At 45.7% G+C, this 134,721-nt stretch overlaps 1 protein-coding gene across 1 annotated transcript; it reads right to left on the bottom strand.

The window, feature by feature from the left end:
- Window positions 1–17,853: 17,853 nt before the first annotated feature.
- On the bottom strand, window positions 17,854–109,471 carry PGM2L1 (phosphoglucomutase 2 like 1). The gene is made up of 15 exons (XM_067466408.1): window positions 109,420–109,471; window positions 102,356–102,564; window positions 68,441–68,608; window positions 50,139–50,245; window positions 48,135–48,219; window positions 47,968–48,051; window positions 45,686–45,879; window positions 42,262–42,451; window positions 38,502–38,599; window positions 36,098–36,278; window positions 31,252–31,345; window positions 27,599–27,728; window positions 24,783–24,972; window positions 22,751–22,884; window positions 17,854–18,732 (listed from the first exon to the last, which is right to left on the bottom strand). The coding sequence occupies exons 2-15, from the start codon at window positions 102,467–102,469 to the stop codon at window positions 18,630–18,632; spliced, it is 1,872 nt and encodes a 623-aa protein (XP_067322509.1). The 5' UTR covers window positions 102,470–102,564; window positions 109,420–109,471; the 3' UTR covers window positions 17,854–18,629.
- Between the last annotated feature and the right edge of the window lie 25,250 nt (window positions 109,472–134,721).

Raw genomic sequence — 134,721 nt, 5'->3', positions numbered from 1 at the left:
CTGTGAATTGAAAATGCCATGCAGAAATGTTTATACTTTGAGGCTGTGATTAAGTGAACTTGAGAAAAGTAAAATAAGGTTTGTTCTTGCTGAGAACAGAAGGGAGTTGTTTCAAGAAACTGAAAACCATAGGCCGGATCAAGGCTGGAGGGCTCAAGCTATCGCCTTGATCACTTACCATACAGGCACAGAAAGGGCCATTCCTCGTCCATCTGCGACGCTGCTGAAGCACTTCCGCATTCCCCGCATGCTTCCCCGCTGGAATGCTTTGCTGGAGTCTTCTTTAAGGCCTCATAAATCAGTTAATTTAGCCTCCCCACACTTTAAGGTGGTACCTAATTTTCCTACTTGACAGATGCAACTGTCTTTCGGGTTGCAAAGGTCGACAACAGGCTACACACAATTGGTTGGAAACCTACTCCAACCCGGGCTGGCTTCGAACTCATGACCTTTTGGTCAGAGTGATCTTAATGCAGCTGACACTCGGCCCGCTGCGCCACAATCCCGGTGCATGCACTGAGCCATGGTAGTGAAAGTGGTGTCAAACCGGATTAATCCTGCAGTGTAGACGCACCTTAAAAGAGATCGGAGCAAGAGGCTGTAGAACTAATAATGTGATAAGGAACCCACCTCTTGATTCAAGCGACCAGGGAAAGATTGTATCACCTTAATGAATTGCTGGAAGCCGGCAACCTTTTGCTTATCTCCGAAAACAGTTTAGAGCTTAGGACTGTGATAGGAAACTCCGACATCTTGATCTAAGTCATTGATGACAGAAATACTTCCTGGTGGGAAAGAAAAACATTCAACAGCTTTTCACGTCTCTCCTAAGGTAAATTAAAAGGTTTTTTTGCAAGCTGCAAAACAAAATCAATTTTTAAAAATTCTTCTCTATTTTTTTCAAAATCAGAAATAGACTTCCTATCACTTCCAAGTTTGATTTGTTCAGTTTTGGCATTATTGATAGTCTTGTGCAAACCCCAGCTGTGGGCAACTGCTCAATATATAAAGTAAAGCCAGCTAAAATTACACTAGGGCCAGACTTTAGCACAGTAGAGATAAGATCTACCAAACAAAAGGTTGCCAGTTCGAAGCCCTGGGTTGGCGTGAGCACCTGACTGTCAGCCCAGCTTACTGTTTACCTAAACCAGTGATGGGCAACCTTTTTGAGCTTGGTGTGTCAAAACTTGACAAAAAACTGAGCATAACTCAGGTGGGGTGTCACTTTGAGAAAAAAACCCAATATAACAAAAATATATTATTGTAATATATAACTGTATTTAATAAACCAAAAAAAAATTATTTAACTTACCTGCTTTTTTTCTATAATGCCATATATCATGGCATTATAGAAAAATGCTGGTGCAGGATGAAATGTCCTTCTCAGGATGCGGCCCCATTCTTCTGTGTATGTGGCCGCATGTGGCTGCGTGTCATCGAAAATGGCTACGAGTGCTGACACACGTGTTATATGTATTGTCGAAGGCTTTCATGGCTGGAATCACTAGGTTCTTGTGGGTTTTTTCGGGCTATAGAGCCATGTTCTAGAGGCATTTCTCCTGACGTTTCGCCTGCATCTATGGCAAGCATCCTCAGAGGTAGTGAGGGGTACCTCTGAGGATGCTTGCCATAGATGCAGGCGAAACGTCAGGAGAAATGCCTCTAGAACATGGCTCTATAGCCCGAAAAAACCCACAAGAACACGTGTTATAGGTTCGCCATCACGGACCTAAACAGTTCAAAAACAGCTTAGAGTTGTAAGTAGAGAAATGGTTGTTGTTGTTTATTCATTCAGTCGTTTCCAACTCTGGTTGCCTTCCTGGACCATCCCAGGCCAGAGCTCCCTATCAGCCGTGGCCACCCCCAGCTCCTTCAGAGTCAAGCCAGTCCCTTCAAGGATACCCTCCACCCACCTTTCCTAGAGAAGGGTCACCAAAATGGTTCGAGTTTTGGAAACTATGAATTTCTATGATGAGGGGCTTGGGGCAATGGGTGTGTGTGTTTAGTTTAGAGACGAGATATGTGGGTCGTGTTTAAATAATTGAAAGGATGTCACATTGAGGAGCAAGCTTGTTTTCTGCCGCTCCAGAGACTAAGGGTCCTTCCACACAGTCATATAACGAGAATATCAAGGCAGAATAACCCACAATACCTGCTTTGAACTGGGTTATCTGAGTCCACACTGCCATAGATCAAAGTTCAAAGCGGATACTGTGGGAAGAGGCCTAAGACATGGAGCAATGGATTCAAAGTTAAGAGAGGAAATTGTGCTGATGGAATATGCTGCTGCCTGGGAGTCTTCTGTGGAGGTTTTAAAGCAGATGCTAGATGGAACATCTGTCAGGAGGGCTTCGATGGTGCCTGACAAATTGGGGTTGGACTAGATGGCCTCTTGGAACCCTTTCCAACTCTAGGAATTCACGGTCATGTGACATCCTAAAACATAAGACTCTCACCCCCATTGCTGTGCTTCGGTCTTTCCAGAGCGGATGGTCCTTGGTGGATTCTCTTAATCACAGAAAAGAGCATCTGTCAGTGTTTTCGCGGGAGGAATTAAACCCTCCAGGGAGCTGATAGGGTCATTTTATCAGATTAATGGGAAGCTTTGAGAAAGGAGGTCATTCAACTTCGGGCTGGTGGCGCAGGTGGGGCTGAAGCGAGACGGGCAGCCGGGGAAGCCGTTGGTGTGCGTGTACACGCATGCACACACACACATATGCTGGATTCATTAATATGCTAAATTATAATCTCCAGGCTTCTGTGAAACAGGGTTAGGGACACTACTTTGATTCAACATTACAAACCATAAAGGAAAGGCTTTCAGAAAGGGGCTTCGTAGTCTCCATAGACCTGAAGGATGCGTATCTCCACATTCCAATTGTAGAACTATACCAAAGATACTTTTGGGTTTCCTTATATTCCCCAAATCATTATTAATCGTGCAATAAACAGATCTATGAGTAAACAGTAAGCAATCCTTACACAATCAATATAAACACATCACAAATAGTAAATCAGTACTGATATTATTCTAATAGCTTCCATTGATTCTGTGGCTTCAAAACATAGGCCTGCTCCTAGATCGCTTTTCACAGGATTGAATAGAAGTGATTATTGTATTTATTTATCGTGTCATCCGCAACCAGAACATTGTATTACATTTCTAACAGAACAAAACAAACAAACAAATAAAAAAACCCACAAATTTTGCAAATTTGGAAGCTGATTAAATGTCCTTTGCCCAGTCTCTGGCCACTTGGAGTGCCTCTGGTGTTGCTGCAAGAAGGTCCTCCATTGTGCATGTGGCAGGGCTCAGGTTGCATTGCAGCAGGTGGTCTGTGGTTTGCTCTTCTCCACACCTGCATGTCCTGGATTCAACTTTGTAGCCCCATTTCTGAAGGTTGGCCCTGCCTCTCGTGGTGCCAGAGCGCAGTCTGTGCAGCGCCTTCCAAGTCACCCAGTCTTCTGTGTGCCCAGGGGGGAGTCTCTCATTTATTATCAAGTTCTGGGTTTGAGCCTGCCACTTTTGGACTCTCGCTTGCTGAGGTGTTCCAGTGAGTGTCTCTGTAGATCTAAGAAAACTATTTCTTGATTTGAGTCGTTGATGTGCTGACTGATACCCAAACAAGGGATGAGCTGGAGATGTCTCTGCCTTGGTCTTTTCACTATTGGCTGCAACTTCCCTGCGGATGTCAGGTGGTGCAATACCGGCTAAGCAGTGTAATTTCTCCAGTGGTGTAGGGCGCAGACACCCCGTGATAATGCGGCATGTCTCATGAAGAGCCACATCCACTGTTTTAGTGTGGTGAGATGTGTTCCACACTGGGCATGCGTACTCAGCAGCAGAGTAGCATAGTGCAAGGGCAGATGTCTTCACTGTATCTGGTTGTGATCCCCAGGTTGTGCCAGTCAGCTTTCGTATGATATTGTTTCTTGCACCCACTTTTTGCTTGATGTTCAGGCAGTGCTTCTTGTAAGTCAGAGATTATTGTAGATCAGTGATTATTGTGAGAGGGTTCCACTTAACTGAGAGTCTACTGTTTCTAGGAGATTGAATTTCAGTTAACAGAGAATCTACTGCACCTATAATATTGATTCTGGGGGTTCAAAGTATATGGCGACTCCTAGATTACTTTTCACAGACTTGGATGATAGTGTATAATATCATATTAATGGAACTGGAAATGTGAGATTGGAGTCACAGGCAGAAGGATGGGTTGCTTTGTCATTCAGCATCAAAGACCGAAAGAGACATGGGATGCATTTTGGAGACTGGGTTCGGCTGGCATCCCATTTGGTGCTCGTCTATCCCATTATATGGGCACTAGCTGTACCCGCCACGCATTGCTGTGGCCAGCCTTCCCTCCCTCTTTCTCTCCTTCTTTCTTTCTCTCCTTCCATCCCTCCCTCTGTCCTTCCTTCCCTCTTTTTCTTTCCCATCTTCTTTCTTCCTTCTCTACCTGTTTCTTTTCTTGCTTCCTTTGCTCTTTGGTTCCATCCTTCCTTGTCTCCTTCTTTCCTTCCCTCTCTCTCTTTCGTTCCTTCTCTCCTTTCTTCCATCTTTCACTTTTTTATTTCCTTCTCTCCTTCCTTCTCTACCTTTCTTTCTTTCCTTCTTGCCCTCTTTTTCTCCTTCCCTCTTTTTCTTTCCCTTTTTCTTTCTTCCTTCTCTACCTGTTTCTTTTCTTGCTTCCTTTGCTCTTTGGTTCCATCCTTCCTTGTCTCCTTCTTTCCTTCCTTCCTTCCCTCTCTCTCTCTTTCGTTCCTTCTCTCCTTTCTTCCCTCTTTCACTTTTTAATTTCCTTCTCTCCTTCCATCCCTCTTTCGCTTTTTTATTTCCTTCTCTCCTTCCTTCTCTACCTTTCTTTCTTTCCTTCTTGCCCTCTTTCTCTCCTTCCCTCTTTTTCGTTCCCTTCTTCTTTCTTCCTTCTCTACCTGTTTCTTTTCTTGCTTCCTTTGCTGTTTAGTTCCATCCTTCCTTGTCTCCTTCCTTCCCTCTCTCTCTCTTTCGTTCCTTCTCTCCTTTCTTACCTCTTTCACTTTTTAATTTCCTTCTCTCCTTCCATCCCTCTTTCACTTTTTTATTTCCTTCTCTCCTTCCTTCTCTACCTTTCTTTCTTTCCTTCTTGCCCTCTTTCTCTCCTTCCTCTTTTTCTTTCCCTTCTTCTTTCTTCCTTCTCTACATGTTTCCTTTCTTGCTTCCTTTGCTCTTTGGTTCCATCCTTCCTTGTCTCCTTCCTTCCCTCTCTCTCTTTCGTTCCTTCTCTCCTTTCTTCCCTTTCACTTTTTTATTTCCTTCTCTCCTTCCATCCCTCTTTCACTTTTTTATTTCCTTCTCTCCTTCCTTCTCTACCTTTCTTTCTTTCCTTCTTGCCCTCTTTCTCTCCTTCTCTCTTTTTCTTTCCCTTTTTCTTTCTTCCTTCTCTACATGTTTCTTTTCTTGCTTCCTTTGCTCTTTAGTTCCATCCTTCCTTGTCTCTTTCCTTCCTTCCCTCTCTCTCTTTCGTTCCTTCTCTCCTTTCTTCCCTCTTTCACTTTTTTATTTCCTTCTCTCCTTCCATCCCTCTTTCACTTTTTTATTTCCTTCTCTCCTTCCTTCTCCACCTTTCTTTCCTTCTTGCCCTCTTTCTCTCCTTCCCTCTTTTTCTTTCCCTTCTTCTTTCTTCCTTCCTTCTCTACATGTTTCTTTTCTTGCTTCCTTTGCTCTTTGGTTCCATCCTTCCTTGTCTCTTTCCTTCCTTCCTTCCTTCCTTCCTTCCTTCCTTCCTTCCTTCCTTCCTTCCTTCCTTCCTTCCTTCCCTCCCTCTTTCATTCCTTTTCTCTTTCCTTCCTTCCCTCTTTCACTTTTTTTATTTCCTTCTCTGCTTCCTTCTCTACCTTTCTTTCTTTCCTTCTCCCCCTCGTTATCTCCTTCCTTCCTTCCTTCCTTCCTTCCTTCCCCCTTTCTGCGAATGTGTTTTGTGTGTGCATATGTGTGTATATATTTCTGTATACGTGTATATATGTATGTTTGTGTATATATGTGGTTTTGCGCATGAGTTGTAAAGTATTTTTGTTGCTTGGCTTTTAAAGTTTCTTCTGCTGTGTTTTTCAATATTTTTATGAGTGATGGTCACTCGTTGGCCTGTTAAGGGTGTAGCGTCCAAATTTGGTGTTAGTTCATCCAGTGGTTTTTGAGTTCTGTTAATCCCACAACCAAACATTACATTTTTATTTCGATAGATTTAGGATGCATAAGGATCTCCCTAGCACATAAGGGACCCCTTAATGCAGTGGTTCTCAACCTGGGGTCCCCAGATGTTTTTGGCCTACAACTCCCAGAAATCCCAGCCAGTTTACCAGCTGTTAGGATTTCTGGGAGTTGAAGGCCAAAAGCATCTGGGGACCCCAGGTTGAGAACCACTGCCTTAATGGAAATGCAGGTGCAAGACGAGAGCCTGAACCCAGCAGGAACCGGTCATTGAGAGCGGAGGGCTGCGGCAAACCTGGCCGTGTACGGATTTCCCTGCAATTTCTTGCAAATGGAAGAGAGCCAAGGGATTAAGCCCATTCACTAAGTCGAGGTCACAGGGGTTGTGGAACACACGCACGTCGCCGTTCGGAGCAAGGACGACAAGGCGGTGGCACGGAAAAGACGAGGAAGGTCGCTCCTTCTGCAGAAGCAAAGGGCAGATATGATGAGCGGGGTACATACATGTTGAGCATTGATCCCAATTGGTGATGTGTTAGAACACGCATGGGCAAACTTCAGCCCTCTATAGAATCATAGAATTAAAGAGTTGGAAGAGACCTCCTGGGCCATCATCCAGTCCAACCCCATTCTGCCAAGAAGCAGGAATATTGCCTTCAAAGCACCCCTGACAGATGGCCATCCAGCCTCTGCTTAAAAGCTTCCAAAGAAGGAGCCTCCACCACACTCCGGGGCAGAGAGTTCCACTGTTGAACAGCTCTCCTTACAGTCAGAAAGTTCTTTCTCACTGGATTGTTGTAGGTTTTTTCGGGCTGTATGGCCATGGTCTAGAGGCATTTTCTCCTGACGTTTTGCCTGCATCTATGGCAAGCATAATCAGAGGTAGTGAGGTCTGTTGGAAGTAGGAAAATTGGTTTATATATCTGTGGAAAGATCAGAGTGGGACAAAGGACTTTTGTCTGCTGGAGCTAGGTGTGAATGTTTCAGCTGACCACCTTGATTAGCATTTAATGGCTTGGAAGTGCCTGGGGGAATCTTTTGTTGAGAGGTGATTTGATGTGTCCGATTGTTTACCCTCTGTTGTTTTGCTGTTGTAATTTTAGAGTTTTTTTTAATACTGGTAGCCAGATTGTGTTCATTTTCATGGTTTCCTCCTTTCTGTTGAAATTGAATCAAGGAACAGGAAAGTGGAGTTTTCCTGTAGTTTGAAGCCATTGTTCTGCATCCTAGTGTAGCATCAACTCCAGAAGGATAGAGGATGAAAGTAATTTTTTGTTGTAAGAAGTTACTTTCAATTGGATAGGAGAACATCTATCGCATTCACCAGCTGGGAAATTGAGTAGAGAAACGTGGCCATGACAATCCATCAAAGTCTTATTTCTGTTAACTACCAATTAAAATTCTGTGCCCGATGGCTGCACATCTGCCTAATGGGCATAGAGGACATGGTTTAGAAAGCCCTTGGCGGGAAACAAGGCTGAAATGACTTACTTTTGACATAGTCCGATGGAGGATTTTATTCTTCTGTTGACATGATCTTTGCTTCTTCTGTTCACTTTTGTATCTTCTTTCTCATGGAGCTTCAAAAGCTTGCATGGTGTGCATTTGGGGAGGAAGCTTGTTCTCCAGATCCTTGATCATTTTGGTCATCCTCCTCTGGACACATTCCAGCTTGTCCATATCTCCCTTCAATTGTGGTGCCCAGAATTGGACACAGTGTGATTCCAGACGTGGTCTAACCAAGGCAGAATAGAGCATGGGGAGCAGGACTTCCCTGCATCTAGGCACTAGGCTCCTCTTGATGCAAAGATGCAAGATACAGAATGGGGGACGATGATGCCTGGCTCGAGAGCAGTACGTGTGAAAAAGATCTTGGAGTCCTCGTGGACAACAAGTTAAACATGAGCCAGGAATGTGATGTGGCGGCAAAAAAAGCCAATGGGATTTTGGCCTCAGGCATCAACAGGAGCCTAGTGTCTAGATCCAGGGAAGTCATGCTCCCCATGCTCTATTCTGTTTTGGTTAGACCACATCTGGAATATTGTGTCCAATTCTGGGCACCACAATTCAAGAGAGAGATTGACAAGCTGGAATGTGTCCAGAGGAGGGCGACTAAAATGATCAAGGGTCTGGAGAACAAGCCCTATGAGGAGCGGCTTAACGAGCTGGGCATGTTTAGCCTGAAGAAGAGAAGGCTGAGAGGGGATATGATCAGCGCCTTGTAGAAATATGTGAGAGGAAGCCACAGGGAGGAGGGAGCAGATCAGGGGTCTGGAGAACAAGCCCTATGAGGAGCGGCTTAAGGAGCTGGGCATGTTTAGCCTGAAGAGAAGGATGAGAGGAGATATGATGAGGACCATGGATAAATATGTGAGAGGAAGCCACAGGGAGGAGGAGGGAGCAAGCTTCCTTTCTGCTTCCTTGGAGACTAGGACGCAATGGAACAATGGCTTCAAACTACAAGAGAGGAGATTCCATCTGAACATGAGGAAGAACTTCCTGACTGTGAGAGCCGTTCAGCAGTGGAACTCTCTGCCCCGGAGTGTGGTGGAGGCTCCTTCTTTGGAAGCTTTGAAACAGAGGCTGGATGGCCATCTGTCAGGGGTGATTTGAATGCAATATTCCTGCTTCTTGGCAGAATGGGGTTGGACTGGATGGCCCAGGAGGTCTCTTCCAACTCTAGGATTCTATGATTCTATGATTCGAAGTGTTGTTGGCCAGAGGAGCCTTTGCACAATTAAAACTTGTGTACCAGTTGTGCCTGTACCTTGGGAAGCCAGACTTGGCCACAGTGGTCCACACTCTTGATACATCCAGGATAGACTACTGCAATGCAGCCTACATGGGACTGCCTTTGAAGACTGCTCAGAAACTTCAAATAGTCCAATGAGAGGAAGTCAGGTTAATAACTGGGGTGGCAAACAGGGAGCACACAACTCCCACGTCACGCCAGCTCTTGATGCATTAAATGTTTTTAATGTTTATGTATGCATATAATGAATTCTCGTCCCAGCACTGAATGTTTGCCGCATATATATATTGTGAGTCTCCTTTGGAGTGAGAAGGGCGGAATACAAATGTTTTTAATTACTTAATTAATTAATTAAAGAAAGGCTGAAGACACACCAGACCACCGTGCGCCTCTAACGAAGCGAATGTTTTATTAACTTAACACTTCATTCAACTAAATCCACATCATAATCCAGACACACACACACACACACACAGGGGAAAAGAAAACACTTCCAACAGAATAAAAATGTGCAAATGTTCAGTCCACACGTTACGATGAACATGCCCGCTGTCTCTTAGGCATCTGAAAAGTCGAGGAAAGAGGTTGCCACTTGGAAGATGCATTTAGACATGGCGGGTATGCATACCTTGGGAAATTTAATTACCCCCCGGAAATTAAATACCAGGAGCCAGGCTGTTGTACATCTATGCATTCAAGTTAAACAACACTCCTTGTGTGCTGCTTTGGTCAGCTCTGGGCCTGGAACATGATAGAAGCCTCCCACAGGATGGTAACGCATCTGGGCAATGTCCCTTGGGCAGCGTCTTTGCAGACAGCCAACTCTCTCACACCAGAAGCGATTTGCAGTTTCTGAAGCCGCGGGGTGAGCTCCCGTCTGTCAGCTCCAGCTTCTCATGCGGGGACATGGGAGAAGCCCCCCCACAGGATGGTAACACATCCGGGCAATGTCCCTTGGGCAGCGTCCTTGCAGACGGCCAACTCTCTCACACCAGAAGCGATTTGCATTTTCTGAAGTTGCGGGGTGAGCTCCCGTCTGTCAGCTCCAGCTTCTCATGCAGGGACATGGGAGAAGCCCCCCACAGGATGGTAACACATCCCCTTGGGCAGTGTCCTTGCAATCAGTTAATTTTCTCACAGCAGAAGCGATTTGCAGTTTCTGACGGCGCGGGATGAGCTCCTGTCTGTCAGCTCCAGCTTCTCATGTGGGGACATGGGAGAAGCCCCCCACAGGATGGTAACGCATCCCCTTGGGCAGTGTCCTTGCAACCAGTTAATTTTCTCACACCAGAAGCGACTTGTAGTTTCTCAAGTCGCTCCTGAGATGAAAAAAAAATACACCTAGAATCATAGAATCAAAGAGTTGGAAGAGACCTCCTGGGCCATCCAGTCCAACCCCATTCTGCCAAGAAGCAGGAATATTGCATTCAAATCACCCCTGACAGATGGCCATCCAGCCTCTGGGCCTGAACCTTTGTATCGTAGTCCAGCCCAGAACTGGACATGGTCTCTGCCTTTATGTTCAGCCTAAAGGCAAGGAATGACCAACGGAGTCAAGGACTGATCGCAAAGAAGGCTGAATGCGTTTGAGAACCTACCAAAACCAGGAAGGAAAACCACTCAACCTGGAGGCCACTTCTCCTTCCCTGGTTGTTGGGAGTTGGGTTTGATGCCTTGCCCAAATTTCAGTCAAATTTCAAAGCCTATGTTCATTTATTTATTTGCCAAAGAAGGCTTCCTGGTTATCTCCAAATTTCAGGGGGACGTTTCATAGAATCCTAGAATCCAAGAGTTGGAAGAGACCTCCTGGGCCATCATCCAGTCCAACCCCATTCTGCCAAGAAGCAGGAATATTGCATTCAAATCACCCCTGACAGATGGCCATCCAGCCTCTGTTTCAAAGCTTCCAAAGAAGGAGCCTCCACCGCACTCCGGGGCAGAGAGTTCCACTGCTGAACGGCCCTCACAGTCAGGAAGTTCTTCCTCATGTTCAGATGGAATCTCCTCTCTTGGAGTTTGAAGCCATTGTTCCATTGTGTCCTAGTCTCCAAGGAAGCAGAAAACAAGCTTCCCTGGAGAAGCTTGGGAGAAGAGTGGCCACCTGTGCCGCTCCCCCTGAAGACACAGGTCCACAGCTTGGGGGTCCTCCTGGACTCAGCGCTGACACTCGATGCTCAGGTGTCGGCGGTGGCTGAGAGGGCTTTCGCACAATTAAAACTTGAGCTGTGACTTTACCTCTGAAGTCTGATTTGGCCACGGAAAAAGTTACAGAGAATGAACACGCCAAACTCCTCTGGGACTTCCAGATTCAGACTGATAAAGAGTTTTGGAGCACAAGACTCCTGACCTCACAATCGTGCTAAAAAACAAAGAACAGATCATCAATGTTGCAATCCCATCCGACAGCATGATTGAAGAGAAACAACTGGAAAAGCTGACACAATAGAATCATAGAATCATAGAATCAAAGAGTTGGAAGAGACCTCCTGGGCCATCCAGTCCAACCCCATTCTGCCAAGAAGCAGGAATATTGCATTCAAAGCACCCCTGACAAATGGCCATCCAGCCTCTGCTTAAAAGCTTCCAAAGAAGGAGCCTCCACCACACTCCGGGGCAGAGAGTTCCACTGCTGAACGGCTCTCACAGTCAGGAAGTTCTTCCTCATGTTCAGGTGGAATCTCCTCTCTTGTAGTTTGAAGCCATTGTTCCATTGCGTCCTAGTCTCCAAGGAAGCAGGAAACAAGCTTGCTCCCTCCTCCTCCTCCCTGTGGCTTCCTCTCACATATTTATACATGGCTATCATATCTCCTCTCAGCCTTCTCTTCTTCAGGCTAAACATGCCCAGTTCCCTAAGCCGCTCCTCATAGGGCTTGTTCTCCAGACCCTTGATCATTTTAGTCGCCCTCCTCTGGACACAATATGAGGATTTAAAGATCGAACTGCAAAGACTCTGCCACAAGACAGTCAAGGGGGTCCCAGTGGTGATCGGCACACTGGGTGGAGTGCCTCAAGACCTTGGCCTGCACTTACACACAATCGGCATTGATAAGATTACCACCTGCCAGCTGCTGAAGGCCACCGTACTGTGATCTGCACACATTATTCGCCGATATATCACACAGTGTATTGTCGAAGGCTTTCATGGCCGGAATCACTGGGTTGTTGTAGGTTTTTTTGGGCTATATGGCCATAGTCTAGAGGCATCCTCTCCTGACGTTTCGCCTGCATCTATGGCAAGCATCCCCATATAGTCTGAAAAACCTACAACAACCCAGGTCAAAAATTAATAAACTGTAATTAAAAGTCACTTAACTGTCAATGACCCGAGACAAATGATTAACTCTTGGTGGAAAACAACATGTTTACATTACCAAGTGACTTGCTCAATTAAACATGGTGCAAAAAAGGTCTCCTGCTTTCAGTGTTTGATTAGATTAAAAAAAAATTAACTTATTTTTTCCTAGTGCCAACAGACCTCGCTACCTCTAAGGATGCTTGCCATAAATGCAGGCGAAACGTCAGGAGAGAATGCTTCTAGAACATGGCCATATAGTCCGAAACACCTACAACAACCAAGGTCAAAAATTGATAAACTGTAATTAAAAGTCACTTAACTGTTGATGAAGGTCACGAAGAGTCGGAGACGACTGAACGAATGAACAACAACAAACTGTTGATGACCAGAGGCAAATGATTAACTCTTGGTGGAAAACAACATGTTTACATTACCAAGTGACTTGTTCAATTAAACATGTTGCAAAAAGGTCTCCTGCTATCTGTGTTTGATTAGATTAAAAAAATATTAACTTATTTCTTCCTAGTGCCAACAGACCTCACCACCTCTGAGGATGCTTGCTATAGATGCAGGCGAAATGTCAGGAGAGAATGCTTCTAGAACATGGCCATATAGTCCGAAAAAACCTACAACAACCCAGGTAAAAAATTAATGAACTGTAATTAAAAGTCACTTAACTGTCGATGACCAGAGGCAAATGATTAACTCTTGGTGGAAAACAACATGTTTACATTACCAAGTGACTTGCTCAATTAAACATGTTGCAAAAAGGTCTCCTGCTATCTGTGTTTGATTAGATTAAAAAAATATTAACTTATTTCTTCCTAGTGCCAATAGACCTCACTACCTCTGAGGAGGCTTGCTATAGATGCAGGTGAAATGTCAGGAGAGAATGCTTCTAGAACATGGCCATATAGTCCGAAAAACCTACAACAACCCAGTTCTGTTGGAAGTGAGGCAAGTGGAGTGCAGATATATCTGTGGAATCATGTCCAGGGTGGAAGAAAGAACCCTTGACTGTTTGAAGCAAGTGTGGATGTTGCAAATAGCACTGAGTAGCCATGAAGCTTGCAAAGCCAATCAGTGAGGGTATCTGCATAGAGGTTGCCTGGCCTTTGTTGCTACAAGAATAGTATAGCTGAGCAGTCAGTCATAGCAGAGCACTTGATAAAGCAACCTGGACACAGAATATTATTTATTTTATTTTATTTTTTCGTGCCAGGAGTGACTTGAGAGTCTGCAAGTTGCTTCTGGTGTGAAAGAATTGGACGTCTGCAAGGACGTTGCCCAGGGGACATTGCCCGGATGCTTTGATGTTTTGCCATCCTTGTGGGAAGCTCCTCTCATACTCCCACATGGAGAGCTGGAGCTGACAGAGGGAGCTCAACTTGCTTTCCTCGGATCAGAACCGCTGACCTGTCAGTCATAATTCCACAGAGGATGCCTCCAGGCAACAGAGGCCAGGCTCCCGCTATGAAGATACCTTCGGTGGTTGACTTTGCTTTCAGTGTTTGATTCGATTAAAAAATACTTATTTTTTCCTAGTGCCAACAGAATCCTAGAATCAAAGAGTTGGAAGAGACCTCCTGGGCCATCCAGTCCAACCCCATTCTGCCAAGAAGCAGGAATATTGCATTCAAATCACCCCTGACAGATGGCCATCCAGCCTCTGCTTCAAAGCTTCCAAAGAAGGAGCCTCCACCACACTCCGGGGCAGAGAGTTCCACTGCTGAACGGCTCTCACAGTCAGGAAGTTCTTCCTAATGTTCAGATGGAATCTCCTCTCTTGGAGTTTGAAGCCATTGCTCCATTGCGTCCCAGTCTCCAGGGAAGCAGAAAACAAGCTTGCTCCCTCCTCCTCCCTGTGGCTTTCTCTCACATATTTATACATGGCTATCATATCTCCTCTCAGCCTTCTCTTCTTCAGGCTAAACATGCCCAGCTCCTTAAGCCGCTCCTCATAGGGCTTGTTCTCCAGACCCTTGATCATTTTAGTCGCCCTCCTCTGGACACATTCCAGCTTAGAGTCAATATCTCTCTTGAATTGTGGTGCCCAGAATTGGACACAATATTCCAGGTGTGGTCTCACCAAAGCAGAATAGAGGGGTAGCATGACTTCCCTAGATCTAGACACTATGCTCCTATTGATGCAGGAGCATCTTGCTACCTCTGAGGATGCTTGCCATAGATGCAGGCGAAACGTCAGGAGAGAATGCTTCTAGAACATGGCCATACAGTCCGAAAAACCTACCACAACCCAGTTTCAGTCATTGTTCTGGGTGTTTGGAAAAGTTGCTCTTAAGCCACGCATCAGTCCAAAGGTGGTATGCTACAGAAATTCACGGGACTCAAATAGTGCAAAAAAAAAGAAGAAGCAGCGTGCAAACTCATAAATGCAGAATTTGCAAAAGCAGAAACAAGTCCACCACTCACTCAAGGCATTCCAGGAAACCACTCCAACGTCTTTGGAACGAAAAGGCGGCGGTGGCGGCAGCAGAGTCAACAAGGCGGAATGTGTCTCTCAACAAGGCTACGCTGCATTCCACCTGCTAAAATTCTGAATCTCTAGGTGCTCTTACTGCCTATTACAGGGAAAACCAGCTGATCCCTAATCCATCCAAAACACAGACATGTGCCTTTCATCTCAAGAATGGACAAGCATCCCGAGCTCTGAAGGTCACCTGGGAAGGAATCCCACGGGAGCATTGCAGCACACCCACATACCTGGGAGTCACCCTGGACCGTGCTCTGACCTACAAGAAGCACTGCCTGAACATCAAGCAAAAAGTGGGCGCTAGAAACAATATCATACGAAAGCTGACTGGCACAACCTGGGGATCACAACCAGACACAGTGAAGACATCTGCCCTTGCGCTATGCTACTCTGCTGCTGAGTATGCATGCCAAGTGTGGAACACATCTCACCACGCTAAAACAGTGGATGTGGCTCTTAATGAGACATGCCGCATTATCACGGGGTGCCTGCGCCCTACACCACGGGAGAAATGACACTGCTTAGCCGGGATTGCACCACCTGACATCCACCGGGAAGTAGCAGCCAATAGTGAAAGGACCAAGGCAGAGACATCTCCAGCTCATCCCCTGTTTGGGTATCGGCCAGCACGTCAACGCCTTAAATCAAGAAATCATTTTCTAAGAGCTACAGAGACACTTGCTGGAACACCTCAGCAAGCAAGAGTCCAAAAGTGGCAGGCTCAAACCCAGAACCTCAATCTATGAGAGATTCCCTCCTGGGCACACAGAGGACTGGGCGACTTGGAAGGCACTGAACAGACTGCGCTCTGGCACCACGAGATGCAGAGCCAACCACAAGAAATGGGGCTACAAAGTGGAATCCTCGACATGCGAGTGTGGAGAAGAGCAAACCACTGACCACCTGCTGCAATGCACCCTGAGCCCTGTCACATGCACAAGGGAGGACCTTCTTGCGGCAACACCAGAGGCACTCCAAGGGGCCAGATACTGGTCAAAGGACATTTACTCAACTACCAAACTCACAAATTTTGTATTTTGTCTGTTTGTTTGCTTTGTTCTGTTAGAAATGTAATATAATTTGACTGGTTGTCCTGACACGACAAATAAATAAATAACCTACTAAAATAATCTTAATCGGATGAGACATGAAAGAAGCCGCCGCAGAAAGGAGCGTGTGGGAGCAGGACGAGGCCAAAACCCACCCACTGCTTTGCAGGGAAAAAGAAAAGAGGGGCATTCACAGCCTGAGAAATGGAAGGAAGGAAGAGGACAAGAGCGCTTGGGGGAAGAAGGGAGACGTCATTGCAAAATACAGTGTGTGTGTGCGTTGCGCGGTGCCTTTAAATCTCCCCTAGCTTCTGCCTCACCCTCAGAATGCGATATACATATATAGCGTCCCTACTTCGTGGATTTTCACTTTTCGTGGGTGGTCCTGGAACGTATCACCCACAATAAGTGAGGGAACACTGCATTTGGAAACATCTGCAAACAGTTGTGCAAATTTTGTTTTGTTTTTTTCTCTCTAGGATGCAATCCAATATGGAAGAAAGGAATTACTGTATATACTTGAGTATAAGCCTAGTTTTTCAACCCCTTTTTTAGGCTGAATAAGCTCCTCTAGGCTTCTACACATAGAATCATAGAATCAAAGAGTTGGAAGAGACCTCCTGGGCCATCCAGTCCAACCCCATTCTGCCAAGAAGCAGGAATATTGCATTCAAAGCACCCCTGACAGATGGCCATCCAGCCTCTGCTTAAAAGCTTCCAAAGAAGGAGCCTCCACCACACTCCAAGGCAGAGAGTTCCACTGCTGAACGGCTCTCACAGTCAGGAAGTTCTTCCTCATGTTCAGATGGAATCTCCTCTCTTGTAGTTTGAAGCCATTGTTCGCGTCAAGATTATTTATTATTTTACTCATATTTATTACATTTATTATTTTACTAAAAATTCCAAAGCTCTACCTGATTCCCAGTTTTGGGAATCTGGAAAAGCCTTATATTGATTCATGGGAAAGAGAGTGCTTGCTCCATCCATGTTCAACATGTACACAAATGACCAGCCACTGCCAGAAGGGACAGAGAGTTTCATCTATGCTGATGATCGTGCCATCCCTGCTCAAGCAGGGAGCTTTGAGAAGGTAGAACAGAAGATCTCCAAAGGTCTAGGTGACCTTACTGCCTATTACAGGGAAAACCAGCTGATCCCTAATCCATCTAAAACACAGACATGTGCCTTTCACCTTAAGAACAGCCAAGCATCCCGAGCTCTGAGGATCACCTGGGAGGGAATCCCACTGGAGCATTGCAACACACCCAAATACCTGGGAGGAGTCACACTGGACCGTGCTCTTACCTACAAGAAGCACTGCCTAAACATCAAGCAAAAAATGGAAGCAATATCATACGGAAAAAAAGCTAGAAACAATATCATACGAAAGCTGACTGGCACAACCTGGGGATCACAACCAGACACAGTGAAGACATCTGCCCTTGCGCTGTGCTACTCTGCTGCTGAGTACGCATGCCCAGTGTGGAACACATCTCACCACGCTAAAACAGTGGATGTGGCTCTGAATGAGACATACCTAATCATCACGGGGTGTCTGCACCCTACACCACTGGAGAAATTACACTGCTTAGCCGGTATTGCACCACCTGACATCCGCCGGGAAGTAGCAGCCAATAGTGAAAGGACCAAGGCAGAGACATCTCCAGCTCATCCCTTGTTTGGGTATCAGCCGGCACGTCAACCACTTAAATCAAGAAATCGTTTTCTAAGATCTACAGAGACACTCGCTGGAACACCCCAGCAAGCAAGAGTCCAAAAGTGGCAGGCTCAAACCCAGAACCTCAACCAATGGCTGAGACCAAATAATACGTTTTCCCAGTTTTTTGTGGTAAAATTGGGTGCCTCGGCTTATATTCGGGTCGGCTTATACTCGAGTATATACGGTAATCGTTCCTATTTGTCCAAGAGTTGGGAGCCTTTCCTTGGGTCGAATGGAGGAGAAAATGGCACGCAACCACGTTTGATGACCCTGACATTCACAGTGACTCTTTAATATCTGGATTTTGTTTCCTTTCTGCCCAGAATCCCAACCAAGGGTCAAAACAGAGGCGCTTTGGTCTTGCGATGAGTCAAACGTCCGATTTATGCAGCTTGTCATTCCCATTTGATTGACATCTGGGTAAACTTCAGCACAAGGTAAGAAGAATCCAATGCACAAAAAAGCACCGTTCAGAAAAGTAAGAGATTTAAATAGCAAGAGGTTTAGGGTTAGGGTTTTTTGCCCCCCAATACTACAAAACAACACGGACAAAACTAGAAAACCCTAATTACTGAATTCTACTCGTAAACACACCAATAAAATTAAGACTCGATGGTACAGTACACGCAAAACAACAGCAAGGAAGCGGAATATTTTGCTAGTCCAACACATGTTATCCTTATCCAGGTGTCTCTTCTACCTGCCAAAGGCTGAACGTAGAAACCTGGCCTTCAGGAGATACAACATGGAAGCCATGGAGATGTCTACTGGATTTGTTCTTGGTTTGTTTTGAAGAGCGACAATGGTTGGCGTGACAAATCAGGTCTGGACAAAGTTTCCAAAACTTGCCTTAATGCAAACTTGGAGGAATCCCCCAACAGCCTGTCTCGTCCTCCGTTGACACAACAATACCGCTTCCGTATACATACGCAGTATAGGGAACATATATACACACACAAATGTACATACATACATATATATATATTATATTAAATTAATGCAAACAGGAGTTGTTGTCTTGGTTCATTTGTTCCACGTGACACAGTGCATGGAGAGGCCTCCACTCAGCCAAGGGAGGAAGGAAGGAAGGGAGGAAGGAGGAAGGAAGGAAGGAAAGGAGGAGAGAGGGCTACAGCGAGCGCCAGATCAGTCCGTTCTTACTGGGCTCCAGGAAATCCTCAATCAGGGCATCGATGAGTTTCTGCAGGTCTTCTTCCAGGAAGGCTGTGTCGCTGGAGAGGAAAAGAAGGCCCAAAGTCAATAAAGGGACTCTAAAGTAAAGGAGCTGGGGGTGGTGACGGCCGACAGGGAGCTCTGGCGTGGGCTGGTCCATGAGGTCACGAAGAGTCGGAGACGACTGAACGAAAAGTTGTTGTTCATTCGTTCAGTCGTCTCCAACTCTTCGTGACCTCATGGACCAGCCCACGCCAGAGCTCCCTGTCGACCGTCACCACCCCCGGCTCCTTCAACATCAGTCCAGTCACTTCAAGCAACTACAAAGTACACACCAGCTTTGCAACAGCCAGGAGTAGTTGGTTTTCTTATTTGTTTGTTTTGGTTTTTTCTGCACACTTAAAAAACTAAAGAATAATAAATAGAAATAATAATAATAATAATAATAATAATAATAATAATTCACTATATTGTCGAAGGCTTTCATGGCCGGAATCACTGGGTTGTTGTAAGTTTTTTTGGGCTATATGGCAATGTTTTTTTTAATTTATTATTTATTTATTTATTTATTTACTGCACTTGTAGACCGCCGTTCTCAGCCCTGGGGCGACTCACGGCGGTGTACAACATATAAAATCAGGTACAATTTACAACATAAGCAATATCACAACAACAATAAACAGCATCACTATCAATAATACAGTTACACTAAGTCATTCGCGACGTCTCATCGTTGAATCACAATCCAAATCTCGTTATCCATGTTCCGTTCCAGTCGTCATTGCCAATTGTTGCAGCACTTACTCAAACGCCTTCTCAAACAACCACGTCTTTAGTCTCTTGCGGAATGTCATAAGGGAGGGCGCCAGTCTGATGTCCACAGGAAGGGTGTTCCACAGCTGGGGGGCCACCACCGAGAAGGCCCTGTCCCTCGTCCCCGCCAGGCGTGCCTGTGAGGCAGGCGGGATCGAGAGAAGGGCCTCCTTCCTTGAGGGTCGCTCCCAGAAGATGTCACTAGGGGACTCCTGCTCGACTCCTCGGCCGTTGTACTGTGGAGTCCCGCAGGGTTCAATACTGTCTCCCATGTTGTTCAACATATACATGAAGCCGTTGGGAGAGATCATCCGGAGTTTTGGAGTGCGGTGTCATCAGTACGCAGATGATGTCCAACTCTGTCACTCCTTTCCACCTGCTACTAAGGAGGCTGTCAAGGTCCTGAACCGGTGCTTGGCCGCTGTGATGGACTGGATGAGGGACAACAGATTGAAACTGAATCCAGACAAGACAGAGGTCCTCCTGGTCAGTCGAAAGGCCGAACAGGGCATAGGGTTACAGCCTGTGCTGGATGGGGTCGCACTCCCCCTGAAGGTATGATCCTGGATTCATCGCTGAGCCGGGAACCCCAGGTTTCAGCGGTGACCAAGGGAGCATTTGCACAACTAAAACTTGTGCGCCAGCTGCGCCCGTGCCTTGGAAAGTCTGACTTGGCCACGGTGGTCCACGCTCTGGTTACGTCCCCGTTTAGACTACTGCAACACTCTCTACGTGGGGTTGCCTCTGAAGACTGCCCGGAAGCTGCAGCTAGTCCAACGCTCGGCAGCCAGACTACTAATGGGTGCAGGGAGCACACCACTCCTCTGTTACACCAACTCCACTGGCTGCCGATTAGCTTCCGAGCACAATTCAGAGTGCTGGTGTTAACCTATAAAGCCCTAAATGACTCCGGCCCTGTTTACCTCTCCGAACGTATTCTCCCCTATGAACCATCAAGATTATTAAGATCGTCTGGTGGGGCCCTGCTCTCGGTCCCACCGGCCTCACAAGCGCATCTGGTGGGGATGAGGGACAGGGCCTTCTCAGTGGTGGCCCCTCGACTCTGGAACTCTCTCCCACTGGAGATCAGAACCACCCCGTCTGTCCTGACATTTAGGAAACAGGTGAAGACGTGGTTATGGAGACAGGCATTCGACGAGTGAGCCAACACCCTGAGATATGGATGGAGGATGAGGAGCAACGATTTTAGTGTGACGACTGACCATTATAGTTATTGATTGTAATTGCTGTTTTAATGTTTTACTGTAATATGTATTATGATGTTTTATTGATTGTATGTGATATTATGGTTGGAGTCCCTCAAGAGAGGTGAGCAGGCCGGGATACAAAACTTTTAAATAAATAAAATAAATAAATGTTCTAGAGGCATTCTCTCCTGACGTTTCGCCTGAATCTATGGCAAGTATCATCAGATGTAGTGAGGTCTGTTGGAACTAGGAAAAAGGGTTTATAGTATATCTGTGTAATGACCAGGGTGGGACAAAGGACTCTTGTCTGCCGGAGATAGGTGTGAATGTTTCAACTGACCACCTTGATTAGCATTTGATGGCCTGCCAGTGCCTGGGGCAATCTTTTGTTGAGAGGTGATTAGATGTCCTTGTTTGTTGCCTCTCTGTTGTTGTGCTGTTGTAATTTTAGAGTTTTTTAAATACTGGTAGCCAGATTTTGTTCATTTTCATGGTTTCCTCCTTTCTGTTGAAATTGTCCACATGCTTCTTGTGGATTTCAATGGCTTCTCTGTGTAGCCTGACATGGTGGTGGTGAGAGTGGTCCAGAATTTCTGTGTTCTCAAATAATACACTGTGTCCAGGCTGGTTCCTCAGGTGCTCTGCTATGGCTGACTTCTCTGGTTGAAGGAGTCTGCCGTGCCTTTCATGTTCCTTGATGCGTGTCTGGGCAATGCTGCTGCATTTGGTGGTCCCTCTGTAGACTTTTTGTCCACAGCTGCATGGTATATGGTAGACTCCTGCAGAGGTGAGAGGATCCCTCTTGTCCTTTGCTGAACGGAGCATTGGTTGGGCTTTCTTGGTGGGTCTGGAGATAGTTTGTATGTTGTGTTTCCTCATCATCTTCCCTCTATGGTCAGTGGTTCCCTTGATGTATGGCAAGAACACTTTCCCTCTGGGTGGATCTTCATCTTTACTCTTGTGGCTTGTTCTTGGTCTTGCAGCTCTTCTGATGTCTGAGGTGGAGTCTCCATTGGCCTGTAGAGCCCAGTTGAGGTGGTTCAGTTCCTCTTGCAGGAGGTGGGCTTCGCAGATTCTTCTTGCACGCTCTGCCAAGGCTTTAATGGGGCTTCTTTTTGGACTTGGGTGATGGTTGGAGTTTTGATGGAGATATCTATCTGTGTGTATGGGTTTTCTGTAGACGGTGTGACCCAATTGTTGATCTGGTTTCATAGAATCATAGAATCAAAGAGTTGGAAGAGACCTCCTGGGCCATCTAGTCCAACCCCATTCTGCCAAGAAGCAGGAATATTGCATTCAAATCACCCCTGACAGATGGCCATCCAACCTCTGTTTAAAAGCTTCCAAAGAAGGAGCCTCCACCACACTCCGGGGCAGAGGGTTCCACTGCTGAACGGCTCTCACAGTCAGGAAGTTCTTCCTCATGTTCAGATGGAATCTCCTCTCTTGTAGTTTGAAGCCATTGTTCCGCGTCCTAGTCTCCAAGGAAGCAGAAAACAAGCTTGCTCCCTCCTCCTCCCTGTGGCTTCCTCTCACATATTTATCCATGGCTATCATATCTCCTCTCAGCCTTCTCTTCTTCAGGCTAAGCTGCTTAAGCCCCTCCTCATAGGGCTTGTTCTCCAGACCCTTGATCATTTTAGTCGCCCTCCTCTGGACACATTCCAGCTTGGTTTGCGGATGACGAGGACATCTAGAAAAGGCAGTCTTCCTTCCTTTTCTTTTTCCATGGTGAACTGGATGTTTGGGTGGATGCTGTTGAGATGGTCCAGGAACCTGTTGAGTTCTTCTTCTCCATGGCTCCAAATGGTGAAGGTGTCATTCACATATCTGAACCATCTCGTGGGCTTTTTGGTTGCTGTTTCCAGGGTTTGTTTTTCAAAGTGTTCCATGTAGAAGTTAGCTATGACTGGGCTGAGAGGGCTCCCCATAGCTACTCCATAGAATTCATTGTCTACTGTGGACAAGTCTACATAGGGACCACCGTATAGCTTCAGGAATGTCACCCAATCCCTTCAAGGGAGGACACAAAAGAAGAAAAAGAAAGGTTTCTCACCTCTGTTCAGGCGGTGCGCACATCTCTGCGTAATATTTGATCTTTGGTTCTGTCCCACTTGTCCGGAGGGTGGCCACGCAGCCGTTCTGGAAGGTGAAGGTGATCATCTGGCTGTTTTTACTCACAGGGAGCACCTGCCATGACACAAAACAGAGGGGCAGAAGTCAAGAGTACACACTATCACCGCAACAATACTGGCTACAACAGGCATGGGGAAACTTTGGCCCTCCCTCCAGGTGTTTTGGACTTCAGCTCCCACAATTCCTAACAGCCTACCAGCTGTTAGGAATTGTGGGAGCTGAAGTCCAAAACACCTGGAGGGAGGGCCAAAGTTTCCCCATGCCTGCGCTACAGATTCCCCAGATTCACTGCACAACTGTCATGGAAAAAGATGTATGGTTTGAATATTGATTGATTGTGTCAGGCAACCGAACAGTTCTATTACATTTTTGACAGAACAAACAAACAAACATAAAGACACAGATTTTGCAAGCTTGGTAGTTGATTAAATGTCCTTTGACCAGTATCTGGCCCCTTGGAGTGCCTCTGGTGTTACCGCAAGAAGGTCCTCCCTTGTGCATGTGGCAGGGCTCAGGGTGCATTGCAGCAGGTGGTCAGCGGTTTGCTCTTCTCCACACTCGCATGTCATGGACTGCACTGGGTGGCCCCATTTCTGAAGGTTGGCTCTGCATCTCATGGTGCCAGAGCGCAGTCTGTTCAGCGCCTTCCAAGTCGCCCGTCTTCTGTGTGCCCAGGGGGGAGTCTCTCATTTGGTATCAGAAATTGGTCATGGTTCTGGGTTTGAGGCTGCCACTTTTGGACTCTCGCTTGCTGAGTGTCTCTGTAGATCTTAGGAAATGATTTCTTGCTTTAAGTCATTGACGTGCTGGCTGATACCCAAACAGGGGATGAGCTGGGGATGTCTCTGCCTTGGTCCTTTCACTATTGGCTGCTACTTCCCGGCGGACGTCAGGTGGTGCAATACTGGCTAGACAGTGTAATTTCTCCAGTGGTGTAGGGCGCAGACACCCCGTGACAATGCGGCATGTCTCATTCAGAGCCACATCCACTGTTTTAGCGTGGTGAGATGTGTTCCGCACTGGGCATGCATACTCAGCAGCAGAGTAGCACAGCGCAAGGGCAGATGTCTTCACTGTGTCTGGTTGTGTTCCCCAGGTTGTGCCTGTCAGCTTTCGTATGATGTTGTTTCTAGCACCCACTTTTTGCTTGATGTTCAGACAGCGCTTCCTGTAGGTCAGGGCACAGTCCAGGGTCACTCCCAGGTGTTTGGGTGCGCTGCAATACTCCAGTGGGATTCCTTCCCAGGTAATAATCCTCAGAGCTCAGGATGCTTGTCTGTTCTTGAGATGAAAAGCACATGTCTGTGTTCTAGATGCGTTTGGGATCAGCTGGTTTTCCCTGTAATAGGCAGTAGGAGCACCTAGAGCTTCGGAAAGCTTCTGTTTTACCATCTCAAAGCTCCCTGCTTGAGCAGTAATGACACAATCATCAGCATAGATGAAGCTCTCTGTCCCTTCTGGCAGTGGCTGGTCATTTGTGTAGATGTGGAACATGGATGGGGCAAGCACGCTCCCCTGAGGCAGGCCGTTCTTCTGTTTCCGCCATCTGCTTCTCTGGGCCTGGAACTCAACAAAAAAGCTCCTGTTTTGTATCAGGTTTCCTATGAGGCAGGTGAGGTGGTAGTATGGTTTGAATGGAATGTTATGAAAGGTGTACAGTTGGGAGTCTATAGAACCTGGAGATGTCATCCTAAGAAACGGAGCCCTGAAAACTACATTAAAAGTTGCCGATGAGAACTGGATGACCAGAGACATGAGTAACTCTGTGGTGGAAAACAACATGTTCACATTACCAAAGGCAATTTGACACTTAAGGAAACAAAACACGTCTCCTTGCTTTAGAAGGAAAACTAACTTCAAGAAGAAGTTGCTCTGTGGTGTACTCTGACTAGTTGTGAATGAAATAAAAGAATGCTTTTTAATGTTCAAAAAGTATTCACAGCACAACTCACCGACTTCTTGTTTGGTCGGCTGCTGTCATACCCAGTGGTCACGTCCCGGACGTCCAATATACTGTAAGCACCACAGGATGCAGGGTACGAATTTGGAGAACTGAAGTTCCGGAGCCGCTCGAATATCCTTTTGATGGTGGTAGGGTCGTAGCACAGGAAATAGGAGGTTCGTGAAATGTGATAGCCATACCTGACAGAGACATATGCGAAGGTGCAGAAAACAAGATACTGTTCATGAAAATGAACATATTTGGCCACCAGTATTTAAAAAAACTCTAAAAACAGGACAGTAAATAAGGAGCAACGCTAAAAAAAGGGACTTCCAGACAGGAAACAATCAGGGCCGACTAACACCTCCCAACAAAGGATTCCCCCAGGCAGGGAACAGCCAGGCTTTGAAGCTGCAAGGCCATTCAGTGCTAATCAAAGTGGCCAGTTGCTACATTTACACTTGCCTCCAACAGACAAGCGTTCTTTCTCCCACCTTGGACATTATTCCAGTTATATCAACCTCACTTGCTTAGTATCCAAGATTATTGTGTTTTCAAAGGCTTTCATGGCCAGAATCACTGGATTGCTGTGAGTTTTCCAGGCTGCATGGCCATGTTTCAGAAGCATTCCCTCCTGACATTTTCCCCACATCTATAGCAGGCATTCTCAAATGTTGAGAGGTCTGTTGGAAACTAGGCCAGTGAGGGGTGTGGGTGTGTATATATATCTCTGGAATAATGTCCAGGATGGGAAAAGAACTCTTGTCTGTTGGAGGCAAATGTTAATGTTACAATTGGCCACCTTGATTAGCATTGAATGGCCTTGCAGCTTCAAAGCCTGGCTGGTTCCTGCCTGGGGGAAATCTTTGTTAGAAGGTGTTAATTGGCCCCGATTGTTTCCTGTCTGTAATTCCCCTCTTTTCTGAGTGCTGTTCTTTATTTGCTGTCCTGATTTTATTTTATTTATTTTATTTGTTTTATTTGTTTTATTTATTTTATTTATTTTATTTATTTTATTTATTTTATTTATTTTATTTATTTTATTTATTTTATTTATTTTATTTATTTTACTTATTTTATTTATTTTACTTATTTTTTACTTACATCATCCGAAAAAAATAAGCCACAGCCCAGTCCAGCCAAGGCTAATAGCAAACCATCACAGAAGCACCCCATGAGCCTGAGCAATGCAGTCTGTGGCGTTCAGAGAGACACTGATCTTGGATTGGGTCATCTCGAGACTGCAGCGACCACCATAGAGATCCCGGCTGAGCCAAGGGCGGGCTTAATGTCCACTGTCGAGTCCCCACAGGATGAAATGGACTTAGAAGTGGCCCCTATAAATGACCTACTGGAGCTGGAGCCGAACGAGAAGGACACGACCCGCACCCTGTCTCCAATTCAGGTCCTGGTTCACAGGAAGGATGGCAGCAGACCCCCTACTCATGATCTATTTCCCAGGGAAGGAAAGAGTGCACCCCCTACACCACTGCAGAATAACACTACTGCCAAAGAAATGCAACAACAACAACAGCAACATCTGCGGCAAGCCAGAGAGGAGAAAAGAGATTCCATCAATAACTGTGTTTTCAATGGGGATATTGGAGGCATTGCACTAGCCTCAGATACTACTCCTGAGAAAACCACCTCAGCCCCTAGCCCGGTACCTACAGCATCTGTAACCCAACTGGAAAGAGTGCAATGACTAAACTCAAGCCCAAAAACTCTATTCTTATCGTGGAACATAGCGGGTTGGGGGAGGAAAATATCAAACTGTTATTTCCTAAAGTTCCTCAAAAGCGCATCAGTAATTGCCCTACAAGAAACCTGGGCCCAAAAGGACATCGATATCTTAGGGTAGCGTATAATTATTTTATTTATTTTATTTATCTTATTTATTTTACTTATCTTATTTATTTTACTTATTTATTTTACTTACCTTATTTATTTTACTTATCTTATTTATTTTACTTATCTTATTTATTTTACTTATCTTATTTATTTTACTTATCTTATCTTATTTATCTTATTTATCTTACTTATCTTACTTATCTTACTTATTTTACTTATTTTACTTATCTTATCTTATTTTACTTATCTTATTATCTTATTTATTTTACTTATCTTATTTATTTTACTTATCTTATTTATCTTATTTATCTTATTTATCTTATTTATCTTACTTATCTTACTTATCTTACTTATCTTACTTATTTTACTTATTTTACTTATCTTATCTTACTTATCTTATCTTACTTATCTTATCTTACTTATCTTATTTATCTTATCTTATTTATCTTATCTTACTTATCTTATCTTACTTATCTTATCTTACTTATCTTATCTTACTTATCTTATCTTACTTATCTTATCTTACTTATCTTATTTATCTTATTTATCTTATTTATCTTATTTATCTTACTTATCTTACTTATCTTACTTATCTTACTTATTTTACTTATTTTACTTATCTTATTTATCTTATTTATCTTATTTATCTTATTTTATTTTATTTATTTTATTTATTTTATTTATCTTATTTATCTTATTTATTTTATTTATTTATGTTCCAGAAGCATTCCTTCCTGATGTTTAGCCTGCATCTATGTTTCCAACAGACCTCACAACCTCTGAGGATGCCTGATGTAGATGTGGGCGAAATGTCAGGAGAGAATGCTTCTGGAAAATTGCCAGGCAGCCCAGAAAACTCACAGCAACTCAGTGATCCCAGCCATGAAAGCCTTCGACAACACAATAATAATGGATTTGGTCACCAGAAAATCTATAGAAAACTAAGCAAAGGCCACCACGAGACACTGGGCTTACGTCTTATATATTTCCGTGAGTTGGTGCGCCAGCGTTTGGTTCCTGGTGTCCAGATACGCGGCCATCTCCGCTATCACCACGGCTGCACTTACGCCGTCTTTGTCCAACACGGAAGTGCCACACATGAAGCCTGCAAATGGAAACACAAGCCGCTCTCAAAATATTGATACATGAGGATTGTTGTTATCTTTCTTTATAGCCCATATTTTTTATCTCAATTATCAGGCAAAGCATCTCACAACATTAAAAGGGGCCTTTTCGTGTCTATATATCATGGCTTTGGATGGCTCTTTTCTAGAACACAAAATTTAAAGCTAGAAGCCAGCAGAGTGATCTTGTTTGCTGTGTATTCCTCTTGTTGTGTATCAAATAATAAATAATTGTATAAATAATTTTACTAGGTTCTTGTGGGTTTTTTCGGGTTATAGGGCCATGTTCTAGAGGCATTCTCTCCTGACGTTTCGCCTACATCTATGGCAAGCATCCTCAGAGGTAGTGAGGTCTGTTGGAAGTAGGAAAAAGAGTTTATGTATCTGTGGAAGGACCAGGGTGAGGCAAAGGACTCTTCTCTGCTGGAGTGAGGTGTGAATGTTTCAACTGACCACCTTCATTAGCATTTGAAGGCCTGGCTGAGCCTGGGAAAATCTTTTGTTGAGAGGTGTTAAGATGTGCCTGGTTGTTTCCTCTCTGCTGTTTTGCTGTTGTAATTTTTGAGTTTTTTAATACTGGTAGCCAGATTTTGTTCATTTTCATGGTTTCCTCCTTTCTGTTGAAGTTGTCCACATGTTTCTTGTGGATTTCAATGGCTTCTCTGCGTAGCCTGACATGGTGGTTGTTGGAGTGGTCCAGCATTTCTGTGTTCTCAAATAATACGCTGTGTCCAGGTTGGTACCTCAGGTGCTCTGCTATGGCTAACTTCTCTGGTTGAAGGAGTCCGCAATGCCTTTCATGTTCCTTGACTTGTGTGTTGGGCAATGCTGCGTTTGGTGGTCCCTCTGTAGACTTGTCCACAGCTGCAAGGTATACGGGAGACTCCTGCAGAGGTGAGAGGATCCCTCTTGTCCTTTGCTGAACGGAGCATTGGTTGGATTTTCTTGGTGGGTTTGTAGAATCCTAGAATCAAAGAGTTGGAAGAGACCTCCTGGGCCATCCAGTCCAACCCCATTCTGCAAAGAAGCAGGAAGATTGCATTCAAATCACTCCTGACAGATGGCCATCCAGCCTCTGTTTCAAAGCCTCCAAAGAAGGAGCCTCCACCACACTCCGGGGCAGAGAGTTCCACTGCTGAATGGCTCTCACAGTCAGGAAGTTCTTCCTCATGTTCAGATGGAATCTCCTCTCCTGTAGTTTGAAGCCATTGCTCCATTGCGTCCTAGTCTCCAAGGAAGCAGAAAACAAGCTTGCTCCCTCCTCCTCCCTTTGGCTTCCTCTCACATATTTATACATGGCTATCATATCTCCTCTCAGCCTTCTCTTCTTCAGGCTAAACATGCCCAGTTCCCTAAGCCGCTCCTCATAGGGCTTGTTCTCCAGACCTTTTATCATTTTAGTCGCTCTCCTCTGGACACATTCCAGCTTGTCAATATCTCTCTTGAATTGTGGTGCCCAGAATTGGACACAATATTCCAGGTGTGGTCTAACCAAAGCAGAATAGAGGGGTAGGCTGGCACCTTCTCTCATGACACTCCGTAGAAAGTTGAAGACCTGGATGTTTGTGCAGGCGTTTGAGTAATTCAGTGCAATCTCTGGTAAAATGAATATAGGAACGGAACAATGGACGACGAATTTTGGATGATGAGGCGATCCGGGGTGGGTTTTTTGTGATAACTGTGTATTGATGTTTGTTTATTGCTAGAAATGGAATTGTGTAGTTTAACTGTTATGATATATTGATTACTGCTGTTTTTACTGTCTTTGTTGTTTGCTTTCTGGAAACCGCTGTGAGTCGGCCTTGGGCTTGAGATACAGCGGTATACAAGAGTAGTAAATAAATAAATAAATAAATAGCATGACTTCCCTGGACCTAGACACTAGGCTCCTCTTGATGCAGGCCAAAATCCCATTGGCTTTTTTTGCCGCCACATCACATTCCTGGCTCATGTTTAACTTGTTGTCCACGAGGACTCCAAGATCTTTTTCACACGTACTGCTCTCGAGCCAGGTACTGTCCCCCATTCTGTATCTTTACTCTTGTGTAGATAGTTTGTATGTTGTGTTTCCTCATCAGCTTCCCTATGCGGTCAGTGGTTCCCTTGATGTATGGCAGGAATACTTTTCCTCTGGGTGGATCTTCATCTTGACTCTCGTGGCTTGTTCTCACTTCTGCAGGAGTCTACCGTATAACATGCAGCTGTGGACAAGTCTACATAGGGACCCCCAAACGCAGCAGCCTTGCCCAAACACGAATCAAGGAACATGAAAGGCACTGCAGACTCACTCAACCAGAGAAGTCAGCCAGAGCAGAGCAACAGTAAAAGGTTTCCTGTACAATTATTATTATTATTATTTGAAACACAACAAGAGTAGTACACAGCAAACAAGATCACTCTGCTGGCTTTTGTATTTGATGATACGTCGGACACTTCCCAAGGGTCTGGGACTGTGCGATATAGAATCATAGAATCATAGAATCAAAGAGTTGGAAGAGACCTCCTGGGCCATCCAGTCCAACCCCATTCTGCCAAGAAGCAGGAATATTGCATTCAAATCACCCCTGACAGATGGCCATCCAGCCTCTGCTTAAAAGCTTCCAAAGAAGGAGCCTCCACCACACTCCCTCCGGGGCAGAGAGTTCCACTGCTGAACGGCTCTCACAGTCAGGAAGTTCTTCCTCATGTTCAGATGGAATCTCCTCTCTTGTAGTTTGAAGCCATTGTTCCGCGTCCTAGTCTCCAAGGAAGCAGAAAACAAGCTTGCTCCCTCCTCCTCCCTGTGGCTTCCTCTCACATATTTATACATGGCTATCATATCTCCTCTCAGCCTTCTCTTCTTCAGGCTAAACATGCCCAGTTCCCTAAGCCGCTCCTCATAGGGCTTGTTATCGGCGAGTAATGTCCTAGCAATGCCTACCTATCCCAGATTCTTTCGCTCTTTCTCCTTTTTCCCTCCCTCCTCCTTTCTCTTCAATTTTCTTTACGTTTCCTGGTCCCAACACTTTATAATGTCCCAGGATAGAATCATAGAATCATAGAATCAAAGAGTTGGAAGAGACCTCCTGGGCCATCCAGTCCAACCCCATTCTGCCAAGAAGCAGGAATATTGCATTCAAATCACCCCTGACAGATGGCCATCCAGCCTCTGCTTCAAAGCTTCCAAAGAAGGAGCCTCCACCACACTCCGGGGCAGAGAGTTCCACTGCTGAATGGCTCTCACAGTCATAGAATCATAGAATCCTAGAATCAAAGAGTTGGAAGAGACCTCCTGGGCCATCATCCAGTCCAACCCCATTCTGCCAAGAAGCAGGAATATTGCATTCAAAGCACCCCTGACAGATGGCCATCCAGCCTCTGCTTCAAAGCCTCCAAAGAAGGAGCCTCCACCACACTCCCCCTGGGGCAGAGAGTTCCACTGCTGAACGGCTCTCACAGTCAGGAAGTTCTTCCTCATGTTCACCAAAGTCAGTCAAGACTGCCCTCCGAATTTGATGCACTTACCAATAGACTCTTCAAAGGCGAAGAGGACTTCCTTGCCGCTGTCCTGGAGGTCCTTGACTCGGCTGCCGATCCATTTGAAGCCAGGGAGAGTGTCCTGAAGGAAGACAGGAAGAGACTTGATCTTAGCACAGGCTGGTTTCCAGGTGACAGACAATCATCATATATTAAAGGGAGTTTTTGAAAAAAACTCTTAAAATCAGGACAGTAAATAAAGAACAACACTAAGAAAAGAGGGGAATTCCAGACAGGAAACAATCAGGGCCAGCTAACACCTCCCAACAAAGGATCCCCTCCAGGCAGGAAGCAGCCAGGCTTTGAAGCTGCAAGGCCATTCATTAAATGCAAATAGAGAACAACACTAAGAAAAGAGGGGAATTCCAGACAGGAAACAATCAGGGCCAGCTAACACCTCCCAACAAAGGATCCCCTCCAGGCAGGAAGCAGCCAGGCTTTGAAGCTGCAAGGCCATTCATCAAATGCAAATAAAGAACAACACTAAGAAAAGAGGGGAATTCCAGACAGGAAACAATCAGGGCCAGCTAACACCTCCCAACAAAGGATCCCCTCCAGGCAGGAAGCAGCCAGGCTTTGAAGCTGCAAGGCCATTCATTAAATGCAAATAGAGAACAACACTAAGAAAAGAGGGGAATTCCAGACAGGAAACAATCAGGGCCAGCTAACACCTCCCAACAAAGGATCCCCTCCAGGCAGGAAGCAGCCAGGCTTTGAAGCTGCAAGGCCATTCATTAAATGCAAATAGAGAACAACACTAAGAAAAGAGGGGAATTCCAGACAGGAAACAATCAGGGCCAGCTAACACCTCCCAACAAAGGATCCCCTCCAGGCAGGAAGCAGCCAGGCTTTGAAGCTGCAAGGCCATTCATTAAATGCAAATAGAGAACAACACTAAGAAAAGAGGGGAATTCCAGACAGGAAACAATCAGGGCCAGCTAACACCTCCCAACAAAGGATCCCCTCCAGGCAGGAAGCAGCCAGGCTTTGAAGCTGCAAGGCCATTCATTAAATGCAAATAGAGAACAACACTAAGAAAAGAGGGGAATTCCAGACAGGAAACAATCAGGGCCAGCTAACACCTCCCAACAAAGGATCCCCTCCAGGCAGGAAGCAGCCAGGCTTTGAAGCTGCAAGGCCATTCATTAAATGCAAATAAAGAACAACACTAAGAAAAGAGGGGAATTCCAGACAGGAAACAATCAGGGCCAGCTAACACCTCCCAACAAAGGATCCCCTCCAGGCAGGAAGCAGCCAGGCTTTGAAGCTGCAAGGCCATTCATTAAATGCAAATTAAGGTGGCCAGTTGCAATGTTCATAGAATCAGAGTATAAATTATTATTATTATTATTATTATTATTAATAATAATAATAATAATAATAATAATAGTCTTGAGGATGTAAGAGTTGTACCGTTCAAATCATCATCAACATTTTCATCATCGGAATTGTACTGTTCTAATAACAACAACAACAACAACAACAACAACAGATTATTAATTGTTGTTCAGTCTCCTTCAGGGGAGATAAAGCAGGGTATAAAATAATAATAATAATAATAATAATAATTATTATTATTATTATTATTATTTACCTGCAGCATAATAATAATATTATTACAGAGAAGCCATTGAAATCCACAAGAAGCATGTGGACAATTTCAACAGAAAGGGGGAAAACACAAAAATGAACAAAATCTGGCTACCAGTGTTTAAAAAAACTCTAAAATTACAACAGCACAACAACAGAGAGGAAACAAACAAGGACATCTAATCACCTCTCAACAAAAGTTTGCTCCAGGCACTGTCAGGCAATCATCCACAAGAAGAAACCATGAAAATGAACACAATCTGGCTACCAGTATTAAAAATACTCTAAAATCAGGATAGTAAATAAAGAAGAAAACTCAAACACAGGGGAACTCCAGACAAGAAACAATCGGGTACAGCTAATCACCTCTCAACAAAAAGGATTCCCTCCCAGGTAGTAACAGGGAACACCTAAAAACCATCAGGTCATCAAATGCTAATCAAGGTGGCCAAGTGAAACTTTCCCAACAAAGTGGGTTGTTGTAGGTTTTTTCAGGCTATATGGCCATGTTCTAGAGGCATTCCCTCCTGATGTTTTGCCTGCATCTATGGCAAGCATCCTCAGAGGTAGTGAGGTCTGTTGGATAACCCAGTGATTCCGGCCATGAAAGCCTTCAACAATACATTCCCAACAAAGGATTCCCCCAGACAGGGAACAGCCAGGCTTTGAAGCTGCAAGGCCATTCAGTGCTAATCAAGGTGGCCAACATTCCGACCTCCCTCCAACAGACAAGAGATCCTTCTCCCACACTGGACATGATTCCACAGATATATAAACCCAATTTTCCAATTTCCAACAAACCTCACCACCTCCGAGGATGCCTGCCACAGATGCAGGCGAAACGTCAGGAGAGAATGCTTCTAGAACATGGCCAGACAGCCCGAAAAACTTACAACAACCCATTCTTAAAGGTGCTGCTAGGCTCCTCCTTGCATTCACCCACTTATTATTTTCTTTCTGATACTGAAAAGCAAAGAAGAGATGAAAAAACGTGGCTATAAAAAGTACCTCCAAATGGACACTAGGGGGCAACAAAGCCACAAAGATAAACAACAACAACCATTTAAGTCAGGCATGGGCAAAGTTGGAAGTCCAAAACTCCAGATGTTTTGGACTCCAACTCCCACAATTCCCAACAGCCAGTGTTACCAAAGAGGATAATGGCTGATCTGCCTACTTGTGCTTTCAGGGAAATAGAAGATATGTGAGTGGTGGAAAAGCAGGCCCAGATAGTGAAACCTTCTAACCTATTCTAAGATATTTTTTGGCTCAAAAACCATAATTTTAGATTGATTTCTATGTCATTCCGTGAGCAATGATTAGGGAATTTCCTTGATAGGTATGGTAATTTAACCCTGCCCTGAGCGTGAGATGTCCGAGGATCTGATCTCAGATTATCTGGCAGTGTAGACTCATATATTCCAGTTCAAAGCAGATACTCTGGGATCAGATCCTGGGATATAGGGCAGTGTAGACCCAGCCTCAGTGGCCATAGCAGGTTATCAGGAGTTCCAGGAACTGAAGTCCAAACGCCCGGAAGACCAGAAATAAATATATCCATGAATCACAAAATCATAGAATCCTAAAGTTGGATTCAATTCATTTAATCCAACCCAATTCTGGCAAGAAGCAGGAAAATCCATTCAAAGCATCCCCAACAGATGGCCATCCAGCCTCTGTTTAAAATAATTTATAATATTATAATGTAATGCAATATAATACTAATACTACTACTAATAATATGAAATTGTAATTATATATTTATATTGCATGTAATATTACTAATAATATTACAATATAATGGTATAAATAGTAATATTTAATACTGATATTGTACTATGATAATAATATAATATATTGTGTGTGTGTGTGTGTGTGTGTGTGTGTGTGTATATATATATATATATATATATATATATATATATATATATATATATCTTGTAAGCACCAGGATTGTGGCGCAGCGGGCTGAGTGTCAGCTGCATTAAGATCACTCTGACCAAAAGGTCATGAGTTCAAAGCCAGCCCGGGTTGGAGTGGGTTTCCAACCAATTGTGTGTAGCCTGTTGTCGACCTTTGCAACCCGAAAGACAGTTGCATCTGTCAAGTAGGCAAATTAGGTACCACCTTAAAAAGTGTGGGGAGGCTAAATTAACTGATTTATGAGGGCATCAAGAAGACTCCAGCAAAAGCATTCCAGCGGGGAAGCATGCGGGGAATGCGGAAGTGCTTCATCAGCGTCGCAGATGGACGATGAAAGCGACAGCTCCCCTGGCGGCCAGAAAAAAGTTAAATAGCCTCTGTGTATGTCTGTATATGTTGTATGTCAAAAATTGGCATTGAATGTTTGCCATATATGTGTACACTGTAATCCGCCCTGAGTCCCCTGCGGAGTGAGAAGGGTGGCATATAAATGTCGTAAATAAATAAATAAATATAAGCCTCCATAGTAGGAGCCTCCACCACACTCCAGGGCAGAGAGTTCCACGGCTGAACAGCTCTCCTTACAGTCAGGAAGTTCTTCCTCATGTTCAGGTGGAATCTCCTTTCTTGTAGTTGCTGCGTACCTAGTCTCCAGGGCAGCAGAAAGCAAGCTTGCTCCCTCCTCCCTGTGGCTTCCTCTCACATATTTATACCTATTCCTCATCATGTCTCCTCTCAGCCTTCTTTTCTGCAGGCTAAACATGCCCAGCTCTTTAAACCGCTCCTCATAGGACTTGTTCTCTAGGCCCTTGATCATTTTAGTGGCCCTCCTCTGGACACATTCCAGCTTAGAGTCAACATCTCTCTTCTATTGTGGTGCCCAGAATTGGACACAGTATTCCATGGCGCTCATCATGTCTCCTCTCAGCCTTCTTTTCTGCAAGCTAAACATGCCCAGCTCTTTAAGCCACTCCTCATAGGGCTTGTTCTGCAGACCCTTACTCAGTGATCAACTATTATACCACCATAGAACTGGAGGAGACTTCCAAGGGCCATCCACTTCTGCTATAAAGGAACACACAACCCAAGCCCTCCTGACAGATGGCCACTCAACCTATGCTTAAAAGCTTCCGGAGAAGGATGGAGATGCTAATGGACTCCAAGAAAGCAGCATATTCAACTGCAAAACAACTCTGTCAGTAATGGTTAGATAGGATAGGATATCCTTTCCAGCAGCAATACACACAACATGATGGTTCCACCTTATAGTTTGCAAGAACCCATCTTTGCAAGAGGCGAGAGGAGACGGCGAAGGCCTTACTTCAAAGTGAAACCCTTCCTTGTGGGCGATGGCCTTCAGGATCTTGGAGGAGACCGTGGTGGCCAGCATGTAAACATCCTTGACGTCGGCGTCTTTGGTGCGGTTCTGCTTCCAAGAGGTGAACATCCACCAACCAAACAGGGCAGCCAGCTCGTTGCCAGTAAAGACTTTCCACCGCCCGCTGCAGAAACAGAAAAGGGAGCGTGAGATGCCTGGAGGAATTCCCAGGAGAACCCAAAACACAAAAGGAACTCGACAAAATTCTTGTATTGCTTTGAAACTATGCTCTTGAGAGGGAGAAGAGTTTGAAGGAAGATGTCAACTCTAAGATGAAATGTGTCCAGAGGAAGAGGGTGACTCAAATGATCAAGGGTCTGGAGAACAATCCCTATGAGGAGTGGCTTAAGGAGCTGGGCATGTTTAGCCTGAAGAAGAGAAGGCTGAGAGGAGATATGATGGTGGCCATGTATAAATATGTGAGAGGAAGCCACAGGGAGGAGGTAGCAGATCAAGGGTCTGGAGAACAAGCCCTATGAGGAGCGGCTTAAGGAGCTGGGCATGTTTAGCCTGAAGAAGAGAAGGCTGAGAGGAGATATGATGGTGGCCATGTATAAATATGTGAGAGGAAGCCACAGGGAGGAGGAGGGAGCAAGCTTGTTCTCTGCTTCCTTGGAGACTAGGACGCAGAGGAGCCATGGCTTCAAACTACAAGAGAGGAGATTCCATCTGAACATGAGGAAGAACTTCCTGACTGTGAGAGCCGTTCAGCAGTGGAACTCTCTGCCCCGGAGTGTGGTGGAGGCTCCTTCTTTGGAGGTTTTTCAACAGAGGCTGCATGGCCATCTGTCGGGGGTGCTTTGAATGTGATTTTCCTGCTTCTTGGCAGAATGGGGTTGGACTGGATGGCCCAGGAGGTCTCTCCCAACTCTAGGATTCTATCTATATAAATAAAAATGTTCAAACAGAATCTCCACTACATGTAACTTTCTTCCTCTGGATCAGTACGTGGCTTGTAATCCCAGTCAGAGATTCTATCTGTTCCAGTGTCAACTGCCATGTGCTCTGCTTCAAGGGGGAACTAGTCTTTTGTGAATTTTATTTTGTACTAAGTATTTGTTACAAACATTTTAGCAAAACTAACAAAATGAAGTTCAACAGTGACAAATGCAAGATACTCCACTTTGGCAGAAAAAACGAAATGCAAAGATACAGAATGGGGAACAATGCCTGGCTCAAGAGTAGTACGTGTGAAAAAGATCTTGGAGTCCTCGTGGACAACAAGTTAAACATGAGCCAGGAATGTGAAGTGGCGGCAAAAAAAGCCAATGGGATTTTGGCCTGCATCAAGAGGAGCCTAGTGTCTAGATCTAAGGAAGTAATGCTACCCCTCTACTCTGTTTTGGCTAGACCACATCTGGAATATTGTGTCCAGTTCTGGGCAACACAATTCAAGAGAGATATTGACAAGCTGGAATGTGTCCAGAGGAGAGCGACTAAAATGATAAAAGGTCTGGAGAACAAGCCCTATGAGGAGCGGCTTAAGGAGCTGGGCATGTTTAGCCTGAAGAAGAGAAGGCTGAGAGGAGATATGATGGTGGCCATGTATAAATACGTGAGAGGAAGCCACAGGGAGGAGGGAGCATGCTAGTTTTTTTGCTTCCCTGGAGACTAGGACGCAATGCAACAATGGCTTCGAACTACAAGAGAGGAGATTCCATCTGAACATGAGGAAGAACTTCCTAACTGTGGGAGCCGTTCAGCAGTGGAACTCTCTGCCCCGGAGTGTGGTGGAGGCTCCTTCTTTGGAAGCTTTTAAACAGAGGCTGGATGGCCATCTGTCAGGGGTGATTTTTATGCAATATTCCTGCTTCTTGGCAGAATGGGGTTGGACTGGATGGCCCAGGAGGTCTCTTCCAAATCTTTGATTCTAGGATTCTATGATTCTATGACTGGGCCAAATGTAATAGTTAAAATTTTAAAAATAATGCTGAGCATGACCAGGTGAAATATAACTAGAATAGAATAATAATAATAATAATAATAATAATAATAATAATAATTTATTTCTAGACTGCCCTCTCTCCCCGAAGGGACTCCTAAAAGATTTGTGGCTTTTCCACTTTTGCAGGGATATTGCATCACTTACCTCTGCAAAAGTTGAGGGACAAATGTCTTATTTAGGACTATTGGTCATCTACCTGCAGAGTCCAATTTGTGACTCTCCAGGAAGATGACCAATAGTCTAAATAATACATTTGGGAGAGACCACAAAGGCCAGCGCTCTGCCAAATGCAAGAATAAGCAATCAAAGTGCTACTTCCCTCATTTTGAGAGATAATTCCACCTGGATTGTGGGTTTTTTTCCTTGCTTCAATAGAGCCGTCAATAGATGCCCCCCACTTACTTCTCCTGGAGTTCTGCCACCGCGAGCCTGTCTGCGTCCGGATCGGTGGCCACCACCACCTTGGCACCTTCCTTCTCTGCGAGGCGCAAAGACAGTTCCTGGAAGAGGACATGGATTCCTTTTAGTCAACGCAAAGTACTGTATATACTGGAGTATAAGCCTAGTTTTTCAGCCCTTTTATTAGGCTGGAAAAGCTCCCCTCGGCTTATACTTGAGTCAAGGTTATTTATTATTTTACTCTATTATTATTATTATTATTATTATTATTATTATTATCATTTATTATTTTATTCTATTTATTATTACTGTATATACTGGAGTATAAGCCTAGTTTTTCAGTCCTTTTTTTAGGCTGGAAAAGTCTCCCTCTGCTTATATTCGAGTCAATGTTTTTTATTATTTTACTCTATTATTATTATTATTATTATTACATTAATCATTTTATTCTATTATTATTATTACATTTATTATATTATTCTTTATTATTATTATTACATTTATTATATTATTCTTTATTATTATTATTACATTTATTATTTTATTCTTTATTATTGTTATTATTACATTTATTATTTTACTCTATTATTATTACTATTATTATTACATTCATCATTTTACTCTATTATTATTATTATTATTACATTTATTATTTTACTCTATTATTATTACTATTATTATTACATTCATCATTTTACTCTATTATTATTATTATTATTACATTTATTATTTTACTCTATTATTATTATTACATTAATCATTTTATTCTATTATTATTATTACATTTATTATTTTATTCTTTATTATTATTATTACATTTATTATTTTATTCTTTATTATTGTTATTATTACATTTATTATTTTACTCTATTATTATTACTATTATTATTACATTCATCATTTTACTCTATTATTATTATTATTATTATTACATTTATTATTTTACTCTATTATTATTATTACATTAATCATTTTATTCTATTATTATTATTACATTTATTATTTTATTCTTTATTATTGTTGTTATTACATGTATTATTTTACTCTATTATTATTGGAAGGATATGTAAACATATTTACACCGAAGGTTAGAATAATGCTTTAATCAGAGGACAGTCTTATCTTATTTATTCAAAAACATTTAACCTACCGATGCCTCAATTAAGGCAATTTTATTGGTATCTATTTTTATTTTGGAATATACCAGTAGCTGCTCCATTTCCCATCCTTGGCTTATATTCGAGTCAATCCATTTTCCCAGTTTTTGTTGTAAAATGAGGTGCCTCAGCTTATATTCAGGTTGGCTTATACTTGAGTAAATATGGTATATTTATCATTTTACTCTATTATTATATATTTATTATTTTACTTATAATTGTTGTTATTGCTACATTCATTATTTTACTCTTTTTATTATTGATGTTATTACATTTATTATGCTACTCTCTTTATTATTATTGGAAGGATACATATATGCACATTTACACTGAAGAAGGTAAATAATCATTTAATCAGAGTTGGACAGTCTTATCTTAAATTACCATTTTTGTAAATATTCAAAAATATATACTTCATATACTTGAGTATAAGCCTAGTTTTTCCGCCCCTTTTTTAGGCTGAAAAAGCTCCCCTCGGCTTATACTCGAGTCATAGAATCATAGAATCATAGAATCAAAGAGTTGGAAGAGACCTCCTGGGCCATTATCCAGTCCAACCCCATTCTGCCAAGAAGCAGGAATATTGCATTCAAAGCACCCCTGACAGATGGCCATCCAGCCTCTGCTTAAAAGCTTCCAAAGAAGGAGCCTCCACCACACTCCGGGGCAGAGAGTTCCACTGCTGAACGGCTCTCACAGTCAGGAAGTTCTTCCTCATGTTCAGATGGAATCTCCTCTCTTGGAGTTTGAAGCCATTGCTCCATTGCATCCTAGTCTCCAAGGAAGCAGAAAACAAGCTTGCTCCCTCCTCCTCCCTGTGACTTCCTCTCACATATTTATACATGGCTATCATATCCCCTCTCAGCCTTCTCTTCTTCAGGCTAAACATGCCCAGCTCCTTAAGCCGCTCCTCATAGGGCTTGTTCTCCAGACCCTTGATCATTTGAGTCGCCCTCTTTCTCTGGACACATTCCAGCTTAGAGTCAATATCTCTCTTGAACTGTGGTGCCCAGAATTGGACACAATATTCCAGGTGTGGTCTAACCAAAGCGGAATAGAGCATGGGGAGCATGACTTCCCTAGATCTAGACACTAGGCTCCTCTTGATGCAGGCCAAAAATCCCATTGGCTTTTTTTGCCGCCACATCACATTCCTGGCTCATGTTCCCCTTCCTCCCCACGAGGACTCCAAGATCTTTTTCACACGTACTGCTCTCGAGCCAGGCATTGTCCCCCATTCTGTATCTTTGCATTTCGTTTTTCCTGCCAAAGTGGAGTCTCTTGCATTTGTCCCTGTTGAACTTCATTTTGTTAGTTTTGGCCCATCATCTCTCTAATCTGTCAAGATCCCTTTGAGTCCTGCTCCTGTCCTCTGGACTATTGGCTCTCCCCCCAATTTGGTGTCGTCTGCAAACGTGATGATCATGCCTTCTAACTCTTCATCTAAGAGTCATGAATGAAGATCCTGAACAGGACCGGGCCCAGGACGGAACCCTGCTTGTGGCACTCCGCTCGTCACTTCTTTCCAGGATGAAGAGGAAGAAGCCTTGGGGAGAATCATCCTGTGGGTTCGTCCATTTAACCAATTCCAGATCCACCTCACCGTAGTTTTGCCTAGCCCACATTGGACTAGTTTCCTTGCCAGAAGGTCATGGGGGACCTTGTCGAAGAAGGCCTTCCTGAAATCCAGACACGCTCCATCCACGGCATCATTCCCCGCATCTACCCAGCTTGTAGCTCTATCGAAGAAAGAGATCAGATGAGTCTGGCATGACTTGTTTTTGATAAATCCATGTTGACTATTAGCGATGACTGCATTTGTTTCTAAGTGTTTGCAGACCGCTTCCTTAACAATCTTTTCCAGAATCTTGCCCGGTATCGACGTGAGGCTGACCGGACGGTAGTTGTTTGGGTCGTCCTTTTTTCCCTTCTTGAAGATTGGGACCACATTGGCCCTCCTCCAATCTGCTGGAACTTCTCCCGTTCTCCAAGAACTCTCAAAGATGGTTGCCAATGGTTCCGAAATGACTTCCGCTAGTTCCTTCAGTACTCTGGGGTGGAGTTGATCTGGCCCTGAAAGGGGACTTGAACTCGTTAAGAGCGGCCAGGTATTTATTATTCTACTCTATTATTACTGTTATTATTGCATTTCCATTATTTTACTTTATTATTATTATTATATTTATTATTTTACTCCCTTTATTATTGTTGGAAGGATACATAAGTACATTTACATTGAAGATATGTAATGATTTAATCAGAGTTGGGCAGTCTTATCTCAAATTACAGTTTTATGTAAATATTAACAAATATTTCACCTCCTGATGCCTCAATTAATGTAATTTTATTGGTATCTATTTTTATTTTGAAATTTACCAGTAGTGGCTGCATTTCCCACCCTCGGCTTATACTCGAGTCAATCCGTTTTCTCAGTTTTTTGTGGTAAAATTAGGTACCTCGGCTTATATTCGGGTCAGCTTATACTCGAGTATATAGGGTAAGCAGCAACTGAATGGACAGCTTGGGTGGCGCTTCTAAGGTCAAGGCAAGATATTCACTCTAAGTGTATGGACGGAGCGATGGGACAAGCGTTGCCGCACACTTACCAGCACAGACTCCCCTTCCTCTGGGTTTGGGCACCTCACGGTGGAGAAGTCTGGGTCGGGGTCTTTTTGCTCAGGGACCGGAATGGGAGGCTGGAAGCCAAACGCCCGGAAAGCCAACTGCACGTAGTCGTGGCCGACCCCGTGAAAGGACGTGTGGACGAATTTCAGGCTGGTCTTTGTGTTCAGCTCCCTGAAAGACACAACACAGAAAGTACAGTTGAAGGCCTTCATGGCCAGAATCAGTGGCATACTGTGTGGTTAGTCAGGCCAATGTGTTCCAGCAGCATTTTCTCCTGACATTTCGCCTGCATCTGTGGCTAGCATTTTCAAAGGATCTGAAGGCAGTCAAGTAAGTGGAGTACATATATGAATCATAGAATCATAGAATCAAAGAGTTGGAAGAGACCTCATGGGCCATCCAGTCCAACCCCATTCTGCCAAGAAGCAGGAATATTGCATTCAAATCACCCCTGACAGATGGCCATCCAGCCTCTGCTTAAAAGCTTCCAAAGAAGGAGCCTCCACCACACTCCGGGGCAGAGAGTTCCACTGCTGAACGGCTCTCACAGTCAGGAAGTTCTTCCTCATGTTCAGATGGAATCTCCTCTCTTGTAGTTTGAAGCCACTGTTCCGCGTCCTAGTCTCCAAGGAAGCAGAAAACAAGCTTGCTCCCTCCTCCTCCCTGTGGCTTCCTCTCACATATTTATACATGGCTATCATATCTCCTCTCAGCCTTCTCTTCTTCAGGCTAAAAATGCCCAGTTCCCTAAGCCGCTCCTCATAGGGCTTGTTCTCCAGACCCTTGATCATTTTAGTCGCCCACAGATATGACTCTGTTTCAATTTTATTGACTAATGTTGTCCATAGTTTGCATTCGGTCAAATTGTGAATTGTTTTGATGATTTGTAATTCTATTTTATGTGTGTTTTGTTAGCCACCCCAAGTCCCTTCGGGGAGATGGTGGTGGGGTACAAATAAAGTCATTGTTGTTGTTGTTATTATTATTATAAACACAAGATGAGTCCACAGCAGACACTCTGCTGGCTGCTGAATTGGATCACACGTCAGACACTTCCCAAGTGTCTAGGACTGTGTGATGTATCAGCGAATAACATGTGTAGATCCGATTCGGGTAGCCTTCTGCAGCTGGCAGATGTTAATTTTGTCAGCGCCGATTGTGTTTAAGTGCAGGCCAAGGTCTTGAGGCACTGCACCCAGTGTGCCGATCCCCACTGGGACCCCCTTGACCGGCTTGTGCCAGAGTCTTTGCAGTTCGATCTTTAAATCCTCATATCGTGTCAGCTTTTCCTGTTGCTTCTCTTCAATCCTACGGTCACCTAGGATTGGATCAACGATCCAAACTTTGCTTCTTAACATGATCATGAGGTCAGGAGTCTTGTGCTCCAAAACTCTGCCTGTCTGAATCCAGAAGTCCCAGAGTAGCTTGACAATTATTATTATTATTATTATTATTATTATTATTATTATTACTATTACTACTACTACTACTAGCTGTACCTGCCACGCATTGCTGTTGCCAACCTTCCCTCCCTCTTTCTCTCCTTCCCTTTTTTCCTTCTCTCCTTCCTTCCTTCTCTACCTCTTTCCTTCCTCCCCCTTTCTCTTATTTCTTCCTTCTCTACCTCTTTCCTTCCTTCCTTTGCTTTTTGACCAGCAGAAAATCCTGGAAGGGTTTGGCGGGCATTGCCCTTGAGTTTGAGAGTTGTAGTTCACCTACATCCAGAGAGCACTGTGGACTCAAACAATGATGGATCTGGACCAAACTTGGCACAAGCACTCAATACGCCCAAATATGAACACAGATGGAGTTTGGGGGAAATAGACCTTGACATTTGGGAGTTGTAGTCACTGGGATTCATAGTTCTCCTACAATCAAAGAGCATTCTGAACCCACGAATGACAGAATCAGGTCAAACTTCCTACACAAAAACCCCATGACCAATGGAAAATACTCAAGCCCATCCAATCCAACTCCCTTCATCAGGGCAAGAAAACGTAATCAAAGTCCTCCTGACAAAGAGCCATCCAGCCATAGATAGATAGATAGATAGATAGATATGATTCACACACAGAGAGATATAGTAAAGAAGTACAATAATATGTTGCATGTTCCAGGGTGGGCAAACCGGACAATCTCCACATCAACACTGACAAAGAAACAGCAAGAAATACTGTTTACCCACAATCACAAAGAAATTGTGCGCCAGCTGCGCCCGTATCTTGGGAAGTCGGATCTGGCCACGGTGGTCCACACTCAGTTACATCCCGGATAGATTACTGCAACACACTCTACATGGGGTTGCCTTTGAAGACTGTTCGGAAACTTCAATTGGTCCAGTGGGAGGCAGCCAGATTACTCACCGGAGCATCATACAGGGAGCATACCACCCCCCTGTTATGTCAGCTCCACTGGCTGCCGATCCAGTTCCGAGCACAATTCAAAGTGCTGGTTTTGACCTACAAAACCCTATACGGTTCAGGCCCAGTGTATCTGTCCGAACGCATCTCCCTCTACGTCCCACCTCGGAGTCTGAGATCCTCTGGGGAGGCCCTGCTCTCGGCCCCACCTCTGTCACAAGTGAGATTGGCGGGGACGAGGAGCAGGGCCTTCTCAGTGGTGGCCCCTCACCTATGGAATTCACTCCCCGGGGAGATCAGATCAGCAACATCCCTCCTTTCATTCAGAAAGAAATTAAAGACGTGGATGTGGGACCAGGCGTTTGGGCAATCTGGCAGATGAATAAGGGACTGTGACGATGGATAGGAGTTGGACAAGGTGGAACGAAATATGGACTCTGAGTTGGCGAACGCTGTGTCAGAGATTGGCTATTGATTGTGTGATATATTGTTGTTTTTAATTGTTTTAATTGTTGACCATTTAATTGCTGGTTTTATATGTTATTGTATTTGTGTAGGCACCAAGATGTGCCTTTTGTAAGCCGCCCTGAGTCCCCCCTCGGGGGTTGAGAAGGGCGGGGTAGAAGCACCCCAAATAAATAAATAAATAAATAAATAAATAAATTACATATATTAGAAACCAACAATCCCTCGTTACTTTATTTCCCAGATCAACAGACTGGGCCACAGCAACGTGTGGCAGGGGACAGCTAGTAAACTATAAAGACTTCTGGCTGTGTGCAGTTTGGTGTTTTTCAGCAAGGTGAACCTATTCTGAGGTGCGACAGCAACCGCCATATTGGACGATCCCAAGAGAAAACACACATTAAGATGGCCTACCTCCAAAGACAGTTGGAATCCAAGATTCCTGGATGCTCTGTGAGACTGACTGGTGCTCTTGTTGACACGCTAGGCTCACTGCATCAACTTGATGCACCTTCTGGATGCACCAACTCTCACCCAATCCATATAGCTAGGGAATATATATATGATTCCCCTTACTTACCTGTGGTAGCAGATCTTCTTGAGATCCTCCATGTAGCTTGCGCAGATCTGCTTCAAGGGATCTCGAGTGAGGGGACTGCTCTCCACCAGGTTCTCATTCCAGGAGTCGTCCCAAGGCTCCACGCATTCCTCTATACATTTCAGGATCTCCTTGTCATGCGGGGACGTGATCTGTGCGCCATTCTCCCAGTATACCTGAAGCAGAGGCCAGGTACACAAGGTCAACAAATGACACTGAGGGCCGGGTCCAAGTCAGCTCTATGTACTATAACCCTACTACGCAAAATCAAATACATCCCTAACACAAATGGAACAGGCGCTACTCCAGTTCTACAAAATGTAGTGTGCTGCCACACGTCGTTTGCTAAGAGCAAAAATACATCTACTCAGCTTTGAATGAGTTCTTTAAACAGGTTTTTATCATGTCAGAAGAGACTTGAGAAACTGCAAGTTGCTTCTGGTGTGAGAGAATTGGCCGTCTTCAGGGACGCTGCCTAAGAGACGCCCAGATGTGTTGCCATCCTGTGGGAAGCTTCCCTCATGTCATAGAATCCTAGAATTCTAGAGTTGGAAGAGACCTCATGGGCCATGCAGTCCGCCCCCATTCTGCCAAGAAGCAGGAATATTGCATTCAAATCACCCCTGACAGATGGCCATCCAGCCTCTGTTTCAAAGCTTCCAAAGAAGGAGCCTCCACCACACTCTGCACTCAGGGAATCATAGAATCAAAGAGTTGGAAGAGACCTCCTGGGCCATTATCCACTCTAACCCCATTCTGCCAAGAAGCAGGAATCTTGCATTCAAATCACCCCTGACAGATGGCCATCCAGCCTCTGCTTAAAAGCTTCCAAAGAAGGAGCCTCCACCACACTCTGCACTCAGGGAATCATAGAATCAAAGAGTTGGAAGAGACCTCCTGGGCCATTATCCACTCTAACCCCATTCTGCCAAGAAGCAGGAATCTTGCATTCAAATCACCCCTGACAGATGGCCATCCAGCCTCTGCTTAAAAGCTTCCAAAGAAGGAGCCTCCACCACACTCTGCACTCAGGGAGTTCCACTGCTGAATGGCTCTCACAGTCAGGAAGTTCTTCCTCGTGTTCAGATGGAATCTCCTCTCTTGTAGTTTGAAGCCATTCTTCCATTGCGTCCTAGTCTCCAGGGAAGCAGAAAACAAGCTTGCTCCCTCCTCCTCCCTGTGGCTTCCTCTCACATATTTATACATGGCTATCATGTCTCCTCTCAGCCTTCTCTTCTTCAGGCTAAACATGCCCAGCTCCTTAAGCCGCTCCTCATAGGGCTTGTTCTCCAGACCCTTGATCCTTTTAGTCGCCCTCCTCTGGACACAGTATTCCAGCTTGTCAATATCTCTCTTGAATTGTGGTGCCCAGAATTGGACACAATATTCCAGGTAAAGTGGTCTAACCAAGGCAGAATAGAGCATGGGGAGCATGACTTCCCTAAATCTAACTGTAATGAATAAATAAACAAATAAGAAAAAGGGGCCACAAAGTGGAGTCCACAACATGCAAGTGTGGAGAAGAGCAAACCAGAGTTTTTTAAGATCTACAGAGACACTCGCTGGAACACCCCAGCAAGTGAGAGTCCAAAAGTGGCAGGCTCAAACCCAGCACCTCAATCCGTGGGTGATACCAGATGAGAGACTCCCCCCTGGGCACACAGAAGACTGGGTGACTTGGAAGGCGCTGAACAGACTGCGCTCTGGCACCACGAGATGCAGAGCCAACTTCAGGAAATGGAGCCACAAAGTGGAATCCTCGACATGCGAGTGTGGAGAGGAGCAAACCACTGACCACCTGCTGCAATGCAGCCTGAGCCCGGCCACATGCACAATGGAGGACCTTCTCAAAGCCACACCAGGGGCACTCCAAGTGGCCAGCTACTCGTCAAAGGACATTTAATAAAATGACAAGTTTGCAAACTTTGTGCGTGTGTTTTCCTTTAAATACAATACAACTGTTTGGTTTGCTCCTGGCACGATAAATCAATCAATCAATCAATCAATCAATCAATCAATCAATCAATCTCTCCACCATCTCCCCTAAGGGACTTGGAGCAGCTTACACACAATAACAGTGTAGACAATAAACAAAACAAAACCAGGAACAGAACATTTTCTAATTTTGTTACCTAGTGTAATACATTATGGAGTAAGTAAACAAAGCTACAATGGTTGTAGCACTTCTCCTATGGGTATTTCTCACATAAGCAAATGGCAACGGCCAGAAATGAACAGCCAAGGAGAGAGTTCCTTCCGCATACCTTATAGCCGTTGTCTTCCTTTCGGTTATGGGAAGCAGTGATCATCACGCCGGCCACGGCCTTGAGCTGCTGAACTGCATAGGGCTGCAAAACACAGGACCATTTGATCCAGAATGCCAGGAAATAGCAAAATTAGGCACAAACGTAATGCAGAGGGGGACACTTACCACGAAGGGCGTGGGAACGTATCTGGAGAACAAGTAGACCGGGATCCCCTTGGAGAGAAGGACAGCGGCCGTGAGCTTTGCCAGTCTGTGGAGGACACAAACAACAATCAGTCGACTCTACTGCTCAAGTCTCCCAAATTTCTAAGCCTGGAAAACAGATTTGGTGTAAAGCCAGGTGTATAGCAAGGTATTATTGGAGGCATCCTTTCCAGGCCAAGCTTTGAAGGAAGGGCTTCTCCAAATGTGAAGTTACCGTCAACTGTGCGTGGCACTCACTAGAAACCACCCTTTTCCTATTTTAATGTTTACCTTGTATACCAGAGAAATCAGCCATAGCAGAGCACCTGATGAACCAACCTGGACACAACATTTTATTTGAGAACACAGAAATGCTGGACCACTCTCACAACAAATGTTGTTGATATGTACAAAAAGGAAAATCCCTTTCTTGCATAGGAAAGGCTGGTTTCCATGCCTGCCCCTTCCAAAAAAATTGTGAGATTTTTTGGCAAAATACATCCCGAATTGCAAATAGACTTCAAAGACTTACTCTCAGGAGGAATGATGTTTATATATTGTTGAAAGCTTTCATGGCTGGAATCATTGGGTTGTTGTAGGTTTTTTCGGGCTATATGGCCATGCTCTAGAGGCATTCTCTCCTGACGTTTTGCCTGCATCCATGGCAAGCATCCATGCTGTGGATGCAATTTATTGCTAATTTTCTTCTTGAAGATAACAGTGAATTATATAAACTTCATTGGGTTGTTGTAGGTTTATATGGCCATGGTCTAGAGGCATTCTCTCCTGACGTTTCGCCTGCATCCATGGCAAGCATCCTCAGAGGTAGTGAGGTCTGTTGGAACTAGGACAATGGGTTTATATATCTGTGGAATGACCAGGGTGGGACAAAGGACTCTTGTCTGCTGGAGCTAGGTGTGAATGTTTCAACTGACCACCTTGATTACCATTTGATGGCCTGGCAGTGCCTATGGCAAACTTTTCTTGAGAGGTGATTAGATGTCCTTGTTTGTTTCCTCTCTGTTGTTTTGCTGTTGTAATTTTAGAGTTTTTTTTAATACTGGTAGCCAGATTTTGTTCATTTTCATGGTTTCCTCCTTTCTGTTGAAATTGTCCACATGCTTGTGGATTTCAATGGCTTCTCTGTGTAGCCTGACATGGTGGTTCTGGTTGAAATGCAAACAAATGCTCCGTTCAGCAAAGGAGAAGAGGGATCCTCTCGCTTCTGCAGGAGTCTACTGTGTACCATGCAGCTGTGGACAAGAAGTCTCCAGAGGGACCCCCAAACACAGCAGCATTGCCCAGACACGAGTCAAGGAACATGAAAGGCACTGCAGACTACTTCAACCAGAGCAGAGCACCTGAGGAACCAACCTGGACACAGCATTTTATTTGAGAACACAGAAATGCTGGACCACTCTCACAACCACCATGTCAGACTACACAGAGAAGCCATTGAAGTCTACAAGAAGCATGTGGACAATTTCAACAGAAAGGAAGAGACCATGAAGATGAACAAAATCTGGCTACCAGTATTAAAATACTCTAAAATTACAACAGCAAAACAACAGAGGGGAAACAACCAGGCACATCTTAACACCTCTCAGCAAGAGAATTTCCCAGGCTCAGGCAGGCCTTCAAATGCTAATCAAGGTGGTCAGTTAAAACATTCACACCTAGCACCAGCAGACAAGAGTCCTTTGTCCTACCCTGGTCATTCCACAGATATATAAACCCTTTTTCCTAGTTCCAACAGACCTCACTACCTCTGAGGATGCTTGCCATAGATGCAGGCGAAACGTCAGGAGAGAATGCCTCTAGACCATGGCCATATAAACCTACAACAACCCAATGAAGTTTATATAATTCACTGTTGCCTTCAAGAAGAAAATTAGCAATGAATTACATCCACAGCATGTGATCTAAACCTATGGATTGCATCTAAGAAAGGAAAGTACGATAATGACGACAACAACAACAGATTACCTTGGACTGCTGCAACTGCTAGTCGCCTGGCCTCGCGTGTCGTACCCGACAACAAAACCTCGTTGCTTGAAGTCCGAAAAACATTTCTCAAGGTATTTGTACATCCCCTGCAGCAAAAACAAAAAGGAAACTGTACGTGAAACAACACTTGTATGCTTAGATTCACAATATTCCATTGACATAGGGTCGGTAATAGCACTATACAATAAAACTGAAATACTCTCTTTCACATACATATGGTGTACATTACAGGTAGTGAGGCTGAATGCTGCTATTGTTTTCGACTACCATGGGCAGGAGTGGTGGCAGCAGTGGTAGTCAGTTGTTTTATTTGCTTGCTTGTTTAAATCATTTTATCACCTCATTTAGAGAAAAGGTCACTCAGTGGGAGGGAGGGAGGCAGCAAGACACATCAACATTATATTGTATGCTGAATTTCTGTAATAATTACTGGTCCTAAATCAAGAAATAGTTTTCTAAGATCTACAGAGACACTCGCTGGAACACCTCAGCAAGCAAGAGTCCAAAAGTGGCAGGCTCAAACCCAGAACCTCAACCAATGGCTGATACCAATGAGAGACTCCCTCCTGGGCACACAGAAGACGGGGCGACTTGGAAGGCATTGAACAGACTGTGCTCTGGCACCATGAGATGCAGAACCAATCTTCAGAAATGGGGCCAAAAAGTAGAATCCACGACATGCGAGTGTGGAGAAGAGCAAACCACTGATGCACCCTGAGCCCTGCCACATGCACAATGGAGGACCTCCTTGCGGCAACACCAGAGGCACTCCAAGTGGTCAGATACTGGTCAAAGGACATCTAATCAACTACCAAGCCTGCAAACTTTGTGTTTTGTTTGTTTGTTAAAAAATGCAATACAATTCTTTGGTTTGCTCAAATCTGACCAAAGGCAAATGGCATCCCATCCAAGCCCACGTTGCAGTCGCAGTGAGAGAGAAAGAGCTTCGCCGTGCAACCACAGTGAGCATCGCTAAGCCTACGAACCAGCCAGTCAGCAGTCCCATGATGAAGATTTGAGCATCACTGGTTGAAAGACCGGGAGGTCAATCAGCTGCCTTTGTGCTGAGTCAGAAAAAACAGGCGGAGGATGCAAGGCTGGAACTAGAACCAAACCAAAAGTGTGAGAAACTGCAGGAAAAAAACCTCTATATATTGCCATATATTGCCTAATTGATGACGAGAGGGTGGAGATTATACATCATCAGTGTTGGAGAAGACTACAAGGGCCATCCATGCAGGAAGGAAGAATCAGAGCCCTCCCAACACAGATCAACAGAAGACGTCATTGCCATCATGCGCCACACTGCTCTGACTCACCTGGAACGGCAGGGGAACTAGGTGAGGATGCTTTTTGCAAACTTTGCAGATTGTGTTCAACACAACCTTCCCAGAAAGATTGATATCTAAATCATGGATCTCGGATTGTCATATTCAGTCTATTTCTGGATTGTGGACTTCTTGCCTGGACATTCTCAGAAGGTGAGATTAGATGATCATACCTCATCCACTAATCTCACTCTCAACACTGGGACACCACAGGGCTGTGGGTTGAGTCCTCTGTTTGACACTTTCTACTATAGAACTCCAGTATGCTGATGACAATATAGTCTGTGCGCATTCAGAAGAAGACCTACAAGTCACTCTAAACACCTTTGCAGAAGCATACGAGAAGCTCAGCCTGTCATTGAACATCGAGAAAACCAAAGTGCTCTTCCATTAGTCGCTAGCCAATCCCTCAGCAGACTGAAAGCCAAAACCAAGGTCACAACAACATCTGTTATAGAACTCCAATATGCGGATGATAACATAGTCTGTGCGCATTCAGAAGAAGACCTACAAGTCACTCTAAACACCTTTGCAGAAGCATACGAGAAGCTCGGCCTGTCATTGAACATCGAGAAAACCAAAGTGCTCTTCCATTAGTCGCTAGCCAATTCCTCAGCAGACTGAAAGCCAAAACCAAGGTCACAACAACATCTGTTATAGAACTCCAATATGCGGATGATAACATAGTCTGTGCGCATTCAGAAGAAGACCTACAAGTCACTCTAAACACCTTTGCAGAAGCATACGAGAAGCTCGGCCTGTCATTGAACATCGAGAAAACCAAAGTGCTCTTCCATTAGTCGCTAGCCAATTCCTCAGCAGACTGAAAGCCAAAACCAAGGTCACAACAACATCTGTTATAGAACTCCAGTATGCCAATGATAACATAGTCTGTGCGCATTCAGAACAAGACCTACAAGCCACTCTAAACACCTTTGCAGAAGCATACGAGAAGCTCGGCCTGTCATTGAACATCAAGAAAACCAAAGTGCTCTTCCAGCAGTCATCAGCCAATCCCTCAGCAGACTGAAAGTCAAAACCAAGGTCACAACAACATCTGTTATAGAACTCCAATATGCCAGTGATAACATAGTCTGTGCGCATTCAGAAGAAGACCTACAAGCCACTCTAAACACCTTCGCAGAAGCATACGAGAAGCTAGGCCTATCATTGAACATCGAGAAAACCAAAGTGCTCTTCCAGCAGTTGCCAGCCAATCCCTCTCCAATGCCAGAAATACAACTTAATGGTGCAACATTAGAAAATGTGTACCACTTCCGCTACCTTGGCAGCCCCCTCTCCACAAAAGTCAACATTGACATTGAAATTCAACACCGCCTGAGCTCCGTGAGTGCAGCATTTTTCCGAATGAAGCAGAGAGTGTTTGAGGACCGGGACATCCGTAGGGAGACCAAAGGACTTGTTTATAAAGCTATTCCCCTCCCAACCCTGCTATATGCTTGCGAGACGTGGACTGTCTACAGATGTCACATGCAACTCCTGGAATGATTCCATCAGCGCTGCCTCTGAAAAATCCTGCAAATCTCTTGGGAAGACAAGTGGACAAACATCAGAGTGCTGGAAGAAGCAAAGACCACCAGCAATGATGCGATGCTCCTCCGCCATCAACTCCGCTGGACCGGCCACGTTGTCCGGATGCCCGACCACCGTCTCCCAAAGCAGTTGCTCTATTTCGAACTCAAGAATGGAAAATGGAATGTTGGTGGACAGGAAAAGAGATTGAAATATGGGCTCAAAGCTAACCTTAAAAACTTTGCATAGACACTGAGAACTGGGAAGCCCTGGCCCTTGAGTGCTCCAGCTGGAGGTCAGCTGTGTCCAACACTGCTGTAGAATTTGAAGAGGCACAAATGGAAGGCAAAAAAGAGAAACATGCCAAGAGGAAGGCACATCAAGCCAACCCCAAACGGGACCACCTTCCATCTGGAAACCAATGCTCATTGAAGTAGGGAAAACATGCAGGTTAGGAATAGGGCTCCACAGTCACCTAGGGACCCACCGCCAGGACACCAATCTTGGAAGACAATCCTACTCTGACAACGAGGGATCACCTAAGTAAGTAAGTACACTTTCTACACATATGACTGCATCCCCATCCACCACAGCAATATCATTACCAAATTCGCAGATGACGCAACTGTGGTGGGGCTTCTTACCTCTAAGGGGGACAAAGTCTGCCTTTCGGGATGAGGTGGATAGCTGTTCTCATGGTGCATGGACAATAATCTGGTTGGGTTGCTGTGAGTTTTCTGGGCTGTATGGCCACATTCCAGAAGCATTCTCTCCTGATGTTTCACCCACATATATGGCAGGAATCCTCAGAGGTGGTGAAGTCTGTTGATGCAGGCTAAATGTCAGGAGAGAATGCTTCTGGAGCATGGCCATGCAGCCTGGAAAACTCACAGCAATCCAGTGATTTCGGCCATGAAAGCCTTTGAAAACACAATAATCTGGTTCTTAACATCAGCAAGACCAAGGAGCTCATTGTGGACTAGAGAAACAACAGAAAATCCAGCCCTTGGTCATAAATGGAGACCAAGTGGAGCACGTGGCTAGTTCCAAGTTCCTGGGTGTCACTGCTAAGGAGGATCTGACCTGGGTAGCATTCATAACAACAGTGTTGGGGAAGAGGGCCCAGCAGAGACTAGACTGTCGGAGACTTCTAAGGAACCAACAACTAAATGGCTGTACTGTATACCGTGTTCCCTCACTTATTGCGTGGGTTCCGTTCCAGGACCACCCGCGATAAGTGAAAATCCGCTAAGTAGGGACGACATATTAATTTTAATCTTTATACATTATTTTATATATTTCATACATTATTTTCTTATCCGTGCTTCCTTACCCGCCTCCCGGCCCATCCCAAGGGCTCCTGCCTGCCTTCCTGACCTCCACAGACCCCAGCAGAGCTTCCGGAGCCAAAACTCCACAAAACAGCAAGTCCACTAAAAGCGAACTGTGAAGTAATGAGGGACACTGTATATTGCAATGGCTACACTGTGTTGCACTCCAGGACAGGAAAAACCCTCTGATTTTAAAACAACATACGCTAAATAGTGAAAAAACAATCCTTTTATTAAAAATAAGTAAAAGCAGCAAAGTAAAAAAGGCACTTTAAAGAAATAGGTAAATCCAATTAGGAAAGAAGATAAGCAGGAACAAATTAGTCCAAGGTAAAGTTCAGCAAAGTCCAAAAACGAAGTCCACACTTCTCTAACAAAATCCAAAGAACCAGGAAATGTTGATCCAAGGCATGAATATGTAATCACAAGGGACAAAAAGCCAAAACAAGAAATCCTTAAGCACGAATCTTCCAACCACGGCTTCCATGAAACAAGGACAAGCACTGAGCAGGCTTCTAAAAGATGCTTCATCTGACTAGATTTCTCATGCTTGGGACTTTTAAGCCATTCCAAGCACTCAGAAACTGGTTTCGCTTTCTTTGAGCGGCCCTTATCTTTTTCTGTCGGAGCCTGGCAGAATGCCGAAGGCATTGCTCGACCTTTCTGTTTTGACTAATTTCTGCCCACCTATCTATACACTCATTAGTTTCTGCAAGTGCCGAGTTGTTTTCAAGCCCCAAATCCTGGGACCTCTCTGGGAGCAACTCAGGGAGTAAACCATCCTCCCTACACCCTGTAGGAACATTCTCAAGGGAAACTACACTTGGAACAAGTATTTATTTAACATGCCAGGAGCAAACTAAACAGTTGTATTGCATTTTTTAACAAACAAACAAACAAAACACAAAGTTTGCAAGCTTGGTAGTTGATTAGATGTCCTTTGACCAGTATCTGGCAACTTGGGAGTGCCTTTGGTGTTACTATAAGAAGGTCCTCCTTTGTGCATGTGGCAGGGCTCAGGTTGCATTGCAGACGGTGGTCAGTGGTTTGCTCTTCTCCACACTCGCATGTCGTGGATTCCACTATGTGGCCCCATATCTTAACGTTGGCTCTGCATTTCGTGGTGCCAGAGTTCAGGCTGTTCAGTGCCTTCCAAGTCGCCAAGTTTTCTGTGTGCCCAGGGGGGAGTCTCTCATTTGGTATCAGCCATGGTTTTGAGCCTGCCACTTTTGGACTCTCGCTTGCTGGGGTGTTCCAGCGAGTGTCTCTGTAGATCTTAGAAAACTATTTCTTGATTTAAGTCATTGACATGCTGGCTGATACCCAAACAAGGGATGAGCTGTAGATGTCTCTGCCTTGGTCCTTTCACTATTGGCTGCTACTTCCCGGCAGATGTCAGGTGGTGCAATACCGGCTAAGCAGTGTAATTTCTCCCGTGGTGTAGGGCGCAGACACCCCGTGATAATGCGGTATGTCTCATTAAGAGCCACATCCACTATTTTAGCGTGGTGAGATGTGTTCCACACTGGGCATGCGTATTCAGCAGCAGGGTAGCATAGTGCAAGGGCAGATGTCTTCACTGTGTCTGGTTGTGATCCCCAGGTTGTGCCAGTCAGCTTTCGTATGATATTGTTTCTAGCACCCACTTTTTGCTTGATGTTCAGGCAGTGCTTCTTGTAGGGTGCTTCTGTTTCAGCGTGGTGATATGTGTCCCACACTGGGCATGTGTACTCAGCAGCAGAGTAGCATAGCGCATAGTTTCTGCAAGTGCCGAGTTGTTGTCAAGCCCCAAATCCTGGGAGCAATTCAGGGAGTAAACCATCATCCGTATATCCTGTAGGAACATTCTCATGGGAAACTATACTTGGAACAGGTGTCTCTATGTCATCCTCTGCATCAATATCACTGACCAAACCATTGCCATCTTGAACCTCATTTACATCACTCTCTACATCCAAAACACTCTCATCCTGAAACACAATCACAGGCCGAACTCCAACACACTGCTTCTACTCTGCAATAGATACCAAATGAAGCCAGTAGTACAGCTAGTAGTCCCAAAAATATTTTTCAAGTACAGGATGAGCAGCCTTTATTCTGAAATCTGAAAGTCAACTCTATCATTTCCAATAAGGAATTCTCTTCTGTAGGATCCTGGCCACAAAAACAGGCAATCTGCAGAACAAAGAGCACATCAACTTGCCCAAGATCTTTTTCCAGATCAGGTGCAAATCAGCTTTCACCCAGCGGCCAAGGAATGCGTACTTACGCAACCAAAAATAGTTCCCAAAGCAAACAACCGCAAGTACAGAACACAACCGCGGAAGGCACGGGGCCAAAAGGCTCCCCGGCGTCTGAACTTGAAGTTTTCTGCCCAGAAGTCTCATTCCTGCCTCTCGGCCAATCGGAGGCTCCCCACGCTGCCAAGCAGACCAAAACACAAAGGCAGCACGTGCTGCTCACGCCGCGGAGAGCATGGACAGGCCCAGAGTCAACACAGCGCACGGCTCGGAGGGGGAAATGCTCCAGCTGCTTCCTCAGCCACAACCTCACCACTTCCTTGAATCAAGAGCAAAAAGCCTCCAGGCCAGGCTTGTTTTTGTACACTTTCACCTACCTACTCACAGAAGAAGATCCTTACTTCAGAGGTTTTATTGATGAGAATGGGTTGGACAAAGACTTGGGGCTGAAAGGCATTCGCGTATTGGAGACTTGGCTCCAGTTAAGAAATTGGTAATGTGAGTGCATCCACCTCCTTTTGTTTGCATCCCACACATTTACATAAGAATTGTGGGCTACCTGCAATCTCATCTCATCTTTAATTACTTATTAATCGCCCTCCATCCGAGATGCTCCAGGTGATTTACACTGCAGAAATTACACAGGATAAAACACATACATACAAATATTACGAAATATTACGAAATGCAAAGATACAGAATGGGTGATAATGCCTGGCTCGAGAGCAGTACGTGTGAAAAAGATCATGGGAGTCCTCGTGGGGAGGAAGGGGAACATGAGCCAACAATGTGATGTGGCGGCAAAAAAAGCCAATGGGATTTTGGCCTGCATCAATAGGAGCATAGTGTCTAGATCTAAGGAAGTAATGCTACCCCTCTATTCTGCTTTGGTTAGACCTCACCTGGAATATTGTGTCCAGTTCTGGGCACCACAATTCAAGAGAGATATTGACTCTAAGCTGGAATGTGTCCAGAGGAGAGCGACTAAAATGATCAAGGGTCTGGAGAACAAGCCCTATGAGGAGCGGCTTAAGGAGCTGGGCATGTTTAGCCTGAAGAAGAGAAGGCTGAGAGGGGATATGATGAGGGCCATGTATAAATATGTGAGAGGAAGCCACAGGGAGGAGGAGGGAGCAAGCTTGTTTTCTGCTTCCCTGGAGACTAGGACGCAAGAGAACAATGGCTTCAAACTACAAGAGAGGAGATTCCATTTGAACATTAGGAAGAACTTCCTGACTGTGAGAGCCGTTCAGCAGTGGAACTCTCTGCCCCAGAGTGTGGTGGAGGCTCCTTCTTTGGAGGCTTTTAAGCAGAGGCTGGATGGCTATCTGTCAGGGGTGATTTGAATGCAATATTCCTGCTTCTTGGCAGAACGGGGTTGGACTGGATAATGGCCCATGAGGTCTCTTCCAACTCTTTGATTCTATGATTCTATGATTCTATGAAATATTAAAATTAACATGGGTCAAATGCTCCAGTAAAAAGCCAGGTCTTAAGCCCCAGGACAAAACACTGCAAGTCGCGCATGGCTCTCAAATAGGGAGGCAAGGAATTCCACAAGGCAGGGGCAAAAATAGAGAAGGGTGCTTTCCAAGTGCACTTCCCTAGGACCCAGCGTATAGAGCAGATCGCGTTGGGATGGTCGTAGCGACCTCCGATGATGGGAGAAGGAGAGACGGTCTCTAAGATACAATGGACCCTGGCCATATAAAGATTTAAAGGTCAGGACCAGCATCTTATACAAACCACGATACTCAATTGGGAGCCAGTGTAGATGCCGCAGCACTGGTGTTCTATGGCATTTCATGGGCGTTCTTGTGAGTAACCTGGCTGCAGCATTCGGGACAATATGGAGCTTTCGGGTCGTAGAAATAGGAAGGCCCACATACAAGGCGTTACAATAGTCCAGCCTAGATGTGAACGTGGCATGGATGACTGTTGCCAGATCCTCATCCGACAGGGAAGGTGTCAGTTGCCTCGCTTGTCGTAGATGGAAAAAGGCATGTTTGCTGGCAGCAGCGACCTGAGCCTCCATCGCCAGCTGCAAATCCAAAATGACACCTAGGCTCTTAACGGTAGGCGATGGAGATAGAGCAGCGCCATCAAAGGTAGGTAACAGATGGGTCGGACCTATCGGGCGGCCATGCCACAGGATCTCAGTCTTCGCTGGATTCACCTTCAGTCTACTATCACGTAGCCAGTTCGACAAAGCCTCCAGGCATAAGGTGAAATTGTCAGGTATTGACGTTACTCCAGGCTCCAAGCGCAGGAGGAGTTGGGTGTCGTCCGCATATTGATAGCAGTCCAGGCTGAATCTCCGAACCAAACTGGCAAGGGGTCTAACGTAGATGTTGAAAGAAGGGAGAGAATTGCACCTTGGGATACCCCGCATAGGAGGGGGGAACTTTCGGAGACTTGGTCAATATATTCCACGCACTGACTCCGATTTCGGAGGAATGAACTGAACCAATTGAGGGCCTGACCGAACTCCGGACATGGCGAGACGGTGGATCATTAAATCGTAGTCAACGGTGTCGAACGCTGCGGTAAGATCGAGAACTACCAGAAGCACCGATCCGCCGCTATCAGACTGACGACGAAGTTCATCTGTACTAGCAACCAGGACCGTCTCCGTCCCATGACCCGGGCGAAAGCCTGACTGGAAACGGTCCAGGCCAGCTGTGTCATCCAAAAATTGCTGCAATTGTCCCAATACAGCCCGCTCTATCACCTTACCTAAGAATGGAAGATTAGAGACGGGACGATAATTGGCAAGCGTCATACAATGCAATGAAATCTAACCTCCCTTTTTTGGGCAAGGTGCCTGAGAAGGCAGTTGCCCTCCAACTTCAGGCAGTCTTGAATGACACACACTTCCTTGGGCCATTTCAAACCGGCTTCAGAGCAGGAGACGGAGTTGGGAGTGCTCTGGTCACCTTAGCAGTGGTTCTCAACCTGTGGGTCCCCAGATATTTTGGCCTTCAACTCCAAAACTCCTCTAACAGCTGGTAAACTGGCTGGGATTTCTGGGAGTTGTAAGTCAAAACACCTGGGGATCCACAAGGCTGTGAACCACTGTCTTAGTGGAAGATCTCCGTCTCAACACCAACAAGTGGTTTCTGTCTCTGTTGGTGCTTCTCAACTTCTCAGCGATATCAGTTTGCATGCTGGTCATTTCTGTGGTGAGGGAATCAGCCATCTACGAAGACGTTGCCCAGTGGACGCCCGGATGTCTTGTGATCCTGCGAGGAGCTTTTTTGTTGAGTTCCAGGGCCAGAGAAGCAGATGGCAGAAACAGAAGAGCAGCCTGCCTCAGGGGAGCATGCTTGCGCCATCCATGTTCAACATCTACACAAATGACCAGCCACTGCCAGAAGGGACAGTTTCATCTATGCTGATGATCGTGCCATCACCGCTCAAGCAGGGAGCTTTGAGAAGGTAGAACAGAAGCTCTCCAAAGCTCTAGGTGCTCTTACTGCCTACTACAGGGAAAACCAGCTGATCCCCAACCCATCTAAAACACAGACATGTGCCTTTCACCTCAAGAACAGACAAGCATCCTGAGCTCTGAAGATCACCTGGGAAGGAATCCCACTGGAGCATTGCAGCACACCCACATACCTGGGTGTCACTCTGGACCGTGCTCTGACCTACAAGAAGCACTGCCTGAACATCAAGCAAAAAGTGGGCGCTAGAAACAGTGTCATACAAAAGCTGACTGGCACAACCTGCGGATCACAACCAGACACAGTGAAGACATCTGCCCTTGCGCTGTGCTACTCTGCTGCTGAGTACACATGCCCAGTGTGGAACACACTTCACCACGCTAAAACAGTGGATGTGGCTCTGAATGAGACATGCCGCATTATCACGGGGTGTCTGCACCCTACACCACTGGAGAAATTACACTGTTTAGCCGGTATTGCACCACCTGACATCCGCCGGGAAGGAGCAGCCAATAGTGAAAGGACCAAGGCAGAGACATCTCCAGCTCATCCCCTGTTTGGGTATCAGCCAGCACGTCAACGACTTAAATCAAGAAATAGTTTTCTAAGATCTACAGAGACACTCGCTGGAACACCTCAGCAAGCGAGAGTCCAAAAGTGGCAGGCTCAAACCCAGAACCTCAACCAATGGCTGATACCAAATGAGAGACTGGGCACACAGAAGACGGGGCGACTTGGAAGGCACTGAACAGACTGCGCTCTGGCACCACGAGATGCAGAGCCAACCTTCAGAAATGGGGCCACAAAGTGGAATCCTCGATATGCGAACGTGGAGAGGAGCAAACCACTGACCACCTGCTGCAATGCACCCTGAGCCCTGCCACATTCACAATGGAGGACCTCCTTGCAGCAACACCAGAGGCACTCCAAGTGGCCAGATACCGGTCAAAGGACATTTAATCAACTACCAAACTCACAAATGTTGTATTTTATCTGTTTGTTTGCTTTGTTCTGTTAGAAATGTAATATAATTGACTGGTTAATCTGACACGACAAATAAATAGCGATATCAGCGATGGTATCCTTCTGGAATGCCTGTGGGCATCGGAGGCGCTGTCATGCAGTGGTTCAGGTTGTCCCTCTCATTTATTTATTACTGTGCTTATATACCGCCGTTTCTCAGCCTAAATCGGCGACTCAACGCGGTTTACAACACAACGATAAGCAGCAATATTCCATTAAAAAGCATAAAAACACATACACAATACACAATATTATTGGGCCACCAATAATAATCCAATGCATCTCTTAATTGTAGTCGCAATCCAATTTCGTCGTCTGTGATTAACCAATCCTTGTTCATCAGTTTCGTTGCACCAGATTAATCGAATGCTTGATTAAACATCCATGTCTTCAACCTTTTTCGAAATACCATCAGCGAAGGGGCTGATCTCACCTCTATGGGGAGGGCATTCCAAAGCCGAGGGGCCACCACAGAAAAGGCCCACACAGAAGACGGCAGGTTCCAGGTGGTGGCCCTTGGGGAGAGCTGCTCCTCCAACAGGAACTCCTATGTGACGTCCCACAAGGTGCCATTCCATCCCCAGTGCTCTTTCATATTTACATGAAACCACTGGAGAGATCATCCTTAGACATGGGACAGGGTCTTATCAGTATGCTGATGACACCCAAATGAATTTCTTCATGCCTTCCAAAATTTATTATTGATTTATTATTTCTCGCACTTCTACCCCGCCCTTCTCAACCCCCGAGGGGGGACTCAGGGCGGCTTACAAAAAGGCACAATTCGATGCCGGCACAACAACAAGGTAAAAGAAATAAAACACATAAACAGTAATTAAACAATTAAAACAGTTAAAACAAACAATTATATATCACAATTCCTTCCCCCCCCCCCTAAAAACAATCCCTAAAAACAATCTAGTGCTCAGCGTTTATCATCTCAGGGTACGTAAATTCAAATTCCACATTGTCCAATCCAACAATTCTGGTCGTCACTCGTGCCTTATCTATCCGCCAGATTACCCGAAGGCCTGGTCCCAAATCCAGGTTTTTAATTTCCTTCTAAAGGAGAGGAGGGATGACGATGACCTAATTTCCCCGGGGAGTGAGTTCCACAGGCGAGGGGCCACCACTGAGAAGGCCCTGCTCCTCGTCCCCACCAATCTCACTTGTGATAGAGGTGGGGCCGAGAGCAGTGCCTCCCCAGAAGACCTTAAACTCCGAGGTGGGACGTAGAAGGAGATGCGTTCTGGCAGATACGCTGAGCCAGAACCATATAGGGTTTTGTAGGTCAAAACCTTAACTTTGAATTGTGCTCAGAATTGGATTGGCAGCCAGTCGAGCTGGCATAACAGGGGGGTGGTGTGCTCCCTGTATGACGCTCCGGTGAGTAATCTAGCTGCCGCCCGCTGGACTAATTGAAGTTTCCGAACTGTCTTCAAAGGCACCCCACATAGAGTGCGTTGCAGTAATCTATTCGGGATGCAACGAGAGCGTGGACCACTGTGGCCAGATCAGACTTTCCAAAGTACGGGCGCAACTGGCGCACAAGTTTTAATTGTGCAAAAGCTCTCCCGGCCACCGCTGAGACCTGGGGTTCCAGGCTCAGCGATGAGTCCAGAATCACTCCCAAGCTGCGAAAACAGCTTTGGCTAAGTATAGTGTGTCTCCTCTGAATCAATGCCTGGAGGAAGTAATGGTCAGGATGAGGGGAAACACATTGAGACTGAATCCAGACATAATAGAGGTGCTTGTTGCCATCAAGAGTCCTCACCGGGGATGGAGGTGTGTCAACCTGGTCTGGATGGGGTCCCTTTCCCCCGAAAGAATGTGTCCGCAGCTTGGGATTCTGCATCTATGGCAAGCATCCTCAAAGGTTGTGAGCCCTCACAACCTCTGAGGATGCTTGCCATAGATGCAGGTGAAACATCATAGAATCATAGAATCAAAGAGTTGGAAGAGACCTCCTGGGCCATCCAGTCCAACCCCCTGCCAAGAAGCAGGAATATTGCATTCAAAGCACCCCTGACAGATGGCCATCCAGCCTCTGCTTAAAAGCTTCCAAAGAAGGAGCCTCCACCACACTCCGGGGCAGAGAGTTCCACTGCTGAACGGCTCTCACAGTCAGGAAGTTCTTCCTCATGTTCAGATGGAATCTCCTCTCTTGTAGTTTGAAGCCATTGTTCCATTGCGTCCTAGTCTCCAAGGAAGCAGAAAACAAGCTTGCTCCCTCCTCCCTGTGGCTTCCTCTCACATATTTATACATGGCTATCATATCCCCTCTCAGCCTTCTCTTCTTCAGGCTAAACATGTCCAGCTCCTTAAGCCGCTCCTCATAGGGCTTGTTCTCCAGACCTTTTATCATTTTAGTCGCTCTCCTCTGGACACATTCCAGCTTGTCAATATCAGGAGAGAATGCTTCTAGAGCATAGGCATATAGCCCAAAAAACCTACAACAACCCAGTGATTCCTGCCATGAAAGCCTTCGACAACAGAAGTGTACTTTCCCCCACCCTGGACATTCCACAGATATATGTATACACTCTACTTGCCTCACTGCCAACAGAACCTCTGAACAAACCTCTGAGAACGCCTGCCACAGATGCAGGTGAAATGCCAGGAGAGAATGCTGCTGGAACATGGCCAAACAGCCCAAAAAACTCACAGCAACCCAGTGATTCCAGCCATGAAAGCCTTCAACAACAGCAAGTCTTTCTACTCTTCAAACATCTGCAAACATTTACAAAAGCTCTTGCTATACTAAAAGAACACTGACATTGCGAGAATTATTAATGTTATCTATTTCATGGGGGAAATATTTGTTTTGTTTGAGTGGGAGAGATATCGTCCTTTTGTTTTATGTCATTTGTTGCTCTGCATATGAGCAACAAATGACATATGAGAATCTATGATTCTATGCATATGTCAATTTTATTTGTAGGGTTGTAGCTTTGTTTTGTTAAATAAAATGTGGTGTTTTAGGAAAAGGAGAGAGCACATCACTCCAACCCACCACTTTATGCTGAAAACAACTCTGTGAGCTATTATTAAGCTGACCCAAATGTATGCTTTCACAAACGGAATGAATAGTCAGGCCACAGTTCCTCGTGCTGACTCATCTGAAGGAGGCTTTGTAGGACAACTCCAAAATGCCGTCACTCCTTTTGAGAATTTCTTCACAACCCACAATCCATAAAGCGGGAGTGGGCAGCCTGTGGTTCTTCTCCAGATGGACTGTCAGTCCCATCAGCTCTCAGCAGAGGCAAGGAATCTTGGAGCTGCCATCTAGCACCTGGGAGCTGCCATCTAGCAACATTCATAGAATCATAGAATCAAAGAGTTGGAAGAGACCTCCTGGGCCATCCAGTCCAACCCCATTCTGCCAAGAAGCAGGAATATTGCATTCAAATCACCCCTGACAGATGGCCATCCAGCCTCTGCTTAAAAGCTTCCAAAGAAGGAGCCTCCACCACACTCCAGGGCAGAGAGTTCCACTACTGAACGGCTCTCACAGTCAGGAAGTTCTTCCTCATGTTCAGATGGAATCTCCTCTCTTGTAGTTTGAAGCCATTGTTCCATTGTGTCCTAGTCTCCAAGGAAGCAGAAAACAAGCTTGCTCCCTCCTCCTCCCTGTGGCTTCCTCTCACATATTTATACATGGCTATCATATCTCCTCTCAGCCTTCTCTTCTTCAGGCTAAACATGCCCAGTTCCCTAAGCCGCTCCTCATAGGGCTTGTTCTCCAGACCCTTGATCATTTTAGTCGCCCTCCTCTGGACACATTCCAGCTTGTCAATATCTCTCTTGAATTGTGGTGCCCAGAATTGGACACAATATTCCAGGTGTGGTCTTACCAAAGCAGAATAGAGGGGTAGCATTACTTCCTTAGATCTAGACACTAGGCTCCTCTTGATGCAGGCCAAAATCCCATTGGCTTTTTTTGCCGCCACATCACATTCCTGGCTCATGTTTAACTTGTTGTCCACGAGGACTCCAAGATCTTTTTCACACGTACTGCTCTCGAGCCAGGCATCCCCCATTATGTATCTTTGCATTTCATTTTTTCTGAGGACCATACAATGTCCAACAACCACTGTTGAAGAAACCATCACTGGACCCCACTCAATTCGACAACTATCGACCTGTTTCCAATCTCCAAAGTCATGGAACGTTTGGTGGCCTCTCAACTCCAGGTATTCTTGGAAGACATGGATTATCTGGATCCGGCACAGTCTGGCTTTAGGCCAGGACATGGAACCGAGTCAGCCTTGGTCGCCTTGGTAGATGATCTACACTGGGAGCTGGACAGGGGGAGTGTGTCCCTGTTGGTTCTTCTGGACCTCTCAGCGACCTTTGATACCGTCGACCACGGTATTTTTCTGGGACGCTTCATGGGAATGGACCTGGGGGGTACTGTTTTACAGTGGCTCTGGTCCTTTCTGGAGGGTCGCACCAGAAGGTGTTGTTGAGGGACATCTGTTCAACCCCACAACCTTTGTCTTGTGGGGTTCCTCAGGGTTCAATACTGTCTCCCATGTTGTTCAACATCTACATGAAGCCGCTGGGGGAGATCATCCGGAGTTTCAGGGTGCGGTGTCACCTGTATGCAGATGACGTCCAACTCTGTCACTCCTTCCCACCTGCTACTAAGGAGGCTGTGCAGGTCCTGAACCGGTGCTTGGCCGCTGTGACAGTCTGGATGAGGGCAAACAGATTGAAACTGATTCCAGACAAGACAGAGGTCCTCCTGGTCAGTTGGAAGGCCGAACAGGGCATAGGGTTGCAGCCTGTGCTGGACGGGGTTACACTCCCTCTGAAGACGCAGGCTCGTAGCTTGGGAGTGACCCTGGACTCATCGCTGAGCCTGGAACCCCAGGTTTCAGAGGTGACCAGGGGGACATTTCACAGAATCATAGAATCAAAGAGTTGGAAGAGACCTCATGGGCCATCCAGTCCAACCCCCTGCCAAAAAGCAGGAATGTTGCATTCAAATCACCCCTGACAGATGGCCATCCAGCCTCTATTTAAAAGCTTCCACAGTTAAACCTTGTGCGCCAGCTGCGCCCGTACCTTGGGAAGTCTGACTTGGCCACAGTAGTCCACACTCTGGTTACATCCTGTATAGACTACTGCAACATGCTCTATGTGGGGTTGCCTTTGAAGACGGTCCGGAAGCTTCAACTGGTCCAACGGACAGCAGCCAGGTTACTAACAGGAGCGGCACTCAGGGAGCATACCACTCCTCTGTTGCACCAGCTCCACTGGCTGCCAGTTTGCTACTGGGCAAAATTCAAAGTGCTGGCTCTAGCTTATAAAGCCCTAAACGGTTCTGGCCCAACTTACCTGTCCAAACTTATCTCCTCCTATGAACCAGCTAGGATGTTAAGATCATCTGGGGAGGCCCTGCTCTCGATCCCACCTGTGTCACAAATACGTTTGGCGGGGATGAGAGACAGGGCCTTCTCAGTAGTGGCCCCTCGGCTGTGGAATGCCCTTCCCAGGGATATTAGATTGGGGAGATATGTTCCGACAAGTAAACTGGGCCGGAAAGTATCTGCCCATGAAGGCACTGGCCATAAGAGTTTATTTCCCTTTGAATTCTTAGCACAGAGGTCAAGAGAGATTGCTAAAACCAATAACAAATGGTCTTAAAACAAATTTATGATTTACTATCATTAAAAGTTTGATTTGTGCCCGTATTTTATATACCTGAGGCCATGCATAAATTTCTCAGACAAAACGGAGTTGCGAGTTCAAAAAGTTTAAGGAGCCCTACTCTAAGGAGGTTCCAGGGTAGGTTTGCATTTGGGTTACTGTCCAGAGGAGGGCGACTAAAATGATCAAGGGTCTGGAGAACAAGCCCTATGAGGAGCGGCTTGGGGAGCTGGGCATGTTTAGCCTGAAGAAGAGAAGGCTGAGAGGAGATATGATAGCCATGTATAAATATGTGAGAGGAAACCACAGGGAGGAGGGAGCAAGCTTGTTTTCTGCTTCCTTGGAGACTAGGACTCAATGGAACAATGGCTTCAAACTACAAGAGAGGAGATTCCATCTGAACACGAGGAAGAACTTCCTGACTGTGAGAGCCGTTCAGCAGTGGAACTCTCTGCCCCGGAGTGTGGTGGAGGCTCCTTCTTTGGAAGCTTTTAAGCAGAGGCTGGATGGCCATCTGTCAGGGGTGCTTTGAATGCAATATTCCTGCTTCTTGGCAGAATGAGGTTGGACCGGAAGGCCCAGGAGGGCTCTTCCAACTCTAGGATTCTATGATTCTATGTCCGTATGTCATATGTCATTCTTTGTCTAAATGTTTTTCTGTAATCTGATGTCCCCTCTCACACTGGAAATTGCAATAAAAAGAACCTATGCTTCAAAATTATTGAAAAGTCATTCATGACATAGGCGAACGTCAGGAGAGAATGCTTCTAGAAGATGGCCATACAGTCCGAAAAAACCACTACAACCCAGTGATTCTGGCCATGAAAGCCTTCGACAATACATTCCAGGATAGTGGGTTGTTGTAGGTTTCTTCGGGCTATATGGCCATGTTCTAGAGCAGGGGTCAGGAACCTTCGGCCCTCCAGGTGTGGTGGACTTCAACTCCCACAATTCCTTGGGCCAAGGTAAGCCTTTGGGGCAAATGCCGAGCCTCAAGGAATTGTGGGAGTTGAAGTCCACCACACCTGGAGGGCCGATGGTTCCCCATGCCTGTTCTAGAGGCATTCTCTCCTGACGTTTCGCCTGCATCTATGGCAAGCATCCTCAGAGGTAGTGAGGTCTGTTGGAACTAGGAAAATGGGTTTATATATCTGTGGAATAATGACCAGGGTGGGACAAAGGACTCTTGTCTGCTGGAGCTAGGTGTGAATGTTTCAACTGACCACCTTGGATAAGCATTTGATTGCCTGGCAGTGCCTGGAGCAATCTTTTGTTGAGAGGTGATTGGATGTCCTTGATTCCAGGATAGGTTTGTATTTGAGTTACTGCAAGTCAGAAACACCTTGATGGCAGACAAATACAAACAACATCAACAACTGACTTGAAGCAGGAAGAACTAAAGACTGCCTGTTTACATCGGCCTCGGCCTCCCTTCCCTGTTATCTTTTCTTTTGCTGTGCTGTCTTTCAAATCGTATGCCCGCAGGCACTGAACGCTTCATTTGTTACTGAGATTACGTAAACAGCTTTGAAGAGTGATGTGCAAATAATGAAGGAGAAGAAATCCTGTGTACCTGGATGACACTACATAAACACAACACAAAGCTTCCTTTGAGCTATGGCAATGCTGGAAGTGTCAGCTTGCAAAAGAAGGTTGGCAATGAGAGAGAGAGAGAGGAAGGCGTAACCTCAAAGCGATCTGTGCTAACATCGCCGGGGAGCTCACCTGTGTGGACTGGATCACAGTCAAGTCGTTGATGCGGCAGAAGCCGGCTCCCATGGCGGAGCGCAGCCCCGCGGTCCCAAAGGTAAGGCGCCGGCAGAGGCGGTCTCGCAGCTCCTTATTCCTCCCATTTCGCAACAGGCTTTCGATCTGCTCTCTGGTTTTAGGGTTCTGCAAATGAAACACAAGTTCCACTGTTAGGGTTTACAACCAGAGGACACGGCTTAGGGGAGGATGGGCTATGATGGGAGGTGCAGTACCCTCATTCATTTCCCGATACCACCGTGACCTCCAATAATGATGGATCAGGACCAAACTTGCCACACAAAGCCACCATGACCCACTCCTTCACTCACTTCCTGAGATCACGATGACCCTCACCAATGACTGATCAAGACCAAACTTGGCACACAGAGCCCCCATCCCAGTGCGGTTGGAGTCAAATGAACCATGGATGATTGGACTTACGCTACCTTCACTCACTTCCTGAGATCATGATGACCCTCACCAATGACCGATGAAGACCAAACTTGGCACACAGAGCCCCGCCCCCCCCATGACCTACTCTACATCCCAGTGCGGTTGGAGTCAGATGAGCCATGGATGATTGGACTTACAGTACCTTCACTCACTTCCTAAGATTACTATGACCCTCACCAATGACCGATGAAGACCAAACTTGGCACACAGACCCCCCCCCCCCCCATGACCCACTCTACATCCCAGTGCGGTTGGAGGCAGATGAGCCATGGATGATTGGACTTACAGTACCTTCACTCACTTCCTGAGATCACGATGACCCTCATCAATGGCTGATGAAGACCAAACTTGGCACACAGAGCCCCCCCCCCATGACCCACTCTACATCCCAGTGCGGTTGGAGGCAGATGAACCATGGATGATTGTACTTACAGTACCTTTGCTCACTTCCTGAGATCACGATGACCCTCCCCAATGACTGTTGAAGACCAAATATGGTACACAGAGCCCCCATCCCAGTAAGGTTGGAGTCAGATGAGCCATGGATGATTGGACTTACAGTACCTTCACTCACTTCCTGAGATCACTATGACCCTCACCAATGGCCGATGAAGACCAAACTTGGCACACAGAGCACCCCCCCCCCCCCATGACCCATTCTACATCCTGGTGCGGTTTGGGGGAGGATGCACCATGGATGATGGGACCTTCACTCACTTCCTGAGACCACTGTGACTTAAACCAATGACAGATCAGGACCAAACTTGGCATACAGAGCCCCCATGACCCACTTTACCTCCTGGTGCATTTTGGGGGATTACAGCCCATGGATGATGGGATTTACAGTGCTTTCACTCACTTCCAGAGACCGCTGCGACCCACATCACTGACCGATCAAGACCAAACTTGGCACACAGAGCCCCCATGATCCACTCTACATCCTGGTGTGGTTTGGGGGAGGATGGACCATGGATGATGGAACCTTCACTCACTCCCTGAGACTACTGTGACTTAAATCAATGATAGATAGATTTATTTATTTATTTATTTATTTATTTATTTATTTACAGTATTTCTATTCTGCACTTCTCACCCCACAGGGGACTCAGGGCAGATTACAATGTACATATACATGGCAAACATTCAATGCCATAGACACACAACATATATAGACAGACACTCAGGGGCTATTTAACATTCCAGCTTTTCATGAGGGTATTCTGGCCACCAGGGGAGCTGTTGTTTCAACGTCCATTTGTGACACTGATGAAGCACTTCCTCATTCTTCGCATGCTTGCTGGAGATTTTTATGGCCTCGTAAATTAGTTAAATTAGCCTCCCCGCATAAGCGGTACCTAAATTTCCTACTTGACAGATGCAACTGTCTTTTGTGCTGCAAAGGTTGACAGCAAGCTACACAAATTGGTCGGAAGCTCACTCCGACCCGGGCTGGCTTCGAACGGCTGACTTTTCAGTCAGTAGTGATCTTAATGCAGCTGCCTCCCAGCCAGCTCTGCCACAATCCAGATCAGGACCAAACTTGGTATACAGAGCCTCCATGATCCACTTTATCTCCTGGTGCATTTTGGGGGATTACAGGCCATGGATGATGGGCTTTAGAGTGCTTTCACTCACTTTCAGAGAGCACAGCGACCCACACCACTAGTCAGTGGTGTGGGTCGCTGACCAAACTTGGTCAAACTTGGTCAAACTTGGTCAAGACCAAACTTGGCACACAGAGCCCCCATGATCCACTCTACATCCTGGTGTGGTTTGGAGAAGGCTGGACCATGGACGATGGGACTTGCATATCGGAGTTGTAGTTCACCTGCACCCACTAAACCCAGCAGACATTGGATCTAAACAATGCCTTTCTCAAATAATCCAGGCACCGCAGGGTTCCGAAGCAAAAAACCCCAAAGCACTGCAAATTAGATTGAAGCTACTCTTGATATGTTCTGGCTTAACCTGAGAGCCAGTTGTCATGATCCTTTAAGCCCATTAACAAGTTCCACAATCAGTGAGCCAGCATCTTCATGCTTTGCGTGTTGCATTTGGAAGCCAAATCAATCACGGCCCAGGTGGCACCAAACTTCCGCCGCCTAAGATCGGAAAGGCTTAGGTGAAATCTTCCGCTGCTCTAATTAGGCACACATCGTTGCCACATGTCAAATACTTTGAAGGTTGCCATACAGCAACATAATGTTGGTGGACAGGAAAAGAGATTTAAAGATGGGCTTCAAGCCAACCTTAAAAACTGACAAAGACACCAGGAAGCCCTGGCTCTTGAGCGCTCTAACTGGAGGTCAGCTGTGACCAGCAGTGCTGCCGAATTTGAAGAGGCACAAATGGAGGGTGAAAGAGAGAAACGTGCCAAGAGGAAGAAGATGCACTAAGCCAACCCTGACCAGGACTGCCTTCCATCTGGAAACCGATGTCCTCACTGCGGGAGAACAAGGGGGTCAAGAATCGGGCTCCATAGTCACCTATGTACTCACCACAAAGACATTTCACTTGAAGACCATCATCCTTGGATTATGAAGGATTGCCTAAGTGGGACATCATGTATCGGACAGATGGCAAGCTATTCAACTTCAGCAGACTGAAAGCCAAAACCAAGGTTACAACAACATCTGTTATAGAGCTCCAGTATGCTGATGACAACGTCATCTGTGCGCATTCAGAAGAAGATCTACAAGCCACTCTAAACATCTTTGCAGAAGCATACGAGAAGCTCGGCCTGTGATTGAACATTGAAAAAACCAAAGTGCTGTTCCAGCAGACACCAGCCAACCCCTCTCCAATGCCAGAGATACAGCTTAATGGTGTAACATTAGAAAATGTGGACCATTTCCGCTCCCTTGGCAGCCACCTCTCCACCAAAGTCAACATCGACACCGAAATACAACACCGCCTGAGCTCTGCAAGCGCAACATTTTCCCGAATGAAGCAGAGAGTGTTTGAGGACCAGGACATCCATAGGGAGACCAAGGTGCTTGTCTATAGAGCTATTGTCCTCCCAACCCTGCTCTATGCCTGTGAAACGTGGACTGTCTACAGACGTCACATGCAACTCCTGGAACGATTCCATCAGCGTTGCCTCCGGAAAATCCTGCAAATCTTTTGGGAAGACAGGCGGACAAACATCAGCGTGCTGGAAGACCACCAGCATTGAAGCGATGTTCCTCCGCAATCAACTCCGCTGGACCGACCACGTTGTCCGGATGCCCGACCACCATCTCACAAAGCAGTTGCTCTACTCCGAACTCAAGAACGGAAAACGGAATGTTGGTGGACAGGAAAAGAGATTGAAAGATGGGCTCAAAGCCAACCTTAAAAACTCTGGCATAGACACTGAGAACTGGGAAGCCCTGGCCCTTGAGCGCTCCAGCTGGAGGTCAGCTGTGACCAGCAGTGCTGCAGAATTTGAAGAGGCATGAATGGAGGGTGAAAGAGAGAAACGTGCCAGGAGGAAGGCGCATCAAGCCATCCCCAACCAAGACCGCCTTCCACCTGGAAACCAATGCCCTCACTGCGGAAGAAGATGCAGAGCAAGAATAGGGCTCCACAGCCACATACGGACCCACAAGAACACTGGAAGACAATTATCCTCGGAAAACGAGGGATCGCCTAAGTAAGTAAGTAAGTGGGACATAGAATCATAGAATCATAGAATCAAAGAGTTGGAAGAGACCTCCTGGGCCATCCAGTCCAACCCCATTCTGCCAAGAAGCAGGAATGTTGCATTCAAATCACCCCTGACAGATGGCCATCCAGCCTCTGTTTAAAAGCTTCCAAAGAAGGAGCCTCCACCACACACTCTCCGGGGCAGAGAGTTCCACTGCCGAACATATACTACTATCATATACTATTATCTATGCTCCCAAGTCTGTGATATCAAGTCGTTTTGGAGACCTCATCTGGGACAGGCTATTGAAGCGTTCCTACCTGGCCAGAATCCGTTTGCAAAAAGTCAATGAAGGCATGTATGCATGGAAGCCAACTTTCTGATCAGCAAGGCCAACCCTCCATCCTGTCTGTGACAAACTGTTTTCCTGTATTCTAGAACCGAAGCCACTGAAAATGAACTCTTGCATAGAGATAGGTAAGTAGGTATGCTTGTCTCTTTTTGGCATCAAGACACAAATGAATCCAGTGTATTGATTTCAACTGGGAAGAATACAGCCTAAGCTTTCATTGAAAAGTCAATTTCATCAACTCCATGGACAGACATTATTATTATTATTATTATTATTATTATTAACTTTATTTGTACCCCGCTAACATCTCCCGCAGGACTCGATGCGGCTTACAAAGGCTAAGGCCTCAATAAAAACAACAGCATAACAATACACATAACATTTCATGCAAATCAAAACATTAAGCAATAACAGTAAACAATAAGACAGTACACCATAACACGATAAAACTAGGGCCGTGCCAAATGTAATGGGTACAGATTAAAAAGTGCTGAGTATGACAGGTGAAAAGTAGGGTAAGTGCAATGTGCAGACAATCTTAAATCTCTACTAAAGTGCTTCTGGGACATATTGCTGGAGTTTCCTATTCTGGAAAGGCACACCAGAACAGCCAGGTCTTCAAACTCTTCCTAAAGACTGCCAGTGTAGGGGCTTGTCTGATGTCCTTGGGGACGGTGTTCCAAAGTCGGGGAGCTACCACAGAAAAGGCCCTGCCCCTCGTCCCCACCAAACGCGCCTGCGACGCAGGTGGGATCGCAAACAGGGCCTCTCCAGATGAACGAAGAGAACGCGTGGGTTCATAGACGGAATTGGGACCGGAAAATGAACGGCAGCCAATGGAGCTCCTTGAACAGGAGGGTTGACCGCTCCTTGTAAGGAGCACCAGTTAACATCCTGGCTGCCGCCCATTGGACTAACTGAAATTTCCAAGCCGTTTTCAAGGGCAGCCCCACGTAGAGCGCATTACAGTAGTCCAATCTAGAGGTGACCAAGGCCTGGACCACCCTGGCCACATTCAAAGACAGAAGAATGTGAAAAGCAATGGAAATGCTAAAATATGTGATAGGTGCCCATAGCTGAAGGGCCAAGGGTGGGTGATAGGTTTTGTATGCAAGCTGAGATAGCTAGGTAAATGCACACACGCGCATAACGGAAAATCTATGCACCTCATCCCACGAGATAAGCAAATCGTTTGAGATTGTTGGTTTTCCCTTAAGCTTTGCCACACCCAATGCTGAAATTTAACAGAAGATTTTCCTACCCCATCACAACTAATCCTTTTCTCCACTTTCTTACAGATTTATCAGTTTGATTTGCCATCACAAAGAAACAGGTGAAGATCAGGCATGTCTCATTTACGATATAACAGGCATGGGCAAACTTCAGCCCTCCATCCAGGTGTTTTGGACTTCAACTCCCACAACTCCCTGGACTATTGGCTATCCCTCCCAATTTGGTGTCGTCTGCAAACTTGATGATCATGCCTTCTAGCCTTTTATTAATGACTTAGATGAAGGGCGAGAAGGCATGATCATCAAGTTTGCAGACGACACCAAATTGGGAGGGAGAGCCAATAGTCCAGAGGACAGGAGCAGGATTCAAAACGATCTTGACAGATTAGAGAGATGAATGGCCAAAACTCACAAAATGAAGTTCAACAGTGACAAATGCAAGATACTCCACTTTGGCAGAAAAAACAAAATGCAAAGATACAGAATGGGGGACAATGCCTGGCTCGAGAGCAGTACGTGTGAAAAAGATCTTGGAGTCCTCGTGGACAACAAGTTAAACATGAGCCAGGAATGTGATGTGGCGGCAAAAAAAGCCAATGGGATTTTGGCCTGCATCAATAGGAGCCTAGTGTCTAGATCTAAGGAAGTATTGCTACCCCTCTATTCTGCTTTGGTTAGACCACACCTGGAATATTGTGTCCAATTCTGGGCACCACAATTCAAGAGAGATATTGACAAGCTGGAATGTGTCCAGAGGAGGGAGACTCAAATGATCAAGGGTCTGGAGAACAAGCCCTATGAGGAGCGGCTTAGGGAACTGGGCATGTTTAGCCTGAAGAAGAGAAGGCTGAGAGGGGATATGATAGCCATGTATCAATATGTGAGAGGAAGCCACAGGGAGGAGGAGGAGGTAGCAAGCTTGTTTTCTGCTTCCTTGGAGACTAGGACGCAATGGAACAATGGCTTCAAACTACAAGAGAGGAGGTTCCATCTGAACATGAGGAAGAACTTCCTGACTGTGAGAGCCGTTCAGCAGTGGAACTCTCTGCCCCGGAGTGTGGTGGAGGCTCCTTCTTTGGAAGCTTTTAAGCAGAGGCTGGATGGCCATCTGTCAGGGGTGATTTGAATGCAATATTCCTGCTTCTTGGCAGAATGGGGTTGGACTGGATGGCCCAGGAGGTCTCTTCCAACTCTTTGATTCTATGATTCTATGATTCTATAATTCCTAACAGCTGGTAGGCTGGAGCCCACAGTAGACGCTTGCATCACATGATGGGCTCAGTGCGTCGCCAATTCTTAAATGTATAGAAATGATGATTTTATTGTGTGTGATGAAGTCCTATATGTAATGCATTGGTAGTTTAGAGCCACATGAAGAAAGTCAAGGACAAAAGTTGAATATGACGAGCACAGGAATAGTGACCACAGATGACTTGCATAACTTTAAAATGAGGCATGAAAATACTGAAGCGGTTTGAAAAGAAGAAGAAAAGGGAAGAACAGAAACAATAACGGAAATGTGGCAGCAGTTTTTAAGACAAACTGGGGTTTTTTACGCAGCAGGAGATGAACACAACTACTTCTTTGAAACTGAAATAGTCAAAAGATTTCTATACATTGGGTTAGTCATTAATCAGAATCAGGGGAACTCCAGACAGCAAACAATCGAGTGCCAGGTAACACTTCCCAAACATAGGGTGATTCCAGGCAACAACAGCCAGGCTACCTCTAGAATAAATTATATCAAGGGGGAAAAACCCACAGAAGGGTCACATAAGTTAAATGGATGTTCCAATTGTTAATGGCTGTTCAATTTGAACAGATTCAGATTTTGCTCATTCGATTCTTTCAAGATGCATTTGCACAGTTTCCATGTTAAGTGTCCCAAGGGCCTGTGTATGAACGCACCAGTCCATTCCGATCGTAAGAGCACGACAGAATCTGTTTTGAAACAAGAGGCGGGGGGAAAAATCCCAAGATGATTTCCGAGAAGCTTCTCAGGCGGAACAAGCCTTTGTTTTGCAGGTTTGCCTTTGAACCAGGAATGTAATCTCGGGCTGCAATCTTTGCAAGGCACCCACCGGGTTTGTTTGTGTTTTTGAACGGCTTTAAAGTTTCAGCGAGAAAGAACTTGGCACTGGACGGCGGACGGCACACAGCGAGCGATCCGAAGCGCAATTTGCATGACGTAAACAAAGCAGACCTGTTTTGATTCTGTGCCTAATGGAATAAGTTCCAAAACTTAAAACTGTTCCTCATTAAGCAGAGAGAGAGTAAACCAAACACCTTAGCAGAGGTTTAAAAAAGGCAGCGGAATCCGATGTCCGGAGGGTGACCGAGCAAGGAGTGACATTTACCGCAAAGAGGTCAGCCAGCTCCTAGGTACGGCAGCTGCCAGGAGCCGGGCCAGCAGCTCTTGAGGCAGCTGGGAGAAGCAGGATCTCAGGAGGAGAATGCACAAGATTCAGGAGATCCAGCGTCAGCAATTCAGAGCACAATCCTGACTCCAAGAGACACAGGAAGAACAGTTCATAAAGGATTCATTTCCTGTTATGAAGCAGGAAGCGAAACAGGGCTCTGGACTCACAAGAGTTGGAAGAGACCTCCAAGGCCCATCCCGTCCAACCCCCTTCGCCAGGCAGGAAGACACCATCCAAGCCCTCCTGACAGATGGACATTCAGCCTCTGGTTAAAAACCTCCAGAGAAGGAGACTCTGCCACACTCCGAATCAGCATATTCAACAATGGAACAGTTCTAACCATTACAACAAAAAAGCCTACAATATGGTTCAGATATGTGGATGACACTTTCACCATTTGGAGCCATGGAGAAGAATCATAGAATCATAGAATCAAAGAGTTGGAAGAGACCTCCTGGGCCATCCAGTCCAACCCCATTCTGCCAAGAAGCAGGAATATTGCATTCAAATCACCCCTGACAGATGGCCATCCAGCCTCTGCTTAAAAGCTTCCAAAGAAGGAGCCTCCACCACAGGGGCAAAGAGTTCCACTGCTGAACGGCTCTCACAGTCAGGAAGTTCTTCCTCATGTTCAGATGTAATCTCCTCTCTTGTAGTTTGAAGCCATTGTTCCATTGCGTCCTAGTCTCCAAGGAAGCAGAAAACAAGCTTGCTCCCTCCTCCTCCCTGTGGCTTCCTCTCACATATGTATACATGGCTATCATATCTCCTCTCAGCCTTCTCTTCTTCAGGCTAAACATGCCCAGTTCCCTAAGCCGCTCCTCATAGGGCTTGTTCTCCAGACCCTTGATCATTTTAGTCGCCCTCCTCTGGACACATTCCAGTTTGTCACTATCTCTCTTGAATTGTGGTGCCCAGAATTGGACACAATATTCCAGGTGTGGTCTAACCAAAGCAGAATAGAGGGGTAGCATTACTTCCCTAGATCTAGACACTATGCTCCTCTTGATGCACGCCAAAATCCCATTGGCTTTTTTTGCTGCCACATCACATTGTTGGCTAATGTTTAAATTGTTGTCCACGAGGACTCCAAGATCTTTTTCACACGTACTGCTCTCGAGCCAGGCATTGTCCCCCATTCTGTATCTTTGCATTTCATTTTTTCTGCCAAAGTGGAGTATCTTGCATTTGTCACTGTTGAACTTCATTTTGTTCAATTCAAAACAAAATCCTGACTCCAAGAGACACAGAAAGAACGGTTCATAAAGGATTCATTTCCTGTTATGAAGCAGAAAGCAAAACAGGGCTCTGGACTCACAAGAGTTGGAAGAGACGTCCAAGGGCCATCCTGTCCAACCCCCTTCGCCAGGCAGGAAGACACCATCCAAGCCCTCCTGACAGATGGACATTCAGCCTCTGGTTAAAAACCTCCAGAGAAGGAGACTCCGCCACACTCCGAATCAGCATATTCAACAATGGAACAGTTCTAACCATTACAACAAAAAAGCCCAAGATATGTGTTCTGCCGCTGCTGGGCCTGTTTTTGGTTGGCTTTAAATATATTGACAAGCTGGAATGTGTCCAGAGGAGAGCAACTAAAATGATCAAGGGTCTGGAGAACAAGCCCTATGAGGAGCGGCTTAGGGAACTGGGCATGTTTAGCCTGAAGAAGAGAAGGCTGAGAGGAGATATGATGAGGGCCATGTATAAATATGTGAGAGGAAGCCACAGGGAGGAGGAGGGAGCAAGCTTGTTTTCTGCTTCCTTGGAGACTAGGACGCAATGGAACAATGGCTTCAAACTACAAGAGAGGAGATTCCATCTGAACATTAGGAAGAACTTCCTGACTGTGAGAGCCGTTCAGCAGTGGAACTCTCTGCCCTGGAGTGTGGTGGAGGCTCCTTCTTTGGAAGCTTTGAAGCAGAGGCTGGATGGCCATCTGTCAGGGGTGATTTGAATGCAATATTCCTGCTTCTTGGCAGAATGGGGTTGGACTGGATGGCCCAGGAGATCTCTTCCAACTCTTTGATTCTATGATTCTATAGGATGTGTAACCTTTGCCCCGCGGGAAGCCATGGGCCTAAGAAGAAGTTTTCAGAGGTTTCCACTACAAAAGAGTCTTGATATGTCTTGAAAAATACAACAAGGTCTTTTATTAATGAATCAAACAGGTACTTCAGAGCTTTCTTGATAAAGAATTAGTTCTCTCAATCTTGCCCACAGGGGACAGGCACTATCTTCAACAAGTTTTCTTTACAGGAAAATTCCCCTTTTTTAACTTCTTCCAAAGCTGACTAAAATCTGGTGTGGGTTCCGCTGCCAGTGTGGGTTCCTCACTGGTGTGGGTTCCGCTGCCAGGCGGAACTAAATACAAAATGGCCCACTTCCCTACCAAAGCCCAAAAAGGGGGCGGGACTAGGGAACCTAAGGATAATTGACAAGCAACTGACCCAATAACTGCAAAATAAGGAGAGCCATCTAACTGCAAAGGCATATAACTTCAAAATACATGCAGCAATGAACAAAAAGCAAGATAAGCTGGAATTCCTGGTGCTGCTGTATCAAAACAATATGGTTCAGATATGTGGATGACACTTTCACCATTTGGAGCCATGGAGAAGAAGAACTCAACAGGTTCCTGGACCATCTTAACAGCATCCACCCAAACATCCAATTCACCATATTGTATCACCTTCTACGTCCCGCCTAGGAATTTAAGATCTTCTGGAGGTGGAAGAGTTGGCCCCATCTAGGAGTTCAGTACCTCTCGGTTCCCAGGGTGATCAGTCCCAGGAATATGAGGTATCCAGCCTTGAAGATGGTGTTTGAGGTCAACGTAATGCTTTCATAGAATCATAGAATCATAGAATCAAAGAGTTGGAAGAGACCTCATGGGCCATCCAGTCCAACCCCCTGTTAAGAAGCAGGAATATTGCATTAAAATCACCCCTGACAGATGGTCATCCAGCCTCTGCTTAAAAGCTTACAAAGAAGGAGCCTCCACCACACTCCGGGGCAGAGAGTTCCACTGCTGAACGGCTCTCACAGTCAGGAAGTTCTTCCTCATGTTCAGATGGAATCTCCTCTCTTGTAGTTTGAAGCCATTGTTCCATTGCGTCCTAGTCTCCAGGGAAGCAGAAAACAAGCTTGCTCCCTCCTCCTCCCTGTGGCTTCCTCTCACATATTTATACATGGCTATCATATCTCCTCTCAGCCTTCTCTTCTTCAGGCTAAACATGCCCAGCTCCTTAAGCCGCTCCTCATAGGGCTTGTTCTCCAGACCCTTGATCATTCTAATTGCCCTCCTCTGGACACATTCCAGCTTGTCAATATCTCTCTTGAATTGTGGTGCCCAGAATGGGACACAATATTCCAGGTGTGGTCTAACCAAAGCAGAATAGAGGGGTAGCATCACTTCCTTAGATCTAGACACTAGGCTCCTATTGATGCAGGCCAAAATCCCATTGGCTTTTTTTGCCGCCACATCACATTCCTGGCTCATGTTTAACTTGTTGTCCACGAGGACTCCAAGATCTTTTTCACACGTACTGCTCCCAAGCCAGGTGTCACCCATTCTGTATCTTTGCATTTCATTTTTTCTGCCAAAGTGGAGTATCTTGCATTTGTCACTGTTGAACTTCATTTTGTTAGTTTTGGCCCATCTCTCTAATCTGTCAAGATCCCTTTGAATCCTGCTCCTGTCCTCTGGAGTATTGGCTATCCCTCCCAATTTGGTGTCGTCTGCAAACTTGGAAGATCCTGCCTTCTAACCCTTCATCTCAGTCATTAATAAAGATCCTGAACAGGACCGGGCCCAGGACGGAACCCTGTGGATGGCACTCCACTTGTCACTTCTTTCCAAGATGAAGAGGAAGCCTTGGGGAGAATCACGCTCTGGGTTCGTCCATTTAACCAGTTATAGATCCACCTCACTGTAGTTTTGCCTCGCCCACATTGGACTAGTTTCCTTGCCAGAAGGTCATGGGGGGCCTTGTCAAAGAAGGCCTTCCTGAAATCCAGGTACGATCACACTAAAGTTTCAGGAGTTAGAAGAGTGTGCCCAGTGATGAAAGACAAGCAAGGCCTTATCTTGTTTACCTTCATTATCTCCAGACTGGAAGACTAACGGAGTGAAAGTTTTCCAGCTGCGTTCGTAATCAGCTTAGCAGGTGGATTATGGAGGTCAATACCTTAAGAAACCGAAAACACCAAGGAGACAACTTCATGGACCTGTGCCTGCTAACCAGGTAACTTAGTGCCCTAATCAGACAGGTAAAGAGCTCTGCCAACAGGTAATGTCACCAAAATATATCACAGCAAAGAGTGAGAAAAACTACAGAGTCACACCAATATATCTGAGGTTCCTGACCAGACTGTGGTTGCCTGAAATTGCAGGCGCAATTGAGTGTCATTAAATAATACAACTTCTGGTTCCAGCACACCACCGAATTGCAACGGAAGACCTAGAGCAGGGGTCCTCAAACTATGGCCCGGGGGCCAGATATGGCCCTCCATGGTCATTTACCTGGCCCTCACTCAGGGTCAACATAAGTCTGAAACGACTTGAAAACACAACAACAACAACAATCCTATCTCATCAGCCAAAAGCAGGCCCACACTTTCCGCAATCCTATCTCATTTTATCTCATTGTTCATTTTAATTATTGCATTGTTTTTAAGTGGTTTTTTTTTTTTTTGCACTACAATAAGATATGTGCAGGGTTGTTGTAGGTTTTTTTGGGCTATATGGCCATGTTCTAGAGGCATTCTCTCCTGACGTTTCACCTGCATCTATGGCAAGCATCCTCAGAAGTAGTGAGGTCTGTTGGAACTAGGAAATGGGTTTATATATCTGTGGAATGACCAGGGTGGGACAAAGGACTGTTGTCTGTTGGAGCTAGTTGTGACTGTTTCAACTGACCACCTTGATTAGCATTTGATTGCCTGGCAGTGCCTGGAGCAATCTTTTGTTGAGAGGTGATTAGATGTCCTTGCTTGTTTCCTCTCTAGGTGAAACATTCACCTGAGTCTTGATAAGAGGTGGAAGAGTTGGAGAGATGGGTGTTGGCGCTCAGCTGTAATGGGTAAGGCAGCTGACAGCAATGAGGAAAGGGCAGGGGGCAGCTCATCAACGGATGATGAGCTGTAGGATAAATGAAGGCACTGAAAGAATGGAACTTGGCAGTAGGCAAAGTGTTGGATATGTGCCTTGGGTTCTGTCGCTGCTGCTTCTCTTGTTGGGCTTGGGTCCTGGAACTGCAGGTTGCCGTGTTCTTCGTGTGCTGACTGGCTTGGATTCTCGTAAGTGCGGATTTCCCCTCTTCTTGACCACGGACTGTTACTGACGACGACAACGCTTTCTGGACTCTTGTATCTTCAACTGGGACTTCTTCGACCTTGGACTGCTTTTGGACAACGGCTTCTCTTTACAGCTTTTTGTTTTGGCTTTATCTTTGAACTGTGTGATTTTGGTGCATTTTGCTTGAACTCTTATTTAATCCAGATTATTTGCCAGTTTAATCAGGATTATTTGCCAGTTTAATCCGGATTATTTTCCAAGTTCGTTTTTTCTAGCTGCAATTTGCTGCAAACTTTGAGTTCTGACCAGAGGCACTGAAGCAAGTGTCTCTGAGTCCCGTTTACTTCGATTTAATAAACTGTTGTTTTGATTACATTCCTGTGTCTGGCTCTTTAAGGCATCTGGGTTCCGACAGTGTGTGTGTGTGTGTGTGTGTGTATATATATATATATATATATATATGGTTTTGTGCATGCCTTGTAATGTATTTTTTGTTTTGTTTTTTTGCTTTTAAAGTCTCTTTTGCTGTGTTTTCAAGTGTTTTTATGATTGATGGTCACTCGTTGTCCTGATAGGTGTATTGTGTCCAAATTTGGTGTCAATTCACCCAGTGGTTTTTGTGTTATGTTAATCCCACAAACGAACATTACATTTTTATTTATATAGATGGTTATTGACACAGTCCCCTGTAATGTGAGGCTGGAGGAGAGTTCTGCACATACTCTGGATGACCCAAAAGACAAACAACTGCTAGACAACAAGACGAATAAACTAAAACTGCTGTACTTTGGCCATATCATATGGCTCACTAGAAAACATAACCGTATTCTGTAATAATAAATAATAATATTTATTTATTTTTTATTTATTTATTTGCTGCATTTGTTGACCGCCGTTCTCAGCCCTAGGGCGACTCACGGCGGTGTACAACATATAAAAGACAGTTTACAATAAAGCACGACAAAAAATCAACATATCACTAATACACACTAATATAATTACACTAAAATAATCCGCTCCGTCTTATTGTAGAATCATAACCAAACTCATAATCCATATTCCGTTCCGGTTGTCATTACCAGTTAATGTACACTCAGTTAAATGCCTTCTCAAATAGCCATGTCTTTAGGCTCTTACGAAAAGACATAAGGGAGGGCGTTCCACAGCCGGGGGGCCACCACCGAGAAGGCCCTCTCTCTCGTCCCCGCCAGACGTGCCTGTGAAGCAGGCGGGATCGAGAGAAGGGCCTCCCCAGACGATCTCAAGGCCCTCGTGGGCTCATAGGCCGAGATGCGGTCCGAAAGGTATTTTGGGCCGGAACCGTTTAGGGCTTTGTAGGCCAACACCAGCACCTTAAATTGGGCCCGGTAGCAGATCGGCAGCCAGTGGAGCTGGAACAACAAGGGCGTTATATGCTCCCTGCGTCCCGCTCCTGTTAGTAACATGGCTGCCGCGCGCTGGACTAGCTGAAGCTTCCGGGCCGTCTTCAAGGGCAGCCCCACGTAGAGAGCGTTGCAGTAGTCAAGGCGGGATGTGACCAGAGCGTGTACTACCGTGGCCAAGTCAGACTTCCCGAGGTACGGGCGCAGCTGGCGCACAAGCCTGAGCTGTGCAAATGCTCCCCTGGTCACCGCTGAAACCTGGGGATCCAGGCTCAACGATGAATCCAGGATCACACCCAAACTGCGAACCTGCGCCTTCAAGGGGAGTGCGACCCCGTCCAGCACAGGCTGTAACCCTATACCCCGTTCGGCCTTGCGACTGACCAGGAGTACCTCTGTCTTGTCTGGATTTAATTTCAGTTTGTTCGCCCTCATCCAGACCGTTACAGCGGCCAGGCACCGGTTCAGGACTTCTACAGCCTCCTTAGTAGCAGGTGGGAAGGAGTGACAGAGTTGGACATCATCTGCGTACAGATGACACCGCACCCCGAAACTCCGGATGATCTCTCCCAACGGCTTCATGTAGATGTTAAATAACATGGGGGACAATATAGAGCCCTGTGGAACCCCACAGGTCAAAGGCGTAAATAATAAACTTTATTTGTACCCCGCCACCATCTCCCCAAAGGGGACTCGGAGCGGCTTACATGGGGCCAAGCCCGAACAAAAATTACAATATAACAATACAAATTACAATCAAATAAACATAATAGTAAAATATAAAACATCAAAGCATACAAAACAATATACACAAAACAGAAGAAGAAAAAGAGGAAAAATGGGATGGGATAGATGATATCAGTGAGGCCACCAGTGCTTCTGAATGAGCATATGCTACATTATCATCAGCGTATTGGAGTTCTATAACAGACATTGTTATGACCTTGGTTGTGGTTTTCAGTCTGCTGAGTTTCAATAGCTTCCTGTCTGCCTGCAACACCGTAGCAATGCTTATCTCTTCCCACATGCTTTCACTCTTACTCTTTCTCGCTCCTTTTTGCTCCCTCCTCCCCTCTCTTTAATTCACTCTACGTTTCCTGGTCCCATCAAGAGCATCAGGCAAACCATCCCCACAACTGTGTTCCATGTGCACACAAGCTCTTGTACAACTAACACGTTGTGCATTTGGACTGAGATGGCCGCACGGCAACATTGTGGCTCCATCCTGGCCCAATGTATCCTCACGACAACAGACAAAGAGATTGCTTTAAACATCTATCATAGAATCATAGAAGAGTTGGAAGAGATCGCAAGGACCGTCGAACCTTCTACTAATAAGGGATACAATCCAAACCCTCCTGACAGATGGTCATCCAGTCTCTGCTTGAAAATCTCCAGAGCGGGCATAACCCTGACCCGTTCCTCTACAATAGGCCTGTGCAAACTTGAGCCCTCCAGGTGTTTTGGACTCCAACTCCCACAATTCTGAGTCTTACTTACTTAGGCGATCCCTCGTTGGACGAGTAAGATGGTCTTCCGTGATGACTATTTTTGTGGGTTTGTAGGTGGCTGTGGAGCCCTCTTCTTGACCCGCAACTTCTCCCACAGTGAAGGCATTGGTTTCCATGTGGAAGGCGGTCCTGGTCGGGGTTGGCTTGGCGCACCTTCCCCTTGGCACGTTTCTCTCTTTTACCCTCCACTCATGCCTCCTCAAATGCTGCAGCACTGCTGGTCACAGCTGACCTCCAGCTGGAGCGCTCAAGGGCCAGGGCTTCCCATTTTTCAGTGTCTATGCCAGAGTTGTTAAAGTTGGCTTTGAGACCATCTTTAAGTCTCTTTTCCTGCCCAACAACGTTCCATTTTCCGTTCTTGAGTTCAGAGTAGAGCAACTGCTTTGGGAGACGGTGGTCAGGCATCTGGACAATGTGGCCGGTCCAGCTGAGTTGATGGCGGAGGACCATCGCTTCAATGCTGGTGGTCTTTGCTTCTTCCAGCACGCTGACGTTTGTCTGCTTGTCTTCCCAAGAGATTTGCAGGATATTCCGGAGGCAGCGCTGATGGAATCGTTCCAGGAGTTGCATGTGACGTCTGTAGACAGTCCACGTTTTGCAGGCATAGAGCAGGGTTTATTTATTTGCTTTATTTCTATACCGCATTTTTCAGCCTTTCATAGAATCATAGAATCAAAGAGTTGGAAGAGACCTCATGGGTCATCCAGTCCAACCCCATTCTGCCAAGAAGCAGGAATACTGCATTCAAATCACCCCTGACAGATGGCCATCCAGCCCCTGTTTAAAAGCTTCCAAGAAGGAGCCTCCACCACACTCTGGGGCAGAGAGTTCCACTGCTGAACAGCTCTCACAGTCAGGAAGTTCTTCCTCATGTTCAGATGGAATCTCCTCTCTTGTAGTTTGAAGCCATTGTTCCGTGTCCTAGTCTCCAAGGAAGCAGAAAACAAGCTTGCTCCCTCCTCCTCCCTGTGGCTTCCTCTCACATATTTATACATGGATATCATATCCCCTCTCAGCCTTCTCTTCTTCAGGCTAAACATGCCCAGCTCCTTAAGCCGTTCCTCATAGGGCTTGTTCTCCAGACCTTTTATCATTTTAGTCGCCCTCTTTCTCTGGACACATTCCAGCTTGTCAATATCTCTCTTGAATTGTGGTGCCCAGAATTGGACACAATATTCCAGGTGTAGTCTAACCAAAGCAGAATAGAGCATGGGGAGCAGGACTTCCTTAGATCTAGACACTAGGCTCCTATTGATGCAGGCCAAAATCCCATTGGGTTTTTTTGCCGCCACATCATATTCCTGGCTCATGTTTAACTTGTTGTCCACGAGGACTCCAAGATCTTTTTCACACGTACTGCTCTCGAGCCAGGCCTTGTCCCCCATTCTGTATCTTTGCATTTCGTTTTTCCTGCCAAAGTGGAGTATCTTGCATTTGTCACTGTTGAACTTCATTTTGTTAGTTTTGGCCCATCTCTCTAATCTGTCAAGATCCCTTTGAATCCTGCTCCTGTCCTCTGGACTATTGGCTTTCCCTCCCAATTTGGTGTCGTCTGCAAACTTGATGATCATGCCTTCTAGCCCTTCATCTAAGTCATTAATAAAGATGTTGAACAGGACCGGGCCCAGGGGGGAACCCTGTGGCACTCCACTTGTCACTTCTTTCCAAGATGAAGAGGAAGCATTAGTGAGCACTCTCTGTGTTCGTCCATTTAACCAATTCCAGATCCACCTCACCGTAGTTTTGCCTAGCCCACATTGGACTAGTTTCCTTGCCAGAAGGTCATGGGGGACCTTGTCAAAGAAGGCCTTCCTGAAATCCAGGTACATCCAGGAAATCCACGGCATTCCCCCACAGGCGACTCTATGCGGTTTGGGTTGGGAGGACAATAGCTTTATAGACAAGCACCTTGGTATCCCTACGGATGTCCCGGTCCTCAAACACTCTCTGCTTCATTCGGGAAAATGCTGCACTCGCAGAGCTCAGGCGGTGTTGTATTCTGAGTCTACCAGCTGTTAGGAATGATGGGAGTTGAAGTCCAAAACGCCAAAGTTTGCCCATGCCTGACCTAGAGAGAGACAGTGGAGTCTTCTTCTCCAGATGCTTTCCAAAGAGTCACTTTCCAGGGTTTTTCCACTGTACTGATCAAGGCTGTGGACTCAATGGCCCACGAGTCTCCTTGCAATTCCACGATCCTAGGATCTGAATACTGTAAGATGCGGGAAGCGGCAGAAAACAAACGGCAAGGCAGCTGGGTGACTCATGAGCCTCAGGAAATTAACCTTGGCTGAACTCCACTATTATCTAGGAATTCTTGCCGCTTTCACCATTGTGGCCTGACAAAACAAGAAAGAGCCTTACATCACCAGCGAGAGCTCTACTTTACAGCTCCACGTGCAACTGAATGTAGAGCTCTGCAAGCAAAACCCATTTCAGTTCTAATCTTTGGGAACTATTCTTTGGGGAAAAAATGCCTTTTTTGCAAGGAAGAACCATTTGATCAAACCCTGCCTATGCTCCCAGAATTCCTGGCTGTCAGCCAAGCTGCCTACTTATTTACAAATTTAATAATTAATATATTTTTCATAGAATCAAAGAGTTGGAGGAGACCTCCTGGGCCATCATCCAGTCCAACCCCATTCGGCCAAGAAGCAGGAATATTGCATTCAAATCACCCCTGACAGATGGCCATCCAGCCTCTGTTTCAAAGCTTCCAAATAAAGAGACCCCACCACATTCCAGGGCAGAGAGTTCCACTGCTGAATGGCTCTCACAGTCAGGAAGTTCTTCCTCATGTTCAGATGACCGCATTGGGAAGCTGATGAGGAAACACAACCTACAAACAATCTACAGAGCCACCAAGAAAATCCAACCAATGTTACATTCAGCAAAGGTCGAGAGGGATCCTCCCACTTTTGCGGGATTCTACCATATACCTTTTTAGGCGATTCCTCGTTGGCCGAGTAGGATAGTCTTCCAGGATCAGTATTCTTGTGGATTCGTAGGTGGCTGTGGAGCCCTATTCTTGACCTGCATCTTCTCTTGTGAGGGCATTGGTTTCCAGGTGGGAGGCGGTCCTGGTCGGGGTTGGCTTGACGCGCCTTCCTCCTGGCACGTTTCTCTCTTTCGCCCTCCATTCGTGCCTCTTCAAATTCTGTAGCACTGCTGGTAACAGCTGACCTCCAGCTGGAGCACTCAAGGGCCAGGGCTTCCCAGTTCTCAGTGTCTATGCCAGAGTTTTTAAGGTTGGCTTTGAGTAGTTTATCTGGTGGGAGATATGGATGGGACACGCTATGGGGTTTAATTTCCCACAAGGGGGTGAGATCAAGTGCATCGAGAGGACAAGTTTATCCTGGAACTGTCATGATATGGGGATTTGTCACAGCTGACCTCCAGCTGGAGCACTCAAGGGCCAGGGCTTCCCATTTCTCAGTGTCATTGACAAAGATTTTAAGATTGGCTTTGAGCCCATGTTTAAATCTCTTTTCCTGTCCACCAAAATTCCATTTCCCATTACTGAGTTCGGAATAGAGCAACTGCTTTGGAAGATGGTGGTCAGGCATCTGGACAATGTGACGGTCCAGCAGAGTTGATGGCGGAGGACCATCGCTTCAACGCTGGTGGTCTCTGCTTCTTCCAACACGTTGACATTTGTCCACTTGTCTTCCCAAGAGATTTGCAGGATTTTCCGGAGGCTGATGGAATCGTTCCAGGAGTTGCATGCAGTACCATGCAGCTGTGGACAAGAATTCTTCATAGAATCGAAGAATCAAAGAGTTGGAAGAGACCTCATGGGCCATCCAGTCCAACCCCCTGCGAAGAAGCAGGAATATTGCATTTAAATCACCCCTGACAGATGGCCATCCAGACTCTGTTTAAGCGTCCGAAGAAGGAGCCTCCACCACACTCCGGGGCAGAGAGTTCCACTGCTGAACGGCTCTCACAGTCAGGAATTTCTTCCTCATGTTCAGATGGAATCTCCTCTCTTGTAGTTTGAAGCCATTGTTCCATTGCGTCCTAGTCTCCAGGGAAGCAGAAAACAAGCATGCTCCCTCCTCCCTAGGACTTCCCATCATGTATTTATACATGGCTCTCATCATGTCTCCTCTCAGCCTTCTCTTCTTCAGGCTAAACATGCCCAGCTCCTTAAGCCGCTCTTCATAGAGATTGTTCTCCAGACCCTTGATCACTTTAGTTGCACTCCTCTGCACACATTCCAGCTTGTCAATATCTCTCTTCAATTGTGGTGTCCACAAACACTGCATTGCCCAAACATGAATCAAGGAACACGAAAGGCACTGCAGGGTAATTCAACCAGAGAAGTCAGCCATAGCGGAGCACCTGATGAACCAACCTGGACACAGCATATTATTTGAGAACACAGGATTGCTCGCCCACTCTCACAACCACCATGTCAGACTACACAGAGAAGCCATTGAAATCCACAAGAATGTGGACAATTTCAACAGAAAGGAAGAAACCATGAAAAAGAACACAATCTGGCTACCAGGGGGTTCTGTGTGGGAAGTTTGGACCATTCTATCGTTGGTGGGCTCTTTGATCATAGGTGAACTATAAATCCCAGCAACTACATCTCCCAAATGTCAAGGTCTATTTCCCCAAACTCCACAAGTGTTCACATTTGGCCATTTGAGTATTCATGTCAAGAATTGTATTTACATTACGATTCAAAACAATAGCAAAATGACAGTTATGAAGTAGCAACAAAAATAAGGAAGGACAAGAGGAAGCAGGCATGTATTTTTCCATAACCTGGGAAGTTTCCACATTCTGAGCAGCACCATAAACCAGAGACAGAAGCCAATAACAACCCTGAGAAACCATGGGACATGATAAAGAAGGATTACGTTATTACCGTGTGGACAATCCAGGTAACATTCACGCTGTTGTGTCCAAGAACTTCTTATCAGCGCCACAACTAGATTTTCTTGGCACTTGGCAAGTCCACAAAGGGCCAATCCTTTGCATGGAGCGCCCTTGACGTATCGCCTCAGACATCTTTGCTTAATTATTGATAAACTCATAAACCTGGGAATTCAATGTACTCTAAACAGCCTCCCCCTACAAAATGGCTCATTACGTAAAACAAAAGACTTCTCAAGCGTAAACGTCCCTGAAAGCGATCTCAGTGTCTTTGTGCGTGTAGCAGCAGAGAGAATTATATTCTCTAAATATTACATTACCGAACACTCCCACAGTGCAATTTCTCTGACTGTTCCCAGTGAATTATCCATATCCAATACTATCCAGGAAATCAGCCAGGAAATCAGGAGACGCTTCCTTCTTGGGAGGAGAGCAATGTCCAGTCTCGATAAGATAGTCAAGAGTAGAGACATCAGACTGGCAACCAAGATCCATTGCCTAGTCCAAGCCATGGTCTTCCCCGTAGTCACCTACGGATGTGAGAGCTGGACCTTCGGGAAGGCTGAGCAAAGGAGGAGAGATGCTTTTGAGCCGTGGTGTTGGAGGAAAGTGCTGAGAGTGCCTTGGACTGCGAGAAGATCCAACCAGTCCATCCTCCAGGAAATAAAGCCCAATTGCTCACTGGAGGGAAGGAGACTAGAGACAAAGTGGAAGTCCTTTGGTCACGTCATGAGGAGACAGCAGAGCCTAGAGAAGACAATGATGCTGGGGAAAGTGGAAGGCAAAAGGAAGAGGGGCCGACCAAGGGCAAGATGGATGGATGGCATCCTTGAAGTGACTGGACTGGCCTTGAGGGAGCTGGGGGTGGTGACGGCCGACAGGGAGCTCTGGCGTGGGCTGGTCCATGAGGTCACGAAGAGTCGGAGACGACTGAACGAATGAACAACAACACAATACTATCCCACACTATATTGCTGTAAATAATGGGACTTCAGCATCCACAGATTTTTGGTAACCAAACTCAAAGAGATACCAAGAGCTTGCTATACTTCTACATCTTAAAGAGCTCCCAGCCCACGAAATCACACCAAATTTGGCAACAAAACATCTCACAACACAAGGAGTGACCATCACTCAAAAAATTATGATTTTGTCATTTGGGAGTTGCAGTTGCTGGGATTTATAGTTCACCTACAATCAAAGAGCATTCTGAACTCCATCAATAATGGAATTGAACCAAACTTGGCACACAGAACTCCCATTACCAACAGAAAATACTGGAAGGGTTTGGTGGGCATTGACCTTGAGTTTGGGAGTTGTAGTTCACCTACATCCAGAGAGTACTGTGGACTCAAACAATTATGGATCTTGACCAAACTTGGCACAAATATTTCATATGCCCAAATATGAACACAGATGGAGTTTGGGGGAAATAGACCTTGATATTTGGGAGTTGTAGTTACTGGGATTTATAGTTCACCTACAATCAGAGCATTCTGAAGCCCACCAATGATGGAATTGAAGCAAACGTGGAACACAGAACTCACATGACCAAAAGAAAACACTAGAAGGGTTTGGTGGGCATTGACCTTGAGTCTGGGAGTTGCAGTTCACCTCCATGCAGAGAGCACTGTGAACTCGAACAATGATGAATCTGGACCAAACTTGGCACAAATATTCCATATGCCCAAATATGAACACAGATGGAGTTTAGGGAGAAAGTTGTAGTTACTGGGATTTATAGTTCACCTACAATCAAAGAGCGTTCTGAAACTACACCAACGACCGAATCGGGGCAAACTTCTCACAAAGAACCCTCATGACCATCAGAAAATACTTAAGGCCGTCCAGTCCCACTCCCTTCACCAGGGCAAGTAAACACAATCAAAGCCCTCCTGACAAAGAGCCATCCAGCCATAGATATAGATAGATAGATAGATAGATAGATAGATAGATAGATAGATAGACAGATATGATTCACACAGAGAGAGATATAGCATCCTAGATTTGAAAGGAACCCCTAAAGAAGGACAATGATATGTTGCATGTTCCAGAGGAGGCAAACCAGACACTCTCCACATCAACACTGACAAAGAAACAGCAAGAAATACTGTTTAGCAACAAACAGAAAGAAATTACATAGATTAGAAACCAGCACTTTCTCATTACTTTATTTTCCAGATCAACAGACTGGGCCACAGCAACGCCTGGCAGGGGATGACTAATTATTATTATTATTATTATTATTATTTTATTTACAGCTTTTATATTCCGCCCTTCTCTTCACCCCGCAGGGGACTCAGGGCGGATTACAGTGTACACATATGGCAAACATTCAATGCCAATTTTGACATACAACATATACAGACATACACAGAAGCTATTTAACTTTTTTCTGGCCGCCAGGGGAGCTGTCGCTTTCATTATCCATCTGCGACGCTGATGAAGCACTTCCGCATTCCCCGCATGCTTCCCCGCTGGAATGCTTTGCTGGAGTCTTCTTTATGGCCTCATAAATCAGTTAATTTAGCCTCCCCACACTTTAAGGTGGTACCTAATTTTCCTACTTGACAGATGCAACTGTCTTTTGGGTTGCAAAGGTCGACAACGGGCTACACCATTGGTTGGAAACCCACTCCAACCTGGGCTGGCTTCGAACTCATGACCTTTTGGTCAGAGTGATCTAAATGCAGCTGACACTGAGCCAGCTGCGCCACAATCCCCTCCTTGGGCAATACTACTACTACTAATAATAATAATAATAATAATAATAATAATAATAATGTATACATTTGCAAGCTGAAAGTGTCCACAAGGAATGTCCAAGGAAATCTCCAAGGGCATCAAGGTACCACCAGCAGTTTTTTCCACCTAATCTGTAAAAATAAATCAGCAAAAAATGACACCCACAATCTATGGGACTGGTACCCATGATTGTATTTATCCCTGATCAACAAGGTATCGCAACACTGGGAATTTTCCAGATCTTCTAGTGCAGGCATGGGCAAACTTTAGCCTTCCAGGTGTTTTGGACTTCAACTCCCACAATTCCTAACAGCCGAGTCCCTCTCAGCCACCTGCTAAATCAGTGCTTCTCAACCTGGGGTCCCCAGATGTTTTTGGACTTCAACTCCCAGAAATCCTAACAGCTGGTAAACTGGCTGAGATTTCTGGGAGCTGTAGGCCAAAAACATCTGGGGACCCCAGGTTGAGAACCACTGTGCTAAATGCATTTGCATTTAGATCTGCATCTCGTTGGATGCAAAGCTAACCCTCTGAACTACTGCTGCTCCCAGCGCTTCCCGACGCATCTCGCCTGCAGTCGATTCTTTTTTTTAATTTCCTTTCCTTGTCTATACAATTGGAACCATGCATTATTAATCACTCGCTGTATGCCTCCCGGGAGGCAGCGATTGCTGCCTAAAATAGCCTGCAAACCAATCTGCAGCATCAGGAAGCAGCACACATGATGCAGCATTGATGCCCGCTCATGGCTGGAATCAAAAGCAAGAGAACAGGGGGGGATGATCGCTTCCGGTTCTACACCTGGGGGCTCAGGTGGTACCTGTCACTTTGCAAGATGCAGCTTTGAGCAATGAACCATCAGAAGCATGCAGTTTGCTATTCGCTGCCCCTCAAGAATTGCTCACATCTGGAAATGACAGAAGAGAGATACTGACAGGCTGGAATGTGTCCAGAGGAGGGCGACTAAAATGATCAAGGGTCTGGAGAAGAAGCCCTATGAGGAGCGGCTTAAGGAGCTGGGCATGTTTAGCCTGAAGAAGAGAAGGCTGAGAGGAGATATGATAGCCATGTATAAATACGTGAGAGGAAGCCACAGGGAGGAGGAGGGAGCAGGCTTGTTTTCTGCTTCCCTGGAGACTAGGACGCAAGGGAACAATGGCTTCAAACCACAAGAGAGGAGATTCCACCTGAACATGAGGAAGAACTTCCTGACTGTGAGAGCTGTTCAGCAGTGGAACTCTCTGCCACAGAGTGTGGTGGAGGCTCCTTCTTTGGAAGCTTTTAAGCAGAGGCTGGATGGCCATTTGTCAGGGGTGATTTGAATGCAATATTCCTGCTTCTTGGCAGAATGGGGTTGATGACCCATGAGGTCTCTTCCAACTCTTTGATTCTATGATTCTATGAACGTTGACACTGTAATACTGCCTCAGAGTGGGAGGGCTTTCAACAGAGGCTGGATGTCCATCTGTTGGGAGGGCTTAGATTGTGTTATCCTGCATGGCAGAAAATGGATTGGACTGGATGGCCCTAGGGGTGTCCCTATTGTTATTTATTTACTTCATTTCTACCCCGCGGCTTACAAATCTGGAAAAAAAATTAATGCCACGCAGGTAAACAATAAAACCCATCTCATCAAAATATAAACAATCTAAACATATAAGCAATTACAATATATATCAATCAATCAATCAGATTAAAAACCATCTAAAATGCCAAGTCATGATCTCATATCCATAATCTTTCAACTGTATGATTCTATGGTTCTGATACTCTGCAATACATCATGGCTTCTATGGTGTGCAAAAACATATGTCTTTTCACACACAAAAATGAAGGCGATGTTCAGTTTGGAGAAGAAGCTCTCATAAATTCAACAATGCCTTCAATTCCTATCACATGTGTGAGCAAAAATAAACCAATATTCTGTTATTGTTGTCATTGCTGCCTGCCTTCACGTCATTTCTGACTTATGGTGAACTTCTCACTGGGTTTTATTTTATTTTATTTTGTGTTTTGTTATGACTGATGCTTGTTTGCTCCTGGTATTGACTGCCCTGAGTCCCTCCGAGTGGCTGAGGGGGAAACGGAAAGGGCCAGAGGCTGTTAGGAATTGTGGGAGTTCAAGTCCAAAACACCTGGAGGGAGGGCCCAAGCTGACCCATGCCTGCTTTAAAGGCATGTTGGCTCATCAGGCCAAATGACCACTAGCAAAACATTTAGTCAATACAACCATCTATATAAATAAAAATGTAATGTCATTTGTGGGATTAACAGATCTCAAAAACCACTGGACGAATTGACACCAAATTTGGACACAAGACACCTAACAACCCAATGTATGTCCTTCACTCAAAAAAAATTGATTGTGTCATTTGGGAGTTGTAATTGCTGGGATTTATAGTTCACCTACAATCAAAGAGCATTCTGAATCCCACCAATGATGGAATTGAACCAATCTTGGCACACATTTCTCCCATGACCAACGGAAAATACGGTGGGCAGTGCCCTTTGGTTTTGGAGTTCTAGTCCACCTACATCCAGAGAGCACTGTGGACTCAAACAATGACGGATCTGGACCAATATGCCCAAATGCGAACACTGGTGGAGTTTGGGGAAAATAGAATCTTGACATTTGGCAGCTGTACTTGCTGGGATTTGTAGTTCACTTACAATCACAGAGCATGCTGAACCCCACCAATGATAGAATTGGGCCAAACCTCCCTCACAGAACCCCGATGACCACCAGAGTGGGCCACAGCAACGTGTGGCAGGGGATGGCTAGTTTTATATTAAAATTATGTATCTTCAGAGCTTATTTGAAACAAGAAATTTATATATACATATGCATACACACACACACATATATACACACAAACGCAATATATATGTTGTGATCTGCTCTTCTCACCCTGCAGGGGACTCAGGGCAGAGCACAAGATATATACAGCAAGCATTCCATGCCGGGACATAAAATAACTATAAATATACACAAACCATGCTGGCTCTGGTCAGCGGAGTAGGTTCCCTATTATTGCATCATTGCACTGCCCCAAAGGCTTGGTCCCAGAGCCAGGTCATCACCATCTTTCTGAAGGATAGAAGGGAGGGGGCTGATCTAATCTTGTCAGGAAGGGAGTTCCATAGCAGGGGGGCAAACACTTAGAAGGCCCTGTCTCCCATCCATGCCAAACATGTCTGTGACAATGGTGGGACAGAGAGCAGGGCCTCCCTGGAGGATCTTCATGATGGTTCATAGGGAGGGATGCGTACGGATAGGTAAATCGGGCCAGGGCTGTTTAGGGCTTTATAGGCCAAAGCCAGCACTTTGAATTGTGCCCAGTAGCAAACTGGCAGCCAGTGGAGCTGGCGTAACATGGGAGTTGTATGCTCCCTGTATGCCACCCCAGTTATTAACCTGGCTGCCTCTCATTGTACAATTTGAAGCTTCCAAACAGTCTTCAAAGGCAACCCCACATAGAGCTAGTTGCAGTGGTCTATCATGGATGTAACAAGAGTGTGAAGCTTCCAAACAGTCTTCAAAGGCAACCCCACATAGGGCATGTTGCAGTAGTCTATCCTGGATGTAACAAGAGCGTGAAGCTTCCAAACAGTCTTCAAAGGCAACCCCATATAGAGCATGTTGCAGTAGTCTATCCTGGATGGAACAAGAGCGTGAAGCTTCCAAACAGTCTTCAAGGGCAACCCCACGTAGAGCACATTGCAGTAGTCTATCATGGATGGAACAAGAGCGTGAAGCTTCCAAACAGTCTTCAAAGGCAACCCCACATAGAGCACATTGCAGTAGTCTATCATGGATGGAACAAGAGTGTGAAGCTTCCAAACAGTCTTCAAAGGCAACCCCACATAGAGCATGTTGCAGTAGTCTATCCTGGATGTAACAAGAGCGTGAAGCTTCCAAACAGTCTTCAAAAGTAACCCCATATAGAGCATGTTGCAGTAGTCTATCCTAGATGTAACAAGAGCGTGAAGCTTCCAAACAGTCTTCAATGGCAACCCCACATAGAGCATGTTGCAGTAGTCTATCCTGGATGTAACAAGAGTGTGAAGCTTCCAAACAGTCTTCAAAGGCAACCCCACATAGAGCATGTTGCAGTAGTCTATCCTGGATGTAACAAGAGTGTGAAGCTTCCAAACAGTCTTCAAAGGCAACCCCATATAGAGCGTGTTGCAGTAGTCTATCCTGGATGTAACAAGAGCGTGAAGCTTCCAAACAGTCTTCAAGGGCAACCCCACGTAGAGCACATTGCAGTAGTCTAGCCTCCTGCCCTTCAGCGTCCTTCTGGCAGAGTGCTGGATTTTCTTCGAATACTTGCTTCCTGATTCCATTTTTATGCTCAAAACAAAACGGCTTGGACAGCCTCTTCCCTCTGACTGTTAATTCCATTAAAAAAATAGCTCAGGCATCTCTCCCTCGCTCTCAATGACGTAATCAAGCAATGCCAAAAAAAGACTTTGGAGAACCAGATGCTATGTTTTTGGCCAAAACATGAGCTTCTGATAACTAAGTGGAAAAATACACTGAGAACATGAAAGAAATTGAGAGAAACAAAGAAAGAATCCCAGTCATAGCACTGCCAAAGGTTAAAAGGGAAATGTTTTTTAAAGAGTAAACAGTAAATAAAGCAGGCTCTGAAGTTCTGGTGTTTTCCCAAAAATGCATAGCATCAAAGCATGTAATAATAATAATAATTTAAAGATTAATAATAATTATTATTAATTATTATTATTATTATTATTATTATTGACTCTGGCACAAGCCAGTCAAGTTGGTGCCAGTGGTGATTGGCACACTGGGTGCAGCACTTAAAGACCTTGGCCTGCACTTAAATTTATTTATTTATTTATTTATTTATTTAGAAGTTTTCTATACCGGCCTTCTTCTTCTTATTATTATTATTATTATTATTATTATTATTATTTAAAGATCGAACTGCAAAGACTCTGGCACAAGCCAGTCAAGTTGGAGCCAGTGGTGATTGGCACACTGGGTGCAGCGCCTAAAGACCTTGGCCCGCACTTAAATTTATTTATTTATTTATTTAGAAGTTTTCTATACCGGCCTTCTTATTATTATTATTATTATTATTTAAAGATCGAACTGCAAAGACTCTGGCACAAGCCAGTCAAGTTGGTGCCAGTGGTGATTGGCACACTGGGTGCAGCGCCTAAAGACCTTGGCCTGCACTTAAATTTATTTATTTAGAAGTTTTCTATACCAGCCTTCTTCTTCTTCTTATTATTATTATTATTATTATTATTATTATTTAAAGATCGAACTGCAAAGACTCTGGCACAAGCCAGTCAAGTTGGTGCCAGTGGTGATCGGCACACTGGGCGCAGCGCCTCAAGACCTTGGCCTGCACTTAAATACAACTGGCACTCACAAAATGACCACCTGCCAGCTGCAGAAGGCCACCTTACTGGGATCTGCAGGCATTATTCACCAATACATCACACATCTGAACATGAGGAAGAACTTCCTGACTGTGAGAGCCGTTCAGCAGTGGAACTCTCTGCCCCGGCTTATAAAGCCCTACGCCAGCGGTTCTCAACCTGGGGGTCGCGACCTCCAGGGGGGTCACTGGGCCATTTTTGGGGGGTTGTGAAGCTGCCTCAGTTGGCCCCGCCTCCTCTGCCTTCCAAAATGGCTGCTGGCCCTGTTTCTGTTCGTCCTGGGAGTTCTGCATGCCAAATTTAGTTCAATTGTATTCTTACTGGAGTTCAGAATGCTCTTGGTTGGCAGGGGAACTATACATCCCAGATGTATAGTTCCCAAATGTCAAGATCTATGTTCCCCAAACCCCACCAGTCTTCAAATTTGGGCATATTGAGTATTTGTGCCAAGTTCTGTCCAGATGTGTCCAGAGGAGGGTGACTAAAATGATCAAGGGTCTGGAGAACAAGCCCTATGAGGAGCGGCTTAAGGAGCTGGGCATGTTTAGCCTGAAGAAGAGAAGGCTGAGAGGCGATATGATGAGAGCCATGTATAAATATGTGAGAGGAAGCCACAGGGAGGAGGGAGTGAACTTGTTTTCTGCTTCCCTGGAGACTAGGACACAATGGAGCAATGGCTTCAAACCACAAGAGAGGAGATTCCAACTGAACATGAGGAAGAACTTCCTGACTGTGAGAGCCGTTCAGCAGTGGAACTCTCTGCCACGGAGTGTGGTGGAGGCTCCTTCTTTGGAAGCTTTTAAACAGAGGCTGGATGGCCATCTGTCAGGGGTGATTTGAATGCAATATTCCTGCTTCTTGGCAGAATGGGGTTGGACTGGATGATGGCCCAGGAGGTCTCTTCCAACTCTAGGATTCTATGATTCTATGATTCTCCTGACGTCTCAATTGCATCTATGGTAAGCATCCTCAGAGGTTATGGAGGTTTTGTTTTTTTTTTGTCGTGTCAGGAGCGACTTGAGAAACTGCAAGTCACTTCTGGTGTGAGAGAATTGGCCATCTGCAAGGACATTGCCCAAGGGATGCCTGGATGAATTGATGTTTTTATCATCCATGTGGGAGGCTTCTCTCAAGTCCCCGCATGAGAAGCTGGAGCTGATAGAGGGAGCTCATCCGCCTCTCCCCGGATTTGAACCTGTGACCTGTCGGTCTTCAGTCCTGCCGGCACAGGGGTTGAACCCACTGCGCCACCGGGGGCTCCGGTTGTGGAGGCGAAACATCAGGAGAGAATGCTTCTGGAACATGGATATACAGCTCAGAAAATTCACAACAACCCAGTGATTCTGGCCATGAAAGCCTTCGACAATAGAACCGCTGAAGTTTAATCTCATCACGGCAAAGGCAGAATTAAATCCAAATAGATGCCCCGGCTCTTAGTGAAAACAAGGCGTTTGAAGGGAGAAGAAATGCAAAACATGCAGCTCCCTAGAGATGATCCATCACTGCATGGAGGGGATGAGTCACGGAGCTCCACAGCATCGATGTTTATTAAGCATGCCTGCTCCAAAATACGGTGTGGAAAGCCATAGAAGACAACCACACTGGTATTCTGACAAAGAGGGGGGCTTCGGTCCACTTTCACACACACATTTTCCTTATTTTGTTGTCCAGAAACCCTTTTATCTTTTCAAATACGTGCAGGGAATGGACTGCAACTGGAAACCCTTGACAATCCTACAGCAGTAGAGTCTCCCCGAGTTCAAACCGCTGACCTTTCAGTCAGCAGCTCAGCAATTTAACCCGCTGCGCCACCAGGAGGTTAAAGACCTTGCAAAACTACAATTCCTGTAGATTCCACAGCATTGAGCCATGGGGGTTAAAGCAGAGCGAAACCACATTCATTCTACAGTGTAGACACACCCCAAGGCACTCTCTCATTGCCAGCCCTGCTTAGGGTCATTGCACAAAAATGCACATATATGTGTTATTATATTTATATTGTGCGTTACCTCCCCAAAGAGGAATCAAAGTGGCTTAACATAAGAGCATAGAATCATAGAATCAAAGAGTTGGAAGAGACCTCATGGGCCATCCAGCCCAACCCCATTCTGCCAAGAAGCAGGAATATTGCATTCAAATCACCCCTGACAAATGGCCATCCAGCCCTTGTTTAAAAGCTTCCAAGGAAGGAGCCTCCACCACACTCCGGGGCAGAGAGTTCCACTGCTGAACGGCTCTCAGTCAGGAAGTTCTTCCTCATGTTCAGATGGAATCTCCTCTCTTGTAGTTGGAAGCCATTGTTCCATTGCATCCTTGTCTCCAGGGAAGCAAAAAACAAGCTTGCTCCCTCCTCCCTGGGCTTCCTCTCACGTATTTATACATGGTCCTCATCATATCTGCTCTCATCCTTCTCTTCTTCAGGCTAAACATGCCCAGCTCCTTATGCCGCTCCTCATAGGGCTTGTTCTCCAGACCCTTGATCATTTGAGTCGCCCTCCTCTGGACACATTCCAGCTTGTCAATATCTCTCTTGAATTGTGGTGCCCAGAATAGGACACAATATTCCAGGTAAAGTGGTCTAACCAAAGCGGAATAGAGCATGGGGAGCAGGACTTCCTTAGATCTAGGCACTATGCTCCTATTGATGCAGGCCAACATCCCATTGGCTTTTTTTGCTGCGACATCACATTCCTGGCTCATGTTTAACTTCCTGTCCACAAGGACTCCAAGATCTTTTTCACACGTACTGCTCTCGAGCCAGGCATCGTCCCCCATTCTGTATCTTTGCATTTCGTTTTTCCTGCCAAAGTGGAGTATCTTGCATTTGTCCCTGTTGAACTTCATTTTGTTAGTTTTGGCCCATCATCTCTCTAATCTGTCAAGATCCCTTTGAGTCCTGTTCCTGTCCTCTGGAGTCTTGGCTCTCCCTCCCAATTTGGTGTCATCTGCAAACTTGATGATCCTGCCTTCTAACCCTTCATCTCAGTCATGAACCACATTCATTCTACAAGGCACTCTCTAATTGCCAGCCCTGCTTAAGGTCACTGAACAACAATGCACATATATATGTGTGTTATTATATTTATATCGTGCGTTACTTCCCCAAAGGAGACCCAAAGTGGCTTAACATAACAGCAGTAGTATACAATTTAAAATATACATATATACTAAATTAATATATAGTATATTAATACTATATTAAAACAGAATTAAACATAAACAGCGCTAAAATTCAGTCAAAATCCATCCAAACAGGGTGCTAAGGTAAACATTGCTTCAGTCTAGCTTTCACAGTGGATTGAGAAAGCACGTCATGTACGAAGCCATAAAGAAGAATTGCTAACTGACAGCCATGGACCTAATTATTCATAATTTTTTTTCTGTTGAGATATTCAGTGTAAGCAGCAATGCAAATACGAAGTGACCACATCCTCTGTAACACCCAAATACCTGGGAGTCACCCTGGACCGTGCTCTGACCTACAAGAAGCACTGCCTGAACATCAAACAAAAAGTGGGCGCTAGAAACAACATCATACGAAAGCTGACTGGCACAACCTGGGGATCACAACCAGACACAGTGAAGACATCTGCCCTTGAGCTCTGGTACTCTGCTGCTGAGTATGCATGCCCAGTGTGGAACACATCTCACCACGCCAAAACAGTGGATGTGGCTCTTAATGAGACATGCCGCATCATCACAGGGTGTCTGCGCCCTACACCACTGGAGAAATTACACTGCTTAGCCGGCTTTGCATCACCTGACATCCGGTGGGAAGTAGCAGCCAATAGTAAGAGGACCAAGGCAGAGACATCTCCAGCTCATCCCTGTTTGGGTATCAGCCAGCACGTCAACGACTTAAATCAAGACATAGTTTTCCTCAGATCTACAGAGACGCTTGCTGGAACACCTCAGCAAGCGAGAGTCCAAAAGTGGCAGGCCCAAACCCAGCACCTCAATCCATGGGTGATACCAGATGAGAGACTCCCAACTGGGCACACAGAAGACTGGGCGACTTGGAAGGCGCTGAACAGACTGCGCTCGGGCCCCACGAGATGCAGAGCCAGTCTTAAGAAATGGGGCTACAGGGTGGAATCCACGACATGCGAGTGCGGAGAGGAGCAAACCACTGACCACCTTTTGCAATGCACCCTGAGCCCTGCCACATGCACAAGGGAGGACCAGATACTGGTCAGAGGACATTTAACCAACTACCAAATTTGCAAAATCTGTGTTTTTGTTTTTTTGTTTTTAATCTGTGTGTTTGTTTTGTTCTGTTAGAAATGGTATGGTTGCGGATGACACGATAAATTAATAAATGTAAGCACTGGCCTTTGTTAATCCCCTGTATATATAAATGGAAGTGGCTCCATATTAAAAGTTAATACCAAACACACAAAGCAACCTACGAGACAGGCAACGCAAGCCAGAAAGCCAAAAATACGCCGTTCTATTTGACCGAACCTGCAGGATCCAGGCAGAGAGAGAGAAGAGGAACGCAAAGGCAGGCGGAGGCGATTAGTGACAGGTTAAGGTTGCAATTCCCCCTCCACACACACACACGACTCACCTTATCCCAGGTGAGCCACTGCCAGACGGCCTTGTCCAGCTGGGCGTCCCCCGTGCTGTGGCTGATGATCAGGTTGGAGTTCACGTCCCCCACGACGTCCCGGCGGTCCCCCATCGTTCCTCTTCCCAAAGATGTGCTGCTTGCTGGAGGAGGGACGCCTTCCTCTCGCCTTCCTCTCGGAGATACAGAACACAACCTGGCAGCCGGCGCTGCAGAGAAAACGTGGATGATGATGAGAAGGAGGAGGAGGAGGCAGCTCACCAGTGTGTGCAAGGGGCACGCACTAAGTCACACCCGCTCCGAGGGACCATGCGCTTCGCTTTCCGCACACAGCAGCACTTCGTAGCCCTCCCAAAATTGGGGCGAAAGGGGCCTGTCAATCTTTTCCCTCCTCCTGACTGCAGAGTCAGGTCGGGAAATAAGGAGGCAAGGACAAAAGGCCTGAGCTATATGTATCCCCTTATATAGTCCATATAGCATGTATGCGTGTGTATATAGCTATGTACTTACGAGCTATATACACTCCTTTCAAAGTTTCCTCACAAAAGTACATCATGCAAATTATATACATATATATATATACACACACACACACACACAGAGGAAGTTTCCTCACAAAAGTGCATCACACAAAGGATATATATATATACACACAGAGAGATAAACACTATACAGTATATCACTCTGTTTATTTATCTACTTATTTATTTATTTTTATTTATTTACTTTATTTATATACCGCTTTTCTCAGCCCTCGGGCAACCTAAAGCGGTTAACAAAAGCAAAATTCAATGCTCAACATCATAAAAAGAGTTTAAAAACAGTTAAAAACAGTGATATAATAAACAATCAAACATAACTATAACATCTCATTAGCATCTCATAGGCTTATTGCATTTATATACCATTTTTCTCAAATAAACATCAAGTAACTGGCAAAAAAAACCAATCCCATTTAAATCTACCTATCCATATGAGCCCTTCTTTCAAAGTTTCTTCGCAAAAGTACATCTCACAAAGGATATATATGCTATATAGATAGATACACACAAAGGATATACACTATATATAGCTCTATATATATATATTAAACACACACACATTCTATCGGTATCTATCTACCTATCTATATGAGTCCCCCTTTCAAAGTTTCCTCACAAAAGTATATCACACAAAGAGGGCTCATATAGACAGGAAGATATACATATAGTGTGACTATATATATATATATATATATATATATATCACAGTCACACTATATCTATATCTTTCTGTCTATATGAGCCCTCTTTGTGTGATGTACTTTTGTGTGCACGTGTGTGTGAGTGTGTGTGTGTGTGTGTGTGTATATATATATATATATATATCCTTTTGTGTGTGTATCATATACATGGCCGCCGCTGCCGCCATACCATCAACACCGCTGGCAGCCGGGAAGAGAGTCCTGGCGCTACCTGGCCGTCGCCAGATCGCCGCCGCCGCCAAACCAACCATCATCACCGGCGCGGCCAGACCGCCGCCACCGCTGATTTACTACCATCATTGGCAGTTGGTGGGGGAGGCCTAGCGTGGTCTGGCCGGGCGCTACTTGACTGTGGGCGCTACTTGACTGTGGAAGGTTGGGTATGACCTCTTTGTGCAGACCGCTGTATAGATCCTAAGCTGACTTATATTGACATATACTGAGCAGGTGTGATTGACCATCTGTGCCGCCCCACCCCCGAGCTACCATCTCCGGAAGCCCATCTGCTGGCATACCAACCGTCCAGAGACTTACTGGGGTCATAGTAATATCTTAGCCAACCACAACCAGGCCCACTCCCATAAGGGGGTGTCCACATATATTATCAGTTAGTTCATTCCTGGTTTCCATCTGTGAGTGTCGCCAATGTTATAAGAGCGAATTAGAGCACTTAGGCGCCTGACATCCGCTGCTAGATTGCACCAGCACTTTGCCCCTTCCCCGCCCCTCTGTGCCGCACTTTAAGACTGTTAAATAGAGCACTTTAGATCCAGCACTTTATTAATGTGCCGTTAAGTGTGTGTTGCTGCTGATTGAATACTTCCACTGATAGGGTGCTTTAAAATCTCTGCACTTTAAGAATTACAACTGCACTTTAAGAACTAGCTCATCAGAGCAATCCGGAACATCGACTACCACCGCGCCGTTGTTATCCATGTGGTCCCCCGCCCCTCTCTGCGTACTGTCTCTGTTGCTCTGGTGTAGCGGAAGGGGCAGAGGAGGAGGTGGGTTGGAACCTGTGAATGAAGGTGTGGTGGGGTGGAGGGAGGAGGGAGAGTGGAGATGCTGGCAAGAACCAAAAAACCTAACTACGAGCGCAGTAGAACGTAATCGCTTGACTCTGGACAGCGGCATGGAGGGGGGGAGGTGTTCCACTAGCCGAGGGGCCCCCATAGAGGTCGTGGTGGGAAGGAGGAGATGCGGGAGAAGGAGACCTCGAATTCGGCTTAATTCGGACCATTTATCTAAATTGACTATTCCCAACCGGTCTCCTAAGGTAAATTGGTGTAACCAGGTGAGCGGGCCCTCTGGCTTGAAGGTGGTGTTGTTGAACGCCAGGTCTGTCAACGGAAAAACAACTTGGATTCAGGACTTAATCCTGGAGGAGCGGGCAGATCTGGCGTGCATCACGGAGACCTGGCTGGATGAAGCGGGGGGCGTAAATCTCTCCCAGCTTTGTCCTCCAGGTTTCTCCGTGCAACACCAACCAAGAGCCGGAGGACGGGGAGGCGGTGTCGCAGTGGTCTATAGAGATTCCATCCATCTAACCAGGAGCCCCATCCCGCAGACCACAAATTTTGAATGCGTCCACTTGAGGGTGGGTGACCGGGACAGAATAGGGATTCTGTTAGTGTACCGTCCACCTCGCTGCACTACAGTCTCCCTACCTGAGCTAGCGGGGGTGGTCTCGAGCCTGGCGGTGGAGTCCCAACGGCTTCTTGTGCTGGGGGACTTCAACATCCACGCCGAGGCAACCCTCACAGGTGCGGCTCAGGACTTCATGTCCGCCATGGCAACCATGGGGCTGTCCCAACGAATAACTGGCCCCACCCACTGTGCTGGACACACATTGGACTTGGTTTTCTGCCAGGGATGGGAGCAGGGTGGCGGTGTGGAGGAGTTGTCTATCTCTCCGTTGCCGTGGACCGACCACTTCCTGATTAGATTTAGGCTCACTGCGCCCCCTAACCTCCGCAAGGGTGGAGGACCCATTAGGATGGTCCGCCCCAGGAGGCTAATGGATCCGAGTGGATTCCTGACGGCTCTTGGGGAGTTTCCCGCCACCGCGGTAGGTGATCATGTCGAGGCCTTGGTCGCTCTCTGGAATGGGGAGATGACCAGGGCTATTGACAAGATCGCTCCGGAACGTCCCCTCTTGAGTAACCGAGCTAAACCAGCCCCTTGGTTCACTGAGGAGCTGGCAGCGATGAAGCGAAAGAAGAGGGTTCTAGAGAGCGTGTGGCGCTCAGACCCAAGCGAGTCAAACCGAACACGGTTTGTGTCCTTTTTGAGGGCATATGCCGCGGCAATAAAAGCCGCAAAGAAAATTTTCTTTGCGGCCACTATTGCGTCTGCAAAAAACCGTCCGGCGGAGCTGTTCCGGGTTGTCAGAGGTCTTTTAACTCCCCCTACTCCAGGTGGGAGCCCTGACAATTCGGCAGCGCGCTGTGAAGCATTTGCTCGGTTCTTTGCAGACAAAGTCGCCTTGATCCGCGCTGGGCTGGACACCACATTGGATGCAGTCTCTGTGGATGTGACACAAGCACCTGCTTGTCCGATTTTGTTGGATTCTTTTCAGTTTGTGAAACCCGAGGATGTGGACAAGGTACTTGGAGGAATGAGACCCACCACGTCCATCCTAGACCCCTGCCCATCCTGGCTTCTGAAGGAGGCCAGAGGGGGATTGGCCGAGTGGGTAACGGTGGTGGTTAATGCCTCCCTTCGGGAAGGCAAGATTCCAGCGAGCCTCAAACAGGCTGTTATAAAGCCGCTGTTGAAGAAACCATCACTTGACCCCACTAAATTGGACAACTTTCGGCCTGTTTCCAATCTTCCCTTCTTGGGCAAAGTCATGGAAAGCGTGGTGGCCTCACAACTCCAGGTATTCTTGAGAGACACGGATTATCTGGATCCGGCACAGTCTGGTTTCAGACCGGGACATGGTACCGAGACGGTCTTGGTCGCCTTAGTGGATGATCTGCGCCGGGAGCTAGACAGGGGGAGTGTGTCCCTGTTGGTGCTCCTGGACCTCTCAGCGGCCTTCGATACCGTCGACCACGGTATTCTTCTGGGGCGCCTTGCAGAGATGGGCCTTGGGGGCACTGCTCTGCAGTGGCTCCGGTCATTTCTGGAGGGTCGTACTCAGAAGGTGTTGCTGGGGGACTCCTGTTCAACGCCACAGCCGTTGACCTGTGGCGTTCCTCAGGGCTCCATCTTGTCCCCCTTGCTGTTTAACATCTACATGAAGCCGCTGGGTGAGATCATCCGGAGTTTCGGGGTGCGGTGTCACCTGTACGCAGATGACGTCCAACTCTGTCACTCCTTCCCACCTGCTACTAAGGAGGCTGTCGAAGTCCTGAACCGGTGCCTGGCCGCTGTAACGGTCTGGATGAGGGCGAACAAACTGAAACTAAATCCAGACAAGACAGAGGTACTCCTGGTCAGTCGCAAGGCCGAACAGGGTATAGGGTTACAGCCTGTGCTGGACGGGGTCGCACTCCCCTTGAAGGCGCAGGTTCGCAGCTTGGGTGTGACCCTGGATTCATCGCTGAGCCTGGAGCCTCAGGTTTCAGCGGTGACCAGAGGAGCATTTGCACAGCTTCGGCTCGTGCGCCAGCTGCGCCCGTATCTTGGGAAGTCTGACTTGGCCACGGTGGTACACGCTTTGGTCACATCCCGCCTCGACTACTGCAACGCTCTCTACGTGGGGCTGCCCTTGAAGACGGCCCGGAAGCTCCAGCTAGTCCAACGCGCGGCAGCCATGTTGTTAACGGGAGCGGGACGCAGAGAGCATACAACGCCCCTGCTGTCCCAGCTCCACTGGCTGCCGATCTGCTACCGGGCCCAATTTAAGGTGCTGGTGTTATCCTACAAAGCCCTAAACGGTTCCGGCCCAAAATACCTTGCAGACCGCATCTCGGCCTACGAGCCCACGAGGGCCTTGAGATCATCCGGGGAGGCCCTTCTCTCGGTCCCGCCTGCCTCACAGGCACGTCTGGCGGGGACGAGAGAGCGGGCCTTCTCGGTGGTGGCCCCCCGGCTGTGGAACACTCTCCCTATTGAAGTGAGACAGGCGCCCTCCTTGATGGCCTTTCGTAGGGGCCTGAAAACATGGCTCTTCGAGCAGGCCTTCAGCTGAGTGTAGCTTGGAACGACACTGGAATGAACTAGGACTATGAACTTTGGCTATGATCCCAGGACTTGGCGAAGCAGATTTTTAGTATAAGTATATGTTATGTCGTACTGTCTGGTTTGTATTGTCCTGAATTTTTGTACACTGTCTTTTTCTGTTGTTGTTCACCGCCCCGAGTCGCCCCTGGGCTGAGAGGGGCGGTCAATAAATGCAAAAAATAAATAAATAAATAAATAAATATATAAAAACACTATATATTTACTAATCTACTCACTTCAAAGTTTCCTCACAAAAGTACACACAAAAAGGAAATCATAGAATCAAAGAATCAATAATATATATATATATATACACACACACACATAATATATATATACACACACACACACACACACATATATACATATATATATACACACATATACATATACACAGGCTTTATCTATATCTACCTATTGATGAGTTCTCTTTTCAGTTTCCTCACAAAAGCACACACACAAAGGAAATAAATTATATATATATACACACACACACACATACTATATATATATATATATATATATATATATATATATATGAGTCCTCTTTTCAGTTTCCTAACCAAAGCACACACACAGAAAGGATATACACTATATATATATATATATATATACACACACACACAGACGCACACACATATAAATATGCTTTATCTATATCTACCTATTGAGTTCTCTTTTCAGTTTCCTCACAAAAGCACAGACACAAAGGAAATAAATACTATATATATATATACACACACAGACTATATATATGTGTGTGTGTGTGTGTGTGTGTATATATGGGCCCTCCCCTCAAAGTTTCCTTACAAAAGCACAGACACAAAGGAAATAAATACTATATATATATACACACACACACACACACACACAAACTATATATATATATATGAGTCCTTTTCAGTTTCCTAACCAAAGCGCACACACAGAAAGGATATACACTATATATATATACACACACACACATATGTGTGTATATATGTGTATGTATGTGTATGTATGTGTGTGTGTATACATATATGTATATATATATATGGGTGTGTGTGTGTGTGTGTGTGTGTATATATATACACACACACACATATGTGTGTATATATATATATACACACACACCCATATATATATATACATATATGTATACACACACATACATACATACACATACACATATACAGAGGCTTTATCTATATCTACCTATTGATGAGTTCTCTTTTCAGTTTCCTCACAAAAGCACACACTATAGAGTACATAGCATATACTATATATACACACAATATGCATAGCTATGTATGTATGTCTGTATAGACATATAAATATATACACACACAGTATCTATAGCCATATATATATATACACACACACACACAATATCCATATCTATACCTATATACACACAATATATCTATAGCTATCTGTCTATGTCAACTATATACATATATAGATAAACACACTTATCTCTATGGGCCCTCCTTTCAAAGTTTCCTCACATGCAAGAGATACACACCCACACTACATACACATAGGCACACAGATATGTATATGTATCTCTCTTGCTGTGTCTCTATATACATATCTATATATACACACACACTGCTTCTCTCTCTCTCTCTCTCTCCCCAAAACACTCCCTTGCAAGAGCGACGCAGCCCACCTCCTCTCACGGCGGGCGCTCCAGCCCGACTGAGGGGAAACAACAACCAACGCCTGAGGTAAAAAGGGGGCGGGGGCAACATGAGTAAGCCACGCCCCCTCTCCGCCGGACGCCACGCCCATTTCCCCGCCCCCTCCTTAGCGGTTAGCAACGGCCGCCGGCGCCAAGCCCCGCCCACCACTCTTTTACATCCACCAAAAGCCGGGTTCGCCTGCGCGCGCAGCTCTCTCCCACTCTCTCGCTCTTTCCGGGCACGCCCGCGATGTCCTCTGGGAAATGTAGTTGATTCCCCTCCCGGCGTGTTCTCTGCGCCTACCGTTGCAATGGTTAGCTAGGACTCAGTTTCCCGGCATGCTCTTGAGCCGCTCATTCTAGACTTAGAAAGGAAAGTCTAAAGGCGTGGAGAAACCGAAAGGGAGAAATCATGACTCAAAAGAGTTTACAAGAATCGTTTGTTTGTTTTTAAATGAGAGGAGGATTGCCTTCTTTTTCAAAATTGCACAAATTCCAATTGGCATATTCAGAAAAGGTTTGCACTTTGCATAAATAAAAATAATATATATATATATACACATATATATGTGTGTGTGTATATGTGTATATATCTGTGAGCCATTTATATTTATTTATTACAGGTGTAAAAACTTTATATCTGTGTGTGTGTCATTTTTATTAATTCTTGCAGGTGTACAATATATATATATATATATATATATATTGTACACTAGTCCAATGTGTATACATAGAAACTAGTCCAATGTGGGCGAGGCAAAACTACGGTGAGGTGGATCTGTAATTGGTTAAGTGGACGAACACAGAGAGTGCTCACTAATGCTTCCTCTTCATCTTGGAAAGAAGTGACGAGCGGAGTGCCACAAGCAGGGTTCCTTCCTGGGCCCGGTCCTGTTCAACATCTTCATTCATGACTTAGATGAAGGGCGAGAAGGCAGGATCATCACGTTTGCAGACGACACCAAATTGGGAGGGATAGCCAATAGTCCAGAGGACAGGAGCAGAATTCAAAACGATCTTGACAGATTAGAGAGATGGGCCAAAACTAACAAAATGAAGTTCAACAGTGACAAATGCAAGATACTCCACTTTGGCAGAAAAAAATGAAATGCAAAGATACAGAATGGGGGACGCATGGCTCGAGAGCAGTACGTGTGAAAAAGATTTTGGAGTCCTCGTGGACAACAAGTTAAACATGAGCCAACAATGTGATGTGGCGGCAAAAAAAGCCAATGGGATTTTGGCCTGCATCAAGAGGAGCCTAGTGTCTAGATCTAGGGAAGTCATGCTACCCATGCTCTATTCTGCTTTGGTTAAACCACATCTGGAATATTGTGTCCAATTCTGGGCACCACAATTCAAGAGAGATATTGACAAGCTGGAATGTGTCCAGAGGAGGGCAACTAAAATGATCAAGGGTCTGGAGAACAAGCCCTATGAGGAGCGGCTTAAGGAGCTGGGCATGTTTAGCCTGAAGAAGAGAAGGCTGAGAGGAGACATGATGAGGGCCATGTATAAATATGTGAGAGGAAGCCACAGGGAGGAGGAGGGAGCAAGCTTCCTTTCTGCTTCCCTGGAGACTAGGACGCAATGGAACAATGGCTTCAAACTACAAGAGAGGAGATTCCATCTGAACATTGGGAAGAACTTCCTGACTGTGAGAGCCGTTCAGCAGTGGAACTCTCTGCCCCGGAGTGTGGTGGAGGCTCCTTCTTTGGAAGCTTTTAAGCAGAGGCTGGATGGCCATCTGTCAGGGGTGATTTGAATGCAATGTTCCTGCTTCTTGGCAGAATGGGGTTGGACTGGATGGCCCATGAGGTCTCTTCCAACTCTTGGATTCTATGATTCTATATATATATATATATATATATATATATATATATAAAATATGATTCTATATATATATATATATATATATATATATATATATATATATATATTTTATATATATATATATATATATAATATGATTCTATATATATATATATATATATATATATATCTGTGTCATTTTTTATTTATTACAGGTATAAAACTATATGTGTGTGTGTGTATCATTTCTATTTATTCTTACATATATATATATATATATATATATATACACACACACACATATATATAGATATATATCTCTGTGTATTATTTTTATTTATTACAGATGTAAGAACTATATATATACTGTGTGTGTGTGTGTGTGTGTGTGTGTGTGTATATATATATATATAAATGCTGTCGTCATAATGAGTACCTTAAAAACAAAAGAACCAATGAGCGAAATCACACCAAATTTGGCAACAAAATGTCTCACAACACAAGGAGTGACCACCGCTCAAAAAAAAAATGATTTTGTCATTTGGGAGTTGCAGTTGCTGGGATTTATAGTTCACCTACAATCACAGAGCATTCTGAACTCCACCTATGATGGAATTGAACCAAACTTGGCACACAGAACTCCCATGACCAACAGAAAGTACTGGAAGGGTTTGGTGGGCATTGACCTTGAGTTTGGGAGTTGTAGTTCACCTCCATCCAGAGAGCACTTTGGACTCAAACAATGATGGATCTGGACCAAACCTGGCACGAATACTCAATATGCCCAAATATGAACACACATGGAGTTTGGGGGAAATAGACCTTGACATTTGGGAGTTTTAGTTACTGGTATTTATAGTTTACTTACAATTAAAGAGCATTCTGAACTCCACCAATGATAGAATTGGGCCTAACTTGGCATGCAGAACTCCCATGACCTACAGAAAATACTGGAAGTTTTGGTGGGCACTGACCTTGACTTTGGGAGTTGTAGTTCACCTCCATCCAGAGATCACTGTGGACTCAAACAATAATGGATCTGGACCAAACTTGGCATGAATACTCACTATGCCCAGAGTTGTAGTTCACCTACATCCCGAGAGCACTGTGGACTCAAACAATGATAGATCTGGACCAAACTCTACACGAATGCTCAATATGCCCAAATGTGAACACTGGTGGAGTTTGGGGAAAGTAGAATCTTGACATTTGGGAGTTGTAGTTGCTGGGATTTATAGTTCACCTACAATCAAAGAGCATTCTGAACTCCACCTATGATGGAATTGAACCAAACTTGGCACACAAGACTCCCATGACCAACAGAAAACACTAGAAGGATTTGGTGGGCATTGACCTTGAGTTTGGGAGTTGTAGTTCACCTACATCCAGAGAGCACTGTGGACTCAAACAATGATGGATCTGGACCAAACTCTACACGAATGCTCAATATGCCCAGATGTGAACACTGGTGGAGTTTGGGGAAAGTAGAATCTTGACATCTGGGAGTTGTAGTTGCTGGGATTTATAGTTCACCTACAATCAAAGAGCATTCTGAACTCCACCTATGATGGAATTGAACCAAACTTGGCACACAAGACTCCCACGACCAACAGAAAACACTAGAAGGATTTGGTGGGCATTGACCTTGAGTTTGGGAGTTGTAGTTCACCTACATCCAGAGAGCACTGTGGACTCAAACAATGATAGATCTGGACCAAACTCTACACGAATGCTCAATATGCCCAGATGTGAACACTGGGGGAGTTTGGGGAAAGTAGAATCTTGACATTTGGGAGTTGTAGTTTCTGGGATTTATAGTTCACCTACAATCAAAGAGCATTCTGAATCCCATCAGCAATAGAATTGGGCTAAACTTCCCACACTAAAACCCCACAACCAACAGAAAATATTTAAGGCCACCCAGTCCAACTCCCTTCACGAGGACAAGAAAACATAGTCAAAGCCCTCCTGACAAAGAACCATCCAGCCATAGATAGAGATAGATATATATGATTCACACACAGAGAGATATAGTACCCTAGATTTGGAAGGGACCCCTAAAGAAGGACAATGATATGTTGCATGTTCCAGGGTGGGCAAACCAGACACTCCCCGGAGTGTGGTGGAGGCTCCTTCTTTGGAAGCTTTTAAGCAGAGGCTGGATGGCCATCTGTCAGGGGTGCTTTGAATGCAATATTCCTGCTTCTTGGCAGAATGGGGTTGGACTGGATGGCCCAAGAGGTCTCTTCCAACTCTTTGATTCTATGATTCTATGATTCTCCACATTGACAAAGAAACAACAAGAAATACTGTTTACCCATAAGCATAGAGAAATTACTTAGATTAGAAACCAACACTTTCTCATTATTTTCGACACTGAGCACAGCAATGCATGGCAGGGGACCGCTAGTATATGTGTGTATGTGTGTGTGTATGTCTGTGTGTCATTTCTATTTATTCTTACATATATAAAAACCATATATATGTGTGTGTATCATTTTTATTTATTACATATATATATATATAGTGTCAGGAGTGACTCGTGGTGTGAGAGAGTTGGCCATCTGCAAGGCCGTTGCCCAGGGGACAATGCCCGGATGATTTGATGTTTTTATCATCCTTGTGGGAGGCTTCCCTCATGTCCCCGCATGAGGAGCTGGAGCTGATAGAGGGAGCTCATCGGCCTCTCCCCTGATTCGAACCTGCGACCTGTCGGTCTTCAGTCCTGCCGGCACAGGGGTTTAACCCACTTCATATATATACATAATATATGTGTGTGTGTGTGTCTGTGTGTCTGTGTGTCATTTCTATTTATTCTTACATATATAAAAACCATAATATGTGTGTGTGTGTATCTGTGTGTCATTTTGATTCTTACATATATAAAACCATATATGTGTGTGTGTCCGTATATCATTTTTATATATTACAGATTATATGTGTGTGTGTGTGTCTCTCATTTTTATTTATTTATTACAGATATAAAAGCATTATATATGTGTGTGTGCATGTCATTTCTCTCTATATATATATATACACACACACACACACCATATATATATATACACACACACCATATATTTATTTACTTTGAAACAAATTATTTCCACATACGTTTAAAAAAAAATGATAAACGCAAGCTTTTGGGCCCAAAGTCCAGTATTTTAATAACTTTTTGAAAAGATTTCCCACGTAATGTAATATCATGTATTGCCGAAGGCTTTCATGGCTGCAATCACTGGGTTTGGTGTGAGTTTTTTGGGCCACATTAATTAATATTAATACGCATGGCCATGTTCTAGTAGCATTCTCTCCTGACATTTTGCCTGCATCTGTGGCTGGAGGGAGGGACAGGACACCCTAACCAACTTGGGCGATGAAAGGGAAATGTTTTGTGAACCGTGAACAACGTGATAGTGTTACAGGGCCATTGTATTTGGAGATCTAGCGAAGCTCTTGCTTGCCTGACCTTGTGTCCTGGGAAACCAGGGAAGGACTTTACTTATCATTGTGACTGAAGAATGCAAGGCAGCGCATTGAACACTGGAACCAGCGCATGACATCACCGACAGCCAATCGGAGGGAATCTGCAGAATTGCAAAGCGGTTTCACCTTTGCATTTGAGGGCGGTTGTTTGGGGAGTTTTTTGCTTGTTGCTTTTGCACATCTGTCTTTAGCAGAGCTCCTCTGCAGAATGAATGCAATTTGAGGCTGCCGTGGCTCAATGCTATAGGATGCTGGGAGATGTCGTTTTATAGGAGCCCTCGCCTTCCCTTGCCCAAGAGAGCTGATGCCTCAGGAAACAACATCTCCTTGGATGCCATAGCATTGAGACTGTTCCACTGCTGGACAGCTCTCCTTGTGGTCTGGAAGTTCTTCCTAATGTTCAGGTGGGGGCTATAACTCTTAATGAAAGAGACATAGACGTGACATCTTTCCCCCAGGGGATTGCTTCTTGCCTTCCTTTAGAGAACTGGAACTCCCAAGGACCAAAACACTGTAGATAACTCAAAATAGGTTTTATTGTTCACAAAGAGTTATCCCTTTAAGGCAATAAGCTGGAAGTTTCAAAGGGGTGAAGGAAAATATACATTACAGTCTCTGGTTGTCTTGGGTCCAAGGAGATTTCACAGCTGAGAAGCTTTTCCTGTTCCCTCTTTTCTCAATGGCTGTGAAGGTCGGAACAAACACAACCCCCAGTCCAATGGCCTATGTTGAAGGCACAGAGTCTTCCTTTTGATGCCAAAGGACCGGTTCGAAGGCGCTTGGGTCTCCTCAACGTTGTCCAGGGCGATCTGGGCATGAAGTATGAGTCCCAAGGGTAAAAACCTTAGAATTGGTGATGACAGGTAACTTAATTAGGGGCTTTAGAGCCAAGTCTCTTTCTCACGTCTGATAGAAAGTTTGATGGTAGAATAGAAAAGGAAAAACTCTGCCCTCCTCCAGGAAGAGGTGGAGCCAAGCAATTGAGCTGAGGAAGCAATATAATGGTGCAAGCAACATTGATTGACAGCTATAAATAACCAATCAATCCAACTATACATTTACAAAATAAGCAAGTATGGGCATGTTATACAGTTTAAACCCTTGCAAATTAAAGTTCTACATATAGGTGGCACCACTCGTGCCATAACACTAAGGACAAGGACATCAGACTGGATAATAAGGGTTAAGCCTTGGTCAAGAAGGAAAGAAGAAAGGAAAGAAAGAAAGAAAGAAAGAAAGAGAAGGAAGGAAGGAGAGAAGGAAATAAAAAGTGAAAGGAAAAAAGACAGGAAGGAAGGAGAGAAGGAACTAAAGACAGGGAAGGAAGGAAGGAAGGAGAGAAGGAAGGATGTAACCAAAGAACAAAGAAAGGGGGATGGAAACAGGTAGAAATGGAAGAAAGAAGAAGAGAAATAGGAAGGGAAAGAAATAGAGGAAAGGAAGGAAAGAGGGAAGGAAGGAAAGAAAGAGGGAGGGCAGGTTGGCCACAGCAACGCGTGGCGGATACAGCTAGTACATAATATATAACCAAACAAAAGTAGTAAAAACATAAGACATTTGTGTCTCCTAATTAAAAACATTATCCATCTCGCTGTCCAGTCATACCAAGTTCCTATGTCTTTACATTGCATTTTAATTATGCCAGGTCTTGACTCTTTTCCGGAATGTTAAGAGGGAGGGGGCCAATCTAATGTCCCTAGGAAGAGTGTTCCATAGCTGAGGGGCCACCACTGAGAAGGCCCTGTCTCTCGTCCCCACCAAATGTACTTGTGACGCAGGCGGGATCGAGAGCAGGGCCTCCCCAGACGATCTTAAAGTCCTAGATGGTTCATAAGGGGAGATGCATTTGGACAGGTAAGTTGGGCCAGAACTGTTTAGGGCAGTGGTTCTCAACCTTTCTAATGCCATGACCCCTAAATTAAGTTCCTCATGTTGTGGTGACCCCCAACCATATTTTCATTGCTACTTCATAATGGTAATTTTGCTACTGTTATGAATTGTAATGTAAATATGTTGGTATGCAGGATGTATTTTCATTGTTACAAATGAAAATGAACATAATTAAATACAAATGAAATTAAATACAAATGAAATGAACATAATTAAATCATTGTGATTAATCACAAAAACAATACATTTGGGGGAGTATGGACAACGAATGATGAGATCAGAAGTACCTTCAACTGATGGAGCTCTGAATTCCACAGACCACTGAGACCCCCATGAATAACAGTCCTGGACCAAACTTGGCACACAGAGCCCCGATGACCAATAGAAAATACTGGAGGAGATTGGGAAGAATTGACAGGGATTTACGGGAGTTGTAGTTCACCTACATCCGGAGAGCACTGTGAACTCAAACAATGATAGATCTGGACAGAACTTGTGTAGTGAAATTGCTACTCTATGTTAAAGTTTTGGTGTATAGCTCTATGTTTACTTATGGCAGATAGGGAAGAATAGGCACAGACAGGGTAGCAACAGCAGATATAGGATTCATTTGCGGTGGTACACGCTTTGGTCACATCCCGCCTCGACTACTGCAACGCTCTCTACGTGGGGCTGCCCTTGAAAACGGCCCGGAAGCTCCAGCTAGTCCAGCGCGCGGCAGCCATGTTGTTAACAGGAGCAGGGCGTAGGGAGCACACAACGCCCCTGCTGTCCCAGCTCCACTGGCTGCCGATTTGCTACCGGGCCCAATTTAAGGTGCTGGTACTATCCTACAAAGCCCTAAACGGTTCCGGCCCAAAATACCTTGCAGACCGCATCTTGGCCTACGAGCCCACGAGGACCTTGAGATCATCCGGGGAGGCCCTTCTCTCGATCCCGTCTGCCTCACAGGCACGCTTGGCGGGGACGAGAGAGCGGGCCTTCTCGGTGGTGGCCCCCCGGCTGTGGAACGCCCTCCCTGCTGAAGTTAGACAGGCGCCCTCCCTTATGGCCTTTCGTAAGAGCCTGAAAACATGGCTCTTCGAGTTGGCCTTTAACTGAGTGCTATATCTTGGCAATGATGACCGGAATGGACCACGACTATGAGACTGACTATGACCCATGATATGACGAAGCGGATTTTTAGTATAAGTATATGTCAAGTAGTAGTAGCATGTTATGTATTGTTCTGATTACTGTAAATTGTCTTTTCTATGTTGTTGTTCACCGCCACGAGTCGCCCCCTGGGCTGAGAGTGGCGGTAAATAAGTGCAAGTAATAAATAAAATAATTAATAAATAAATTGGTCATATGCAGATTAGTGTAGGCCCAGGATTTGAAAAGGCCGCTAGGCCCAAAATGACAGTTGGGGAGAGCAGAGCTGAACACTCCAAAGGGGCGGAGCCAAGGTTCTGAAAGAGGCAGTTAGAGTGAGGGAGTTTGAAAATGATCTGTGTGTGGAGAGTTGGTTTTTGAGTGCCTGATAGAAATAAGCAGTTATGAAGATGTGTTAAAGACTTCTGATATAGAGAAGCAGTTAGTTAAATAGAGCTCGAGTTTTAAGGAACATAAAGAAGGCTAGTGTTGCCTTAGTTCAGAATATAATTCAGCCAAGAGTGTGTAAAGCAAGTAACATGTTTGTGAATGTGAAACATTGATAGTTTATTCAGAAAAGTTAACCAAGTAAATGATGCTGACTGTAAGCCTCAAGATTGCAACAAAACACAAATGTAACCACAAGCGTTGGAGCCAGAAGTTATAAATAAATTGTGTTACTTCGTTACACACAAGAGTGTTTCATTGCCTGCGATATAAAGCGTAAAGGTTTAACAGCACACAGAAAGTCCCAGCCAATATAAAAGAAGAAACGAAATCAGTATAAGGCAGCAAAGAGGTTTTTAAAGAAGAAATAGTCTCTCTCCCTCGCTACAACTTGGCACAAATACTCAATATGCCCAAATTTGAAGACTGGTGGAGTTTGGGGAAAATAGATTTTGACATTTGATAACTATACATCTGGGATGTATAGTTCCCCTGCCAACCAAAAGCATGTGAGAGTGGAGGCGAGAGTGTGGACAGCCACCCTCAATTATTGGCTGCATCTGTCTTTCTCAACATGTGGCCTTGCCCCATTAACTCTGAGAGATGAATTTCAGTCTACATGGAATAAGGCAGTGGCAATCAAAATCGCAACTCTAGGCTTCTCTCAAGGACAACTGCTAGGTATGGGATGGGACCAAGCCAAGGCTCTTATTAGACAACGGATCCTGGATATAGAGCGACAATCAGACTTAGCCTGCTCTCCAGCATTCACCATTAGCGAAGATAGCAGATATCTCATCGCTCCCATGCCTTACCTAGCTAACCTGGAGGTGCCTAAACACCGAAGAGCTTTCACTTTGGCAAGATGCCATGCCCTTCCATCGGCAGTACTGGAGGGAAGGTACCGGAAGACCCCTGCCCAGGAGAGACTATGCCCGTGTGAGTCTGGCTACATCGAAACAACTGAACATGTGCTCCTCCAATGTGTGTTCTATAGAGACATTAGAGCTAATTTCATCACTCCATGGCTTTTAAAACATCCAGGGCGCACTGAAAGATATTACACCTCCCTGTTGCTCTCGGACTCTTGCTCTGCAACAACCTACAGTGTTGCCAAGTTCTGTGCAGCAGCAATTAACATTAGACGGCTGATGACCGACTCCACCAGGCAACTTCCTGTCGGGAATATAGATAGAATGATTTGTAATAACTGAAATGCTGTAAATGCTCCCCTCTCATCCCTTTTATAGCTTCCCAGTCGTCTGATATTTGCTATTAGCCGCCCCCTATTTTAGATTCATATATGCACTTTAAACTGTAAGTTTAGTCTGTTTTATCTTTTTAATTTGTCTCTTTTATAACATGTTTTTAATCTGCTTTTAATCTGCTTTTATACTTGATCTACTTGGGAACTGCGATTCCCTTCCTTGGGCACCGATGCCCCATTCTGTACTGTGCTGGTCAAAGACCGTAATAAATCATTGATTGATTGAACCAAAAGCATGCTGAACTCCAGTAAGAATACAATTGAACTAAATTTGGCATGCAGAACTCCCAGAAACAGGGCCAGCAGCCATTTTGGAAGGCAGAGGAGGTGAGGCCGACTGAGGCAGCTTCACGACCCCCAGAAAATGGCCCAGCGACCCCCCTAGGGGTCGAGACCCCCAGATTGATAACCGCTGGTTTAGGGCTTTATAAGCTAAAGCCAACACTTTGAATTGTGCCCGGTAGCAGACTGGCAGCCAGTGGAGCTGCCATGTAGATCCAATCATTATATAGCCATGTAGATCCAGTTTTCAATGCCTTCTTTTGCTTGGCCTTCTCCTCCATGAAATCCAATAGACACAAAGCTCTGCTCCTCAGGTCAAGTAAGGTCAGATTAAAGCCGGAGACGGGAGACTCTTTCATCCTCCTCCGCTTGTGTGGGTATGCAAACCGAGCTCTGCTGCTCGTTCAAGCAGAGCATCCTTCTCTCAAAGCGTGGGTTTAAGGTTGCATGGGTGCTAGGCAGCTGTCGGGATGACGAAAAGGAACATCGAGGAACATTGAGCCTTGCTGGTCTAATCAGCATCTTGCCATCCGAGAGGACGAAAACAGGCAACGGCACAGACGTGTTCAATAAGTAATTACCCAATAAAAAGACATCCTCGAACCCAAGAAAATTGATCCATGAGCTTTCTGTGCCGAGCAAAGCATCGCTGGCCGGTCCTTGAGGTCACTTTGTTTGACTCCGAGGAGAATGGCAACATACGTATTCAATGGATACTACTGCATACTGATCGATTGATTCTTCCATATATGACAACCATTGCAAGAATCATATATGCTCAAAGATGGAAATACCTCACTATCGACTTCATCACACTAGAGAATGAATCCACTTTAAATATGGTTTCTCCCTCTGCAAAATTTTGGGGTCTATAGTTTAATGAGGCTGTTCAAGGCTCCTCCCTAAACTACAAATGATCGTCAAGTTTGCAGACGGGACCAAATGGGGAGGGAGAGCCAATACTCCAGAGGACAGGAACAGGATTCAAAACGATTTTGACAGATTAGAGAGATGATGGGCCAAAACTAACAAAATGAAGTTCAACAGGGACAAATGCAAGAGACTCCACTTTGGCAGGAAAAAAGAAATGCAAAGAGACAGAATGGGGGACGATGAGGCTCGAGAGCAGTACGTGTGAAAAAGATCTTGGAGTCTTCGTGGACAACAAGTTAACCTTGAGCCAACAATGTGATGTGGTGGCAAAAAAAGCCAATGGGATTTTGGCCTGCATCAATAGGAGCCTAGTGTCTAGATCTAGGGAAGTCCTGCTACCCATGCTCTATTCTGCCTTGGTTAGACCACACCTGGAATATTGTGTCCAATTCTGGGCACCACAATTCAAGAGAGATATTGACAAGCTGGAATGTGTCCAGAGGAGGGCGACTAAAATGATCAAGGGTCTGGAGAACAAGCCCTATGAGGAGCGGCTTAAGGAGCTGGGCATGTTTAGCCTGAAGAAGGCTGAGAGGAGACATGATGAGAGCCATGTACAAATATGTGAGAGGAAGCCACAGGGAGGAGGGAGCGAGCTTATTTACTGCTTCCTTGGAGACTAGGACGTGGAACAATGGCTTCAAACTACAAGAGAGGAGATTCCATCTGAACACGAGGAAGACCTTCCTGACTGTGAGAGCCGTTCAGCAGTGGAACTCTCTGCCGCGCAGTGTGGTGGAGGCTCCTTCTTTGGAGGCTTTTAAGCAGAGGCTGGATGGCCATCTGTCAGGGCTGATTTGAATGCAATATTCCTGCTTCTTGGCAGAATGGGGTTGGACTGGATGGCCCAGGAGGTCTCTTCCAACTCTAGGATTCTGTGATTCTATGATTAAGAAAGGAGATTCCATCTGAACACGAGGAAGAACTTCCTGACTGTGCGAGCTGTTCAGCAGTGGAACTCTCTGCCCCGGAGCATGGTGGAGGCTCCTTCTTTGGAGGCTTTTAAGCAGAGGCTGGATGGCCATCTGTCAGGGGTGCTTTGAATGCAATATTCCTGCTTCTTGGCAAAATGGGGTTGGACTGGATGGCCCAGGAAGTCTCTTCCAACTCTTTGATTCTATGATTCCCCTCCTAGAAAATTTGCAGTTTGGTGCTGTCTGGAAGCACCCTCGGAGCAGCTAACATTAAAAACCTTAGCACTTCGTTCAATCTACACTGCTGATGATCAAGGCTATGGAATCCAGGAATGTGTAGTTTAGCAAGGGCTTCAGGCTCCTCTACCAAAGAGTGCTGGTCCCTCCCCATACTACAAATCCCAGGATTCTATAGCATTAATGGCAGTTCAAGTAAAGTCAAACAGCATTAAATCTACACTGTAGTTCAACTCCTCGGAGGAAGGGACATTGCACTACTTCTAGCCCCGTTCAGACCTCTAAGTGTGGAAAATAGCATCCTTGCCTCCCGGATCAAGTCTTCTGTTGCCATGGTAACCTGAAGGCGATGGGCTCATCTGGGCAGGGATAAACCCCAGAGGAAGTCATTTGAGGTCATGCACAAACCCTGGGAGCCGGTCCATGCCTTTCTCCGGTTGCTAGGCAACCAAAGCACCTAAGCACAAAGGATGCTCGAGACTGCGGTTGCAAATCGTCCCACAACACCCATGGCTATTTGCATTATTGCACTTCTGAACATGCATACATTCCAACCCCTGTAGCAATGGATTCTACCTCCACGGATTCAAACCCCATGCATAGAATCATAGAATCCAAGAGTTGGAAGAGACCTCCTGGGCCATTCAGTCCAACCCCATTCTGCCAAGAAGCAGGAATATTGCATTCAAATCACCCCTGACAGATGGCCATCCAGCCTATGTTTAAAAGTTTCCAAAGAAGGAGCCTCCACCACACTCCCTCCGGGGCAGAGAGTTCCACTTTTTTCAATCCTGGCCATAATTCCATTGGCTTGGATGGCTTGTTCCTATTATTATTATTATTATTATTATTATTAGAAACACAACAAGATGAGTCCACAGTAGACACTCTGCTGGCTGTTGAATTGGATCACACGTCAGACCCTTCCCAAGTGTCTAGGACTGTGTGATGCATCGTCAAAAAATGTGTGCAGATCCCAGTAAGGTGGTCTTCTGCAGCTGGCAGATGGTAATCTTGTCAGTGCTGATTGTGTTTAAGTGCAGGCCAAGGTCTTTAGGTACTGCACCCAGTGTGCCAATCACCACTGGGACCACCTTTACTGGTTTGTGCCAGAGTCTTTGCAGTTCGATTTTTAAATCCTCATATTGTGTCAGCTTTTCCAGTTGTTTCTCTTCAATCCTGCTGTCAAACGGGATTGCAAAATCAACGATCCATATTTTGTTTTTTTAACATGATTGTGAGGTCAGGAGTCTTCTGCTCCAAAACTCTGTCTGTCTGAATATGGAAGTCCTAAAGGAGTTTGGCATGTTCATTCTCTGTAACTCTTTCCGGCTTGTGATCCCACCAATTCTTTGTCGCAGGCAGATGGTCTTTGCGGCACAAGTTTCAGTGGATCACCAAAGCAACGGTGTTGTGCCTCTGCTTGCAGTCTATCTGCGCGATCTTCTTGCAGCAGCTGAGGATGGGATCTCTTGTTTCATCTGCTTCCCTGCAGAGTCTACACTTGGGATCTGTCGTCGACTTTTCAATTCTGGCTTGGATGGCCTTGGTTCAGATGGCTTGTTCTTGGGCTGCCAGAATCAGGCCCTCCTTTGTCTGCTTTTTCAGAGTCCCATTTGTGAGCCACAGCCATGTTTTTTCCTTGTCCATTTGGCTCTCAATGTTTCCCAGGAAGTGTCCCTGGAGAGAGAGCCTTCTTTGGCCAGTTTTCTCTTCTGCTCTGGATTGTCTTTTTACGGTATTCACGCTTTGTCTTTTGCACTTGAAGCAGTTTTCTACTCTTGACTTCCCTCAATGTTGGTTCTTAACTGCCTTATTATTATTATTATTATTATTATTATTATTATTAGAAACACAAGATGATGATGATGATTATTATTATTATTTTACTGACCGAAAAGCCCAGTATGTCACAGCAAACGAGATCTCTATGCTGGATTGTGTATCATAAAATCACAAGTCGAACCCTTCCCAAGCGTCTAGGACTGTGTGATGTATTTCCGAATGATGCGCGCAGATCCAAGTCAGGTGGCCTTTTGCAGTTGACAGATCGTGATGTTGTCAATGTTTATTATTATTATTATTATTATTATTATTATTATTATTATTTGAAACACAAGATGATGATGATGATGATTATTATTATTATTTTAGTGACACAAAAACACAGTATGTCACAGCAAACGAGATCTCTCTGCTGGATTTTGTATCCCAAAATCCCAAGTCGAACCCTTCCCAAGCGTCTAGGACTGTGTGTTGTATTTCCAAATGATGCATGCAAATCCAAGTCAGGTGTCCTTTTGCAGATGATAGATTGTGATTTTGTTGATGTTGATTGTTTCCAAATGCCGGCTGAGGTCTTTTGGCACGGCACTCAGTGCGCCCATCACCACTGGGACCACCTGGACTGGTTTATGCCAGAGTCTTTGGTAGATCTGGATCAAACTTGGCACAAATACTCGATATATCCAAATGTGAACACTGGTGGAGTTTGAGGAAAATAGACCTTGACATTTGGGAGTTGTAGTTGCTGGGATTTATAGTTCATGCACAATCACAGCAGAAGGAAGGCTTTTGGTGGGAGGATTTGCTATCTGTTTCCAAAATGGAAGAGGACAGGTTTTTGCTTACACAATTAATGCACTTTGAAATCATGGGGGTTGTAGCTTTGCAAGATATTCAGCCCAAAGAGAGCTGGTGCTGCACCTAAATTACAACTTCCAGGACTGCATAGCACAGAGCAATGGCAGTTAAAGCGGTTGTCAAACTGCATTCATGCTGAAGTGTAGATACACCCTGAATTGCGACGATGAAATTACAACTCCCAGGACTGCACAGCATGGAGCAATGGCAGTTAAAGTGGTTGTCAAACTGCATTCATGCTGCATTGTAGATAGATGCACCCAGAATTGCAGCAATGAGTAAATGAGTTTTTCTCAGCCATCAGAGCCGTCAGCAAGTTCAACGAGGTTTCCCGCTTTCCCTGTATCTCTTAATCTCTTTGGCCTGGCGTTAGGCAGAAAGCGTATCTCACCATTGTGAGATTGTGAGGACGCTAATCTGGGGATTAATCAATCGCTGGCTTTGTCGATTCAGCATATTTAAAACAGTCGACCAGCTGCGGGTTTGGGATTGTAGGCATGCTGACAGTTGCACTTTTGCCTCCAGGTTTTCACTATTTCAATAAAGTGCTCGTATTTCTCAGGGATTGGCGCGACCGATGTGATCATGTCATCTAAAGCAGGGAGCTTTGAGATGGTTGAACAGAAGCTCTCCGAAGCTCTAGGTGCCTTTACTGCCTACTACAGGGAATATCTTCTGATCCCTAATCCATCTAAAACACAGACATGTGCCTTTCATCTCAAGAACAGAGAAGCATCCCGAGCTCTGAGGATCACCTGGGAAGGAAGGAATCCCACTGGAGCATTGCAGTGCACCCAAGTACCTGGGAGTCACCCTGGACCGTGCTCTTACCTTCAAGAAGCATTGCCTGAACATCAAGCAAAACGGGGGTGCTAGAAACAGTATTATACGAAAGCTGACTGGCACAGCCTGAGGATCACAACCAGACACAGTGAAGACATCTGCCCTTGCACTATGCTACTCTGCTGCTGAGTACGCATGCCCAGTGTGGAACACATCTCACCACACTAAAACAGTGGATGTGGCTCTTAATGAGACATGCCACATCATCACGGGGTGTCTGCGCCCTACACCACTGGAGAAATTACACTGCTTAGCCGGAATTGCACCACCTGACATCCGCCGGGAAGGAGCAGCCAATAGTGAAAGGACCAAGGCAGAGACATCTCCAGCTCATCCCCTGTTTGGGTATCAGCCAGCACGTCAATGACTTAAATCTAGACATAGTATTCTAAGATCTACAGAGACACTCACTGGAACACCTCAGCAAGTGAGAGTCCAAAAGTGGCAGGCTCAAACCCAGAACCTCAATCCGTGGGTGATACCAAATGAGAGACTCCCCCCTGGGCACACTTGGAAGGCGCTGAACAGACTGCGCTCTGGCACCACGAGATGCAGAGCCAACCTTAAGAGATGGGGCCACAAAGTGGAATCCTCGACATGCGAGTGTGGAGAAGAGCAAACCACAGACCACCTGCTGCAATGCACCCTGAGCCCAGCCACATGCACAATGGAGGACCTTCTTGCAGCAACCCCAGAGGCACTCCAAGGGGCCAGATACTGGTCAAAGGACATTTAATCAACTACCAAGCTTGCAAATGTTGTGTTTTGTCTGTTTGTTTGCTTTGTTCTGTTAGAAATGTAATACAAATGTCTGGTTGCTCCTGACACAATAAATAAATCCAAGTTCTGTGATTCTCTATTCTATAAAATACGATTCCATGGTTCCCTGTTCTACAATATGGTTCTGGATTAATAGAGCCTAGAACAGGCCTGGGCAAACTTTCTAAATTGGGGTCCACATGGTGGGCAGGCAGGCTCTTCCTCTTCTCTTTCAGAGGCAGAAAGTGAAGGCAAGACAGGAAGCATTTTGGATCCCAAAAGGGTTGGTCTTGGAGATGGTGGGAGAGAAAAAGTGCATCCATGAGATCCCGTATTGTCTACTCCGGATCAAGAATCCTAGACCTGGAAGAGACCCCCCAGGGTCATCCAGTCCAACCCCCTGCCATGCAAGAAGGCACAATCAAAGCACTCCTGATAGACAGCCTCTGCAGAAAAGCCTCCAGAGGAGGAGACTCCACCACACTCCAAGGACACCTAGGAGGAAGAGAGAAGGCAAGAAGGAAGAGATGGAAGGAAGGGTGGAAGGAAATGGGGAAGGGAGGAAAGGCAAAAGGGAAGGAAGGAAAAAGGAAAGAAGGAAGGAAAAAGAGAGCAGGGGAAGGAGGGAAGAGGGAAGAAAGAATGGGAGGAAGAGAAGCACGAAAGGGAATGGCGGGAGGGAAGAAAGGAGGAAGGAGAGAGAGAAGGAAGGAAAGACAAAAGGGAGGGAGGGAAAAGAGAGAGAGAAGGAGGAAAGTGAGAGGGAGCAAAGAAGGAAGGAAAAACAAAAGGGTAGAAGGGAAGGAAGGAGGAATGAAGAAAGAGAGAAGGAAGGGAGGGAAGGAGGAAGGGAAGAGAGAAGGAAGGGAAGGGAGGGAGGAAGGAAGGAAGGAAGGGAGAAAGGGAGGGAAAGAGGAAGGAAAGAGGGACAGAAGGGAAGGGAGGAAGGAAGGAAGGAAGGAAGGAAGGAAGGAAGGAAGGGAAGAAGGAAAGAGGAAAGGAAGGAGGGACAGAAGGGAAGGGAGGGAGGGAGGGAGGGAGGGAGGAAAGGAAGGAAAGGAAAAGAAAGGAAAGGAAAGGAAAGGAAAGGAAAGGAAAGGAAAGGAAAGGAAAGGAAAGGAAAGGAGGAAGGAGAGACAGAAGGGAAGGGAGGGAGGAAGAAAGGATAGGAAGGAAGGGAAGGGAAGGAAAGGAAAGGAGGAAGGAAAGAGGGAAGGAAGGACAGAAGGGAAGGGAGGGAGGAAGGAAGGAAGAAAGGAAGGAAGGGAAAGGAAAGGAAAGGAAAGGAAAGGAGGAAGGAAAGAGGGAAGGAAGGACAGAAGGGAAGGGAAGGGAGGAAAGAAGGATAGGATAGGATACTGAGAGAGAGGAGGGCCTGAGAAAAGAACTGCGGCCCTTCTACACTGCCATATAATCCAGTTCCAAGCAGATAATCTGGATTTTATATGGCAATGTAGAAGAGCCTGGGTTTCACCCTAGCTAATCTGCTCTTGCTATTATTGATCAATCCTATCCACCACAAGAGGAATTGCATAACATGCTATGGAACTATCTTGACCTGCGAGAGCTCACCCTTCCAGATGGCCAGGGGGCTATTTTTGCCCTGCCTCACCTTCTTCCTTGGACCCACCCTGGAATGCAGACCATCCACACACAAAAGGGAATTTTCCTTGCCCCGAGGGAAGCCAGCTGAAGAGGAAATGGCTCAATACCCCCATCGGTTGCGGGTGGGCATGTTCACAGGAAAATCCCACTTCATAAACTTCTAGACTCGACTCTATTTCATTCATTCATAAACATAGAACGGCTCATTCACAAATCCTTTTTAAATATTTATTTCGCAATCTTGCAACATCAGCGAGTCGCCAACTCTAGAGGTACAAACTGTTGTCGAAGCGTGTTTTCCCGGCCTGCCTAGCCATGTTCCAGAAGCATTCCCTCCTGACATTTTGCCTGCATCTATGGCAGGCATCCTCAGAGGGGTTAAACCCCTATGCCAACACGACTGAAGACCGACAGGTCACAGGTTCGAATCCGGGGAGAGCACGGATGAGCTCCCTATGTCAGCTCCAGCTCCCCATGCAGGGACATGAGAGAAGCCTCCCACAAGGGGGGTAAAACATCAAAAACATCTGGGCATCCCCTGGGCATCGTCCTTGCATTCGGACAACCACCATGTCAGGCTACACAGAGAAGCCATTGAAATTCCCTCACACCAGAAGTGATTTGCAGTTTCTCAAGTCATTCCTAACACGACAAAAAAACCAAAATCCTCAGAGGTTGTGAGGTCTGTTGGAAACTGCCAGTCTCCCGCCGAAGCTGTTGTCAAAGGCTTTAATCACCTGAATCATGGGGATGCTGTGGGTTTTTCAGTCTGTTTGGCCATGCTCCAGCAGCATTTTTTCCTGATGTTTCACCTGCATCTGTGGCTGGCATCTTCAGAGGTTTGTTCAGAAGACTGTTGGAAATGAGGCAAGTGTCCCCTGCCAAGTGTTGCTGTGGCCCACTCTGGTGGTCATTGGGGTTCTCTGTAGGACGTTTGCCCCAATTCTATCGTTGGTGGGGTTCAGAATGCTCATCGATTGTAGGTGAACTATACATCCCAACAACTACAACTCCCAAATGTCAAGATTCTATTTTCCCCAAACTCCACCAGTGTTCACATTTGGGCATATTGAGTATCCGTGCCAAGTTTGGTCCAGATCCATCATTGTTTGAGTCCACAGTGCTCTCTGGATGTAGGTGAACTACAACTCCAAAACCAAAGGACACTGCCCACCAAACCCTTCTAGTGTTTTCTGTTGGTCATGGGAGAACTGTGTGCCAAGTTTGGTTCAATTCCATCGTTGGTGGAGTTCAGAATGCTCTTTGATTGTAGGTGAACTACAAATCCCAGCAACTACAACTCCCAAATGTCAAGATTCTATTTCCCCCCAAACTCCACCAGTGTTCACATTTGGGAATATTGAGTATTCATACCGAGTTTGGTCCAGATCCATCATGCTGTGCTTCCTGGATGTAGGTGAACTACAAATCCAAAACCAAAGGACACTGCCCACCAAACCCTTCCAGTATTTTCTATTGGTGAAGGGAGAACTGTGTGCCAAGTTTGGTTTGATTTCATCGTTGGTGGGGTTCAGAATGCTCTTTGATTGTAGGTGAACTATGAATCCCAGCAACTACAACTCCCAAATGTCAAGATTCTATTTCCCCCCAAACTCCACCAGTGTTCACATTTGGGCATATTGAGTATTCGTGCCGAGTTTGGTCCAGATCCATCATGTTGTGCTCCCTGGATGTAGGTGAACTACAACTCCAAAACCAAAGGACACTGCTCACCAAACCCTTCCAGTATTTTCTGTTGGTGAAGGGAGAACTGTGTGCCAAGTTTGGTTCAATTCCATCGTTGGTGGGGTTCAGAATGCTCTTTGATTGTAGGTGAACTATAAATCCCAGCAACTACAACTCCCAAATGACAAAATCAATTTTTTTTGAGTGAAGGACATACATTGGGTTGTTAGCTGTCTTATGTCCAAATTTGGTGCCAATTCGTCCAGTGGTTTTTGAGTTCTGTTAATCCCACAAACTAATATTTACATTTTTATTTATATAGATAGATATTATTTATTTATTTATTTATTTATTTGGGGTTCTTGTACCCCGCCCTTCTCACCCCGAAGGGGACCCAGGGCGGCTTACAGCTGCAAGGCGCACTTAGACGCCTGCTACACAAACAATCATCACAAAAAATATAACAGTACAAATTCCCACAATTCAACATTATCCAATAAAATCAGTAAAATGATAAAATCAGTAAAAACAATACAAACCTGGAACTTCCTCCTACCCATCAGTGTACAATTAACTCAAAGATCTGTTTTGGTTCCATTTCGACAATCCTGCCGATCTCACACATCTGATTGTCTTATTTGGTTGTCATTGTCTAATTGCCTGGTTGCCCAAAGGCCTGGTTCCATTATTCTTGTGGAATAATGCCCAGGGAGAGAGAACGAACCCTTATCTGTTGGAAGCAAGTGTAAATCTTGCAATTAGCAAGCTTGATTAGCATTGAGCAGCCTTGCAGTTGCAAAGTTAATCAGTGAGAGGATTTGCATAGAGGGAGCCTGGGGGAGAAATCCTTTGTTTGGAAAGCCTGGGCAGTGCCCTGACTTGAATCAAAGACCACAAAAGGCACTGCAGACTAATTCAATCAGAGAAGCCAGCCATAGCAGAGCACCTGATGAACCAACCTGGACAGAGCGGATGATTGGAAAACAGAAGAACGGCCTGCCTCAGGGGAGCGTGCTTGCTCCATCCATGTTCAACGTCTACACAAATGACCAGCCACTGCCAGAAGGGACAGAGAGTTTCATCTATGCTGATGATCGTGCCATTACTGCTCAAGGAAATCAGCTACCGAACAGGAGCTTTTTTATTGAGTGCCAGGGCCAGAGAAGCAGATGGCGGAAACAGAAGAACGGCCTGCCTCAGGGGAGCGTGCTTGCTCCATCCATGTTCAACATCTACACCAATGACCAGCCACTGCCAGAAGGGACAGAGAGTTTCATCTATGCTGATGATCGTGCCATCACCGCTCAAGCAGGGAACTTTGAGAGGGTTGCACAGAAGTTCTCCGAAGCTCTAGGTGCTCTTACTGCCTATTACAGGGGAAACCAGCTGATCCCTAATCCATCTAAAACACAGACATGTGCCTTTCACCTTAAGAACAGACAAGTATCCCGAGCTCTGAGGATTATTACCTGGGAAGGAATCCCCTGGAGCATTGCAGCGCTCCCAAATACCTGGGAGGAGTCACTCTGGACCGTGCTCTGACCTACAAGAAGCACTGCCTGAACATCAAGCAAAAAGTGGGCGCTAGAAACAATATCATACAAAAGCTGACTGGCACAACCTGGGGATCACAACCAGACACAGTGAAGACATCTGCCCTTGCGCTGTGCTACTCTGCTGCTGAGTACGCATGCCCAGTGTGGAACACATCTCACCACGCTACAACAGTGGATGTGGCTCTTCATGAGACATGCCGCATTATCACGGGGTGTCTGTGCCCTACACCACTGGAGAAATTACACTGCTTAGCCGGTATCGCACCACCTGACATCCGCCAGGAAGTAGCAGCCAATATTTATTTATTTATTTCCGTCACTTTTACCCCGCCCTTCTCACCCCCGGGGGGGGACTCAGGGCGGCTTACAGAGGAAGGCACAATTCGATGCCTTTGTCACATATACATACATATATAAGCAAATTAAACAATTACATATTAAAAATTTAAAACATCACTACACAAAATACAGTAACACAGTAGTAGGCTAATCCTGAGCTCAGCGTTTCGTAAATCCATTCCGTCTCGTCAAATTCCAGCTCGTCATCAGGTCTTTCTTTAGCTGCCTTGATGTCCAAATGCCTGGTCCCATATCCAGGTTTTCAACTTTTTCCTAAATGAAAGGAGGGACGTTGCCGATCTAATCTCCCCGGAGAGTGAGTTCCACAGGTGGGGGGCCACCACCGAGAAGGCCCTGCTCCTCGTCCCCGCCAATCTCACTTGTGATAAAGGCGGGGTCGAGAGCAGGGCCTCCCCAGAAGATCTTAGGTTCCGAGGTGGGACGTAGAGGGAGATCCGTTCAGACAGATACACTGGGCCGTATAGGCCGTATAGGGTTTTGTAGGTCAAAACCAGCACTTTGAATTGTGCTCGGAATTGGATCGGCAGCCAGTGGAGCTGACACAACAGGGGGGTGGTGTGCTCCCTGTATGTCGCTCCGGTGAGCAATCTGGCTGCCTCCCGCTGGACCAGTTGGAGTTTCCGAGCAGTCTTCAAAGGCAACCCCACGTAGAGTGCGTTGCAGTAATCCAATCGGGATGTAACAAGAGCGTGGACCACCGTGGCCAATAGTGAAAGGACCAAGGCAGAGACATCTCCAGCTCATCCCCTGTTTGGGTATCAGCCAGCACCTCAACGACTTAAATCAAGACATAGTTTTCTTAGATCTACAGAGACACTCGCTGGAACACCTCAGCAAACAAGAGTCCAAAAGTGGCAGGCTCAAACCCAGCACCTCAACCAATGGCTGATACCAAATGAGAGACTCCCCCCTGGGCACACAGAAGACTGGGCGACTTGGAAGGCGCTGAACAGACTGCGCTCTGGCACCACGAGATGCAGAGCCAACCTCAAGAAATGGGGCCACAAAGTGGAGTCCATGACATGCGAGTGCGGAGAGGAGCCAACCACTGACCACCTGCTGCAATGCACCCTGAGCCCTGCCACATGCACAAGGGAGGACCTTCTTATAACACCAGAGGCACTCCAAGGGGCCAGATACTGGTCAAAGGACATTTAGTCAACTACCAAACTCACACATTTTGTATTTTGTCTGTTTGTTTGCTTTGTTCTGTTAGAAATGTAATATAATTGACTGGCTGCCCTGACACGACAAATAAATAAATAAATAGGAAAACAGAGGAACACTGGTCCACTCAGACAACCACCATGTCAGGCTACATAGAGAAGCTACTGAAATCCACACGAAGCATGTGGACAATCTCAACAGAGGGATGTTGTAGGTTTTTTGGGTTGTATGGCCATGTTCTAGAAGCATTCTCTCCTGATGTTTAGTCTGCATCTGTGGCAAGCATCCTCACAACCTCTGAGGATGCTCGTCACAGATGCAGGCAAAACATCAGGAGAATTGCATTCAAATTTATTTATTTATTTGGGGTTCTTTTACCCCGCCCTTCTCACCCCGAAGGGGACTCAGAGCGGCCTTACAAAAGCAAAGGCAGCATTCAATGCCTGCATTATAAAACAATCATACATAAACTTACATCATATCATAATATAGTTCACAAAAGTGCATGCATTAATTACCATAAAATCAATAAAATCAATAAAAACAAATACAAACCCAATTTCTCCTTTTACATGGTCAGCGTTTCGCTCATAGATCTAGTTTTACATTCCACTTCATCAATCCTGCTGGTCTTACTCGCCTGATTGTCTGATTTAATTGCCAAGGTGCCCAAAGGCCTGGTCCCACAACCACGTCTTCACCCTCCTCCTGAAGGCGAGGAGGGATGATGATGCCCTGATTTCCCCCGGGAGTGAGTTCCACAGGTGAGGGGCCACCACTGAGAAAGCCCTGCTCCTCGTCCCCACCAGCCTCACTTGTGACAGTGGTGGGGTCGAGAGCAGGGCCTCCCCAAAGGATCTCAGACTCCGAGGTGGGACGTAGAGGGAGATACGTTCGGACAGATACACTGGACCGGAACCGTATAGGGTTTTGTAGGTCAAAACCAGCACCTTGAATTGTGCTCGGAACTGAATCGGCAGCCAGTGGAGCTGGCACAACAGGGGGGTGGTAGGCTCCCTGTATGTCGCTCCGGTGAGCAATCTGGCTGCCGCTCATTGGACTAGTTGAAGTTTCCGAACAGTCTTCAAGGGCAACCCCACGTAGAGTGCGTTGCAGTAGTCTATTCGGGATGTGACAAGAGCATGGACCACCGTGGCCATTCAAAGCACCCCCGACAGACGGACATCCAGCCTCTTTTTTAAAACTTCCAAAGGGGGAGCCTCTACCACACTCCGGGGCAGAGAGTTCCACTGCTGAACGGCTCTCACAGTCAGGAAGTCCTTCCTCATGTTCAGATGGAATCTCCTTTCTTGTAGTTTAAAGCCATTGCTCCATTGCATCCTAGTCTCCAGGGAAGCAGAAAACAAGCTTGCTCCCTCCTCCTCCTCCCTGTGGCTTCCTCTCACATATTTATACATGGCTGTCATCTCCACTCAGCCTTCTCTTCTTCAGGCTAAACATGCCCAGCTCCTTAAGCCGCTCCTCATAGGGCTTGTTCTCCAGACCCTTGATCATTTGAGTCGCCCTCCTCTGGACACATTCCAACTTAGAGTCAATATTTCCCTTCAGTTGTGGTGTGCAGAAGTGGACACAGTGTGATTCCAGGTGTGGCCTGTCCAAGGCAGAATAGTGATTGGAGGCTGCCTCCATCCTGATCTGCTCCAGAATCTTTCCTGGCATCAACCCCACTTACCAGAGCCCTCCCTTTATTACCTGTCTGTTTTCATAGCAACGCTGCCAGGTGGTTTCCAAGGTGACCTCACCTGGCTGGGATGCCAACGCCTTGCATCTCTTGTGTTCTTGGTTGAAGTTCTTCAGCTGGTTAGACAGAGTGAGCGGCCGAAGATCTAGCCAAAGAAGTAAGTGTGGCAAAATGCCTTTGTGTACATACGAGCTTGGGGACCCAGAGGTGCCCACGTTATTTGAGAAAGGCATTGTGTGTCAAGGTTGGTCATTATCAGTTATTTACGTGGCTCGCAGTGGTCTTAGGAAGTTAGTGAAGGTACTGCGAGTCTCATCATCCATGGTCCATCCTCTTCCAAACAGCACCAGGATGAAGAGTTGGTCATGAGGGCTCTGTGCGCCAAGTTTGGTCTTGATCAGTCATTGATCAGGGTTACAGTAGTCCCAGGAAGTGAGTGAAAATACTTCAAGTCCCATCATCTGTGGTCCATCTTCCTCCAAATTGCACTGGGATCAAGAGTGGGTCACGAGGGCTCTGTGTGCCAAGTTTGGTCTTGATCAGGGTTACAGTAGTCCCAGGAAGTGA

Source organism: Anolis sagrei, chromosome 3 (assembly GCF_037176765.1).
Source record: "Anolis sagrei isolate rAnoSag1 chromosome 3, rAnoSag1.mat, whole genome shotgun sequence".
In the NCBI taxonomy this organism is placed as follows: Eukaryota; Metazoa; Chordata; class Lepidosauria; order Squamata; family Dactyloidae; genus Anolis; species Anolis sagrei.
The sequence above is the reverse complement of the archived record's forward strand: the minus strand, read 5'-3'. Positions and strand labels throughout refer to the sequence as shown.

Excerpts from the sequence above, each read along its gene's own strand:
- PGM2L1 (XM_067466408.1), bottom strand. The coding sequence starts at position 102,469 with ATGGGGGACCGCCGGGACGTCGTGGGGGACGTGAACTCCAACCTGATC. Across the intron at positions 50,246-68,440 it reads CTGTGATCCAGTCCACACAG|GGGATGTACAAATACCTTGA; the intron begins GTGAGCTCCCCG and ends TTTTTGCTGCAG. Across the intron at positions 45,880-47,967 it reads AGGAAGACAACGGCTATAAG|GTATACTGGGAGAATGGCGC; the intron begins GTATGCGGAAGG and ends CCTCTGCTTCAG.